Consider the following 144,179-nt stretch of genomic DNA (forward strand, 5'->3'; position numbering starts at 1 on the left):
AAGGGTGGCCAATAAGGATTCTTTTACAACTCATATTTCTCTATTGAAAACTGAGATTTCTGGTCACATCAGGGCAGAATAATTGATAGCAGCTGCAGATGGGAAGGTTTGAGCATGCATCTCCCCAGGCAATATTTTCTTTGGTATTCTCTATGGTATGCTGTAAAGTATAGCAGTTCAATATTGAACCACAGTTTCTCTAGTTCTCTTAGTAGACTAAAACCATGTATTCGTTTTTCTTCACAAAGCTTGTCTTGTTCTGTGTTCTTCTTTAGCCCATCTCTGGTGGCCATGATAGTTGTCTGTCATTAAGGTTAGTGATGTTGGGAATACCTCTGGCAACATGCAGTGAAGAAGCAGAAAGTGAATGAACACAGAATGAAGACAGGTTGGCACAATCTTGGCGGCAAACTGGCCTCTTGAAGTTAAGAACCCCCTTGGCCTGATTACTGGGAAGAAATCAGACGTAAATGAATGGCTTCTCTTTCAGCCGCCATTGTTAATAATAGCAAGAGAATGGAGAGTAGGTTGATCTTTGAGATGTTTGAAGATAATAAGCAATAAGCATATTGGAATTTAAGAGATAATAATGACTTAAAATGGTGAAAAAGGGGCCAGTATATTTCTAAACTGATGGGTTGAAAGGAGGAAGAGGGGGATTTTTCCAGTATGGACCCTCTTAAAAGGGCATGTCTCTGATTTCTTCAGTAAAATGTTTCTTCAATACCTACCCATCTCTTTCCTTTAGTGAGGAGTTCTCATTTCAAATGCTCTTATTATGATAAATAGAATGGAAAGGGTATGAAAAGGCTATTAAAATAATTACAGAAGTTCAGGTCATAAATTATCTGTTGATTCAGGCTGTCAGCAGGTAAGTCAATTGCTTCAATGTTAAGACTAATTGGCTGGACTAGAGAATTGGCTATGAATGACTACAGACATCTGGATCAGTTGTAAGCCATCAGCTTGGCCAGTGGGATCCAACCTGCACTGAATGAATATTTCCCTCATTTGAGCAATAGACACTAAGCATTATTGAGTTACTGAAAGTTTGTGATATCAGTTTGCCACTCTGCTGCAAAGCATGATGGGATAAAATACAAGCCCTGTAACAGCATGGGATAATGGGATAAAGCTGCCAAGATCTCTCAGCTGAGAGAATATGGCCAAATCAAAAAGGTAGCTAGTGAATGTTTACCATGAACTGGGTTCATCAGCTAAGTACATTATTTTCTGATTGCTGTGCTCAAGAAAACTCCTATTTAATCAGCTTTGCATGCTTTCTAAAACACCTAACCTAAAAACTATCATCCTGCCCAAACTTTTCCTTCTCTGCCCCTTGCCATAAGACCAAGAATGGTTTATACTTCCATTTTGGCATGCATGTATTTATCTATCAGTGGATTGTGTGAAAAGAACCAGCAGGTTTTTAAAATAAAGAATCTTCAGAGACTAGAAATATGTAGGGTTTAGCCAAACCTGGAAATGAAGTCAGCAGCAAGCCACCCCTCCCGTATCTTAACCCTCATATCTATTGTCCTCTTTCTGTAAACATTGCTAATTGGTTAAAAAAAACAATGAGACGAGGACAGTCAACAACATTCTGCCTTACTTATTGCGTTTGTCTCGTCACCGGTAAAACATTTTTAATGTGACAACAGGATTATACTCTTCTAGGTAAAACTTCTAGTCCTTTACTTGAACTTCCTATAGCTTTTTACTTCAACAGAGTAATCATTTGAACTTTAAAGTTATATCAAGCCAAATATCTTACATAGTTCTGTGGTTGCCCGAAAAGGTGTTCTGCAAAAATAAATTTCCTCAATATCTAAAAGTTACAATTTTTAACCTTAAAACTTAAAAAAATCTGATTATTTTTCATTTGAAAATTTCTGCTTTCTTAAATATACTAAATAGCATATTAAATATAACATTTTATGACTCAGGTATAACTATAAATATACATGTACCAATGCACTTATGGCCCATTAAAAGTATGGAGAAGTTTTGCCTTTCAATAAATCTCTATATCATCTCAAATTACTATATTTTATTTGTCTGCTTTTAGTAGTTTTTCTGTAGCTATTTATCCTTGTCATTGTTGGAGTGCTTTTTTTTTTCTATTCCTTTTCCATTTACAGCTACTAATCTGCCATGGGTCTAGGAAGTACATAGCTAACATTCTTAAAATTGAAAACAGGAGAATAATGCCTTATGATGTGAATGGACTTTACCACCTGGATGTCAGGAAAATTATTTTGGTTCCCCAGAGACCTTATTTGCCTATGTAATTGAGGGACAAAAATTATTTGTTTTCAGATGACATTAGATTCCTTTTGTGGGAAAATCCTTTCATATCTGCATAACTCTACCACTGATGTTCCAAGTGCTTTGATACTCTGGTAAGTGTAGAATGAATCTGCTTATTACACTAAGGGCTCTTAAAGGCACAGAAAATCCACATCCTGGCTTATATTCGCATTTAGATATAATGGAAAGAAAACGTGTCAGAAAATAAATGATAAAAAGGTTGGCACATAAATTTTGTGGTATATATGTTTTGTTTTAATATTAACTTAGCCATTTTAGTTAGAATAGGCCCGATAACAATCATCTGCTTATTTGTTTGTGTTCACACATTCTAAAAGAGAACATTAAGCCAAAATTCATAGGCAGAGATAACAATAAATTAAATAAATGAAAAGTGGAGATGGACAACTTATTGCCATATAGAAGGATGTAAAAATCTCAAAATATTTCTGTTTTGGAGGATTCCATGAAATCTCTTACTGAGTTATTAAAAAAGTGTTTACTCACCTGATTAAACATTTTTCCCCTTTGCAGAATAAATGAAACATTTCATGTGCATTTTTGACTTGTTCACACTTAATACAACAGTCTTTTCGTTAGAACAGAACACTTTATCCAAAAATCTTAGGATGTTCCGTCAGATGTCTAAAGCATATTACAGACTTTTAACAAGCATTTGTATTCTTTTATTTCTGATCCAGGAAGCTTCTTTAAGTAGGCCACAGGTAAACTTGAACTTTAATTGCATTTTGAAATTAAGGGCACGTTCAAATGATTGGTTACTAAAGTTGAAAAACAATGTGTGAAGTACATTGCTTCCCTTTTCAAGTGAAAATTTTGCAAAATCATTACTTAGAAAATTGCCCTAGAAAAATATATGTGAATTTGTATTCCTTTAACAAATTATTTTGTCAAATTGATTCCTCTTTAAGTTTACTTTATTTTTGAGTGAAAGAGAGACAGGCATGAGCAGAGGAGGGGCAGAAAGAGAAGGAGACACAGAATTAGAAGCAGGCTCCAGGTTCTGAGCTGTCAGCACAGAGCCTGACGAGGGTTCAACTCATAAACCGTGAGATCACGACCTGAGCCAAAGTCAGACGTTTAACCCACTGGGCTCCCCAGGCCCCCCAAACTGATTCTTCTTTAACATTTTCTACATTTTTCCTAAGTTGTTAAATTTTATCGATGCTGTTGACCTTGTCATATAGTTCCATCTGCCTCTGTGGGACGTGTGTATGTGCCTGTGCATGTGCGTGTGTGTTGTGGGTGGAATGGCTGGAATATGGAAATTGGGTCTTGAAGGAGAAAATTGAGGTTTGGAGGTGTGTATGTACTGATGTGTTCAGGTAGCTGATGTCAACCTTGGGAGGTGATTGCCTTTGGTTTGACTGACAACCATTATTTACCTTCCCTTCCCTTCCCTTCCCTTCCCTTTATTTCTTTTCTTTTTATCTAAAAAAAAATTCCCTTACAAGTCAAGAGGTCACAGGATCAAATTAAGTACACTTGTTGGGAATTGCATTCATGTTGCAATGAACTGTGAGAATAGTGGATTTAGCCAGCTGTGGAGTTAGGTCCCAATTCCTGCTTTGTCATCACATACAGTAGTTTCTTTACCTCTTTCCTGTGGCTAAAAATGAACAACAGTAAATACAGAAACCATTGGCTCTGCATTCTGCCATCTTTCTGTGTATTATGCAACGGTTTGGCTAATTTGGCAGAAAGTTACTGAGCCTGACTCCCAGGAGAGAAGCCAATTATGTGTGTCTTATTATAATGTTCAACAAGATCAACTGCGCCTTAAATATTACAGAAGTGCTCCTTTAAGGCACTTTTTCTGACCTTTAATGCAATTCATTTTACAGAACATGAAAAACAAATCATCAGAACAAACTTCCTGAATTGTATTTGTGGGCTAATTCTCAATCTACTTATAAATATTATTAGGAGTACTGGCTAAATGCTACCACATGTTAGGGCAAATTTTTACAATCACAATGCCATACGCATTACTAAATAAATGGAGTTAGCTACATCTATCATCCTTAGTTATTTCAACTTTATATTTGTTGTGTGTTATGAAAGCTATTCCCCTCTAAAGGGACACGTGCTGTGTGTAAATTATTAACTCATTAATTTCTGAGGTCCTTATGCCCCAAGGACACAACAGTTTATTTTTCTCTGGCTTGCTGGCCTCATAAATGTGGAAACCAAAAGACTTATAGCAGGAAATCAGTGCTGGAGCGAAAAATAGAATTCAGGTCTTTTAGCATTTAGTGTAGAGTTGAAGAGCTTTTGCGTAGAAGTAAATTATTGCTATTTGTGGGCATGACATCAATTAAGTTTAGGAAAATTGTTTTTGACCTACCATTATTTTTAATTATTTTAAATTGCTTTAAAGCATAAATATGACATTTTGGTTTGGGTGAAACATACTGCCCTTCAAGCAGTATCATTCAATTGTAATTCATCCTGTGAGCTTACTAGTAGACTGGGGGCAGGATAGAGTTTGATGGAGTGAACATAAGCAAGTTTGCCCCTCCAGTCATGTGCGTACCACAAGTCCAGTGGGAACCCACTGTGTGATGCTTGGTGTAAGAGGGGTCAGGCAGCGAGTAGAACCAAGAGGAACAAGCCCTGAAAGGAAAAGAGAAAGCTTATGAAGGCTTTTGGATTATAGCTTTAAGAATTCTCTGGAAGCCTCTCAAGCTATTTGACATTTTCTGAAAATAAATTTCCTAGTGTATATGCTATAATGATATGCTTAATAACAGCTTGTTTTAGGATCATCTGTGAAGAATGCTTTACAAATACACTTTGAGGATATGACTATAATAATAACAAAACATAAGGTAACTGAATATAACAATAATTTGACAAACACTCATGGAGAGTTTACCAAAGCAGTCTTGACTTAAAGGGTGCCAATAAAGCCTAAGAAATGATAAGAGAAAGAAAACCCAAATGGGTGCAGCTTGTGTCTACAATAGAATACTTTAGGCAATATTTTACGTTTAAGCATTTTCAAAAGACTAATTCTTTAACGTGTTTCTAAGCATTGCTGTTACTTAATTTCTGTGAGAATCAGCACCGTTGCAATCCTACTATATAAATATATTCCCAGTCACATGACTTCACAAATTAAAGGAACAAGGCAGATGACCAATGGGTAGGGCATAGAGAGAACTGAGTAGTTTTACACTGGGGAGATAGAGGTAGAGAAAAAAAAAATAGGAAATATATTTTTCTTTTCTTTTTTTTTAAATTTATTTTTGAGACAGAGAGAGACAGAGCATGCGCAGGAGAGGGGCAGAAAGAGAGGGAGACACAGAATCTGAAGCAGGCTCTAGGCTCTGAGCTGTCAGCACAGAGCCTGACGCTGGGCTCGAACTCATGGACCGCAAGATCATGACCCGAGCCAAAGTCGGGTGCCCAACCGACTGAGCCACCCAGGTGCCCCTAAACCATATTTTTCTTAAAGTTGTTTTTCCTTTATATCTATAGATTTGGCATCTCAATTGTGAAAATTAATAGACATTCATAATTATGAGAACATTTAATCCATAAGCGGTCCTATCCATAGTAGAATGCAGCTATTGATTGTTTTCTAGAGAAGCTAGGTTTAGTCAGTTAAAGCCTATTTGGGGATGGGTGACAGGATTAGGGGTAGATGAGCGGTGAGGGGTATATAGAGGGATTAATGAGTGATGTTCTTGGTTCCAGTGGTTCTCCATACTGGCTATTCATGAAAATCACCTGAGAAGCTTTAAAAATGTACTGATGTCTGCCATACCCTTCTCCCCATTTCCTCCCCTTCCCCCAGCCCCACAACAGCCTCACCCAATTATACTCTGATTCAGTTGAGATTGGAAGGCAAAATACCATCGTTGCTCAAGAATGAAGGAGCAACCTCTGGTCTGGTGACTAGCACTGGAGATTACCTAGGACTAGTGATGGAAGGAAGAACCATGGAGAAAATTAGAATATAGAGGGGACCAAGATAGAAAAGATAATGGATTGACAGAAACAATGAAAAAGAAGTATGCCATTTATGGACAAATGTGGCCAAGGAATTCAATTAAGGTGAATAGAACGTGAGGTACCTGCGTGGCTCAGTTAAGCATCAGACTCTTGATTTCTGCTCAGGGCTTGATCTCAAGGTTGTGAGATCGATCCCCACCTCTGGCTCCGAGCTGGGTGTGGAGCCTGTTTGAGATTTTCTCTCTCCCTTTCCCTCTGCCCCTCACTTGCTCTCGCTTTCTCTCTCTCCCTCTCAAAAAAGAAAAACAAGAAAAAGAAAGAAAAGAAAAAAAAAGATGAATAGAACGTAAGTGAATATTTCTAAGAGACATATTCTTTTCTGTGTATGGATGTAAAATAGATAATTGGTATTTCTAGGTTAGTCTCCCCAAAGCTAACTTTTTCACACTAATTGCCAGCAACTGCTAACAACTTCTGCTACGCATTCAGTTAGAAGTCTCTGAAATTGGTACCAGACAAAGCAAGCCCTCAGGCATTCTCAGCGGGCCACAGTATTCTGGATCAATTAAGTAAGGAAGGAACAAAAGGACTAAATTGGTAAACCATTGGTAAGACTGAGCCTATCTATGAGGTTTCTATCCTGAAACAGAAATAGCTCAAGAGTTATGCAATTTGTGTGAGGTTTCTGAGGAATCTTTATTTTGCAAGATTTGTAACACTATGTTATTTTGGCTGAGGCTACCATAAAAACAAAGTCATTTCAAACAGTGCAGTGAAAATCTTTGTCCTTTTTCTGTGTCGAGCATAGGGAACTACCCATCATTCTACAAATATCTGAGGCCAAACTACCTTTGCTGTTGTTTTTTTTCCTCTTTTTGGATTGTCTTTGCCCCTTCAACATCGTCTTTAAAATCGTACTCCAAAAAGCACAGTCTCTGTAAATCTTCCTGTAGTTGATGGAAACAATATTCAGGTATGCTCTCATCCAGAACGCACACACATCTTTAATACGAGTTTTGTGTTTTTCTGTTTACTCATCTGTCCCTCCTTCTGGATGGACTGAGAGTAATTCAGGGAGGATTTATAGCCAGTGTCTTGCAGAGTGTCTGTTTTTAATTGCGTTGGAAAGCTAACCCTTCTGTTGGGAAACTAGAACCCCTAATGAGAGCTCAACAAATACTTGTTGCATTAAATCGACACCCTTCGCCTACTTGGAAATTTTCCCTTTGGCCAGTCCCGTTGAAGCAACTTTAGTTATGTCAGTGGAGCCTGTCCTGTGCTGTGTTTTTGTGTGAGTGTATTCATCAGCCTCCAGGGGTGTATGAATCAACTCAAGATATATGAAAAATTTTCTTGTTTGTACAGCACATACATTTGAAGGAAGGGGAAAAAGGGTCTATAACTTTATTAGATTCCTAAAGTGGTCTAAGGCCCCAAACAGATGATAAAACACCATCATAAACAATGAAAAACTAAAGGCTTTCTCAGTGAATTCTGAAATAAGGAGAGAATAACCATTGTTATGACTGCATCCTTATTGGAAAATAACAGGCAAACTGTATTACCTGTGGCATTATGATAGTTTACCTAAGAGCAAAATCAAAATACAAAAACTGAAACCAAATGAAACTTTACTAAAGCTCATAGAGTTTAGGAAAGCAGCTAGAAATAAAACAGGAATCCAAATATGAATAGGTTTATATGAATAGGTTTATATGAATAGGTATATTAGGAAAATCACTTGAAAATATAATGAAAGAAAAATCCCAGTTCATCAGCAATAAAATATATATAATACATAGAAATTTAATAAGAAATTTGCAAGGTCTCTATCAGGAAAATAATATGGCTTTGCTGAAAGACATAAAGAAGACTTAATAAAGCTTTCCCATATTCCTTGGTAAGATGACACAAATACTGTAAAGATTCCGAGTAAATAGGTGTAAACAACCTCAGCATAGCTAAAAATGCAAATTTACACAATAATGAGATATATTTTATCTTTCAGATTAGCAAAACTTAAAAATAAGGTGGAGTGGCATATTTTCTCATACGTTGTAGATAGGAATGTACATTGTTGCAACATTTTTGGAGGTAACTTGGAAATAGGTAGCAATATTTTAACTTTAACTCCTTAGTTCCGTTTTTAGAAATCTATCCTCTGGAAATATCCAACCAAATGACTGTAACATTGATATATCAGAAACTTTGAAAACATTTGTCCATAAGAATTGGTTAAAAAATTACTTTCCATCAATGTATTGGATTTCAGCAAAATACTGGACAGACATCAAAAGAATGTGGCAGTTCTATACATCAAACAAAAACATTGTCCTTTATATATTGACAAGTGTACAAAGCAAGTTGAAACACACTGTTTGACATGGCTCTATTTTTGTTTTTCAATAAAAAAACCCGTGTGTGTGTGTGTGTGTGTGTGTGTGTGTGTGTGTTTGCGTGTTAAAAATGCATGGAAAGAGTCCAGTAGGGAATAGACCAAACGGCGGCCATCTCTGCAAGTAAAATTGAAGGGATTTTTCTCTTTTGACCTTGCCCATTGCCACAACTCTTCAAGATTTTCATAATGATAATTTATTATTTTTTTAAAATCAGAAACAAACATGACTCTATATATGTGTGTGAATATAAATTCTTTAGGCTTTCATCTTAGGATTGTTGTGGCTTTATCTTTATTTTCCCCACGCTTAAACTTCAGGACACAGGCCTTTTTTGGGGACACGGAGAACATTCATTTTTTCAGAGTTGAGCAAAATTGATGATAGAAAGGACAGTAATAATGACAAGACAGGGCCTGAGTTTTTTGGGCCAACTTTTACTGTGTTCCCTTCCCCTCCCTTTTATCTTCTGCTCTGAGTGGGAGTCTTAGAATATATGTCATTAAAGTTCATTGAATTTGAAGTGCATATACGAAAAGGGGAGAAAAGAGTCACAAAGAGTTCTGCGTCACCAAAAGAGAGACACATTCCCAGAGCGTCACTGCTTGGGAGGGCTTCCTTTAGACCGAAATTTGAAATTTCAGATTGAGAGTTTTTCTTGATAAGGGGAGAAAACCTTCCAAACTGAGCCAAAAAATTAAATTGGAACCATCAGAAATATTTAGAGAGCCTTCGTTGTTGGTTTCCAAAGTAGGTACGACCTCCCCGGGCCCCTGAAGTTTTTATTAAAATGCTTTTTCAGAACTACCTTTTCAATGCATAACCTGTTGGGCATAAAGAAAATGTTCTCATTGTTATCAAATACTGAAGCACCTTGAACAAACCCCATCGTTTCTTTAATTTTATTGCCTTTTTGATTGCATGATTATTTATTTCAACATTAAAGAATATTTCTGCTTTTAAATTCTCAACCGATCAAGCTCACAATGAGTTATTTTAAAACACATTCCAAATATTTTATTTCGCCCAGCTTCATGTTGACAGGTACAATAGTCCCATCTTAGCTTCTGTTCACACAGGAACACATTTTGAAACCCAATTAATAAAAGGTAGAGCTCTGCGAGCCCCGCAGAGCCCAGCACCTGCTGAGCAAACTGTCAAATGTTTGCCACGGTACTTAGAGCTGTATTATGGCAAAATGAAAAAAAAAAAATAAGCATGGGAATGAAATTAAAAACTCACAATGAAATAGTTGATTAAGAAAATTAAGCCATTTAACACAGACCCATGCCTCTGCCTCCTGGAGGAAGCCTTGGGAGGTAGCTGTGAAGCCGAGCCAGTTAAAATGTTTGTCCTCAATGGCGCTGACTGCTTAATTTTATTCACAAAGGACTCCTCTGGCATTCATCTAAATTTTCAGACCCCTTTTCAAATTTATTCATAAGTTTCCTCTTTCCCAGTGACCCCAACATACTTGATGCTGGGAAAGAGTCTGTCAACAAATGGCAGATCTGCACCTAAACCAGAATGAGGCCTTAGGGGTCCTGAGGCCCAATTTTAGGTATGGACTGGGGCTGGGCTCTCTGTCTCCCTGGGCCAGACATTTTAATTGCTGGATTTTTTTTTTTTTTCTCATGTTTAAGGGAGGAGGGGGAGGAGAGTGTGATAAGGGAAGCTTGGAAGGAATAGTGATGAATAGACCTGGGTCAACATTTTCCTCCTCTGGCTGGGCTTTGCGTTAAGGATTCTTAACGTTCTCCTGAACAAAATCAGTGCCTATTTCTGTCTTTTAAATGCTTCATATTATAAACTTGGTCAAATTCATCTTTTTCAGGTTGATTTCCAGGAAGCTGAGAGCCTCTTTTGAGGTTGTTCAGCAAGTTACATCAGCAGAATGCTCCTAAACCATGACGATATTCTTAGGTGTGGACCAGGATGAGTTTTATGAGGCATGTTTATAGTGTCTTTCAATCTGGATGAGCTTCACATCAACTGCTATTCAGTAAAAGCAGTTCTACCGATATCTGTACAATGAGTTCCGCAAATGTAATTTCTCCTGGTCTGGCTACGTTTGGGTATAGTTTTGAGAGTATCTGCCCAAATGGAAGGACCGCTCTACCAATTAAGTTGGGCTAGTTGGTGTTGTGATGACAAATAATCAACCGGGAAGTCTTAGCGGCCTAAAATTCCAGTGTTTATTTCTTGTCCATGCTATATACTCATCATAGTTTGACAAAAGAGTAATGCGCACGGCAGTCACTCAGGAACCCAAGTGATTATTGGCTCCATGCTTTCGTGATCACAGAGACTGGGGAAAAAAAACACAGCAAACCACACACTGACTCTTAAAACTGCCCAAAAGCCGTGTTACATCTACTGACATTTTACGAGCTGAAGCAAGTCGGCTGTGGAGCCAGGCCAGTCTTCTATAGGATGGGGAAGTATAATCTTCCCGTAGGGATGTGCATGGAATATTGTGAACAACAGTACAAGTCATGACAACCGTGCATCCTTAACAAAAAACTCTAAGGAATGATTTTCTCAGCTGACATTTCCCGAGATCTTGGGTGACAAAAGCCTCTAAATTGTCTTATTTCCCACTGACTCCTTGAAATGCAGTATTCTCTCCTGGCAGTTAAAAAGGAGAACTGTCTGCTTTCAAGGGCAGACCAGCTGGGGGTAGAATCGATATTGTACCCTGAAAACACAGCAACCTCTCAAGACCCCATGCCAGAATACTCTCCATAACTAATATTTGTATTGTTTTGACAACATGTACCTTGCTTTTTTCCTTTTCTAGTTACAACATATAGGCAACTAGACATATATACAAGCACATGCAGACTTAATGATGGTGTCTTTTATGATTCACCTTGACCATTCTTTTGTGACTCCTCCCATCAAAAACATTCAGTAATTCCCAGTGGCATTCCTAACATATTTGACACCCTGACTGGGTCATTTTTATAACCCCCTTTCCCCAGCTCCACCGTGTGATGAAATGATTTTCATGCAGTAAATAATAATCAACATAGTTTTTTAATCTTTTCAAACAACAAATAAAATGGATGGTTTTAATTTTGAAGATTTCTCAGCTTCATAGAATATTTTATGTATGAACTAAAATTTGCACTTTTTCAGGCAAAAATATTACACTTGTATTTTGCATTTATTGTAAGAAAATAGAAAACTCCAAGTGATCCCATACAATGACATCAGCGAGGTTGCTCAAGTTCTGATTTTTTTGACTCAACAATCCCAGCTGTGTCTGCCCAAGGCAAACTCAAAAATTCCCAATTTACTCTTGGATTCATGCAGCTGAGCGTGGGTGTGTTGGGGGCTAACCGTATAACTGGGAGTTTGCCGAAATAACTTCCATGTAGAACACAGTGCTTAGTAAAGGATAAATAATTAGAATGTGATCATTGAAACTTTACAGTGTATTTTTATTATTTATTTAAAAAAATTTTTTAACGTTTATTTATTATTGAGAGACAGAGAGACACAGAGCATGAGCAGGGGAGGGGCAGAGAGAGAGGGGGAGACATAGAATCCGAAGCAGGCTCCAGGCTCTGAGCTGTCAACACAGAGCCCGACGCGGAGCTCGAACTCACAGACCGTGAGATCATGACCTGAGTCGAAGTCGGTCGCTCAACCAACTGAGCCACCCAGGCGCCCCTACAATGTATTTTTAAAACTCAACATTAATGACAGCAATTGTTTAAGAGTAAAATTTACAAATTGTTTTTTTTTTTTTTTTTTGAAGAGGAGGGGTATTTGATCACTTCCCTGTTTAGAATTTTAGGCACAAGGTGATGATTACAATCAGAATGACTGGATTTTATTATTGTTTTTCAAAGTAATCTTTACAAGGGATCCCCACCCCACACACCTACTGCCCTTACCTGGAGCTACTCTTAACACCTCCATATTTAGTCAGCCACTGGTAACTCCCCATTGTTGACATAATTGGATGCAAAGTGATGACCGGTAACAAAGTTCTCCACCAATGGCCTCAACGTCTTTTTAGCCTACCCCTCCACATCTCCTCTCTTATGAAAGGAAGGAATCACCATCATCTAGAATAGTGGAAATATTCTGTTTCCTGATCCCTCCTCCTCCTTTTTTATTTTATTTCTTTAATACGTCTCTGTATTTGTTCATAATTCTCCCTCTGACAACCTAAGTATAAAAAGCCCAGGCTTTAGAGCTAGAATTTTCTGGGTTTAAATTTGCTCTCTGCAGTTTATAAATTGTGGGATCTTGGGCAAATTATGGAACCTATCTAGGCCTTAGCCTCCTCACCTGGAAAAATAGTGACAAAAGCCCTGTTTACACATAGCAAGATGTGATGAGATGAGAGCCTAAAATATAATGAGATTGTCTGTCACAATAACTATCATTTTATCTTTTATCTCCGTTGCTAAATTTCACATATCTGATACTTACAGAGCTTTGTTCAAAATAGGCTCTCATAGGGGGCAACTGGGTGGCTTGGGAGGTTGAGTATCTGACTCCTGATTTCAGCTCATGTCTGATCCAGGGTTTCATGAGATCGAGCCCCGTGTTGGGCTCCTTGCTGACAGCACAGAGCCTCCTTGGGATTCTCTCTCTCTCTGCCCCTTCCCTGTTTGCATGCACATGCTGTCTCTGTCTCTCTTTCAAAATAAATAAATAAACTAAAAAAAAAAAAAATAGGCCCACCTATCAATTGAAATGAATTGATTAAACCTTTTTAAAGAAAAATTTTCCCCTTGTATTTGTATTTTCTGAGGTTGCCACAATAAAATATATTGTTTAAGTGATTAAAAAAAAAAAAAACAACCAGTTAAGAGTATTTCTTAGACTGAATAGAAGACAAAATTCCAAAATAAACTTCAGAGAGCTGAAGCACGGAGAACAGGCAGGAAAACGGAGCCATGAAGAGGTCTACCCATGTAATAGGGGCCGGCCGCCTGGGCGGGAGCAGGCACCTAAGCTGACACTGAGCCTCAAAGCTCTACCTTCCCCCGGCTCCATCAGAAGGTATGCTCCTGGGGAAGGAAGAACAAGTGACATTTCAAGAATTGTCCCCACGTTACTTGAGGAATATAAAAGGCAATGATATTTAAATGGGATTTAATTATATAGCCATGTACCTAGTTCGTTTCCAGGGGGGGAGAAGGGACACCGAACCACGGGATGATAGATACACCGTAGAGGCTCGTGCTCTAGTCCTTTCTATAATTACCTCAGCTATGAGCCTTAAGCATCAACATGAGAAGACAATCTCGGATATTTCTCGGTTGGCCTTAGTTCCTCTTCTTCAGCTGTCAAGACCTCTCTGGTTTGGAACAAACACCGCGACCAAACGGCGAGGCAGCGCATAGCTGGGAACCGTAACCACCCGGGAATCTGCGTGAGGTGTCCATTTCACCTTCAGAAACATCTTAGCATTTTGAGCGGCTCAGAGGTCAGGAATGCTGTTGTCATCAGGGTGAGGGCTGCGTCCTGAATAAATACCAAGTTAGAAGGAAGATGACTCAGCCCTCAGAGCTGCCTAAACCTCATACTCCTCTGATATTTTAAGCAACAGAGAGTGGTAAGCAGCTGTTAGATATCTTTGCTTCTTTGTTCAGGCAAAGCTTAGCCTGTTCCATTTGGGAAGAAAATATTCATAATTTCCAGCCCATTTTAAGTTCTCTTTTCTTAGAATTGTTATTGCACACATAGCCTGGACCATACAACTTAGTTTTCTGTAGTTCCGTCTCATTTTCTAATTATTTCCTGGTCCCAAGTGGGCACTGGGATTGTTGCAGGAAGAGAATCTACCTTGCATTCTTCTTATAGTCTCTCTAAACTTAAAGATTTAGGGCTGAGTGCATAGGAGGTCGTGCATACAATACTCAAATGAGCAAGTTACTTCTACATTCATTCTTTCCTTTGAACTTTACCACACCCCCATAGAGTAATTGTTACTATCTCTATTTCCTAGGCCAGGAAACTAAGGTTTGGAGAGATTAAGTACTCTGCCAGAGATCATATAACTAGTAATTTGCAGTACCTGAGTGTACATATTTTTTCTGAAAATGTATTTACATAATATAAATTCTGTAAATTTATTATAAATTCCATCTTAAATTTTATGTAATGAGACCTTAATTGAAAGACTGTTAAACACATATTTAACTTCCTCAAGGTAGTGGCTTCCCGTCGCTCACCTTTTTTCCTCTGGCTCTGGAACCAGAACACCTTTTGAAATGTGTAAAGCTGTAGGTCTAGAACGTAATTATTTACACACACACACAAGTTTATGTGTGCATATGTAAAAAGAAATGGCACAGGAAAATTCCCAACTAATAAGCAAACACAAATTCATTTGTATTTTTGGTTAATATGTTTGTAGTAGATGTTCAGAGAATTCACAATGTTCTGGGGGCATTATTATTTATCTTAAAGGTCAGGAAGAATCAACAATTGTCTGTGGTTAAAGAAGGCAAAAATGATATAAATAGTTGAAAGAGACTCATTTCAGTCAAAAGGTATTTATGAGCACCTGTATTTTCTGTCATGGCCAGAGAGTGGTTTTGAACACAAAATTGGGGAAGGTCAGACACCCTGGACGTTCAATCCAGATAACCCAGTTTTATACACCAAAATGACTCAGGAGGACCTGGAGAGCTACCTAGCTTTTTCATTCTGGTCTCGTGCTACGAATGGACAGCAACTCTGAGATTGACGGAAGACGCTTGCCTCAATGATTGTGTTATGATTCATAGATTCCTGGTACATAACGTACTTGAGTATTTTGCCTTTAGAGGCTTCCTCTTTCAGTTCTTGCTAGGCTAGAGTAAATAAACATCCTATTTATATCAACAAAGTAATAATTTAAGCAAATTAAATGTTAAAGCCTATTAAAATTGTTAAAGAACTTGAGTTTCAGTATGGGTAAGTGCAAGCACAGCAATTTAGTCTTTATTTGAGAGATTATTGAGTATGATGTGCAAACATTTTATGCTACTCGTGTAATTAATGTCCTTGGCAATTTACCACACCTTTTGCTTTATTTGTGAAAATTGTAAAGGATTAGCTACAGAGATGCTTGAAGAAGTTGACTTAATGGATCACCAAAGTAAGGGAAGAGTGGTCCAGGGAGGGGTGGGGGATAAGAGAACACGCAGAAGATCGTTAATGTAGCTACAGAGAAATCTCTATTTCTGTCTCCTGGTTTGATCTCTCCAGCCTACGCCCTATGCACTAACCTAGAATAGATCACTGTGCTGCTCTGTTAAGGATAATGTACGGACATTTAGATTGATGATTACTGCTGCATTCAAGGTTCTGTAAATAATGATAACATTACCGTCTGGCACATTATATAAGATCACCTAAATTATAAGTAGAAGATGTATCATGTCATGATCACGTCTAATATATGTAATTTACAGGCTTAATTTTCACTGTCATAAGTGTCTGTTGAAGAGGGCAAGAGAAATCACTCTTACCCAGAAAAATATGGGAAGGAAGCCTCTGTCTTTTTCTAAATCTGGAGTTTAAGAATTGTGCAATCGAAAGGAAAATCCCTCTCAAGGGGAAAAACAAAATCATTTACAATCACCCCCTCCCACTAGATTTCATCAAGCACATTTGGTGAACTTAGCATGTATTGGACATGATGCTGAGCACGGCGGCCTGGTGGAAGGAGGTGGAAAAAAAGTGTTGGACATCTGCCTTGCTTTCGCTAATACCACTAACTCATTGAGGAAAGTGTGACAGTCTGCCTTTTAGTTTTGGTTAGGGAGTATCCTGAAGTGTTATTAAAAATTCTCGTATTCAGTTTTCCTTTTGTCCTCTGAGTTTTAGGCATTTTGCTGTTGTTTTTCACTGAGAGCCTATTTAGCTAATTGTACCCTTTCTCTCAGTGATGATTATTCACTTTTCAAATATTTCTTCCTCTCCCCAAACAGCTTTATCATTTCTTATCTCATCTGTCTTCTCTTTTTTATAGTTTTGCTGTTTTTCTTTACATAACAACTTTGAATTCCATCTACCAAGGTTTCTTCCATCTGTTATAATTTTGTAAGTTGGTCTACAAACCTACCACCGTCATTACCTCCTGGTGCGTGGAGTTATTTCCAGTTCATAGCTTTTCACACATCCAGAAATGGCCGTCCTTTTGTTTTGTTCTTTAGTCCATTCCTCTATAGCTGTTCTTTCACAAGTGACCATCTAGTGTATTAGATTGAGCTTTATGAAATTGATATTTATGTAGGTCAAAAACTGCCAAATATCAGCAATTGCAAGTGGTTCAACCAAATTTGTCTTTTCAATACACATTTGTCATTAATTATATGCATATAATTGAAAAATATACAACGTTTTGTGTATATGTGTGTATCTATTCCTTGATTAAATGAGTAGTACCAACCTGTATCAAATACAGAGTCCATATAAACAGGGGACTCTTCCTGGCCTCTGTATTCTCTTCCACTGGTGTTTGCTGCTACCCAGTTGTCATGAGAGACCATGACTTTGCTTCTTCCCCTTGTATTGTTTGGGTCTTTATAGTATTTTCAATCAGTAGATTTTAGCTAATATTAGTAGATCTGCCAATATTTTAATAATATTTTAATATTAATTTATTATTTATATTTAATATTATTAATCTAATTAATTAATTTAATATTTTAATAATTGTTCTCCTGTTCGCCTTCTCTTAGTCTACTCTATTGGCCTTTGGATTTCCCCAACATTAATTTCAGATTGTACGTTGCGTTTTTATGTTGACTAATATCATTTTCATAGCCCAGATCTCTGTCATGTTTTCTCATTGTTCCTTGCTGACCGAAATCTTGTTCTTGATTCATGGATGCAATATCTTCTCTTACCTCTTTAAAAGTGATAATAGCTTTATTTCTTTGTTTAGTTTTCTTCTCCTTTAAAGTCTCTTTTTCCTCCCACTTCCTTCTCATCTCACTCATCCTCAATGCCTGGTCGTATTTAAGAGTGATGTTTTGCCAAGATGACTGGGGGCTCTGTGTTCATGGTTGGAACTTGTCAGCTGTGGGCTTTATTGTCACCTAAACTGGCTGTCTTATGAGGCAAACTGCAACATCAGTATCTTAATGCCTCTCCTCTTTGCTCTATCAGTTTTCCCAGAGACAAATCTTCCAATTTCCAGCTGCAAGGTTCTAAGGCTGGGCTATTAACATCCCTCATTAAGTGGAGAGAGGAATGGAGATCTCAAATTCAGTACGTTAAACCTTTCGTTAATTCCACAATATGCAGCATGCCATTTCTTTTCTCCACTACACTTGGTGCTCCCAAAGACAGGGAATTTTTGTTTTACTGTCTCTAGAGAGTCAGCTTCCGATTCCTCTGTTGGGTGGGGTAAGGATTTTTACACAGAATGGAGGGGGGCATATAGACATCTGTTTCACAAACAGTCTTAATCAGTCATCTTTTGTTTTTGTTCGGTTCCACTTTCACCCTCACTTTTAGGGATGCAGGTGCTGAAAATATCTGAGTGTAAGGGAGGTTTTGCGAGACAAATGAAAGTTTCTCAGATTTCTCTGCTACCAGTTTAGGATTCTCTTTTTTAGTTTGCTAAGCCATTTAATACTTATTCTTCTGTTTTTCATCATCTGAAGTTTTATTGCTATTCTTTCATCCTCTGTGCTCTTTGTCTTTATAGATTTATGCCTCAAAAGATCCCTTCACCATTGTTTTATGGGGTTTATGGAAGGGCTGGATAAAAGGCACACATCCAGTCCCCCATCTTTAACTGGCATTCCCTGCTGTTATCTTTTATTATTTCCTTCTTGCTTCCTTGGTTTACTTGGTCACTCTTTTACCAGCGCTTTGAGTAATCACTTGCCTCGTGTATTTAAATCTTTCTTGGTTTCCAATAAATGTATTTAAAATGAAAACTCTTCTCTCGGTACTCCTTTACTTCCAGAATTTGACCTGTAAACGTTCATTGTTATTTCACTGTAAATGTTCACAATTTTTTTCTTGTCTTTTTCTTCACATTACATTTACATTGCATTTTTGGGTGGAATGCTCTATAGTTTACAGTTACATGGGATTTTGACAGTTGTCACTTGCTAATTTTTTTTTTTTTTTTTTTTTTTTTTACTGCAGCGTGATTAGATCAAAAGGTCCATATGATATTGATTTTTTTTTTTGGAATTTATTACAGCCATTTGGTGGCCTGTTTCATGACAGGTTTTTTGGGTCGTCCATGAATATCTGGGAGAAAAATGTGTCCTCCCTGTGGAGTGAAAAGATTTCCAGAAAGCTATACATCAAATTTATTGATCCTCATCTTTTTTACTCTGTACAGCTCCTTGGTCCTCCTTCATGGTTCTTCTATCCTCCTGCAAATTTAAAAATCCCCCTTTCTTGTCTACCATCGGCAGGATTACAGAAAGAGCCAGCAACTGCTGGAAATTATAATAGTTCTCCATGCTGTGAGTTTTCTTGACCTTTCTTCCATTTTATTAATACAATGCGACTTTGGCTATTTGTATTTTTCCGTTTAGCTGTTTGCTACAGGAGGCCTCTGTTCTTTGTTTATTCCTTGTATTGTCTATTCTTATGTTTTCAGAGTGCCCTCGGTTTCATGCAGAAGTAGTACCTGAGAGTTGATCCTACCAGTATTTTAGAATTAAATTAGATTTAGAGTTCATCCTGTCCAGATGAGTCTTACATTCTAAGATCAAATAAATAATTACAGAGAGGTAGGGGTTTTAAAGAGACTCACATCAAATATTTTAATTTTATTTAAAAAAATTTTTTTTCAACGTTTTTTTATTTATTATTTTTGGGACAGAGAGAGACAGAGCATGAACGGGGAGGGGCAGAGAGAGAGGGAGACACAGAATCGGAAACAGGCTCCAGGCTCTGAGCCATCAGCCAGAGCCCGATGCGGGGCTCGAACCCACGGACCGCGAGATCGTGACCTGGCTGAAGTCGGACGCTTAACTGACTGCGCCACCCAGGCGCGCCCAAATATTTTAATTTTACAAGTAGAAAAACTGAGGCCTAGAGAAGTTCAGTAACTTCTACACTGGTTAATCTACAACTGGTTAATCTAAGTTCTTCTGGTTAGTTTAATTGGACTAGTAACACTTGGGTCAACTTAAAATCGAGGATAAAAAAATGTCTTCATGGACCTAATGATGAAATATGATTATATTTGACAATATTTTAAGCAGTGAGAGGGTTTTAAAAAATGTTTATTTATTTACTTTCAGAGAGAGACAGAGAGCACAAGCAGGGTGGGGGGCAAAGAGAGAAGGAGAGAGAATCCCAAGCAGGCTCCGCACCCTCAGCGCACGGCTCTGTCATACCAACCGTGAGCTCACGACTGGAGCCAAAGTCAAGAGTTGACCGCTGAACCCACTGAGCCACCCAGGTGCCCAACAATGAAAGGATTTTTTTATCATAGTTGTGCTAAGTTTCCCAAAAGCAGAATTCTTCTGAATGCCTGATGCATATATCAACCAGTATTGCTGTTAATATATATCAGGCATATTGTGAGGGTTTCCGATTTTGGGAATGATTAAATATTCTAGCTCTCTCAGAACTTCTGGTTCAGTAGAGAAGGCACAAACATAAGAGAGAAACCCAATAGAGCGGGGCAAGTACTTTAGGAGAAGAAAGCTACAGGTCAGAGATTTTTTGTAAGGGAGTGTCCACAGCACCGAGGAGGTCAAGGGAGGCTTCACAGAGGAGAGATTATATTCTCCAGCAACTCTGAGTCAACATTGAATCCCTCACTTAAAATGACTATCTCTCCTTTATTATCTGATGAACACCCCCAGGAAATTGTGAGGATTTTGGTACTTCTAGAGAACATTGTGAGAGTGGAGGTGTAGCAGAAACTGAGGTTTCAGTGTTGAACTGTGCTTGGTTTTTAGAGAGCCTATGGCTCATAGATCTTGTAGAAAATGGGAAGCCATTGGAAGGAAATATTTATGTGTGGTACTGGTGATGTCTTAAGTACATTGGGCTATTCAAGAATAGACTGGGTACCTTTGTCTGTTGGACATTCACAGGAAGACATTTTATTATAATTACGCTTAGGGTTGCCATTTCTTTTTATCCATGGCCATTCCTCATCCATGTGCTCTCATTTTGCTAGTAAAGCTATAATTAGAGTGAGCTGACAAGAACCCAAGTCAGGAAGAAAATTGAGGCAGCTGATGAAGAACCTGACAGAAATTTAGGGGAGTCACTTAAATGTTCTCCAGATTTGTCAGCCTCTCAAATTTCATTCAGATTTTCCTTTATATATCATTTCTTCTCTTGTCTCCCCACTTTCTACCTCCCTCTTTCTTTTCCCTTACTCTCTGTCTTTCTCTCTGCGCCATTATTTCCATCCTTCCTTCCTTCCTTCCTTCCTTCCTTCCTTCCTTCCTTCTTTCCTTCCCTGCCTCTTTTTTAATTTCTTTCCTTCTTTTCTTCAACACAGAAACTGCTTCTATATTTTTGTTCCCTTATAGAAGACCTCTTGGGATGACAATGACATATTCTATATCATTACCATTGCTTGATGGTAAACCCTGAACCATCTGGGGCTCATTTCAGGCTGTGACAGAGTCAGTATTCTAAGCATCTAGACTCAGAATTTTTCTTTTTCTTTTTTTTTCTTTTTGTATTTCAGTAGGTTATACCTCATGTATCCAATAGGAGGAGAAGTCAGTTTTCAAACAATAAAATCATTATCAACCCGAATAATTGCTTTTCTTAATCACTAAACAAAGTAAATTCTATAAGGAGTAAAACCTTAAAGAGCCCATGGTTTCTCATGTGGGTTCCAAATCACTTGGAGTTGCATTACACGTGTGCATCCAGAATGGCAGTCTTCGGTTTATTCAGTTATCACTCTGTATTCTTCGGTAGTTATATACAAGTGGTAGTGGTGACACGACATGATAATTCATCTGAGTTTCTATCACATTTATATTGCTTTTTGTTTTGGGTTGTTCCAAGTTTGTGTCATAGTTATTTTATTTTAATTATATTTTGCCTCTCTTCTTTGAATTAGTCATATATGTGTAACATTAAAGGGGCAGCAAAAATAGACAGATACTTAGTTAAGCTCTTACCAAGATCAGAAGAGATGGTCTCTGAATTCTCAGAGTTTAAAATCTCAAGACATGATATGATCGATACTTACTACAGGCAGATTATGATAATGGTCATAAAATACATATTTAAAAAATGGTCTAGAAAATCAGAGTGATAAGGACACCTGTAGCTGAGGCACATCAAAAAAGGCTTCCCGGTGGAGGCATTTAGATGACCATTGAACAATGTGTGGGAGTTCAAGGATGTAAGGTGAGGGGGATTAGGGGCAAAGCACACATATAGGGCAAAGGCCTGAGTATCTGAAGCATGTGACCCAATCAGGGAGGGGACATAAGTCACAGGTAAGGAAGTCCTGAGAGGTAAATCTTGCTCCTGAGAGCACAGGGGACAGAGTCAGAATGGAGACAAACTTAAGGGCAAACTGAGAGCTTATAATTTATTCTACAGGATAATGCTGGGCAATCAATGCATGCTCTGAGCCAAAGAGTAATCAGATGAGAATAATACTTTAGAAAGATAATCTGGTGAGTTGTGTAACAGGGACTGGAAGGGGAATGTGACTGGAAATTGGGGAGGGGCAGGGAGAAAACAAATGTGATGAGGGTGGTGATAGAAAGGAGTTGGAGGGAGGTGGTCGGTTGATGGCAAGAGACTCCCTGGATTTGGCCATTGATTTGAGGAAGGAGCAAAGGAGCCGAAGTTAAAAAACAAAACAAAACAAAACAAAACAAAACAAAACAACAACGAAAAGGAAAGACAGATCCCTCCCTCAGTGTTTCTGCTGGGGCGTGACTGGTAGCAATGGTGGCTCCCCAGGATGAACAAAAAAGTTTGGGGAGGAGCTTTTGGGGCAGGGGTGAGGGTTGTGGATGGCGGATACGAGGTTGTTTTACATCTAAACTAAATGCCGCATATGTCAGCTTAAACCACTGGACAAATAAGGGATTTAACACCTGACCTTTTGTTCTTCATGCAGCCTATGGGATGGTGCTGCCTTTTGCTCACAGCCTCGATTTTATGAGCGTGTCCTCATTGAAAAGTCCCCGGGCCCCTCTGGCAGTTGTCGCGATATTAGAATCTCCCGAGCTGGAAAACAACAGCGACAGCACCGCGGCAGTAACGTGGACAGCAATCAGGACAACGGTGACCAGCAAAGCCAGCAAGGGCAGAGATTTTGCAGGCTTACGGTGCTCACCATCGCATGAAACGCTACTCATTATATTGCTTCCCGCTCGGTGACTCCGCGCCAAACTCCAGCCTGCCCAGGGTCAGGGCTTGCTGGGGTTGCCGCTGCTCCATTGTGTGTGCCGCACTGGGATCAAAGCATTCTTTCCCCTTCCTCATCTACCTCTTCTCCCTACTGCTTGTCTGCCTTCTCCTGCAGGGGGTCAGGCTGGCCACATTTGCACGTCTCAGTGCATAGCCCTTTTATACAAAGTTTTCTTTGTTAATCAGGAGAAGTAAATGCAAATCCTCTCGATGGACAATGAACTGCTTTGAGAAGAAGGTGTGACAGTGATATAATGACCTGGTGAATTTTCAGGCAAGGGAAATCAAAATATCTTGGTTTTATTTTCCAGAGATTAGTATGTGAGGGGTGTGTGTGTGTGTGTGTGTGTGTGTGCGTGTGTGCGTGTGCGTGTGTTTGTGGGTGGGGAGATGTGTGTCTTTTTGCCCACATTCTTGCTCTGGCAAACAATGTCCCTATGTAATAGAGTTCTTGAAATCTCTCCTTTTCCACGGTCATATTTGAATTCTCCTTCGGACTTGAGTGTCAGAGCCAGAAGATTTTGTTTTTGTTGCAACTGCGGGATATGTCATCTGTGTGCCTTCAGTCTGCTCGATGAGCCTTAATACCTCACCTCCGTGTGTCCCTCTGGAAGTCCTTGGCCAGGGTTGGGAGGGGTACACGGGCCACCTTCCTGTCATTAGTCATGAAACCAGATTGAACTGAGACATAAGCACTGCCCTCCATCATGTTTCTCTGCAAGATATTAATAAAAACACAGTGGCCGTACATTCTATTTTTCACTTTTACCTGTCACTGCCTCTTGCACCAATCAAGCAAACAGTTGGTAATCATTTACTTGAAGTACGGGTAAGTTTGAAAGTGGTGTTTTGAAGAGCCCGGCAATCTTTGGGTCTAGCTTACCCTTGAAGATCTTCTTGGGGGACATACCAGGTAGTTATTAAGCATCTAAGAAAAAGGATGGAAGATGAAGAGGTCCGTGTTATGTTTTTATTTAATATTCTTTTTCTTTTGTTAGGATAGTAGAATCAAGATGAGGGTCGCTTTATTTGACCTCCTCTCCATGGGAATAATAACTATAATGGGTTTAATTAACTATGTGGTATTGACGTAATTAGTTATCCTGGTGATTATACTTCTTTAATAAAAGCACTGCGTTTGAGATGCATTGGGGTTCTGGAGTCGCACAACCCCGCACCTATACTTCATAACTGTCTAGACACTGGAACCATGTGCATATTTTACCAACAGCCCTTGAGAGAGGTTATCGTACATGGCTTAAGGTAATTGGGAACTAATGATTTTGCCCCCTGGTTTCAGACTCACTCTGGGCAGAGAGCAGAGAAGCCGTCGGGGGAGGGGCAGCGGCTTATTTTGTGTAGACTGAAAAGGAGGGGGAAGGGCTGGGTTTTGGAAACCATATGCTCTTAGGAACTGTTTCTCTTTAAGCCAGCAATCAGAAAGACAGTAACACCAGAGGGAATTGGGGTGTTTCATCTATGGGTGGACTGTATGAATACATTGAAATAAATGTACAGAGTGTATAGGGACATATGCTCCTATTAACAGGAATCCTGGCTACCCACATGTCTAGTAAGCAACACGCGGTCCAATTCGGTATTAAAAGTAGATCGCTGCTTGCATTTGGTCAGCAGGTGACTGGCAATGTCCCTTTCACACGGCGCAGTGGACAATGAAGTCAGACCGTATGGAGAAAAAAATAGGACAAGTATAAAAGAAGAAACATATAATGCCAAAATTTCCATATGAACATGTCAATAATAATATCACAAGAAACCCCAGAGAAGAGGAGAACAAAGGCAAAAAGATTATCTAGCTGTGTCTGGGACCGTTCACAATAAAAAAATCGTGTCCGAACCCTCTTAGCCTCCTCACTATTCAAAGTTGGGAAAAGGAGGAGGAGGGGGAGGGGGAGGGGGAGGGGGAGAGGTGGGGGTGGGGACCTTGCCACCGGTGCGGACGCAGACCGGGTTAGAAACCTAGCTGAAATAGACTCTGCCGAGAAATAATAGGTTTTGAGCACCATCTCTTTTGCTGCTAGAAGTGCTATTTCTCTTCCAGTCCGGTTTATTTGACTTTTCTTTTTTCAAAGATGTGCATTCCCCCCGTCACCTCTTCCCGCAGCTCTTTCTCCTGCGGTACCGTGCCGCCTCCCCTGCGCGGCTCCCTGTCTAGAGAGCCACACGGAAATCACTGCAGGCATTTGACCGCTTCACGCCGCACGGGAAGGAACACGGGGGGTCATCACAACAGCCAAACCCATAAACAAGCACCATCGCGAAACCAAACAAATGGGAGAGAAGTGCCTCAGTGGAGGTACCTGCCAACAAGGCTTGTTCCTCTGCCACAAGGGATGCTCCAGCAAAAGCCTCCGTCCCTCATTAAATCAATAAAATCAAGTGTCCTTTATTTTAAGCCTCTGCACTGTAATCCAAGGAGAGGGGCCCAGGCTTTTCATCTCATTGTTTCAAAACAGATCGTTTGGTTGGAATTGACAAAAGGTTCATTCCTTTACCTTTGTGGAAATGTCAGTAAAAAGGCAGGTGCTGGGCATTTGGACTCTTTTGCTCAGCAGAAGAAAAAAAGGAGAGAGTGTGTGTGTGGGGAGGGAAAGGGGGGGGATCCGTGACAGGCTAACTACATGTACTGAAGCTTTCTAAGACATTTTGTTTAGCTTGATATTGTGCAGCAGTGAGGAGAGAGGTGGAATCTATTGTGTGCCAGCTGCATGAATCACCGGATTGAAGTCTAACAGCCTCAGATCCTCTTTTATACAGTAGAGGGGAGATTAAAGCAGGGAGCTCATATGTCACAAAATAGAGGTACAATGCAGTTCTGGCTTGCTTAGTGCACTCAGCCAGCATTTGATCCAAATTTAGCCAAAGGGAATGAAGGAACGCGTGAGGCTATCAGCCGGGGAGGTGACAAATGTTGGGCTGTAATATCCAAAATTCCTTTTCTGTTTCCAAAATGTCATCTCTCCTCTGTCAGCTTCATTATGATTGAATCTATGTATAGTCACAGACCAACTGGAAACAAACAAAAACACCAAACCCGAGCTAAATTATTCTACACCTGCCTCTTCCTAAGCTGTGTAATTGATAGGGAGCACGGAGAAGTTTTCTCTCTAGGACTTACAAACTCATTTGTTTAACAAGTATTTGCTGAATGCTATAGTATATTCTAGAAACTGAAAGGGATACACAAGGGATCTAACACATATCTTCCTACTCTCTAAAAGCTTGTAGTCTGGATAAGAAGACAAGGCAGACAGACAGACAGACGGATAAACACACACACATATACTCTCAGGAACAAAGGCAACAGAGCATTTTGTTTAATGACTAAATATGGGAGCATGAACAAGAAGTGTTACAGGAATTTGGGAAAAGTGAATTCTGAGCTAAATGTTTTTTGAAAACAGAGTAGAGAAAAGGAACAATTTATGTTTGGAGTATCAGCTCTTGTGGATATCTTACAGGTGCTATGCCACGTAAAACAGTGTGTGGATAGAGTCGTATTATTATCACCCCCATTTAATAGAGAAAGAAACTGAAGCCCAGAGAGATAAGTAACTCGTCCAGAGTGATGTCGGAAAAGAAGAGGCAGGGCAGGATTTTAAACTTTCAGACTATTAACTCTTCACCACATTCTCAACCTGCTTGGAAAAAGAATGGAAGGGAGATGGTCTGAAGGAGCAATCAGCCTGGCCTCCCTTCCCTTTCCCCTTGCTGAGTAATTTCTCTACGTGTCTTCACTGAAACTTCCAGGCCCTTATCCCCTTATCTGTGTCAGTTTCAAATGAATTATCACTCACTTTCTCTGTATTTAGATTTCCTTCCCTGAACAGACTTCATCATCAAATCAGTAATAAAATTTTATTTCAGAAGAAATTTTAGTGGTGGCTTGCCTAAGGCCAAATAAGTTCTTATTTGCAGACATGAGATCACAGTTTGTCTTTTGAAGCCCAGTCCAATATTCCTTCTGTTGGGTTTGTCGCATCTATCACACCCCTGCTATTTGCTTTTCTTTTTGCTTTATAGAGGAAACCTCAAATGAGATGGAGGCCCATACGGCCCTGGCCATCTGCAACGTCAAGGTCCCCAGTTACCATTGAGTGGTCACATCTGCTCACTGACAGGGCTAGTCATCTCCTTCTGAGACTCCCAGGAGCCATTGGAGGGATTCTCTCTTTCCGGGTCCTCGATGCAGTTGGTAAATGATCTCATTTTACAGTTTAGTGAAACATTGACATCATCTGACTACCACCTTTCACCTGAATAAATTCCACGTCCGCACTCCCAACTCCCCTACTGTCCTGCCCAAAGCCAGAAGAGCTGCCCCTCACTGGACTTTCCTACACTAACTGGTAGGACCGTTGAGGGTTGTTTTGGGGGCTGGTGTCCTTCTTAGCTTTCAAGGTTCCCCCCCGTTCTGTCTCAGAAGTCTGGGACCTGTGAGCCACCCTACCTCCCTCAGTGAAAATCTGAACTCAGAGAAGAGCCTAAGACATGGAATTGTAAAAATCTTCAAGGCTCAATAGTATTTTTCTCAGTACATGAGTTTTTAAATTTTTATTTAATAGGATAAAGCAGCCACATATAAAGAAACACATTGATAACTCTGGGGTATCAGGCACCATGAAAAACGACTAAGGCACTTGGGGAGCAACAGTCCTAAAATCACCTCACTTCACGGGTGGGTCATCTCTTCCATTTATACATGGACAGATTGCCCTGCTTATCAGCTCAAAGCCAAATCTTCAAACTAGGGAAACTCTCCCATTCCATTTACCTCAGGGTGGACCTTGTTCTTATGATTTTTCTGGCACTTTCTATGGCCTTTTTTCATCTGTACTTCTTTACTTTCTATGGCTAAGGACGTATAAGTTCATTCAACTTGATAATTCTTCCTTTGATCCTGTTGCATACTTTCACAATTTTGTTTATCTCCCCCTTTTTACTGCCCTGGCTTTCAAGTGTATCTTCTATATATCCCCTGCCACTGTGTCTCAGTGACTACTCATGTTTTAGAAGATTGATTAACCTCAAATTGACAGTTTCTTGTGGCAATTACTAAGTCCTGATTCTTCTCCATGTCTTTTGAAATTCAACCCTTCTAACAATCTTGTCTTCTAGAATAATCACTCTCAACCCCTCAGACCCTCAATTTCTTTTAGAACAAATGCTTGTAATGCTGCTGTAAGTCGTGAAGCAAAATGCCTTGACAATATAACTTTCCTACTCATGTAATTTTAATAATTCAACATAATCCTTAACTGTATATAAATAAGAATTAAAGGAAAGTAATTTATAATAAAATAATATACATCAGTATAGCAATCCCCGTCAAAATAACACCAGCATTCTTCACAGAGCTAGAACAAACAATCCTAAAATTTGTATGGAATCAGAAAAGACCCTGATTACCCAAAGCAATCTTGAAAAAAAAAAAAAACAAAACAAAGTGGGAGGCATCACAATCCCAGACTTCAAGATGTATTACAAAGCTCTAATCATCAAGACAGTATGGTACTGGCACAAAAACAGACACCCAGATCAATGGAATAGAGTAGAACACTCAGAAATGGACCCATGAATGTTTGGCCAACTAATCTTTGACAAAGCAGGAAAGAATATCCAAAGGAATAAAGACAGTCTCTTCAGCAAGTGGTGCTGGGAAAACTGGACCACTTTCTTACACCATACACAAAAATAAGCTCAAAATGGATGAAAGACCTAAATGTAAGACAGGAAGCCACCAGAATCCTAGAGGAGAAAGCAGGAAAAGCCCCTTTGACCTCGGCCGCAGTAACTTCTTACTCAACACGTCTCCAGAAGCAAGTGAAACAAAAGCAAAAATGAACTATCGGGACCTCATCAAAATAAAAAAGCTTCTGCACAGTGAAAAAAACAATCAGCAAAACCAAAAGGTAACCAATGGAATGGAAGAAGATATTTGCAAATGACATATCAGATAAAGGGTTAGTATCCAAAACCTATAAAGAACTTATCAGACTCAACACCAAGAAAAACAAATAATCCAGCAAAGAAATGGGCAAAAGACATGAATAGACACTTCTCCAAAGAAGACATCCAGATGGCCAACCGACACATGAAAAAATGCTCAACATCACTTATCATCAGGGAAATACAAATCAAAACCACAAGGGGATACCACCTCACACCTGTCAGAATGGCAAACATGAACAACTCAGGCAACAACAGATGTTGGCGAGGATGCAGAGAAAGAGGATCTCTTTCTCACCCCTGTTGGGAATGCAAGCTGGTGTAGCCACTCTGGAAAACAGTATGGAGGTTCCTCAAAAAATTAAAAATAGAATGACTCTATGACCCAGCAATTGCACTACTAGGTATTTATCTAAGGGATACAGGTGTGCTGTTTTGAAAGGGCACATGCACCCCAATGTTTATAGCAGCACTATTGACAATAGCCAAAGTATGGAAAAAGCCGAAATGTCCATTGATGGATGAATGGATAAAGAAGGTGTGGTATATATATATATATATATATATATATATATATATGTATATATGTATATATATATATATACATACAATGGAGTATTACTCGGGAATCAAAAAGAATGAAATCTTGCCATTTGCAACTATGTGGATGGAACTAGGGGGTATTATGCTAAGCGAAATTTGTCAGTTAGAGAAAGAAAAATATCATATGACTTCACTTACAGGAGGACCTGAAGATACAAAACAGATGACCATAAGGGAAGGGAAGCAAAAATAATATAAATACAGGGAGGGGGTCAAAACATAAGAGACTCTTAAATATAGAGAACAAACAGAAGGTTGCTGGAGGGATTGTGGGAGGGGAGATGGGCTAAATGGGTAAGGGGCATTAAGGAATCTGGTTGCACTATATGCTAACTAACTTGGATGCAAATTAAAAGATAAATGAATAAATTAATTAAAAATATGCATCAATATATAGAAACACCATTAATACAATAGATACAAATTCAGATTGATATAAATGTGAATCAAATATCATTAGCAGCACTACCATGAAAACTACGATTCCCAGGGCACCTTGGTGGCTCAGTAGGTTAAGCAAACAACTCTTGATTTTGACTCACGTCATGGTCTCAGAGTTTGTGAGACTGAGCCCCACATCAGGCTCTGCGATGATGGCACAGAGCCTGCTTGGGATTCTCTGTTTCCTTCTCTCTCTGCCCCTCTCCTGCTCATGCTCTTTCTCTCTCTCTTCCTATCTCAAATATAAATAAACATTAAAAAATATGATTAATGAACTGATGAGCAAAGTTTGATAAAGATTTCAATAAAGAAAATATAGTAGTTATGTATTTAACAACAGGCAAAAACCTTTGTGTTTTTATGAAATAAATTTAGATCCTATCCTGAAATAATTGTAAACATTATTTTACATGTATGAATGTCCATGAATCATTCAAAAGGTTATTTGATGCAAGACCATTCTTCATTATGTGTGACTGTCTCAATCACTGAAAGATGTCTAGCATTCCTCCCCCAACACCCATCATTGCACACAATGTAAACATATTCTCCACTATTGTTGGCAACCTGAAATTTCCAAAATACCCCTTACTGGTGGTGTGGTGCCTCTTAAGAACCGTATTCTAGATGATCTCATCTTTGGCTCAAGTGGCATTTCTCTTTTCCTTCCTGCTTCTCTGATCCCTCTTTTTCCTTTGGTGGGCAATTGCCCCTTTCTCCTATGCGCTTTTAACTGTGGCCATTCTTCAAGGCATGGTCCTTGGTTACTTCTTACTCCCTCCGTCCCCTCTTCACCTCTTTCTCTATCTCTCACTTTGCTTTATGGAAACATTATATTCATTTATACCCAGTATGATGTTCTGATTTTAAGTGTACAACGTACACTTAAATGTATACAGCCATGCAAGTGTCCCCACAATCATGGTAGAGAATATTTTCATCACTCCAAGAAGTTTCTTCTGCCTCTTTACACTTAATCTCCTTCCCACAAGCCTAGTCCCTGCCTATCACTAATCAGTCTTCTCTGCCTAGAGTTTCACCTGCTATAGAATTTCTTATAAATGTAATCATACAGCATTTAGTGTTTTAGGTCTAACTCCTTTAACTTAACATCATGTTTTAGATATCCATCCATGTTGTGGATGTTTTAGTGATTTGTTTGTGAATAATAATTTGTTGATAAGTAGTATTCAGTTTTATTATAAACCAAATTTGTTTATTTATTCACTTGTTGATGGAAACTGGAGTATTTATATTTGATCCTTTTTATTTTTTATTATGTTTTTAATGTTTATTTATTTTTGAAGGGGAGAGAGAGAGAGAGAGAGAGAGAGACAGAATCTGAAGCGGACTCCAGGCTCTGAGCTATCAGCACAGAGCCTGATGCGTGACTCAAACTCATGAACAGTGAGATCAGACCTGAGCCGAAGTCGGATGCTTAACCAACTGAGCCATGCAGGCGCCCCTATTTGATCCTTTTTAAATAAAGCTATTCTGAACAGCTAAGAAATACATTTTTTATTTATCTTGGGTAAATACCTACGAGAGGTACTGTTGGTATATATTGTAAGTATATATTTTAATCGTAAGAAACTGCCCAAATCTTTTTCTAAGTGGATGCACCATTTTGCCCTCACACAAGCAGAATATGAGTTCTAATTATTCTACATCCTAGGTATTGTCAATCTTCTTGAATTTGAACCATGCTAGTGGGCTTATAGTGGTATCTCATGGTGCCTTTAATTTGCATTTTTTTGCATGGTAACTAATGTTGAGTATCAGTTCATGTTTTTATTTTCATTTTTTCTTTTTCTGGGGAGGTATCCATTTAAATCTTTTATCCACTCTGTAACTGGATTGTTTATCTTATTAGCGAGTTGTACGAGTTCTTTACGTATACTCGATGTAAGTCTTTTATGACTACATGTTTTGAAAATATTTATAAATTGTAGATGTGTAGCTAGGATCTAGCTTTTTTATCCTCTCTGGCATATTTGCCTTTCAGTTGGAGCATTTAGATCATTTTCATTTAATATACTTATCGATGTGATTGGATTTAAAACATCTTGCTATTTATTTTCTTTTTGTTGCAATTTTTCTTTATCCCTGTTCCCCCGCCTCTTTATGCTGTCTTCTATCGGATTATTATGATTTTTTTTATTTCTACCGTTGGCGTTTTAGTTATAATTCTGCCTCAATAATTTTTATAAATATACATTTACTGCAGGTCTTTGACAATCAATTTTCTCTACCTTTGTCTGAAAAAAAAATCTCATTTCATTTTTACATTTGATTAATATTTTTGCTGCATGTAGAATTCTAGGTTTACAGTTTTTTTTTTCTTTCCCCCTTAGAATATTTTAGCATTATCACTTCATTGTCTTCTGGCTAATGTTGCCTTTGGTGAGACATTAGCAGTCTTCACTGTGTTTGTTTCTCTGCACGTAATGTGTCTTTTCTTCTCCGCTGCTTTTAGGGTTTTTTCTTTATTACTGGTTATCAGCAATTTGATTATAAATCGTGTGGTTTAGTTTTCTTTATAATTCTTCTTGGTAATCATTGACCTTGGATTTGTGGATCTTTGTAGCTTATAATTTTCATCAATTTTGGAAATTTTGAGGCCAATAGTTGTTAAAATATTTTTTAGTATCTCTTCTCTTTCAGGTACTCCCATTATATGTATGTTCATTTGCTTGGTAATGTCCCACAAATTGCTGAAGCTCTGTTCTTTGTGGGTTTTTTAAAGGCTTGTTTTCTTTTTTTAATTCATTTTAGGTAGTTTCTATTGCTACATCTTTAAGTTAGTAATAATTTCTTCTACAATATTTAATCTACTATTAATCTCATCCTGTGCCTTTTTAATTTCAGATATTACATTTTTCACTTCTGGAAGTTTGAGGTTTATTTTAATTTTTATTGTTTTGTTCTTAATAGACTATTTTTAAAGCATTTTTAGGTTTATAGCTACATTGAACCAAAGGTACAGAGATTTCTCATATACCTTCCACCTCTGCACATGTATGACGGTTTGTGTTATAAATCACTTACTTTTTTTCATTAATTTTTTTTAATGTTTATTTTTGAGAGAGAGAGAGAGAGAGAGAGCGTGCGTGAGTTGGGGAGGGGCAGCGAGAAGGAGACAAAGAATCTGAAGCAGACTCTGTTCTGTCAGCACAAAATCTGACATGGAGCTCGAACCCATAAATTATGAGATCATGACCTGAGCTGATGACAGATGCTCAACCGCCTCAGCCACCTAGGTACCCCAAATCACTTCCATTTTTACCCTTATCACTTTCATGCGTTACTTTCTTTAATATAGATAATATACACATATATTTAAAATATTTGAATATATATTATAAAATTACACTTATAATTATATTTTATTTTTATATTATATATCTTATTTTATATATTATTACAAATTCTTGGCCTGTTAATTTTACTACCTGTGTCAAATGTGTGTCTTTTCTATTGATTTATTTTTTCTGGTGGTTGTGGGTTATTATTTCCTTGCTTTTTTTTTAGATGTGGCAATTTTCAATTAGATAACATACATTGTGAATATTATATTAATAAATATTGGGTGTTTTGTACTTTTCTCTTTTTTAAGTTTATTTACTTATTTTGAGAAAGAGAGAGCATGTGCCCACTGCAAGTGGGTGGAGTAGGGGGGTAGAGAGAGAGAGAGAGAGAGAGAGAATCCCAAGCAGGCTCTGCACCATCAATATGAACCCCGACTCAGGGCTCGAACTCACGAACTCTGAGGTCATGACTTGATTTGAAGTCGGATGCTTAACTGACTGAGCCACCCAGGAGTCTTGTACTTTTCTTAATGCACATTTACTGGAATCAAATAGGTTATTTTAGGCTTCATTTGAAACTTTCTTGGATTGGTGGGGTGAAATCCAGGCAACCTTTAGTCTAAGACCAACATTCTAAGGGTCTAAGGCTACTCTTAAGTTCTAAGAACTCTACCCAGTGTTCTGTGCCTATTTACATTGGCTGGTGGGAATATGAATCATTCCCAGTTTTGTGTGAGCTCTGGGAATTATTTAACGTATTGATTTCCAGCAGATTTTTCTTCAGCCTTTGGTAGTTTCTGTTCCGTATGTGTGCAGAGCAGTACTCACACAAGTACTTGAGGGGCCCTCTCTGCAATCCTTGAAGTAATCTCTTTGTGCCCTTCCTCTCTGATATTCTGAACTGTAGATTTTAACCACTTTGGCCTGTCTGAACTGTGGCAGAAATGTGAGTGCAATTTTAGGGTTCACCTCATTTGTTTCCTTTTTTTAGGGATTATCGTCCTGAAATGTCAAATGTATAGTCCTATGTCAAATGTTTCAGAACTCTTGTTTCATATTTTTTAGTTGAGATAGGAGTATAAATCTGAGCCCTGTTTATTCATCATGGTCAGAAGAAAATTTCTCAACTGTTCTTGAAGGACCTATCATTCATAGAAATATAATATTTACCTTTATGCGTCTATCTCCCAAAGATGAACCTCAACCTGTGACCTCCCACTCGGCCATATTGGTAGATTGCCAATTGCACATTCCACATGAGTTTCTTTCTTTCCTGTAAAAATTGACAACCTCTTTCCATTTTCCTAGAGTCCACCAAAGGCACTCATATATATTTTTACCAGATATTGAGGGTCTTAGTTTTAAAGTTATTTTTTGAATCCTTACACTTCTCTTCCCAAGGATCATCTGTCGCTAAGTCCTGCAGATTCTTTTAAAATTTCACATCTGTCTTGCTGCTCCTATGCCCTTTGCCACCACTGTAGTCGAGAACTTTGTCATCTCCTGTCTTCAACGTACAAGCATTTTGTAATGCTCTCTCTACCCTACTTTCTCCTCACATCAATTCAACTTGCATAAAATGTCATTCATTGCCTGGACATGCTTACAAATAAAAGTGTAAAGACTTATACCAGATCATTCGGCATTAAATAATTCAGCTCTAAGTAGCTTTTTATAACTATCTTCCAGTCCTCACTTTATTTTCTACTTTCAACAAAATGCTCACAGCATTCTAGTACATGGTTTCTCCTCTGTGTGTTGTAAACATATCCCGCTAAGTCAGGCTGCAGGGGTGGCTCATAGTATCCTTCTGCTAGGAATTCCCGCCTTCATTTTCTCTGCTGTTTTGAATGTACCCCATTCCTCTAAAATCCAGTTTAATTTCCACTTACAATAAAGATTCTAACATTGATCTTTTTCCAATCTCCTAACTGATTTTGTTTTCTTTCTATGCATTCAACATTTAATCACATAGTGTTGTAGAATATTCGTCCTTGGCTTAGTGTGGTCTCTCAAATATTCCCATTTGTTATCCTCAGCCTGTCACATCCGCGCTTTCAGAGCATGTACAGCAGGGAGAGACTAACCTCTGACCTTCCAGCTTCCAACCTTGAGTTGATTCCACAACTTCTTTATGTTGTATTACCTTTCCCACCTACATTTTTTTAAATTAAGCTCTGTATTATGTAGGTAAGTGAATGAAACTGAGAAATCTAAGAAAGAAAGGAGGAGAAAAAGGGAACTCTCACTTCTTTGTAACAAGGAAGTAATTAAAGTTTCTTTTTTATATTTATATATAACTATATATAGATAGAGATGATATAGATAGATGTAGATATAGATATAGATATAGATGATATAGAAAAATAGACATAGAGATAAATAAATCTGGTAAAGTACTATGGATATAATTCCAAAAAGTGTTCCAAATCTTTTTCAGATAATTGCAATGGCATGACTATGTATCTATCTTCCAAGGATCCCATTGTTAAGCACTTTATTCTTGGAAGAAGTATAGATATAGTGATTAAAAGCACAAGTGTGATCATGAACTTCTCCGGATTCAAATCTCAGCTCTGAAGCTTGTGAGATATGTGATGATACACAATTTGCTCTTTGTTCTTTGGCTTTTTCGTGAATAAGATGGAGATAATATTAATCCCTACTTCACAGAGTTGTGGTAAGGTTTAAATGAGATAATCTCTGTCAAGTGGACTGATGGTAGGAAAATTATGTTTTGGTAACGTTTTCAATCTGATGTTATTGGACAAAATGAAAGAGTTTTGACTGAGATGGTTAAAGTTTTATGCTTTTTATTCAGAAAAAGATCTAATTCTGGCTGCCATTCAAAGGTTTTGAATGTTGAAAGCAACAGCTGGGTTAGGCATCAGAAATTCACCATAGGTAAGAGTTAGTACCTATAACAGACAAGTTTTTGACTCAACTTTGTCCTCTGTTCTTTTTTTCCCCATATACTCTCCTCCAACTTCACTTGTCCAGTCCCACAAACTCCAGCAATATTTCAAATCCCCAATCCAATGTGATAAACATAGATCGATCTATTTTGCTATGTATCTATAGAGAGATTAATTGCTTTGAATTTCAGTCAACACACGATTGATTTAACAAAATTGATTTGGCAATTGATTTGAAAAAAGAAAGAAAAATTTAATCAAAGTAGTTATTTAGGTATATAGTAAACTTCTATAACAGTTCCCTTGAGTTTCCTCTCACTTCTAACTGCATTCAAGCCAGCATGCTTGTGCAGCTGTAGTAACATATAGCTAACCTTACCATCATCTGTGGCATCTTCAAGACTGGCTTCTGCTCCTCTTGTATCTATCATAATCTCTTATCATGAAAATGAATGTTCATCGAAAAAAGCATCTGTCCGCTGATCCATTAGCAGCACCTTGACAACATAATCATAATTCTAACCAGAAGGAGTTTTAGTGGCGGCTGTTTCAATCAAGAATTCAACATTTTAGAGAAGCATAATGCTTACTTACCAGAAAAGACATCTAGGTCAGAATTCATCACCTCTAATTTCAGGTTCCTAATTTCGTTCTCACCTCGCATTGTTCCATCAAACCATCATCAAGAAAAACTGATTAACTATTCCCCGAGCCTACAGTAGTGTTAGAATTTTGATGATGTAAATTAATTGGTTATGGTTTCAGTCATTTGGAAATTTTCTGAAAGGTATTGCTTCCAAGCCTCTTCATATTTTAATTCTTAACCATGTTAAATGTTAAAATACTTGGTGAACTCCAACTTAAGAATAGTTTTATTTTATGTAGTTGGTTTACAGATAAAACTTAGGGTGTGTTTCAATAATTCCTGAGCTCTTTTATCAGTCAGGGATGTACAACTTGGGGAGAAAGTTGTATAAAATCGGTGTATAAAAGTTGATCAAGAGGTGTGTCAAAAATAAAATTTTTGCTTTTTAAAGTTTATTTATTTATTTTGAGAGAGAGACAGAGAGAACAAACTGGGAGGGACAGAGAGAGAGGGAGAGAGAATCCCAAGCAGGATCCGTGCTGTCAGCGCAGAGCCCAATGTGGGGCTCAAATCCATGAAACAGGAGATCATGACCTGAACTGAAACCGAGGCAGATGCTTAACCAACTGAGCCACCCAGGTGCCCCGAAATAATAGTTTTAAAAGAATAGTTAAAGTGTCGAGTTTGAGACTGATCCAATAAACACTAAATCAGGTGCATTCAATGGTATATCAGAAAATCATTACTCCCACTTTTACGGTGGCATTTTTCTGTGCATAGGAGAGAATGGATAGAGTTAAAGGCAGTATGGTTGGAATCAAAGTAGTAGTTAAACATCTGTTAGTCACTATTATGTGCCAATCACTATGTTTTATATGCATTGTCACTTATTAATTATTATTATTACTTTCTCCATGCTTTAGATAGGAAAGGAAAACTTAGAGATGTTCAATTAATGGCAGAGCAAGGATTCTAATGTAGTTCTGCCCAATCCTGAAGCTTAAGCATGGCAGTGCATTGTGTATATGCACATCACCCATTTCTAGTGGTATAGCAGAAATAAGGTCAAGAATGACTGTGTGGTGTTATGGGATAGATACCCATAAGATGCTTTATAGTTTACATGGCATGCTCACAATTTTTTCTTTCAAATCTCATAATATTACTGTCAGGTAGTGTTATTATTGCTATACCCACTACATAAGGGAGGAAATTGAAATCAGAAGTGCTGAATAAATTACCTAAGTTTATACGGCTGGTAATACATACACTCAAGGTAAAACTCAGGCCTCTGACTTAAGGTCCCCTTAGTATATCCATTACATTTAACTGCTTCCAAATGTAAACATAGCAGTTATCAAAATCAAGCATGTGCATGCCCATGTGGTAGAAAAGGACAACTCAACAGTAATATTTGAAGGTTTTAGTAGCTCACTTTCAATAATGGATAGAACAACTCGATAGAAGATCAACAAGTAAGGCTTCAACATTATTAACCAGCTAGTCCTAATAGACATCTGTAAAAGACTCCATCTAAAAATAGCAGGATACATATTCTTTCTCAGTGCACATGGAACATTCCCCATTGGTTAAGACATAAAATAAGACAATTGTTGTGTAAGTATTGGAATCAGACGAATATCATTGAATTAGAAATTAATAACAGAAGAAAACTGGGTAAATTTACAAGTATGTAATTTAACCAATATGCCAGAATAGCCATTTGGTCAAAGAAGAAATCACAAGAGATATTAGAAAATACTTTGAGAGGGGTGCCTGGGTGGCTTAGTCAGTTGAGCATCTACTTCGGCTCAGGTCATGATCTCACAGTTTGTGAGTTCAAACCCCGTATAGGGCTCTGTGCTGACAGTTTAGAGCCTGGAGCCTGCTTGGGATTCTGTGTCTCCCTCTCTCTCTGCTCCTCCCCTGCTCACTCTCTGTCGCTTACTCTGTGTCTCTCACTCTCTCAAAAATAAAATAGAAACAGTAAATTAAAAAAAAGAAAATACTTTGAGATGAATGAAAATGAAGACGAAACAAAACAAAATGTATGGTATGTGGACTAAGTATAGATTTAAGTGGCTGTTATTCATTTTTGTTTGTAAATAAATAGACCAAAAGATGATCTTGGTAGACTTTGGGCTATATGGCATCTAAAATATTCCATGAAGAGATAAAAAAAAATCTCTGAATTGTGAAAAGTTATTTGTATATACCTGGCATACAGAAGATCAGCATCTGACTCTTGGACTGGGAAGGATATCCTAACTGTTAATTTAAAATGGGTAGAGATAATATTAAAGAAAAAAGTCACTGCAGGGCCCTTGACATGCATTCCACAAAAGAGTTAGGAGGAAAATATAACTAAAAAAAATCCGATTTCCCACGAAAGGATTTAGCTGTGACCATTTTATCCAGAGGTGGACCAGATATTTTTTCTCTTTCGTGGTTTATGAGGTACAAGAAATAACTTCCCTGTCCAGACTATTTTTGCCATTTGTAATGACTTTCTTCATCACTAGACTTTATTTTCATAGACTAAAGGTATTATTTCCATGAAAATTTACAAAAGTACCCTCTTGCCTCTATCGAAATCTATATTGTATATGAATCATTATGAGATTGTTTTTAATCACAAAGAGTAAGGGAGAAGAGTACATTGCACCAATGTGAGGAAAGGGAGAGAGAAGTGCCAGAAAGCTATACTATTTACTTGAAACGATGGCCCCATTTTGGTGCTGGGAGACCATCATTCATTCTCTTAGTCATTCAACAAACAAGTTGATGAGGTCCTGCCATGTGTAAGATGCTGTCCTAGGTACTGAGACACAGCATTGCTAGGTAACAGCACATGCTAGCCTCTCTTCCCCCAACCTTCCTAGCTTTCTGAAAAGATGTCAAGTCGTCCAACCTAAAGTATTTTGGATCAAACATAGTTTACCTGAAAAAATAATCAACAAGCAAGGTGATCCCAGAGAGAGTATTTGAAAGAAGCCATTGCCTTTTTTTTCTTTTGGGCAGAGTGCAACATTCCAGGATGGTGAGCAACACATTGTGGTAGAGTCGATTCAAAACATCAGAGTAGATTCAAAACATTTCATTGAGAAACATATCCCACAGTCTAGCATATTGTCCCCGAAGCTGGTGAGGGCTTAAACACTGTGAAAAGATACCCTTTTCCCTTAGGAGATTCCCCATGTTAACTCAGGCTCCTGTTATGCCAGGATTATTTTTTACAGAGCAGCTGCCCAGGTGGCAAATGTCTTCTGCTAACGGGATTGATCGAACAGTACAGATTTCACTCTTAGAGTCTATTTCTCTTGCTTCTGTGATGTGTCCAAGAAGATAGGCAGAACATGAGATGGGGAATCAGAGGGGAGACACAGACTCCCTGAATTTTGAGAATGGACTTTTATAGGCTTGGAAAGAAGTGTATAGTATAATACATATAGTTTGGAACAGTAGTTCCTCAAGTATGGTCTGGGGAGTCTTGGGCTCCTCACGACCATTTTGGGACTCCATGATATCAAAACTGTTTTTATAATAATACTGAAATGTCATTTACACTTTTCATTTATTCTCTTATAAATGGTTGTTGGAATTTTCCAGTGGCTTGACAAGATGTTTGATATTGCAACAGATGGAACAGAGAAGTAGATGAGGATCCAGCTGCTTTCTATTATGCAAGACATTTAAGTTATTCGTAGAAATGTAAAATAATGCCACACTTCTATGTTTTAAAATGTAGGTATTTTTGTAAAAAAAATATGTTACAGGGGCGCCTGGGTGGCTCAGTCAGTTGAGTGTCTGACTTTGGCTCAGATCATGATCTCACCACTTGTGGGTTCGAGCCCCGTGTCAGGCTCTGTGCAGACAGCTCAGAGCTTGGAGCCTGCTTCAGATTCTGCGTCTCCTTCTCTCTGACCCTCTCCCGCTCCTGCTCTGTCTCTTTCTCTCAAAAATAAATAAATGTTATCAAAAATAATAAACGTTAAAAAAATGAAAAAAATATGTTACAGGTAATGTGCTGTTAAAGCTATTTTAAAACAAATTAATAAATTAAAAAAATTTACATTCTGTTTTTAATATCTGTTATGATGTACATAGCATGTAGTATACATAGATAAAAGTTCCTTGGGATCCTCAATAATTTTCAATATCACAAAGGGGTCCTGAGACCCCCCCCCAAAAAAAACCTGATGCCTTATAATATTAGGGGAAAAGAGTTTTTCAGACATCTTCAGAATGTGAGAGAAGAAAATTATAAATTAGCTTTTGCTTTTCCTTAAAAATTGATTGAAAAATGACAAAGAGAGAAAAACAAAAATGGAAGCTATTCCATGAAATAATGGAAAGGCTGAAATTCTGATCTGAAACATTTGATGAAGAATTGCTAAACACAGTGAAAGGTGGACTAGAATAATAGAAGAGAAAGTGACACCACAAGATGGCTGCTGCTGAAAACCTTGGGCCAAGATGGCGAAATACACAATTCTCCTAATAGGTAGCCCATTTTAACTTTTCTTCTATTGTGATAAAATTCATATGCCATAGAATCCACCTTTTTAAAGTGTACAATTCACTGGTTTTAGTATACTCACAAGCTTGTGTTACCATCAGTACTCTTTAATTCTAGAATATTTGTTGTCACCAAAACAAAACCTGTACTCATTAGCTGGCACACCCCATGCTTCCCAAACTTCAGTCTACTTTCTACCTGTATAGGTTTGCCTATTCTGGACATTTTATATACATGTTATCATATAATACGTAACCTTTCTGTCTGGATTACTTCACTTACAATACATTCAAGTTCATCCATGCTGTAGTATGTCAGTTTTTCATTCATTGTTGGCAAAATAATATTTTATCATATGGATATGCCACATGTCTATAGCCGTTTAGTGGTCAGCGGACATTGGGGTTGTTTCTTTCTTTTTTCTTTTTTTTTTTTTTTTACTATTATGCATAATGCTGCAATGAGCATTTGAATATTCATTTTGCCATGGACATGCTTTTAATTCTCTTGTGTATGCATCTAGGTATGGATTTTCTGAATCTTACAATAACTCCATGAGAAACTGCTAAACTGTTTCCAAAGCATCTATGACATTTGATATTACCCAGCAATAAATGACAGTTCCAATTTCTTTGTACCCTCACCAATACTTGTTATTATCCATCGTGTCCTTTAATACACAAAGTTTTACATTTTCATGAAGTCCAATTTAAGGGTTTTCTTTTGTTACTTTTGCTCCTGGTATCATATTTAAAAAAAAATTATTACTTAATCCAAAGTCACAAAGATTTATGCTTATGTTTTCTTCTAAGAACCATATACTTTTAGCTATATACTTTTAGGTGTATGCATTTAGATCTTAGATTCATTTTAACTTAATTTATGTATCTGGTATGCGTTAGGGCCCAACTTCATTATTTTGCATTTGGGTATCCATTATTCTGAGTACCATTTGTCGAAAAGACTACTCTGTCTCCCATTGAATTTTCTTGGCACCGTTGCCAAAACTCAATTGACCATAATTTTAGAATTTTTTCCTGTCTCTTCTATCCCACTGACCCGTATATCAGTGTCACACTGTCTTGATTTCTTTTGCATTGTGGTAAAATTTGAAATCAGGAAATGTGAGTCCTCCAACGTTGTTCTTCTTTTCAGGATTGTTTTGCCTATTCTGGTCCCTTGCATTTCAGTATAAATTTTAAGATCAGTGTATCCATTTCTTACAAAAAAGAGCATCCAGGATTTTGATAGGCATTTCCATCTTATCACTCAGGTGGTTTTTCCTTTATCTTCTTAACGTGATTTATTACACTGATTGATTTTCATGTGCTTGAAAATCATGCATTTCTGGGATGAATTTTATTTCATAGCATACACCTTTTTTGTGTGTGTCTATATTTAATTAATATCTCCCTGAGGATTTTCGTGTCTATATTTGATCTGTAATTGTCTTGTATGTCTTCATTTTTGGAATCCAGATAGTACTTGCTTCATCAAATGAATTGGGAAGTGTTCCCCTTTCTTCTGTTTTTTTTTTTTTTTGGAAGAGTTCCCTTTGTATGTGAAGAATTGGTATTCTGCCTTAAATATTTGGTGGAATTCACCATTGAAACCATCTAGTTCTAAGATTTTTTTTCTTTTTGTGAGAAATTTTGGATTACTGATTCAATTCAGTCTACTTATTATATAGTCCTATTCAATTTTTAAAAATTTATTCTTTAGTGAATTTCAGCAGTTTCTCTCTTTCTCAGAATTTGTTCATTTCATCTAGGTTATCTAATTTGTTACTATACAATTGTTCATAGTATTACCTTATAATCTTTGTTATTTCTGTATGGCCAGTAGTAACATCCCCTTTTCATTCCTGATCTTTGTAATTTGAGTCTTCATTCTCCTTTCTTGGTCAGTTTACCTAAAAGTTTTTAGTTTCTTTAGTTGACTTTCCAAAGAACAAACTTTTGGTTTCATTGATTGTCTCTTTGTTCTATTTTTTATTCAACTTAGTTCTCTCGTGGTACTTATTCTTTTCTTCTTTCTGCTTTACTTGAATGTAGTTTTCTCTCAAAATTTACCTCTAAGCAATACTTGAGCTACATCTCATACATTTTGTTTTTTGTTATCCCTTCATTTTCATTCATCTCAAAGTATTTTCTAATATTCTTTGTGAATTCTTCTTTGACTGGTTTTTCTGGCATATTGTTTAATTTGCATATTTGTGAATTTCCCCAGTTTTTTTCTGTTATTAATCTCAAATTCAATATTATTTGTATGATTCCAATACTTGTACAACTGTTGTCTTATATTATGGCCTAACCTATAGGTAATGTTCCATGTGCAAAGAGAAAGAATATACATGCTGCTATTTTTAGGTGGAGTACTTTATAGATATCTATTCGGATTAGTGGTTTAATAATGTTGTTCAAGTTTTACCTGTTAATCTTCTATCTAGTTGTTCTATCCATTACTGAAAGTGAGTTACTGAGCCTTTAAATATTGCTGAGATGTCTTTTTCTACCTTAAGTTTTATCAACTTTTACTTAATGCATTTTGGGATTCTTTTTGGCAAGTGAATATTTGTCTATGAAAGTTGTACCTTCTTGATGGATTGATATTTCATCATGATAAAATATCCTTTTTTTGTTTCCAGTTATCATTTTTCTCTTAAAGTGTATGTTATCAGATATCCATATAGTCATTCCTGATAGTTTTTAATTATTGTTTGCATGATATACTTTTTTCCATCTTTTTACTTTCAATCGTTTTGTGTATTTGCATCTAAAGTATGTGCCTTTGAATATAAATTATGTCTCCATTGATGACATATACTTGGATCATAGTTTTAGTGTATTCTGCAAATTTTTTACTTTAGATTGGAGTATTTAATCCATTTAGAATTAATTTAGTTATTGATAAGGGATGATTATAACTGCCATTTTTTATTTGTTTGCTAGGTGTCTTATATCTTTTTTATTCTTCTGTTTCATTATTATTGGACTATAAATTCTATCTCTTTATTGATATTCTATATTTGGTGAGACATCATTCTGATTCTATTCTTTAGTTTGTTAGCACAGTTTCCTTTAGTTATTTCATTTTTGAACGTATTTAAAATGTTTTATTTTATGTTTTGATCTAACATGTCCAACCCCTGGAGTTCCTCAGAGGTCTGTTGGCTGCTTTTTTCCTCTCTGGTTTATGGCCCATACTTGATTGATTCTTTGAATGTCTCACAATTTTTGTTCAGAAACAACAAAAAATATATGAAACTTGATATATCTTAAAGATTCCCCTCTTCAGAATTTGTTGTTGCTGTTTTTTTTCTTTTTTGGTTTTGTTTTGTTTTGTTTTCTGAATGACTCAATTCACCTAACTCTGTAAAATCTGTATTCTCTAATGGGTGTGACCACTGCAGTCTGTTCCATTAGATTAGTGATCACCAAATGATTGGACAGAGAATTCTATATGTAGAATAAATGTAAGAAGTGTGTAAGATCTCTATAAAGAAAGGTTTAACACTTTTCTGAGTGATTCAAGGGCTTAAACAAAGTGAATCTCATAACATTTTTAGATAGGAAGATCAATATAATATAAATATCAATTTTCTTTAGGTGAACATATTAGCACAATAACCATAAAACGTGTAGATGATTTTGGGGTATCTAGACAATCTTGAATTCATATTAAAAATAAATAAAGCAGAGAAAATTCTGAATAAAAGAATAATATACAGTTACAAAAATCAAAACAATGTGGTAATGGCAAAAAACAAACAAACACACAAAAAAACCAAAACAACAAAATGGGTGGACCAATCAATGGAACAGAAATAAAAGTCCAGAAATCATTCAATGCACAGGCTAGCATCTCAAATCAGTGGAGATGCACAAATTGAATAAATTATCGAATTTTAGTATTGAATAAATCATGCTTGAAAAAAAGGATAGCCTTATGGGGATAAGTTGTAATGACGTTAGAGGGACAAGAACTTTGAAGTAAGATATAAATTTCAGTAATCATAAAAAGATAAAGGTTGAAAGATTATTTGGCCTAAAAAGTATGCTGAGAAAAAAAAATCGCCGTTAATGAAATTAGAATGTGGACGAGAAACTTGTAGAAAACGATTTACTATTTATAACTTCTATTACATGTTTAGAAAATTAAAAAAAAATCAATAACCCAATAAAAATGAGTGAGGGATACAAGGAAAAACACAAGGAAAAGAAGATACAAGCAGCCCTTAAACACGTGCCTAGGTACTCAACTCGCTCATACTCAGAGAAATGCAAATAAAAACAACAATAAATGCCATCTTTTCCCTATCAGATTGGCAAAGAGCAAACATTTCATAACATGTGTTAGCATGGGTGTGAGAAAACTGGTATGTTTCTGGTGGGAGTGTGAATTAGGGCAGCTCTTACTGATCACAAGCTGGCAATATTTATACAAATTATTAAAACAAATATTTTTTAGTTCAGCAATTACACCTTTAAGAATGTACCTAACAAATATATGTGCACATTTGTGAGATGACATCCCCACCAAATTATTCAGTACGGCATTGTTTGTAATAACAAAAGAATAAAAACAACCTCAATGTCTGCCTACAGGAGTCTGAAGAAATTCTATGTGAAGAATGCTATCCAACTGTAGAAAGAAAGAGAGAACTAAAAAGGAAAAGGGGAAAAAAATGAAAGAAATAAGGAAAGAAAAGAAAAGAAGCCCTTTATATATTAATAGAGAAAGCTCTCCAAGATAAATTTAAAATATACAAAAAAAAATCAAAATTCAGAATGGCACATGTATGAGGGGCCACTATGTGGGTCAAGAGAGAAAATAATAAATATTTTTTATTGGTTACACATCTGGGAAGATACAGATGAGCATTCATCATAGAGATGGAGACTAGAACGGGAGTCCTAGGGGATAAAGCCTACGCTGCTTAACGTTTGAACGCTATTCACGCATTATTTATTCAAAGTGTGAACACAGAGGTCATAAACAATGACAACCACCACCAAAACAAAAAATGGAAGGAGAAAAAAATAAAACCACCGTAGATACAATGTAAATTTTAGAAGCAGATAAAACTATAGACACAGCTAAAAACACAATTAGGGGGAGCAGATTTTGATAAAAAGTGAGCAAAAGTAAGTATGAAAAGTTTCAAAGAATTAGCAGGAAAATGTGAAAACCTCTGAAGCATCGACAGATGTTCGTCTGTCAATATCCAGTAAGAAGGCAGAATTTCCACCAATATGTTAAAAAAAAATTTCCTGGAATAATTGAAGACATTCTAACAGTTGAGAGCAGGAATGTGTCACAGGACACACTGATGCAGATTGATCAACTACAATTCTTTCCCGAGGAAGGTTATTGGATGTAACCATATCCGAACGCTCCTGTGAGCCTCTGGCAAAGGCAGAAAAAATAGAGCCTGATATTTAGGGAGGAAAAACAGTAAGTCTGGATTTAAAGTCCTCTAGAATCACATCCAATGCTAGCAACTATGGAACAATGTCTACAAAGTTTTAATGAAAAGGAACATCATCATGTTTTATGTCCAGCTATCCCACTGTGCAATAATAAGAACCAAGGGAAGGTATTTTCGAACATACAAGAAATCAAGAAATATTGTTTCCATAAACATTCTTGTAAAAACTCCTGGAGGACAGACTTAAGCCAACCAAAATATGAATTTAAAAGTCAAGATAAATGGAGTCATGGTGAGCAGTGAATCCATTTAAACGTTCGACTAATGCCAACAACTGTGGGAATTATGCTTATGGAACTAACTCTGAAAATTTTACACCATGAAATTGTGGAAATGTTATAACTAATAAAAGCAGGAGGGTGAGAAAATGAGGGAGGTAGCATATGTAGTTAACATGACTGAGAGAAGGTCGGATTTTATAATGTTTTTAAAAGTGGACTACGAAAAGACAGTGAACTTGGTGGAGGAAAATAAACCTGGGAAATGACTTGTTCTAATATTAGCTGTGTTCTAATATTAGCATATTAGGAAGACTTCTTCTCCCTCTCTTTGGTGCATAATTTAAAAATTTTTACTTGTGGATCTCTAATAGTTTCCCCAGTATCTGCTTATGATAATCAGGACGTCTGCCAATATCAGAAGTCTAATGACTAGATCTTAATCATATGAAGATTTCTCTCATGTGAAATTCAGCAAGTCTTCTAGGCATATAGTCAAGATAATCGAAAGCAGACTCGAAGAGGTATTTGTACACTCATATTCGCAGCAGCATTCTTCATAAAGGCTAAGATGTGGAGGCAACTCAAGTGCCCATTGATGGATGAATGGATTGTTAAACATGTGACATATACACTCAATAAAATATTATCCAGCCTTAAAAAGGAAGGAAATTCTGACGTGAGCTACAGCATGGATGAACCTTGAGGGTGTTATGCTAAGTGAAACAGCCAGTCTCAAAAAGACAAATACTGCATGATCCTACTTACGTGAGGTGCTTTGAACAGTCAAAATCATAGATACAGAACGTAGAAGGGTGTTGCCACAGGCTGGGAGGAGGGGATAATGGAGAGTTTGTATTTAGTGGATATAGTTTAAGTTTTACAAAATGAACAGATTTATAGAGATAGTGGTGATGCTTGTACAACATTATAAATGTATTTAATACCACTTAACTGTACATTCACAAATGCTTAACATAGAGGGGTGCCTGGGTGGTTTAGGTGGTTAAGCGTCTGACTCTTGATTTTGGCTCAGGTCATGATCCCAGGGTTGTGGGTTACAGCCCTGTGTTGAGCTCCACGCTCAGTGTGGAGCCTGCTTGGGATTCTCTTTCCCTCTCTCTCTGCCCCATCCCTGCTTGCACTGTCTCACTCCCTCTCTCAAAATAAATAAATACACATTAAAAAAATGGGTAACGTGGTAAATTTTATGTTCTGTGTATTTTACAATAATAGTTTTCTTTCCTTCCTTCTTTCCCTCCCTCCCTCCCTCCCTCCTTTCTTTCTTTCTTTCTTTCTTTCTCTCTTCTTTCTTTCTTTCTTTCTCTTTCTTTCTTTCTTTCTTTCTCTTTCTTTCTTTCTCTTTCTCTCTCTTTCTTTCTTTCTCTGTTTCTTTCTTTCTTTATTCTTTCTTTCTTTCTTTCTTTCTTTCTTTTTCTTTCTTTTTTTCTCTTTCTCTCTTTCTTTCTTTCTTTCTTTCTTTCTTTCTTTCTTTCTCCTTCTTTCTTTTATTTCAGGGTTAGGCTGTTATATTTGTCAATCTTCCCAGCTGGAAACATCAGAATCCACTCTACCTAGTTACACAAGAAGGTGTTGCTAATGGAATCATTGGAAGGACTGGTGTTACAAGATGCAGGCTAAGCCTTCTGGAAAAAAAAAAAAAAACTTCTAATGCAATGTCCCCATCTGGCCTGGTAAGGAAGTTGGTGCCACTGTCCCCAGACTGCTGTGTGATGGCACGTCCACAGAACATGCCACTCCCATTTTGTAAATATGGGAAGGGTGCACTTCTGGCTCAGATCCTGCATACTGCTTGGTTCAGGATGTTGGAGGCTATGCACCAGAGCCGAGAGCAATTCCAGGTGCACTTCCCAGGTGTGATTCAGAGCGCCCACATGGCTTCCAACCCTCAGAGGTTACCCCTTACTGTATTATCCAGCAAGATGGCGCACATCTCTGTGAACTTATTTCTGTTCTTCTGGTCAGATGATTCTGCAGTCTGCTTCATACTTTGCTGCTATCTCTATCTGCTTTCTTCGCCCACCACCTCCGATTCTTGCATTACTTTTATGTACCACTAACCCAAGAGGGAGGGTATGGAAGAGGCTTTTCTGAAGGTTAGAAGACAGTGGGGGCTAGAGGACAGAGCAGAAAATAACTTCACCATCAACAGAAAGCATGGAGCATACTTTTTACTAAAGGTTGTGGTTGATGAGGCTATTTAGTCAGTAAAGCAGAATTACCTTCAAATCGATGTCACATAGTATAGTAGAAATGTACTGAGCATCTCTTATCTTGAGGACATTTTCACAGGTCACATCCCTATGTCTGCTCCTGCTTACACCTTGTTGCTGGCATGCCTCTGTCTCCATGGCCCCTCGTCACCAATTCTTACTGTTAATATGTCCCTTATTCTTTTGCCTGTGTTGGTAATAAGAACTTAATTTTCTTTAAAAAAATTTTTTTTAACGTTTATTTATTTTTGAGACAGAGAGAGACAGAGCATCAACAGGGGAGGGCCAGATAGAGAGGGAGGCACAGAATCTGAAACAGGCTCCAGGCTCTGGGCTGTCAGCACAGAGCCCGACACGGGGCTCAAACTCATGGACCCTGAGACCATGACCTGAGCCGAAGTCGGACGCTTAACTGACTGAGCCACCCAGGCGCTCCAGGAACTTAATTTTCTTGATTAACATCTTACAGTTTTCTTCCAGATCTCCTCTTCGGGAGGGGGTTCATTTTTCACACCACAGTGCATTCACTGAATTATTTAAAAATAAATTTCCTTCCTCATACAAGTTACACCTTCCTATCTCTGTAAGTAAAAAGCCTATCTCCAGATTTTTTTTTTGTAATATAGTCACTTTGCCCTCCTTAATACAGCAATAATAACAATTTTAATGGTAGAGATTGAATGGGAAACAAAAAAAGGGGGAGACAAGATAAAATTTAAGATTCGATTTTAAGAGTTTTTGACCTGTGTACCTAATACTGGTACTAAATTTACTGAAAATCATTGGTGGACTTCAGTGTGTATTTTATTCCTTGAATTCTGGAAATCAAACTAAACTCATTCCTTTTGAGCTTATTTTTCCATTTGTAGCCATTTTTCTTTGATCCGCTATAGTAACACCTTCAGATACAGTCCCTGCTACTTTTCTTGTTATGTTGGCAGATCACCAAAATCTACAAAATGAAATAAAAAGGAGCATCACCATCAGCAGCTACATTTTCCTAGTTCTCTAAGACAGGCAAGTATGGGGCACTCAATATATTGGCAGTAAAATGGGACTCCCCCCGCCCCCCAAACCCAGTCATAATCCATGATGGTGAATATGGAAGCTGATATTCATGGACTATGGGGCCAGGAAACAGACAGGATGTAGTTTATATTTCTTAAGTCTTTCCCTGTTTGACTCAAACAGACCCTGTGGTAGACTAAACACCATTGCCCATGTATCAGCGGATTAAAGAGATCAAATGTATTCTTTGATTTAGTATTTATTTGTATATTTATTAGTGAGAGGAAAATTGGATGCTGTGGATGTTCATGTTCTTTCCCTTTTTGGTAGTCTGGCTGAAGTTTGGCTCAGCAGGTTTGAGTTAGATTTAGCCCCAAATTAGATAGCAATCACAGGCATAAAAAGCACCTCTTCCTAATGTGGCTATTTCTCCAGTCATTCCTACACAACGCATTATGGGGTGGGGGACCCTCTCGACTAGAATGTTAGCCATGGGGTGTAAATAAAGATCATTTATGACTGTTCTAAATGGCAGGGTCACAGAGTTCAGATGATTGCTTGCATTCTACTATTTCTTTGTTTGTAATTCCTCCCCATCCCAATAAATCCTACATCTATGCCAGGTGGCACTACTCATTTGTATCCATCACCCCTTTGGACAGCATTCATTTCACAAATATTTACTGAGTGCCTACTGTGTCTCAGGCACTGTTTTAATTCTCGAGATACCTCAGTAAACAAACAAAGAGTTCTGTCTTCTGGGGTTACATTCTAGTGATGATAGCTGGGGTGGGGACGAAATAACAAATATGACAGGTCAATTATATAGTAAATTAAAAGGTAATTGGACTCTGGGAAACAGAGACGTAGAACAGGGTAGGTGGGGATCAGGCGTTGATGTCAGAGTCGGGAACAGTGATTGATACGTAGCTCTGTGTCGGATAAAGATGAACTGTAATATACACAAATTCTTTAAGGTAGACTTTGTGTCTTTTTTTCTTTTCATGCATGTAGCCCTTACCCAGTGCTCAACACATAGTAGGTGGCTAAACACTGCCTGTTGACTTAACTTTTCTGATACAATTTAGAATACAAAAAGTGATCTGCCAGGACTTCTACGTAAATGACATGAACTCAGCACTTTCTGAACGCAAGGACATCCTCTGCTTCTGCAAAAAAAAAAAAAAAAAAAAGAAAAAAAAAAGGTAAAGAAAAAGAAAAAGAAAAAGAAAAAGAAAACCCCCCACCAAAACCTGGCACATACTCATTTTAAGGAAACTTCATTAGGAAATAATGTTCCATGCTATCACCTTCAATTTAGTTAACGTCTCCATTGAAGACTGGGTCATTGTGATGTCTCTAGCATCTGGCAAAATACTGCATACGGCCTAAGAACAGTTGGCCACCGCGCACTCAGAAATAGATGCGACAAAACGTCAAGTCTGTGTTTCACAGTGGACACAGTTCTCGTAGACAGGAAGGAAAGGGGCACAAATTCGGCAAAGAATTGAAATGCCTCTTTACACACCCGCTTCGAAGGCTGAATTCTGTTTGAATTCTGACAATGAGGAGATATAAATTGCTGTTCCTCATCTTGACCTTTATGTAGCCTGGTGCCTTTTCCTTTATGATGAGGTTAACAGACAGTTGATGAGCTTTCAGTCAGCTTTTGTCGTAATTAGGGTAGAGATCAGGCTGCTGTATCTGAAGGGCTCAAATGCAGTGGTTTAAAAGAAAAGAGTAGAAGTCTCTTTTGCTTTCAAGCAAAATGTGGCTGGTTTAGGTGACAGGAGATCTTCCATCATCAGGGCATTTTCCATGCCTGTGTGGTCCAAGACCTGGAAATGGCAGACACGACTTCCCCTAACAATCCCTTTGTGAGCAATATGTCTCATGCCCATATGTAACAGCGAAGGATGTTGGGAAACAGAGGGCAGCCATGCAGTCATGGGCTAATTTATAGAAGAAGGGAAGAGTATATTTTGGTGGGTGATTTGCAGTTTCCTCCATGATCTCTAGTCAATACACTAAAAGAATGAGTGTTTTGTGCTGTAATCCATTCTTTCATGTAGAAGGGTCATTAGAAGATTATGCCAAGATAAAGCGACATCTCTCACCCCTACCACCAGTGTCTCCTTGGAAGCTCTTGTAAAGCAAATTCAAACTTTTAATCCTCCAGTACTAACGATGTAAGTTGGTTTGGTAAAAGTTGCTGATTGTCAGATGATTCCATGTGAAGATCACGAGAAGATGTGACACGTTAAGAGAATAAACTCAGAAAAATTGTGATACACCAAAACCCCTTCTAATTTGACTCCATTCATTTTATTTGGGAAAGACACTCGATTGTCTCAAAGTCCTTGATGTCATGCCTCTTAGTCAACGTGCAGGGCATTGGCTCCATTTTTACCCCCTTGGCAAACGGACAGGTAGAAATCATTGTCAAATTTATCCTGTTATATTGCCATCTATGTTGGTATTTATAAGATATTCTAGGGATAGAAGAAAATCTCCAAAAAATAGTGCTGAAAATCCTATGGCTCAACTCAGTGAATGTCATTGCTGGCTGACAAATTATTTCTTGGTGGTAAAAGTCTCTAACTATCTTTTTGCTCCCTAAAGCAGATCTTTACGTAAAAACTGTGACTTTCATTGATCCTTGGTGTAGAGTACTTTTTTTTTTAGAATTTAATTTTTAAAAAAATATTTATTTATTTATGGAGAGACAGAGCAAGCCAAGAAGGGGCAGGGCGAGAGGGAGAGAGAAATCCCAAGCAGACTTTGTGCTGTCACCGCAGAACCTGACGTGGGGCTCAAACTCATGAACTGTGAAATCATGACCTGACCCCCATGCCAAGAGTTGGACGCTTGTTGGACTGAGCCACACGGGCACGCCACTGTGGAGTATTTTAGATGACCTTGTTCAATAATGAAAATCAACCCCAGCAAAGATTGGTTTTGCAAGCAAGAGACAGGTAGATCGCTTTGGAATGAATGAGTCACAAATCTAACCAGATGATAATCCTCTGGCTAATTTCAAACAACTTTTTTCTTTACAGGCCCGTAAAATTTTAATCTGAAACCACTGAGTACAATTATTCACTCAGAATAATTGTACACAGGGAAAAGAAGCATTGCATCAAAAACAAATAAGTGTCATAAATAGAGGTGGTATCTAGGTCCCTTTATTAACATCTGTTTGCTCAGATTTTCTAATACAAGTCAAAACTCTCTTTTTACATGCAACTTGGTAACAGGCAGCCAAAATGATCGCCAAAGGACCAAATAATGTATTTGTGGAATAAAAAAAATATAGTGGAAAAACATTATCACTAGGCAGCTCCCAATTTATGGACACTGGTAAGTCACTTATGTCTCTGGAGCCCAGTTTCCTCTTTGGTATAATGGGAGACGATTATGCTTATTTTTCTCAAATATCACAACAATCCAATAAAGTAATGCAAGTGAACATGTCCTGTAAAGCATAAAGTGCTGTGCACATATGAAGTTTATTTGTTATTTTGCAGTAATTTTAGGACAAATGATTTCTTAAACCATATCGCTGCTGGTCCCTGAATTGCTATTAGTCTGAACATGACTTTCAAACACTTCTCCAGCTTCAACTATCTCCTATTTTCTCTCACCTCACCTGCTATCCCTGGTCCGTCTATATTACGTCCCCCTTCCCCCCACCATCTTACTTTTCTTATTCTCCAAATGCCTATGCTGGCACTATCTCTCTGCCTACCAGATAAGAACACTGTCTATCTGTGTTCCCTTGTTGATCTACTGACCTTTAACTACGGTTGCGTTTCATTAAGAGGGCATGTACTTCGAGGCAAACATTTTCCACTGGTCTAATTTTAGCCTTAGGAGAGAAGAGAGGTATATCACCAAAAGTGGTGACATACACAGAGAGGGGGAGAAAGACTCTCTACAGCATATTCCTCTGGTATCATCTGGTATTTGATTCCCTGTAGTCAAGACCTATGCTGTACTGATTTTATGGAAAATACAGAAAGAGGTAAAGAAATAGAGCATTTCAGCACTCCTCCCAGGAGGGAACACTGCTGGGGCATGGGGGGCACAAAATAAAAATCAGCTTGAATAGATGGGTATCACAGGGTATTATGAGGATCCCAATTCTACCAGTCTTTAACTGAATAACTTTGGGCACATCAGCAGCTTTCTGCACCTCATTTTCTTTCTCTGTTTGGAAAGGATAACAGTGAGTTTCTCATGTGACTACTCTGAGAATTAAAAGTATTACTACTTGTGAAAAGCTCTGGTATAAAGTGGGGATTTACTAAATATTATTTACTTATAGGTCTATAAACAATAAACTCTATTTGTTTATGAATCTATAGCTCTAAGTGGATATTGGCCATCTGCCTTTACTGAGCTACCGAGAGCTCAGAGAAGAGGCACACTTCATTTGCTGGAGAATTAAGCTATGGATACATAGAGTCTTCTGAGTACTAGAGTCCAGACTCCTAAGAAAGCGAGATTTACTTCTGTATCATCCGTGACTGGCGGACATCCAGCCTCTGATTCAACTCAACAAGGGACAGGATGCTCACTGGCTCTCAAAGCAGTTCATTCCTTTTTAGAGCAATTCTCAATATGAGGAAGAGCTTGCTTAAGGTCCATTGAAATCTGCCCTTCTATGAATTCTACCCAGCAATCCTACATCCTCCTATGACATAATATTTTTTTTTTTATTTTTTAATGTGTATTTATTTTTGAGAGACAGAGAGAGACAGCATGAGTGGCGGAGGGGCAGAGAGAGAGGGAGACATAGAACATGAAGCAGGCTCCAGGCTCTGAGCTGTCAGCATAGAGCCCGACGCGGGGCTCAAAGTCACCGGCCATGAGATCATGACCTGAGCTGAAGTCAGACGCTCAACCGACTGAGTCCCCCAATGCCCCCCCTCCTGTTACAATATTAAAGATGAAGTTGAATCACCATTGTTTCATGAAACATTTATGAAAACAATAAAGTCAATATCATGTTAGCTTTAAGTCTTTTCTTGTTTTCGTGCTTGAATTGATTCTCTAATGATAGAATTTGTAGCTCTTTGCTAGCTTAGGTTACCCTCGTTTGTTTTATTTTCAATGTATAGAAACTAGGTTTGAACACAGCACTGTTTGTGTCGCTTAAATACAATGAGCCTCTTTTCTTTTTTAACAGGCACACTATGCATTTATAAATGTAATCTAAGTTTGCAGTCTATATTTACATTCCACTAAGGGCACCATATACTTTTTATTCAAATCAGGACACTTTTGAGAGTGAAAGATAGGCTATTAGCAATTTCACTGGGAAAACAGGCATGCACCAGGATTAAGTCTAAGAAGGACAAGTTGCTGTCCTACATCAAAAGTGTCCTGCCATTCTGTTACATTCTCTCTCCCTCTCTTTTAATTCTCACCTAAATGGGTCCTTCTCTAGTTTACTCTGGTAGCTCGTGGAATTTTATGTAACTGCGTAAGTCTTGGTCTCTTGTCTTATACTCTAATTACTTTGAATAAGCATATAAGCTTTTGGTAAACACAATGTTCATTGCTCTATTTCAAATTGCTCTATTTCAAATCAATACACCAGATTTGTGTATTGTCTTTTGTAAAAATTCTAAGCTTGCCTTACTGTAGCATTCTCTGTACATTAGGATACAATCATTTGAAAGTGTTAATATTACCCTGGTGTTATACTTTATCTCTTGAAAATACACTTTTCTCTTGAAAACATATGCTTCCCATATATATCTGCTGCTTTTGATTATTCCCTGCTTTATCAATTTATCTGACTAATTATCTCTCTCTTTCAAATTTCAGGTTAACACATTTCAGATCAGATTAAGTTTACAAATAATTATATCAAATTGCTTTTGTTTAATACTTCATACATTGTAAGATTGCTTTTATATTTGCATTTGAGTATGCCAACGACCCTTGAGAAAAGCTGAAGAAATACAATTATTTCCTCTTTATAGAGGAAGACATGGAGGACTTAAATCCAGATTTTTAATTTCTATTCCAGTGTTCTGATGCCACAGTGTTCTTTTGCTTTTTATCACTCAATAAATACTCCTAACTTTTTTTCTGTTTTTATGTCATGGGTGATATACTTCTGAAAAATCTAGTAGTCATTCATTATCATCTAAATACTTTCTTTTTTTTAAGTTTATTTATTTTGAGAGAGAGAGCAGGGTAGGCAGAGAGAGAGAGAGAGAGAGAGAGAAACTAAGCAGACTCTGCACCACCAGCATGAAGCCAGATGTGGGGCTTGAACCCACGAACCACGAGATTGTGACCTGAGCAGAAATCAAGAGTCAGATGCTTAACTGACTGAGCCACCCGGGTGCCCCCATTTTAAATGCTTTCTTTTATTAACCCATGAGACTCAACTTAAAGAAAATTTGCAAAATGTCCATGGGTCTTCACATTTTCATCTGTCTCCTAATGGAATGAAAGTCACCAGATACAGATTGTGTCTCTCCCTGTATGTTTTTTGCCTTATTCTGTGTTCCCCTTATTATTTGCTTCAGGTGAATAAACGAAACTGGTAGAGGTTATTGGGTTCAGGAGGTACAAGCAGGGTGTCCACTGGATGTTACACGTTGTTTTACTTCTACATTATTTTACAGCAAGTTGAGACATGAACGATGCTAAATTCCTTTTCTGAGGGTGACCAATCACTCTTAGACAATGGACTTAACTCATCTCATTTCAAGGGTATCCTGAACTTGTTAAGGACCCTTAATGTTGTGGGAACCCAGCAATATATTTCTTTAGAAGATCCTGGTTCACTTTATTGGGAAAATTTCTCAGGCCCAGTATGTGGATCCAATCATGTAGGTGTTCTCCTCTTTGTTTTGTTATTCTGTTCTCCCACATCTTGAGGTTAGATTCACTTCTTTCAGGTTCAGGTTTGATCTTTCTGTTTTCTCAGTAGCCAACTTTCCTATTTTCTAACATATCAAAAAATGGAAAATTTCCCTTTAGGTTTATCTTTTTTTCTAGCAGATATGTTATCTATAGTACAAGTTGTAACGTAACTCCTCCCTTTCCTTCCTGCTGGCCTTTAAGACCAGATGCTTGCAGCGACGACAAGTAGTAGAGATGACCCAGGTCTCCACAAAAGAGACAGAGAGAGACAGCATGTCTCCACAAAAGAGACCCTTAGTCCGAATGTTCCAGATCTTTTTCTTACTCGTTCTTTTCCATCCCTTTGCTGCCGCTGTTCAGTTTTGGTCTTCTGGCAAGATTGGAACCACAGAGAGAGACATAGTAGCACTTTATTTCAGGCATAATATATCCCTGATTACTCTCTGTATGGCCCTGATCCATGAAAAGTGAACAATTTGTCCTTGGACCGGGGTCCAAACCCCAGCTCTCACAAATCAACCACGGGACCTTAAGTTTGCCACATAACCCTTGTGAACATCAGTCTCTTCATCTATTGAAAGTAAAGGGGTTGAAACTAGCTGTTCCCCAAGGTTTTTTCCTTTTTTGACATTAGTGAATCCCAACCACTAATAAGGTCTTTCCTGTGTGGTTTTTAATATCACATGGTAGTAGTCTTCTCCTTGGTTAGAAGTGCTGTGCTTGATGACCAGGAGATGGTAATGGATTTTTTTTTTTTTGTAATTGATTTTTCAGTGGTGTTGCTTATAAGAGAACGATTTACTTCTTTTCACCTCCTAAGCGCTGCTCATGAAGATTTTTCATTTTGTTTTAACATTTGTTCCGCATATTCCTTTCTAGAGTATTAAATGCTTGAAGAGATTCTCTTTTGTTTTTAAGCTTTCACGTTTATAACTCGTCATTGAGATTCTGGAACTTGAAAAGATTTGTGGACTTTAATATTCTATACCGTTCATAGTGTGTGTGTGCGAATATATTTGCTCATGACGGAGTCTAGCTACCTTCAGGGTAAGAAATATGCAGCTCTCAAAGGTAAAAGTCTATATCTAATTTTAGATGGTTTCTGTCTCCTATTTATCACAAGTTTTTTTTTTTTTCCAAAGGCCCAATATTTTCTAGGGTCTAATATTTCACAAGCCCTGAGGCATCACCGTGAGATGGGTAACAAACCAATTTCTGTTTTATAGATACTAAAACTGAGGCACAGAGAAAGCATGTGATCTGTTCTGGCCCTCCAGCAGCTCAGTAAGGAATAGCAGACTAAAGATCAAGAAAAGAAATAACCTAATTCCTCTGTGATTCTCTTTTGCTAAGGATCAGAGCACCACAGAGCTGAACGATTCTCTTAGAAACTAGCAGCCCACTATCTCTTTGTAGGGAAGCTTATATGTAAATTTATCCAGCAGAAATGTCAAGTTCCTGACTATAATCCATACCAAGGTTGAACATTCTTCATTACTAGAACGTTCTTCCTCAGACTTCACCGTCACCCACAACCATATCCCAGCACTCATCATGTCATGCCTCCATCCCCGTAACAGCTCTCTGACTAGGCTGGTGTCATAATTCCTCTCCTGCACTCCTCCTCCACCCACCCTGCCCAGTTCATTCTATAGTCTGTGCCCAGTGATCTTCCTTAAGACATGATCACTGTGCCACTTGATTTTGTAAAGTGTGCAAAGACTTCCTGTTTCCCAGTTTCACGGCACATCTGGTCTACGATTCTCCGCCTGACTCTCAAGTCCACCCACAATTGGGTCCTGCTCATTATTCAACCACTATTTCACTCTAATAACCCCTGTCCCGATGTGCACGTCTCTTTTTTCCCTTCCCTTTTGCACTTTCCGCTTTCCATCCAGAGTTTGCTTTCCGCTCCTTCATCTATTTATCTAAATTCTACTCCTGTCATGCTCTCCTTGAAGCCTTCATTGACTGCTCTAGCTGTCGCAGTCACTTTACTGCATTTAACAAGAACTGTCCTTGCGGTCAGCGTTACCTACCGTCATTCCCTCATTGTACTTATGTGTCGCCTAATCCATCTTAGGCTACTAACCATCCTAGAGTGCTGAGGTTGTGTCTCCCCTTTGTCTTACCAGTAGTGCAAAGCACAATAAATAAAAACCATAAGTAAAACAAAGTTCTCCATAAGTAATACTTGATTCCTTGAAATTCAGTGACCTGGATTTGTAAAGTGCGTCTGTGTGTCTGCGTGTGTATATGAGTGTGTGTGTGTGTGTGTGTGTGTGTGTGTGTGTTTATGAGTGGACTTTTTACTTTAGAGAGACAAAAGGGTCATGGATAAGAAAATGAGTATATGTCGTTTTTTGGATTTTTTTTTTGAGGATAATTTATCTTCAATTATTACTTGAATTTCAAATTCTTCCCAGAGTACTTCTTCCTTTCACTGGAAGTTGTTTGGTGAATAGAAGAGTAAATATTTTCCTTGTTCAGTTGGTGTGGCCTTGGATTTCCACTTGGATTCCCTCTCAGTCTCTGAGCATCCCAAGCCCTTGTCTTTTACTCCCTCCATTACAGGACGAAATCTTCCATTCGAATATTGTATGAACTAAAATGGCATATGACTCAGGTTCATGTTTTATAAATGTCAGGAATTCATTTGAAAATATTGACATAATAATCCACACTTAAAAAAATTGAAGACAGATAAGTGGGGAATAGACCTCACCACAGAGCAAAATGAAGCAGTCTTCATTTGGTGAATATTGTTTTCCTCTAGAAGTTATGTAATATTTGCAGAGTCCCAATTTTAAAATATGAGTGTTTATTCTGATTCCATGGGTTGTGTTTGGAAATGATGAAAATTTTATTACATAAAACATTATAAAAACTCATACATAGATCCTTTTGAGTCTGAGTTAGAAGATTATGTTCATCCGGGATAGTAGTCCACCCAGCAAAAATTCCTTCTTGGCATCTGCTCAAAACATGTTCACGCTCTTTGGCGGATAACTGTTGTGAGCCTCTAATTTTTTTTTTTTATATTTTTTATTTATTTTTTTAACGTTTATTTTATTTTTGGGACAGAGAGAGACAGAGCTTGAATGGGGGAGGGGCAGAGAGAGAGGGAGACACAGAATCGGAAACAGGCTCCAGGCTCCGAGCCATCAGCCCAGAGCCTGACGCCGGGCTGGAACTCCCGGACCGCGAGATCGTGACCTGGCTGAAGTCGGACGCTTAACCGACTGCGCCACCCAGGCGCCCCAAGCCTCTAATTTTTTAATATCTTTTTTTCTTTATTAAATTAAAACGGATCTCACAGGAACTTGTGAGAGCCACTGCTCCTGCATCTAAGCAGCATTCTTCAGTAGAACTATTTTCCATGATGGATGTGTTCTCTATTTGCACTGTCCAATATGGTAACCACTAGCCACTATTTGGCTTTGGGCACTACCGACTTGAGAAAATGAATTGTAAATTTATTTTTACTTCAGTTACACTTAAACTTCAATAATCACATGCGGCGATGGCTACTGTATTGGACATTTTTGCAGAATAAGCCAGCAGCCGTTTCCACCTGCGGACTGTTCAAAAAGTTTACAAGGATTTTCATCTTTGTATTTTCTTTTTAGGACATTTTTGTCTCTTCATTAGTCAGTTCCCACCTTAGAATTTATTTTGTTGTGGCTGCTGCTGTGGCTATGATTTTCCCTTTTTTCTAAGGTCCCTTCCAATTCATAGATTCTAGGATGGTGTCTAGATGTTCCTTGGAGTTGTTTAGCAATTGCGGTCTTGATATATGTAAAGTGTTCTGAACTCACGGGAAGGAACAAATTGCTGAAGTTGGAGACATTGGAAGACGTAGAACACACAAATGTTTCCAACCTGGGGGTGGTTTTGCCCCACAGGGGACATTTAACTATGTCTGGAGATGCCTTGGGATTGTCATGACCAGAGAGGAGTTGCCTCTGGTATCTAGTGGATAAAAGGCAGAGATGTGGCAGTAAGTACAGGACAGAGCCCCTACAACAAGGAATTATCCGGTCCAAGATGCCAATATTGCGGAGGTTGAGAAAGCTTGATTAACACGATCATTTAAGGAAGAAGCATCAGTTATTTAGGCACATAAAGACTTCATTATTTGAAAAGAGAATTACACACAATTGCTTGCCTAGATGTACTAAGTTTGTGAAGTTTTATACACTGCGTGTTTGCCTTTGAATTCCCTCTTCCACATCGAGGGCTCTGTGGGGTCAGTGAAAATGCTGATGAATTTATTAATCCAAGACTATCTTACGAAGTTCTTCACTCCTCTCGTCTTTCCTTCTGAAACTACCTTTGTGGTCTTGTTGTTATTAACATTGTTAGTAATAATTTTAGTCCGCATCTCTGCTTTTATTTTCACAGAGCACTATCTGTCTTGCGACAAAGCCACCGGTCAAAGGAGGAGTCCAGATGGAAATGACATGATATTGTGATACCAACTGCTTCAGATAGTATTTGACGGGACTCCTTTTTCCTTGGAATGTTTGATTTGGTAGTATGAGGCCAGTTAATCTTTCTCCCTCATCTTAAGGCAGGAAATAATTAATACAACCTGGGGGACAGCCTGGCGAGCTGGTCAGAATGCAATTTGACACCTAGTGAAATGTGCTCCGTTTCCGGTTTCAGCCCTAGCGTGAAATTTCCCCAGGTTCATAGAAAGGTTCATCAAATCTTGGCAAATCTCTTAGTAAACTGGGCAGAGTCAGATTCCAAAAACAAATTTGTAAATTTTACCTGAATTCAAATTTCAAGGGTTAAAGTTTCAGCAGGCTGAGCAAGAAGGCTCCTTGCAATATTGAGGAAAATCCCAGGTTTGGATTTTGGTAATTTATTGAAGGAGACAATTGCCTGAGAATAAAACCTCCAGGGAGACGCGTTTCATGGAAACCCATCCAATCTCATTCAGAATACACAGGAGTTTTCAATGGACCAGGATGCTATCACTGTACCAACAATTTTACATTGTTCATTATCACATCGTATCATAAGGTTCCCACATTCAAAGCCAAGCTGGGGAGAAAATACTCTCCCAGAGGGTTTTTCAAAGTTCACACAAGAGAGAATAATGCATGGGACATTTCCTATCAAGTTCCAAAGAGTGGAAGAAAAAGTACAATAAGAATCAAGAGAAAGTCCCCAAAATATTATTCATGAAGTGAGTTCTAGCAGGCTGTGAAGGTGAAGAGAGAAGTCACATTTCCAAGTTCAAATAGTAGTTCTGGACTTTGAAATAAAAGAGGTAGAAAACCTTGTCCTGATTTGAGCAGATTCAAGGTCTGATATACTGCGCACATTTTTAAATTTCCTTGCAAAACTTTCATACATCGATTTAGTACCAAAGGGCTGTTTTGCCCAGTTCCCAGGGGGTTCTAGCAGGCAGGCTGATTTCAGCTCTGCTAAGTCAGCGAAGGAAGCGGCCTTTCCAGCATGTTGCTCCTTTTAAAGGAGCTACATCCTGCCAGGGCCTTGGAATCATTACAGCTTCATGATAAAATTTCTGGTGATTTAATTAACACAAAGACATTTGAATAGTTTCTAGTGTTTTATAATCTCCTTCTGAGTACCATATAATCAAGGACATTCAACTGGAACAGAATTAGCCTACTTTAAGGACACCCCAAACAGATCCATACATGCTGAAGTTATTTAATCATTGGTGCTGAGAAATGGATATGGTTAAGATGATGAACAGAGCTTCTCTATAGTGTATTTGATTGAAGGGAGTGCTCCTATAGAGATATTGATCTCTGGGATAAATAAAAACACTGGGGGTTAAAATCACATTGATTATTACTAACTACTGCTCCTTTTTCCTTGAAAGCAATACAAGGTCCATCAAATAAGTTCTATACCCACAAATCAAAGGCCATTTTTCCATGTCCAAAACATTGGGAGAAAAATGTTGTTACCGAATCTATCTTTTCAATCACCCCCATAACATAGGTAGCAACTGTTGTCAGCAGTGACACGTGCTCACATGAAGAGTAATGATAGGTTATTCTATCTTAGTCTTTTTGGTAATCAAGCACTCTGAAATTGTGATTGATTGCTGGCTGCAAGTGAATTTTTTCGAGAGCAATGTTCCAAAAGATTTCCTAAGGCCAAATCTAAAATAGCACAGTGGAAAAAAGCCACACATTTACCCCAGTAATTGATGCTAAAAACTCATTTTCAAAATATTCCTCTGGAAATCGTATCTTTCAATGCAAATTACTAGGAAATTGTTCTAATTGTTTCAATAAAAGTACTGATCTTAAAAATAATCTGGAATGTTCTGATTTGGCTAGTGACAAATGGGGGTTAATAACTGGGAAAATTCAAAGTCTGTTTTACAATGCACTGGCCTCAATATCTTTCTTTGGAATGAAAGAAAGCTGTGAGTCAGGACTTGAGTTGATTTGTAACACAAGTACTATGATCGGCTCTCAGCAAACAAAAACGGTTCCCTTTGGTCGCATGCGCACAATTGGTGGCCCAGTTGGGTGAACTAATTCTTTGACTTGGGAGAAGAGAGTATGTTTGTAAGGGCCCGGGAAGAGCTGAGTCATGTCAGCACAGGAATGAGTGATGTGACCAAGTCTGGATCACAACAGGATTTTCTATAACTCCAGTTCCCCGGCCCAGTAGAAGGAAGGTTGCACTTTTCTCCAGAAAGTCAGACAGCAGCAAAACTCAGCATTTTCCTAGAGAAGACAGCTTAGTATCCTGCTAAGCTGAGGGTAAAAAGAACCTGCCAATTCCACCTGCTTAAGCCATCCACGGACATGGGACTAAAGAATTGCTCCACAAAATTAATGGCCGACACTTTAAAAAACTAAGTGGAAAGAAAATTCTGCACCAAGGGGGAGTCAGTCTGAAATTTATGGCAGTAGAAAGCACTTTAGTCAAATAGCATAGCTGTATTTTAAAAAGATTGGATAATTTTATGATCAATAACAGTATTTGCAAGCCTGTATGCTAAAATGGGGAAAGCAAATCTCATGCTTCAAAGCCTAAGCTAGTTGCTTCAGGTGTCTAGGAGGAATGTTTCCATTACATACATCATCATAAGCAGCCCAGGCAAATACTCATCTATTTCTGCTTTTACGTGAAGCATGAGGAATTGGTCACTGCAAGTGGCCTAAGACTAAGTTAAATGTCTGACATGGAGGTTGGGCTCTTTTCCCATTAGCTATTAAAGAATAGAGGTGCTAGGTCTGTGTGGGGCTGGGTGGGGCTGGAACGGGGAAGGCAGAATGTTATGAGGAGTCAGTTTCCTCACATTTGAATAATTTGAAGCTGACAACTGTATTTCCATTACCCTTCGGTACAGGAGTGAGAGAAGAAAGGAAAATGCCAAAGAATGATGTCAGCTAAATGCCCGAGGTTTAACCAAGTGACAGAGAGCTTAGGGGCTCATTCTATTTCCAATACATATTGGCATGAGCAGACAACTCACTAAAATCCCCATCATCTCAGTATGTAATGCCAGTTTTTCTGCAGTGAAATTATGGAATTTACTTTAAAAATCACTTACAAAACCATGGGAGGAAATTTAACATAAAACGGGCTCACCATTACAAATAACAGGAGGGATGGTAATTGTACCCGGGAAGAGTTCATTCTAATCAGGTCATTTGCAGCCCAACTCCAAGAGACTTCATCACCAAAGAGCCCAAAGAGTGTTACTGCAAGGGAGTTTGACTCATCAGGGTAAATCATAACAGGTATTAAGGACAGCACAATACTGAGGCTGACTGCTGTATCATTATTGCTTGCCAATTTAAACTAATTGTAGGAAAGGGCTGTCTGATTTACAGAATAGTTTTAGGAAGTATAGTTGAATTACTTTTAAGCAGGCTGATTAAAACCCAAGGCTTCAGCTTCTTCATCCTTTAAGTGATGGAGTTATAGGCAAACACACTCAGATTCCCAGCAGTAATTTCTTATCTATAGTGTCTTATAAACCGGATATTTTGACTACCAAATGGTGCTCATTAGAACCAATGTGTCATCCATTTTAAATTAGGCAGTAACCTGTAGAACTACAGACAGAGGCGTGTCATTCATTCCATTGAGATCATTGTAGGAAAAAAAAAAAAAAGAAATTGGATGCTTTCTTTAGCCGACTGAACCATGGCTAAATAAAAATACATGGTCGCCATTAGGTTTCTTAATACGTGAATGTGGCTTGATTCTCTCATCATTATCTTGAGAGACTTAAAGAATAGCGGACTGGAACCCATTTTTCCCAGCAGTATTACCCAGGGCCATGCCCCAGTGGAGAAACAGTGAGGTAGGCTGTGTCTCTTGCATGAAGAACGTTGGTGAGTGCTTACATTACAGGTGAGCTGCGTGTAAATGCAAAAGTGTTGCCTTAATATCTCCCATCTGGAAACGGGAAACACTCAGTAGTCATCCCCATCCATCTCGTGCTGGGTTTTACATTAATAAGGTAATGCCTTTACGTTCTCTGAGGTTTCAGGGAGAAAGGCACACTGGGAGCAGAGTGGTTATTATTTCCGAGACCTCCTGTCTCGAGCCAGCTTAAAGGCTGAGGGTCCCAAGGTGGTGCTATAATACAGCACTAATAATGTGCAGTTACAGCGCATCTCACGTGAGGCACTCTGAAGGCATTATACACATTTATTCATTAAACCTGAACACACCCCAGAGATAGGTTAACTGCTATGATACCCCTTTATGCCAAAGTAAATGAAAACAAAGGCGGGGGGGAGAAGCAAGTTAGTCAAGACCGTCTGATGAACCTGTAGTAAAGCAAGATGCTGTCCCGCTCCCTAGCGATTCAGTGAAAAGCTTGGCCTCATTTGGCATGGGCATATGCCCGTCTGTATATGTTTATTTAATTTTATACCATCTTGTTCCAGAAATAACTGGAGAACACTTATAATTATATTTCATACAGCTAGATAACATAAATTGAAAATAAGTGGTTGGAGGAAACGACCCGAGGAAAATAAGAATGTAAAAATGAGATGAAGCTGGAATGAGGTACGGTTTGCGTTTTAGGTGAACAATGTTCAGTGAGTGCTCTGGTCACATGTAAATTGTGGATGAATGGTAACCCCTAGCCTCACTGTCCCTATCTTCCCTGCCTTGGGAAGGAAATTTTTTTGTGCCCTGAGAAATAAAGGGCTACAGAAAACATTAAAGATTTGTAAAACTAGACTTCACGCCAGATTGCTGAGTGGTGAAAGAGAAGAGTATCATTAGGGCCCAATAAACTCTTGGATCTCGTGGTACCTCTTTTAAAGGGTAGATGTAAGGGAAGCATGACATTTCATCCACCGTCTGGAGAAGTGAACAGCGGACAATGAGATAAACTAAGAGGGACGCTACTCACTGGCAGCAGAATGCTCTGTGCCCTTTGGAGATGGAGGTCATGGGTGAATTAGTGACACAAACGGGACGGTGACTCATGGTCTGGGCAGAGTCTGTAGGTGCCGAGGTATTTTGCAACAGCATGGGCAGCAGCCCGTGGCCAGCCATACGCTCAGTTTGCCTACATGTAAGGGCAGCATCAACACAGATGAGCAAAATGTCAACCTGAGGGAGGAGGGCAGAGCTGCAAGTGTAGGTGAGATGGTTCTCCCCACCCCCATCTATCAACCCCAACCTCAGCGCCACCCTGGGAATCCCATAGAGACAGAAGAAAGACAAGGATGGTGAATGTCGTTTGATCAGTGTGGCAGGGGGAAATGGAATCGACTGGAGTTACCTGAATGTAGTGGAACATCCAATGAGAAGGAAAACTTTTTTCTAAGGATTTAAAAAGACAGAATCTATTTTCATTAGACTAGTATGGCTTAAATTAATGCTTTCTTGGGATAATTACCTTCTAAACCCTTTTTGTTTGTTTTTTTTTAGTCACTATAGTAACTTGGCTATTTTTTTTGTTGACATATGTGCATGTATGTGTGTTTTTATGTTGTTGTTTCTTGCAGTCATGATCAAGTACCTGGAGGCAAGTTTTGCATGTGGTGGAACATCCATGGGTGGAATTTAGGAATCAGGTGGGAGCCTCAGACTTCTTAGTTTTGACAGAAGACCAGCTCGAAGCCTGATTCTATACCCTATGGAAGCCCCAAACTGTCTTTACTTTTTCTGTGCATTCATTAAGGTTTTATTTCTCATAGTTACCTCGGACTTAGGGACCCTCCCTTCGCTGAATTAATTTGGTTGAGATCATCCCGCTCTCCCACATATGGTGCCTCTATTCTGCACCATTCCACCAGATGTGAAATTCAGCCTCAGTCTCCTCTGAAAATTCCTAACTCATGAAGAACTTTGGAATATAGTAAATTTGACTTTTTTTGACTGGGGAGGAGTTTACATTCCAACAACAGAAACGATTTCAAGCTGGACCCTGAAAATTCCTACTCATTCATTCATTTATACAACAAGCATTTATTAAGTGCTTACACTGTGCCAGGCACAGCTCAAGATGCTGGGGGGGGGGGGGCGGTGTATCAGTGAATAAAACTGACAAAAATTCCCACCCTCATGGAGATGAAATTATAGCAAGGGTTTGAACCAAGTCACTGTGTATCCCCAGAGGGGTGTCCTGGCTGCTCCCGCTGTATATAGGCTAAAGCCTCTCCCACTTTTTCTGGTTCTTCTCCCCCACTCTTCTCCAGAACAAAAACAAAGGCCTCCAATCTTCTCATGCAAAGCAGTTAACTATTAATGTGGTGCCTTAGCTCTTTTTTTAAACGATACCCTAATTGATATAATAAAATATTTTCTTAGTCAAAGACAGCTACTTCTGCAGTAGTAATTCTGCTAGAAGGAGGGAACCGATATTACTCTTTTACTTCTGTTATTTTGGTATAAACAGCTTAAATTATCAGGTATACATTAATAGAAGAACTCTCTTCCTTATGGTCCCAATGTAGTTTTTCACATTGATTCGAAAGTAACATCTCATCTTGTAAAGTTTTCCCTTTTCGGTCTCCTTACTTCCTGCGGTCCGACTGGGATCACAGACACACTGCATAAGAGCCACTCCAGAAGTTAAAATGTGGGGAAAATGAAAGCTCTGGTTTTATTCCATATGTTACCACTCAGCACCACTAGTATTCTGTTCATAAATAATTTTAGTGATTTTTAAAATATTTTCATAAATAAATTGGTCTTTAAAAGGTGGAGAAGCATGGGGGAAGTAATCCATCCACTTTCCAATGGTCCTGGTGGTTTAACATATGAGCCACCAGTAGTCATGGGGCTCATATCCAAGAATGACTAACTCTGCTATAGATATGTAGGGCAAATGAATGTTAAAGAACAATCATATATCCACACAGACTGAGCCTTGACTAGGGAATGTGCATATGAAAATAAAGATAAGTATTATGACAAATCTACTAGAAAAGTAAATGAAGCTGAAACTGTATATACAGGTTGATGTATATTTTAAAATTCAGTTCTCTTCCAAAGAAATAGTTTTACCACAATACAGAAGTCTGTAAAATCCCAGGCATTGAGTCCCAGAAGAGAAAAACAAAACAAAACACTGCTTTTGAGAGAAAAAGTCATAGGAAATTTACTTAATAAAGAAAATGTACTGTCAATATTTGTAGGTAGATCATTATGATTTAAAGCAACTGTCCCGGGACGCCTGGGTGGCTCAATCAGTCATACCACCAACTTTTAATTTTGGCTCAGGTCATGAGCTCATGGTTCATGAGCTCAAGCCCCACATCGGGCTCTGCACTAACAGTGTGGAGCCTACTTGGGATTCTTTCTCTCTCCCTCCCTCCCTCTCTGCCCCTCCTATGTTCTCTCACTCTCTCTCTCTCTCTCTCAAAATAAATAAAAAAATGAACTTAAAAAAATAATAAAGCCCCTGTCCTAAGCAGAAAAGTATTACCTAGACCTGACAATCTATCTATATAGGATAGTACCTTCTGGAAATGGACTCTTTGTGAGTGTTCAAGAGGAGGTCATCTGTGTTAAGGTAGAGTTTATTGGTGAATCAACTGAAGCGTTATTTGTTGTCCGAGGGTGTTAGATAGTGGTTGAGAAAGACCTGAGTGTCCACTTTTCATGCAGAAAAAGGTAGAAATGTCAGTTCCTAAAGGCTTGGGAGGGAGGTACCCATTAACAATGTGACAAAAACCCTTGAGAGAGAATTCCTTCAAGACAGGATGTCCAACTGGAGCTCTGATGGGAGAAAATTTCATGTAGCAGAAATATCATCAGTTTGATCTCACAGGACACCATCCCTATGAAGTACATACATGGTCATTTATTCTTTCTTTGGATGGTCTAAATTCCCCTAGTTGCTGGCCTCAAGTGTCCCATAAGGAGATAGAAAAATCCTTAGAGAAGATCAGCCTCAAGCACTTATTTGTGCCCAAGAGCAAAAAGATGAAAAAGTCAGAAGTGTCTGATCTGAACAATGTGGGTTCTAATAAAGTGTGAAGATTCCTGACAAGCCAAGTGACCCCACTACAAAAACAAAACAAAGAACAACAAACCTCTTGCGTTCGATTGCTTTGATTAGCTTTTCCCTAATCCTCACAGTGATGAAATAGAATCTGGGTTCCCTGACCCACAAGAGGATGTGTCTATGATGCCTATAAATGTGTGGGATCCACTTGGAAATGGACCCATTTAAAATCTAATTAACATACCGTAGTCACTCTATGTCAGGCATATTTCTACGGGTTCAATGAACATCCACCCACTTAATTGTTATGAAAATGTACAAGGTAGGCACTATTTCTGAGGGCAGGCTGGTCAAGCAGAGGCAGAGGCCCAGCTATAAATTTTCCACTAGGTGTCTTTCTGCGTGTAGCTCTAAGAAGGCTTGGTGCTGGCTAAGTATTTGTAAGAAACTCAGGCTAGAGTTATCGCATAGAAGATGTCCTTCAGGCAACATGTCTCACCAACCACTTCCCCCGGCCTGCCAACGTCTGCAAATTGCCAAAACCAACGTGGTGTAAGATCTTGGAAAGTACAACTATCTCAATAAGTGAGTTGTTCTTTCTATGTGGAGAAAAGAATAATCTTGAGGATGTTGATTAGGGACTTTTCCAGTCTCCTACAGTATGTATGTGTGTATGTGGGGGAGATAACCTTAAAAGGGACTTAGGGATTCACTTGGAAGAGAAAGTAGAGGCCTAAAAAACCATGTAGAGAAAGAAGGGTTTCAATCTCTCTCCTTTGCTATTATTATTATTATTATTATTATTCATTATCAATTTCATCATCGTAATCATTTTTGCCACTTTTGCACTTATCTTGTTAGCCATTATAAAATGTATTTTAAAAAGAAATAGAGGGGCGCCTGGGTGGTTCAGTCGGTTAAGCGTCGGAGTTCAGCTCGGGTCATGATCTCACGGTTCGTGGGTTCGAGCCCCGCATCGGGCTCTGTGCTGACAGCTCGGACCCTGGAGACTGTTTCGGATTCTGTCTCCCTCTCTCCCTGCCCCTCCCCCACTTGAGCTCTGTCTCCCCCTGTCTCAAAAATAAATAAACATTAAAAAGAAATAGAGAAGGTAGAAGAAAAAAAGTAAAAAAAAAATGTTAAGGCAGTAGAGGCCTACAGGAGAAAATTAAATGTAAAAATTGAGAATAATGGAAAAGAGAATAAAGTAAGAGTGGGTATGAGAGAATTAAAATTCCAGTAGAATAAAGTGTTGAATTTGAAAATAAGATTAAGCAAATGAGATTTAAAATAAAAGATAAAAGGATGGATCATTAAAATTATAAAACTATAGATGATTAAGGAATAAGAAAAAATACTTAAACCCCAAAGATAAAAAGTTTAAATGTAAAAATAGATAAAACTAAGGATTAGTAGGAATTAAACACTAAGTAGGAAAAAATTAAGGCATTGAAACTAAAAATAAAGCGGCTTAAAGGAAAATATGTTAAGAAGAAATTAGAGAGCTCTGGAAGGAAAAATAAAGAAAAAAGGTCTCTGAAGAGTTCAGAAATAAGTCTTGTTGAAAACATTTATATATTGGGTCCTTCTTCTGCTGACAAAAGGCCAACATCCTTCGCGTGTTAAGGTTGAGGGAGGAAGATATTTTAAGGGCTGGGTTGCATCTTGAGCAGAAACTGGAACCGCTTAGAGATGCTTCTAAGCTGTGCTGTGATATGTCAAAAGGCAAGTCTTCTCAAACACAAAGAGCTGGGGCATTCCTGAGCTTCCCCTCACTGATCCCAAGATACTTCATGTTGTTTTTTGGTCATCCATTAATTCTTAATTCTCATAAACAGAGCTCGTGGACTATTCATCCACTGTTGGACAGCAGGACATCTGAATCACGACCAGCTGCCACAACTACAAATTGTTTCTCTATTAAATCTCCTTTCTATAACTGGTAAATTTATCTTAGTGAGAAATACGTTTTTAAGGATTATCTGATTAGGGTAGCATTGACGACCGCTCTACACAGTAGATATTTTATACTTGCCATTTTTACTATATTAGTAAAGTTGTTTCCCATCACCATACATTCTGAAAAGATCCTCTTGTCATGAACATGGACATTGGCCTTCTTTTACATGGGGTGGTACCTGTGCCTCTTTCCTTTGGGGGAGCATCCTTTCTCCCTCAGCTGCTCTCCACTTGGACATGCGTGAGATCCAGATAAGTGTTCCACCATCCTGCCTGCAGTTAGTGGCTTAAGAGTACGTGACCTCTGCACGGCTTCTCTGACAGTCTTACCTCCTAAACTTCAGATCAGTTCAAGCAATGAGAATATGACCTAAATCAGCCAGTCAGAGGCTTCCACTGGATTTTCCTAATCCGAGCCAGAGGGGAGGAGGACCCAGAAGACTAGAAGGCACTTCACACATGGAGAAGAGAAAGTTGAGAAATATGAAACCAATCATAAAGAGTTATGCCCTCAGAAGCCCTGAAAGTGAGAGAGCCTCTTATTTTCTGCTTTCCATGTTCTTGTTCTAATTTGGTCACCTGAGCCAAAAAATTCACCTTTTTATTTAAAAGGTTTCTTTCATATGCAGTCAGAAGGGTTCTAAATAATACATCTAGATTACATTTGAAAACCCCTTGTCCTTCATTTGGTTTTTCACAGTGCCTCTTTTTTTTTTTTTTTTTTTTTTTGCTCCCAGGTGTAGATTCTTGCCAAGATGGCCCAGCCTCTGAGCTTTCCATCATCACGATGAGACTGCTCTTTTGTCTTTTGCAATCATTAAATACAAATACTTTCTGCCTCTGATGTTATACTCAATGATAATGTCCACTACCTGGGTGTCTTGAGCCTTCATTTAATGAGAACATTCTTTTGGTTTTCCATTTATCATCTTGGTTGACTGGGGTAAATTAGCCTGGATTGGTATGGATTAAATTGACACAATAATTTTATAATTTGTGGTCTTTCTCAAACTCCAGGGCACGCTGTGGAAATGATTTTTTTATGCCAGATTTCTTTCCTAAGAAATATTTTTTCTTGGGGGGGACCTGCTATCACCATTTAGGCACTAGAAAATCTGAGGTATTTGTCTATGCATGTGTCAAACCCCAATTTCTAATTCAGAGTTTTGTTCCAGGGAGTTTATAGTGTCTAGTCTCCAACCCCCCTAGATAAGCAGTCATTTCAAAGAGCTACCAGGGGAGACAGGCTGTGGCCACCTTCACCTTTGGGAGTCTAGTTTTTAATCTGATGACAAACTCTGTTTAATACACTCAGATGCTCTGCAATGAGGTATCTATTTCTTTGCTGGTTTTGCATGCCTCCTATTTGCTAGCAAATGTTTTTGAATAACAAAGTTCTAACAATATGGGAATAGATTCGTTATGAAACACCTGTTTGATGTCATACTCTGAATTCATTAAAATGGATTATAATGAATCAAAATAAAAACTTTGTTGTCCTAGTGGGTAGAGAACAAATATAATTTGAACATCAAATATGAAACAGCTACTATGCTAGGCAATTTCCTATATATTACCTTGTGTACTTCACTGTATTTCTCAGCAGCCTCTGCAGCAGGTGTTAATATGTTAGTTCCCTGTGAAACAGGAGGTTAAAGAGACTCAGATAAATTGAATAATTCCTCAGTCACTTAGCGTGTCAAGGATAAGGCTAAAATTCAAGTCTACATCCCTCTGATTACAAAGTCCAAAGTCCAACTTTTCTAGTCTGACATATAGAAAAATAAAGACATTTGAACAAGAGCTCTAAGGAACAGGAACAATTGAAATCAGCTATTGTGCTTTGGAGATGTCTAGAAAGATACGTGTCCCAATATTATTACTATCCTCTTAGGTAAAAAAGGTGGAGGACTTGAAGCCAATCAAGCCCAATCATGCTTTATTTTCTCAGATGAGCAAACCATCTAGCACTGCCCCCTGGGTAAGAGAAAAATTAACTTCAAGTAAAGGCTACTAGTATTAAGGATCTATCACGTTTCATTGACTATAAGAGCCTCTTAGTTATAAAACACACTATTATTGTATTACTCCTATGATGGTTAATTTAAGGTGTCAACTTGACTGGATCATGGGGTACCCAGATATTTGGCTAAATATTATTGCCTGTGAGAGTGTTTCTGAATGCTTAGCACTTAAATCAATAAACTGAATAAAGCAGATTTCTCTCCTTGGTGTGGGTGGGCCTCATCCAATCGTTGAGGGACTGGATAGAACAAAAGGTGGAGAAAGGAGAATTCTCCTTCTTTTGCCTGAATGCTTGAGCCAGAGCATCAGCATCAGTCTTCCCCTTCCCTTACAGTGAAAGTTTTACCACTGGCTTCCCTGGTGCTCAGGCCTTTGGACTCAGACAAAACTACACCATCAACTTTCCTGGGTTTCCAGTTTTGTAGATGGTAGATAAAGAAACTTCAGCTTCCTTTGTGTGAGCCCATTCTTAAATTTTTTAAAATGTTTTTATTTACTTTTGAGACAGAGAGAGACAGAGCATGAGCAGGGGAGGGACAGAGAGGGAGACACACAATCTGAAGCAGTCTCCAGGCTCTGAGCTGTCAGCCCAGAGCCCGACGCGAGGCTCGAACTCACAGACTGTGAGATCATGACCTGAGCTCAAGTCGGATGCTTGACCGACGGAGCCACCCAGGTGCCCCATGTAGGAGCCCATTCTTTATAATAAACGTAATAAGTCTCTCCTTCCCTCTCCCCATTGATAGATAGATAGATGATAGATACAGATGATAGAGAGATAGATAGAGATAGATAGATAGACAGAGATCTCTTTCTACATATATCTCCTTCTGGTTCAATTTCACTAAAGAATCCTGACTAATACCACCACTAAGAAAGATAAAATGCTATTAATTAAAGTATGAAGGAGTTGGCAAACTTTTTCTGTAAATGACCGGGTAGTCATTATTTTAGGCTTTGACGTCCATAAGTTCTCTGTTGCAGTGACTGAATTCTGCCATGGTAGCAAGAGAGCAGCTGTGGACAGTACACAAACAAATGGGTGTGTCTGTGTTTCAGTAAAATTTTATTTATGAATGTCGAAATTTAAATTTCATAAAACTGCCGTATGTCATGAACCATTATTTTTTTCTTGGAATTGTTGCAACCATTTAAAAATGAAAAACTTTTATTTCGAGAACCATGCAAAAGCAGGTGGCGAGTTGAATTTGATCTATACAACATTATGGTTTCTTATCACATTAACACGAGAAGCATCTATCTTTCAGAGATGTTAGAATGTAGAAATATGTGCATCTTAGATTGAAATGTAACAGTTGGCTCAATATTATAGAGTACTAGCTCCTTTGGATTTCCCTGAGTTTTGACATTAACAATATATCTCTACAATGCTTTGCCATCTAGCCTTTGGCAATCAGCAATGATGGCTAGTGACCAGAGTTTGTCCCTTATGGGAAATAGTGAGAGCTGGATGTGAAATGGAGAAAGTTGAAAAGAAAGTTAGTGAACTCACGGAGTACAGGATAGTCTCTTAGAATCTGAATGTTCGGGGAAATAATAATACATACCATTTGTATATCACTTTATAGTCTATAAAGTATTTATGAATATGTTGTTTTGTTGGATTTTCGCCATTGAATCTATGAGGTAACCATGGTAGAAATTAGCTGCAGATAAAAACACAAAAAACAAAAAACAAAACAAAAACAAATATTTAAGTGAACTAAGTGAACGATTTAAAAAATCTAATGAATTAGAGTTATGGATCTAGGAAGAAGGTCAATAGACCCACACCTTGTCTTTTGACTATACAATTGTTCTTCCTTTATGCAAAAAAGCTCATATTCAGTTAGTGTTTCTAAGGGTAAAAGCTAAGCAGACGTATTTCAGTGCACTGGGAAAAAGAGATGAGAAAGAGGGGTAAGATCCAGCGTTCCCAGGGCTTCAAATAATCCTACCACTTAAGCAAATTGAAGGAGAGAGAGTTTTCTCACTTATGACTGTGGTTACAGGGTCATAGTCTCTCTTTCTTTTTCCTTCAAATATTGACTTCAGCAGAACCCACTACTACTTAGCTAATTTTAGTCAAAACTATTTTCAGGACACTGTATGTGCAAATCTAAGCCAAAATGTGACTGGTTCATTAATTAAATTTAAACATTTTGACAGTTATCTCTGATTTCACTTCCTACTTCTGTTTTTTCTCTTCCTTATTTAAGCCAAGTAATCTGATATGGAAACAGCATAGACTTTGGACTCAGGGAGTTGAAACCCAGATGTGCTGTTTATTAGTTTGTGACTCTCAGCGAATTACTTAACCTGACTGAACCCTTTCATTATTCTTATTTTAAGAAGGGAGTGCTGTTGACTAACATTGTAGAAAAGTTATCAATGATTTCATGCATAGAATGCCCACAGAAAGATGCCTGATACATAGTAATATGCACTAACTATAACTGTAAGCATTAAATGAGAATCATAGATACAGCATCCAAAATAGCACCTACTATATGACAGACCATTTCTTACGGAGAAAAAGACCAAGATATTTTTTTTTATTTGAGAGATAAAGAGAGTGAGAGAGAAAATCCCAAGCAGGCTCAATGTGGGGCTCGACTTGGGGCTTGATCCCAGAATCCCAGAATCCTGACCTGAGCCGAAATCAAGAGTCAGATGCTCGATTGACTGAGCCACCCAGGCGCCCAACAAGATCCTTTCTATACGGATTCTTCACATTTGCCTTTTTATCCAGTTCCAATGTTGAATCTCCCTTCCCCCCAACACAGAAAATATGACTAAATAGCACAGTCCTGGTCACTACAGTTGTTCTTTGTTGAGTTTCTTTCCCCTCATTTTCTCACGTTTCCGCTAAGGGGTGTCAGTCAATGAATTACCCCAGGTCATGCTTACTACATATGTAATTAACAAATGATTCACTCTCCTCCGTTCCAATAAAACCTTTTCTTTTTTTTTTTTTTTTACATTTCTACTTTTATTAGCTTCTCTCTTAAATATTGAATATTTGATTACCCCTTCACACACCCTTTGAGATGTATGAACCCAATGTATATTTCTCTGCCCCTTATTTTATTGGATCTCTCAGCAGTAGTGGACACTGTTGACATCTTCTCGTTTCTTGAAAGATTCTTTTTCCTTGTCTTCCACACCACTTATCTGACCTCTCTGACTGTTCTATTTCTCTTGCAGGCTCCTCCTTCTCTACCAAATCATTAAATATTAGAGTACCTCAGGCTCCCTCCTAGTCTTCTCCTTTTCTCATCAAAGTTCTCTTAGAGGTAATTTGTTTTACTTTTTAACGTTTTTTTAAAAAGTGTATTTTTTTTTTAATTTTGAGAGAGAGAGAGAGAGAGCATGAGAGGTGAGGGGCAGAGAGGAGAGAGAGAATCCCAAGCAGGCTCCATATTGTCAGCACAGAGCCCGATGTGGGGCTTGAACTCCTGAACTGTGAGATCAGGACCTGAGTAGAAACCGAGAGTTGGACCCTTAACTGACTGAGTGACCCAAACGCCCCTACTTTTTAGCTTTTAATATTTCTGTTCTTCCCCATCCTCCCAGAAATCCAAGCTGAAAAACTCCATGCAATCTGTGTCCTTCTCTCCCTTACATTTATTCCTTTTCCATTGTGTTTGTGTAACATATTTAATACATGACCTAACTTCTCACAAAGCAGAATTAATCCCACACTTACAAAATCTGTATAATTTAGTTCCTACCAACCTTTTCTCCTTCCACGAAGTCTACGTTCCAAAGATAAATGTTCCACTTGTTGTTCTTAGAAAAACCCATAACTACAAGAAGAGAGCGTCTTTTTTTCCCCCCTTAAATGAAGACTTAAATGAATTCTTGGTAAGCGTTTTCAAGAGCCATTACTAAAATGGCATTTGACAAAGTTCTATGTCAATAAGAACACGTCGGATATGTGAGAAAGTGCTTCTGTCCTTGATCAGGTTTTACTCCAAGAAGCAAAAAAGAAAGACTTAAAAATCGAAAGCCAAAAACCACTTTTTTGTTTAATCATTTGGCTATTGCTGTATTAACCAACCGCTGAACCCCAGTGGTAGATGAGAACAGCAGTTATCTATTTTGCACCTATAGGTTGGCTGGGCGTTGGCTGAGCTCTGCAGGGAGCTCTGCATCCAGCTGGACTTGGCTCTCTGCCATGGGTTGGCCTCTGGTTGGCTCCACGGGTATTCATCTGGGGCCCAGGTTGAATAAGAAGCTACTCGGGTAAAGATCTCCTCATGGCATTGGCATTAGCATAGGGAGCTAGGCGAAACACATGAGCTGTCTTACAATTGAAGCTTGAAACTGGCTCTCTGTTGCTTGTGCTATATTCTGTGGGCAAAAGCAAGTTACACCGAGGCTCCCACAGTCAAAAGAGCAGGCAAGCAATTACCCCTTTTTGTGGAAGGGACTGCAAAGTTATACAGTAAAAGGTAGGGATACCGGGAAGGGTAAAGAATCGGAGTTGCCAATTCAGCCTACCATACCTAGTCCACACTAATGGACCAGTGAATGAATCTTCAGTGTGGGATTCACTGTGGTATTCCCTTTCTCCCTTCTCCCCTCTCCACCATGTTTATCCTTCAGAGATAAATTTCATGTATCAAGAGACAAACAAGAAAGACAGGCTTGCCTTCAGCACACATTCCTGGAAATACAACTCAACTGATCAAGACAATGGGTTCTGAAGAGGTAATTGTGTGGTCCCAGACACTCAACACCCTTTATCTTGCTGCACACCTAGGATGGAATAACACACTCAGGTGGGGAGAAAAATGAATTGAGCAAGCGATTGGATTCCTGCACAGGGTGGGGGTGAGGCTTCCAGAGAAGCAAGTAGACTTTACCTAGAAGTTTTGAGGACAATGTCTAAAGAAGATTCAGGTCAACCTCACTGAAACTGAGCTATCAGAGTGGACTCTTTTTGTCCCCATAGCATCTGACACAGTATTTCACACATAGCTGGCTTTCAATATATGGTAGACTGAATTAGAATAATATAGATCTCTGATCTGCTACTGTTAATAGAAAGATTAATGCAATTTGCTGAAAGTAAATTATAACAATGCAGAGTCTAACATACATAAATTCTGTCTGATGAACAAATCTTTTTGGGAGAAAAGCCAATTCAAGTAAAACTTTTTTTTTTTTTTTTTTTGCTTTTGGCAAGCATAGGCTTTACTGAGAGTTTATACATCATTTTATAAGCTATTTATCATCATTGTCAGTTTTGCGAAATCATACGGAGGGGAGCTGTGGTTTAGGGTAGAGGATGAACCTCCAGGAGCTTTGGTTTTCTCTTCCTGGGCCTAGTCCTGACTTCCTGTGTGACTTTGAGTAGGACATTCAACTTTTTTAAGCCTCAGTTTTTCCTTCTGTAAGATGAGTACTTCGAAACACAGGACTGCTCTAATTTTTACATTTTAAATAGACTACACAGGTGGGTAGAGACCTTTCCGGTGCAAGTAAGCTAAGTTTAGACAGAAAGAGAGGGGAAGAAATTTTTCTGAGGCAATGGCATCTACTTAACAACTTTATCTTTTAGTTTTTATGACTCACTCTTGGGCACAGGCATTTTATGACTTGTAACAGCTTAATGGTCCTGCTGGGTTAACTCCTCCTGAAAGTTATGTTCCTCATCCTTGAAACACACACCACACCTTCCGTGTGCCGAGAAGGTCAGATGAAAATGTAATGCCTGTGAGAATAGCTTCATCATGTATGATGTATAAGGCCCTGGGGAGAGTCTTCCTTTCCCAGTGCCTTCCCTCTCTCTTCATCCTTGCTGCCTGCAGAAAAATGAAAAACAATTATGTCTCTTGCACCATGGAGACAGAAGTACAAAAAAATAAACAGTGACTGATTAAGGAAAGTGGCTTTATAACAGGGTAAAAAACCACACGCGCACACACACACACACACACACACACACAGCATCATCAATAATAGCAAAATGGTGAAAAATGGTAATGAATAATTAAGGAGAATAATACAGTCGTGATAACAATAAAAAGCAACGAATGGTGCGATTTTATTTGTAATAATATGTTCGTCGTGATGAAGTGTCCCCATTTTGACTGTTTCTGGCAGAGGTGTAAGCACAGTGTGGCTTTTCATTGATTTCCCCTAAGAACACATCTGAGAGAGCTGTGACTCTGTTCTCTTCCCACATCCTGAGAATTCTGTCTTCACTCCTTTCCTTTCCAATTATATAAAACGCACACTCACTTTTAGTTTCCTCTGATGTTTCTAGCCTGGGATTAGCACCAACAATGCAACTGAACCCTCAGGAATGTTCTTGTTGTGACAGAAGGTCCAAGCTGTCAGGTGATTTCATGCCGGTTGGCAATCCCTTGGGTATTCAGGTACCTCCCTACCCCCCTTCTCCTGCAGACATTTACTGGAGCAATAAATGTCGTGCAATCATAGAGGAAAATTAAGGCAGACGATCTTGAATAGGGAGAAACTGACAACGTATTAGGAACACCAACGTAGCAATCCGCAGACATAATAGCAAGGCTTATTTCACCAGGCTGTTGTTGTCTTCAGCGTTCTTGTGAAGTAGTTAGCGTGTAGTCGCAGGCACCGAACAGTTTAGCCTGAGAAATCAGTGCCAAGGAGTTACAGCATCTTCGGAGGGTCCAGATTGCTCAACTAGTTAGAAAGCGTAAGTAGGTTATCTGATTCTCAAAGAGCTACAAAGGTGGCAGAGTAAATGATATCTTTTCCTGGGGCTAACAATGAGGCAGAGATAATTGAGCTGCCAGCGGAGACCCTCCTGCTCCACCCTCCAGACAATGTGTGTCACACTGAAACAGAAATAAAAAAACAAACAAACAAACAAACTTGGAGACCTTTGAGCATATCAAAGATAAGACCTTTGGGCTTTTGTTTCCCACGTTTTTGCGCGCTTGGGTATCCTTAACCTGACCTACAAATGCACACAGTTTACTAAAAAAATAACCTCTGCCTTTGTATTTCAACCTGTCCTTCTTATTGGTAGGGAAAGAAGGGAGTGTTTTGATCTTGCATAGTAATTCAGAGATTGGAAAAGGACCTTCAGTTCCAAGGGTCGGTATGTATTTGAGTAGATTAAAAGTGTTGGATAGACCTCATGTGAAGAGGCTAAAAGCCCCTCCTGGTTTTCAAGGGAATTTAGATGAGGTTGATTTTCAGGAAAATGGGTTTACATCACTGATGAACAGCTGCATAAAATTATCGTTTATGTAAAAATCAAATAAATAAATAAAAGTTGTCCAGTCGTAGTACAAGAGCATTGCAGCCAGTGGGTGTGATGGATAGAGAGGTTGGGGAATGGCTGGGCGTAAGGCAAAGCTATTTTAACTACCAACGTTATGGAGCTGGTTTTTAGGTTAAAAAACCAAATTTACGTGCATTCTCGTTTTCTCCTCACAACGATCAGATGAGTCAGGTCTTATTACCATTCTCATTTTATATATGAAGTTTATGTTTCGTCTCAATGTGATCTAATCCTCAGAGCCTGCAATCTCTATTCAGTGGGACCAAGGTTTGTTCCTGAATTTACCGTTTACTAGTTGTATTCCCTTGCCAAAGTGCTCCTTCTACGTGGGGATAATGAGATGTGTCTCAAAGGGTAATTAAGGTGTCCTGCTTCTCTCTTGCACTAGTTTCTCAGGTGGTAGCTCCCAATGTCCTCATGCATCTATATCCACATTACCGTTAGCTTGGTTCAGTCACCTGTCCCCTTCTCCTTGGACTTTTATAATAGTCCCTTACGTGGACCTTTTGCCTCCTATCTCAAGTCTCTATATCCACTTTTCATAAAACCGCCAAAGATACGTTTCCAAAGTGGATATCTGTGATGCTATCTCTCTGCCTTAAATATGCTGACAGTTCCATGCCGTCTACAGAAAAATGTCCGGACTCCTTAGTGTGAATTGCAAGATCCTACCATTCCCTGGGGCGTAATCCCACCTACCTCCTCTTAGGCCACTGCCATTGTATCCCCACACCATGACCATTTCTCTTGACCTGTAGGCTCCTGAATGTGGCCTGCCCTCTTCCGCTTCTACATCTCTGTACAGGCTATGACCTCTGCCAGGAATGCCCACCTTCATGCTTTCTTCTTGGTCAATTACTTCTCCCTAAAAAACCATTTCAATGATAATCTTCTGCATAAACCTCCCCAGTTAGGAGCTGGCTATACCAAACTATTACCGTGCTTCGTTTTTTAGCTTTTCTTCCTTTTCAATTAAAATGAAAAGTTATTTTTATCAGTTATACAGGCACAAGGTTTCAGAGTCATGTGGTCCTTTAGGATCAAAGGAACAAACAGGTTCCTTGGCTCACTCTTTCCTGACTTCGGCTCACTTCTCGGAGGCTGGCAGTTTCAACTTTTTTTAGCATTTGCATCTAGTTACATCCATTTTCCTAAACGATATGCTTGTGGTACTGCCTCTTGATTTTTTAGCTTTAGATCTTCATTTCTGAATTTCTCCTCCAACTTCCTCCCCTGAGTACCATCCCATCTCCAATGTTCAATACTATTTAACTGTGATTCACAGGTGAACCGTGCAGTATATACCCTGACCACATTTCTTTTTTGTACCGCTTGTTGTTTACCTAAAAACGAATAAATGAAGATGTTAGTGTGCCTACCACTAATTTCTTCCAAAATTCTTTGCTGGGAGTGTCCTTCAAACCTATCAGGCGAGAACTCATTCCCCACCCCCCCCCCTTTTTTTTTTTTCTAGGAAACATCCTTTCTGGAACCTTCCATTTTGCTGCTTTAATCTGGACCAAATTTTCTCTGGGTCTACCGCCCACTTCTTGTTCCAGGATGTCCCTTTGTCCTCAGGAGAGGAGTGTTTCTGCTCTCTCTTTGATGGTTTGTCCCCTTTGTTGAATCCCAAATGCCCCTTTCTCTAAGCTCCATACACATTTTGCTGGAGTGCCTTTTCTTGTAGGTCACTAAGAAAGGCCACAGGAAAGTTAAAATTTTTGAGACTTGGCAGGTTTTAAAATATTTTCATTCTACTCTCACACTTATTTGATAGTTTTCTGGATATAGAATTCTGGGTTAGAAATAATTTTCAGTCAGAATTTTATCTTCCAGGGATGCATCTGAGAAAGCAGGTGGCATTCTATTTTCTGATTATTTGCCTGCCATCTGCAGTCTGTTTTTGTTGTTTATTTAAAATTAAACAATTTTTTCAAAGTATGGAAGTTTGGGGGATTTTCACTATACCTCTGGTGGTCCAAAATGTTAACAACATGCCTTGATATAGGTCATTTCATTCATTGCCCCGGGCCCTGTAGGATCGTTTCATCTGGAAACTCATGTCCTTCGATTCTTAAAGTCTGCTGAATAATTTCCTTGGTAATTTGCCCTCTCTATTTTTTCTATTTTCTTTTTCAAGAACTCTTAGGATTCAGATGTTGGCTATTTTTGGTCTTGTATTTAATCTTCTTGTATCTCCTGTTTTCCATCTCTTTCTCTGTCTCTCTGTCTCTGTCTCTGTCTCTGTCTCTCTCTTTTATTCCACTTTAGGCAGCTTCCTCAAGTTTATCTTCTACATTTGTACTGCATTTTTATTTCTTGTACTGTATTTTACATTTTATTTTTTATTTATTTTTTTAGTGCTTTATTTATTTTTGAGACAGAGACAGAGTGAGAGTGGGGGAGGGGTAGAGAGAGATGGAGACACAGAATCTGAAACAGGCTCCAGGCTCTGAGCTGTCAGCACAGAGCCCGAAGTGGGGCTCGAACTCACGAACCTCAAGATCATGACCGGAGTCAAAGTTGGATGCTTAACCAACCGAGCCAAACAGATGCCCCACATTTTTTATTTTAAATGGTCCTTTAGCTTTCTGAAATTAAAAAAAAAAACATTGTCTTATTGCATTATTGTAATATTTCTTATAATAAAGATACTGATGATAGGTTTTATAGATTTCTTCCTTCCTTTCACATCTTCCAAGTCTCTTTCTTTCTTCTTTCTTCTTTCTTTCTTTCTTTCTTTCTTTCTTTCTTTCTTTGCCTCCCATCAAATTTCTTTGACTATCTGGCAACCTATGTATATTTATTAATGAAACATTAAAAAGCTTACAGGAAGATCTGTATATAAGGTAGAACTTATTAAATCCTACACTTTCCAGTAGGGTGACAGTATTGAAATCCTTTATTGGGGGTCTCAAATGGCAGCATTTGTAGGGCTTTTCTCCCCAGAGTAATTCTCCCATCTTTTGCTTAGTAGGTATAAGCCTGAGGGGCAATTCTCTCTAGAACTTTTGCCAAGTAAGGAGGCTGGATCAGTGTTCAGAATGGAGACTTTCACTTAACCTTCTCCTTTTCAGAATTGAATCCTAGCTCTCATCTGGGACTAGTTTTCTTACATCCTGGGCTTCTGTCCCTCAAGGTCCCTTGAAAGTAAAATTCTAGTCTTCTCCCAGGGTTGAGGAAGGGACCATATCTCTGAGCAGCTAGGATGCAGATTTCTATGCGTTTCTTAATTAGACTTCTTTTAACTGTATATTTTACTTTCAGAGGTACTTGATGCCTCCATTTTCAAAGGCTTTTCAGAATCCTTGTAAGATTTGGTTCATTTCTAGAGTTTCCTTAAAATAGGATGGAGTTTCTGCTATATTAGTTATTCTTCCTTTCTGACTTTCAGCTTAAAAAAAAACCTGCTTCCTGTTTTTTCCTCTTTCTCTTTTGAGTATGTGCTTTTATCTATTTTAATCTCATTACTGTGATTTTAGGAAGAAAACATGGTAAATATTATGTGTTCAATCATCCATGTTTATCTGGAACCCCTTGTCTTATTTTGATTCAGTCATACCCACATACACTATGGCCAGGCCTAAAGATAAAATCAATTATTTCCATCAGCTTTGGTCAACAATTTTGCTTCTATTTTTCCTGATGTAAGCAGGTTGTTATGTAAGTCAAAATAGTTAAGTATTATGATTTGCTGTTACGATAATGATTTCGTATTTTATTACCGGATAAGAGAAATTGGTTATGACCCTGGCATCTATCAACGAAGTTTTACAGAAAAAAAACGACGCTCATATAGTGGTATTTGAAAAAGTTGATAGGAACTTTTATCATCTCTCTATACTTGCCTGTGGCTACTGACAGTCACACTCAAGTGTGGACAGTCTTCCACATTTGCAGTGTTTTCAGCAGCAAAGCCCCGATTCCCGACTCCTCGACAGAGGGGGCCTGACCAGACCACAGTTTTGTGATGGGCTTGCGAGAGGCTTTGCTTCACCTTCTAGTTGTTACTAGTGACTGCGCTAGTTACTCTCAGCGCAGCTCATTCTTGACTGTTTCACGATTTGGAGACACATTGCTGATTTTATTGTTCGGTGCCTTTCTTCTCCTTTTTCTGGTGCAATGAGTGATGTTCCACACGGAGGATTAAGATATACAATAACAAAACAGAAACTCTCACGTTTAGCTGTAGCTAGATTTATGGCTAAGTTTATGGAGATTACTGAGGGCTGGGAACACATGTCCAAGAACGTCTCTGCAGTTCCAACACTGCATAGAGTGAGATGCTATTACAGACTGTGGACAGTAAACACCTCTGAGGTTGTATGTCACTTCCTGCAGGCCCGTGAGTCTTTCTGATTTAAGTGGAAAGGTGTCTGTTAGTAAGGCAAACGGAACCTGGTTTAACCTCTCGCTTCCACCATCTGGAATACTTATCCTGTGGCAACTGTATGATTCACTGAACACTCACTATTTCAATGGTCCACCGAAGGACAGTTTTGGCCTGAAAGGAGATTGCCTGCCATGGGGGAAGAAAAAAATGTACTCTGAATAGTTATCACTGAGAATGCCAAAAGTATTTGAGATAACAGTGTCCCACCGACTCCACAGCTGGGCTGCATGGACTGTGCTCTGGTGAGAGCCTGCTTTCCCAATGCCACGAGAAAAGACGCAGAAAGAGCCTTCCTTCGGCCCTCGTTGCAAACACAAGACTTTTCTTGTTCTCTTTAAAGACTGTTAAATCTGTACACTTAGCTTCACATTTTTATTTCTCTGGGTATTAATGGAATCCAAATAATTCAACTTTGACTCTTTTCAGAAATGTTTGAGGGAGGCAAGTATTCCTTTTTTGAGCCCCCAGACGCCATCTTTGCACTTTTATGGACTCAGTTAGACACGAAACAAAGAGCCACTAGAAGAGACAGACAACTCATCTGGCAACATACACCTGAATCTTTTTTCCACAGCTTTTGGGAACACCTTATTTCTCAACTGTTGAAGTGGCATACGAAGCGGGGTTACTGCAGACTTGAGAATAGGGGTGGGGAGCAATGTCATAATGGCACCAGGGACCACAGTCAGGGAAGTAGAAAGCCCCTTATCCAGCAGAGCGAACTAGAAGCCCTAAACCTATCTAGGAGCAGGCCCGAGTGAAGCATGTGTTCAGTTAGTTATTGGAACAAAAGTATGTGGCTTGCCTCAAGTTCCTGGTAATGATTTCAGGGCCGATTGACTTGGTATTTCTTGGTATTTCTCTGTGTGTATGATTGTTTTTCTCCATTTAAGGATAGACTATAAGGAACAGATACTGTACAGCTTCTGGAGATTTATTCCCTCTAGCCAGCAGCAGCTACGGTTTTTTATTGGTTGAAGCCCTCGGGCAAGTTTCAAAACATGGCCTTGCGAAAATGTTATGAGCGGGTTCTAGAAACTCTGGGGCCCTCATGCAGCTCTTTTCAGCGAAGACTCCTTTTCTACGCACCTCCCTCCTAACTGGGCCTCCTGAACATTTCTTTTCCTCCAAACTTCTCATTGGATAATAGTAATAACCACCAGTTATAGAACAGTTTGCAAATATTGGCAAATATCTGTCCTCGTTGGTTCTTATTCTCTGAAGCAGGTAGAATTATGACTGTTTTACAAATGATGAAAGAGAACCTGAGGAAAGTGGGTTGGGCCAAGGTTACAAAGTAAAGGAGTAGTAGAGGTGAATTCAAAATTCAAGATTCAGGGGCGCCTGGGTGGCGCAGTTGGTTAAGCGTCCGACTTCAGCCAGGTCACGATCTCGCGGTCCATGAGTTCGAGCCCCGCGTCAGGCTCTGGGCTGATGGCTCAGAGCCTGGAGCCTGTTTCCGATTCTGTGTCTCCCTCTCTCTCTGCCCCTCCCCCGTTCATGCTCTGTCTCTCTCTGTCCCAAAAATAAATAAACGTTGAAAAAAAAATTTATAAAACAAAACAAAAAAAAACAAAAACAAAATTCAAGATTCAGACTCCAAATGCTACTTTTTTTTTTTTTTTTTTTTTGCTTAGTGTAAAGATCTGTTTAGTTTCTTTCTCATCAGAGGACACAGTAGCTTATTTATGGAGTAAAACAATAGCAGATAGCCAGAACCATGGAGTCCTAAGGATTTATTGTGACCTAAATTATGTCCATTGCTCTGTTAAGAACTACACGCCAGTGGTTTGCAAGAGCTTTTTCTTACGCCAATTTGTAAGAAACTTTTCAGTTATCTTCAGCAAAATAATAAATTGGAACTCTATTCACACACACGGAGATATATATATATATATATATATATATATATATATATATATATCTGTACCATCTCCCCCCACAGATACCTTCATTATGAGATTTCTAACCTCCTTCCTGTGCGCTCTCATTATCTGACACTTTCTGTTTAACCTATTTATATAGCTTACTATCCAAAACTGTCAATAAAATGTAAGCTCCAATTAAAGCAGGGCTTTCTATCTCTTGCACTTACTCTTATGTACCCAGAAACTAGAGCTATACCCGGCCCACAGCAGGCACTCAATAAATGTTTGCCGAATGAATGGATCAATGACAAACTAACATGCGTAACGCGGAATAATCAAGTCCTAAGAAGCATAGTATGAAATCTAGCCACGGAAGGAATTCGGAGATGGGAAACAATTTAAAGCTGTCATTTTCAAAGATTTCTGAAGGTAAAAAAAAAAAAAAAAAGGGTGGTGCTAATGTTAGGTTGTAAAATCCGCACTGGGTTTGGGTAGCTGAAAAAGATAAGGGAGATAGGAAAGCTGGAGGAAAAAAAAAAACAACAAAACAATAGCAAACAGATGTAAATGGCTAGCAGGGAAGACCCAGCCATTCTTGGAATAAACTAAATTGTTCTATGTCTCCTACTTCTTAATTCATTCCTGAGACGTTTAGCTACTAATTTATTTCTTAGAGTCACATTTCAAAGGGCACACGTTTCCACATTTTGGAGGCAAATTTATTTGGGTGTATTTTTCTTTGGTTCTGAACACAACGGTCAAAACAAAGAGTAGGAATCAATGGTTTAATAGAGTAGAAAGAAAAACGCCTTTTGCGAGTGGGTCAAATAGACGTAGGGGAGAGAAGAGAACTGGAAGTGAATTATATGTTTCAGTATTTACTGCTGTGCTGGCTGACAAGTGAACCAACACCTTCAGAGATTAATAGCTCCTAATTGCAGCTTGAAAGGCAAATAAATGGGTGGTTTAGAGTTGTGTCTCATTTCATATTTAATGTTATGAAATATGACTCTTGTTGAGTTTTTCTTGCTTGGAAACACTGAGCTAGAATTCAGTTCTTGTTCCAATTATTTTGGCCAAGTTAGTCCCATACTTCTGTATTCCCCTGATTTAATACAAGCAGAATTTCATGTTCATTAAGAGTTTGTGTTTTTTACATTAGCGATAGCAACCTAATTTTGATAGGTCATGGTACTTTCTGATATGTGACCTGTCAGTAGATTGCCAAAAAAAATTGTAGTGTGACTTCTCCCTGCATCTCTTGGATTGATGCTAACAGCTCTGAGGTTATTACTAGGATTTTTTTTTTTTTTTATTCTGAGACATTTTGATCATTACTTATTTTTAGATTTTGTATAGCATCTCTCCTCCAAGGAGCTCAAGGCAAATATTGCAAATACGAACAATCTTCTTTTATCATAATGTTTTGGTTTGGAGAAGGAAAAATGTAATACTGATATCCTGCCTCTCTATGTCTCTCCCCTCTCCCCGGTCAAACTGAACACCCTTTCACCTTTCCTTTTCCCTAGGTTAAGGGGTTTTATTTTATATGGAGGCTTAATAGGAAGAGCTCAGACTTTGAATCACCAGTGAGGAGGCTGAGCCATTAAAACAAAATGCAGCAGAGAGAGCCTTCAGGAAAGGCAGGGGTAAGTACAAGGCACATTGTCAAAAAATGCTGTAGGTGGTTACAAAAAACCTCCGCGAGGCTCTTTAGCCAACACAAGTGGGTCACTTACTTTTTCCAAGTGAATGCTCTTAATGGGGACTTCAGTTGCAGACTCACTAGCCAGAGCTGTCTCATTATAGGAGATGTGGCCCAGTCTATGAAATGTTTATTTTGTAACTAACCCCTTAGGCAGTGAAGGGAACAGTTTACTATTCCTTTTTGTTCTCTCCTGTTTTTTTTGTTTGTTTGTTTTCCCTCTTAATTAAAGAAATCACTGATGAATTTCAGAAACCTCTTCAGGGAAAGAAAAAAAAAACAAAGGAAGGAAGGAAGGAAGGAAGGAAGGGAGAAAGAAAGAGAAAGGAAGAAAGAAAAGGATGGGAAGGAGAGAAAGAGGAAGGAATGGGGAAGAGAGGGAGACAGGAAGATGAAAAAGAGAGAGAATAGACTCGACACACTATATCTTTAGCTTATTCATTCTTAAGGATTATTTCCAGAACGATTGTAATCTTCAGTGACCTGCTTAGAGTGTGTATATGTAAATGTGTGTGCTCAGATTCTGATAGAGAGCAGTACCAGAAACGTAAGTGTCTTTGTATAAGCAATGTCCCACTGGCTCACTTTTGGAATGACTGCCCAGGACAGCAAGATGCAGAAAGCTGAAATCTGGGGAGGGGAGCAAAAAGGCCAGGTAGAGAAGGTGTTTGTTTGCTTGTTTGTTTCGTCTGTTCGTTTTTGTTTTTGTTTTTGTTTTAGCAATGATTTGCTGAAGGAGAATAAAAGATGAAATTTAACGAAATCACACAAAATGAAATCATTTATAAGCTATTAGAAAATTCTAAACTCTGAATTTGGTTTGGATTTCATTTTAGTTTGCAAAATAATTAACCAATGAAACCACACTGTTTGAAGGGAATGTTTTACTGTCCTTTCCTTCTGCAGTGCAACATATTACTCCAAAGGAGATAAAAAGAAAGAGAAATCTGCATGAGACGACTGAATAATTTGTCATCTTAAAACATATATGCAAGACATGTTTAAAACACAAGGCTCTGTATTTCCACCTTCACCAGTGCTACTATATTTAGCTGCTTTTTAAATAGTTGAAGTAGATGGCTGGAGAAGACATTTTTTTTAATGTTTATTTATTTTTGAGAGAGAGAGAGAGAGAGAACATGCGAGCACTTGGGGGAGGGGCAGAAAGAGAGGAAGAGAGAGAATCCCAAGCAGGCTCTGTCCTTTCAGAGCAGAGCCCCGACTAGGGGCTAGAACTCATGACCCCAGCTGAAATCAAGAGTCGGAGGCTTCTCTGACTGAGCCACTCAGGTGCCCCTATATGCTTAATTTTACAGAGTTTAGAATGATGGGACTGTGAAATGTATCCAAAAATTGAGGCAACGATTTGGAAAATGCTAGTAAATAGATCCGCAGATAGGTGATTGGAACAGCTGCTACCCTTGTTTCGTGTAATCATTGTGTTCCCGGTATGTTCTTTCAAAATGAAATTAGTAGTCTTCAATTTAGAGATGTGTTAAGAACCCTTAAGGAAAGAAGCCCTCTGCCCTTCTAGATTCAGTATAAGGATTTGTAGTCTCCTATGTTTGTAGTTTCATATGTTTTGAGAATTTTGATAATTTGTTCTAGAAGCATTTACTCAGTCCCAGTGTGTTGGAAATAGGCTCACGGTTCCTTAACTGGGACTATTTTGTATGGCGGTGCAGGTTGGATTGGACACAACCACATGAGTCGCGGTTCATATAGACCGCAATGCAGATTACACTAATCACATTGAGAAGGCCCCTCAGATGCCTTCTTGGTGGAATATAGTGATGTAATCTTCATGTCCATAATAAAATAAGACTTACTTCCTAATATAATCTAAATAATTCGAAGGAAGACTTTACTAAACATTTTATGCCAGGATCCAAAAATTGAGTGATAATTGATCCCTAGAGATATCCAGAAGTTCCTGCCTTTCCCTTTCTCCTCATTCATACTTCCCGTAACTGCAAATATTAATTTTGTGGCAAAACTTTGTGAAGCAAATAATCATTTTGAAATACCAGTAATGAAGTCCTAATTTATCTCTTTGGTGAGCATTACATATCGTATTTCAGGCATTTTTTTTTTTAGCAAAGCTAACATGTTGCTATAGAATTCTATATACTTCAAAGTATTTGACGTGAATGTTCTATGAGATTCTTTCAATAGTGCCATGGAAGAGGCAATGTGACCATCATTCCCATTTCACAGACAAGAAAATTACTGCTCATGAAAGTAACTGCCTTAATCAAGGCCACCCAGAAACTAAGGACAAAGTTAGGATGAAAATTCTGCTCTCCTAATTTCATTCAAGCTAATTGTTTAATTTTTTTTTTTTATATTAACTAACGCATACTCAGGGCTGCTTGGGTGGCTTAGTTGGTTGAACGTCTGACTCTTGATTTCAGCTCCGGTCATGATGCCAGAGCCATGGGTTTGAGTCCTGCCTCAGGCTCCACACTGAGTATGGAGCTTGCTTGGGATTCTCTCTCTCTCTCTGTCTCTGTCTCTCTTTGTCTCTCTCTCTCTCTCAAATAAAAATAAATATTCAATATGTATATATGTATCTATGATTTTTTTTCTTTCCATCTCTTTCTCTGCCCAATGGTGAAATTGTAAATATACCTATCAAATACTGAAGACAAGGAAAATATATCTAGGTTGGAAGAAATATTGAAAAGGGCACAAATATTATGTACTGGAAAATTAATGAATAGTTATCAATGATCTCAAGTTTACTTTTCTCATGCTGTCACAGATTCTTTCAGATCATGTATATAAATTGTCAAGTGAAATCAACAAATGCAATATACTTCCTCCCCCGCTCCAAATCAGTGGATAACAGTAAAGTCAGATTGGGTTATTGGTACGTTTTACATATTAATAGGTTTTTCTGATTACTGAGTACATGGTGGTGTTACAGTGTCTGGAAACCTTGAGAGATCTTGCCTCTACTCAGTGATTGAAGTGTAATACTATGGATCGAATCATTCTGTCATCTTTGTGTCTGATAGTGGCCCCAGTAAATTAAAATTACATGTGTTGGTAATAAGTAATCTTTAGAATTTTTCAAAATGAACCATTTGCCAGGATCAGATCCAGTTGCTCAGACTCTGCAGGACTGACCTACATTGCTTCCTAATTCATCTCTTTGTAAAAAGGTAATTCTAATATTACCACCGACCTACCTATTACTTAACCTCATTTATTGAATACCTTCCATGCACAGGATATTTTACTAGATAAAGATAGAGTAAAAAGGAGGAAGGGCTACTTTATACGAACGTTGAACTTTATATTACAGAAACGACCCACTAATTTATGGCTCAATTACCTGCCTTTTAGAGCCCTAAGTATCTTTATTAAGAAAATGCATGGATTGTACATTGTAATGAAAATATAGCTAAATAACATAAAGGACTATCAAGAGCCCACTTTAAACATATATTAGAACAATTTGCTTTATGAAAATCAATGGTTATATGTAATCTTATTTGTGTCACTCAAGATTTTAAGCATTTCTGTCTCTTTATAGAATCTGGGTCAGCAATAATTTTTTTTTTAAGAACTATATGCAACCACCATCTATCACAACTAGGTAATAGATTATGTGAAAATGGTAAATTTTAATTTTCATCATATCAGTAATGAAGGTTATGTATTGATATATTGACTCTATTTTCTCTCCAGAGTTTATTTATAAATATTTTTGCTGGAGGAGCCTGCATGAATAAAGACTGAACTTCAAAACTCAGACACTTTGGACTTGGAATACTGTCTGTATTCTGGTTCCAAAGTGCACCCCAATCTGAACCACCCAGCCAACCAGCTCTGCATGTTTGTTGGAATCCTCCTAAGACTGGAATTTCCTTGGAGATATCCAGGACTTTCAGGGCTATCAACAGCAAAATAAACTGCCTTCCTTGTCATACACTATGTCCACTGCGAACGGAATCCAACCAGTTTATAGGTATGGAGAAAGTAACTCAATTTGGGGGGAGAAACTTACAGATTTGATTCAGTTTACAAGTTGACCAAAAATTCATCTCAGTAATATAATTTCTTTGGAATAATTTTCCTTTGCTAGTAGTCTTCAGCATGATAAATATCATAAATATACATAAGAAAATACTCTATGCAACGAATTATGGCAAACAAATTCCCTGCGGTGGTAGATTTTTCATCAAAGTAGGGCCTGATTTCACCAGAGAAAAGGACTCCTTGTCCATTATATGTATGTCTCTGTATGAAGGCATACATATATATTACTTTCTCTCCAAAAATGGCCCAAATTTGTAGATGTTTCTATAGGGTGTGTAACTGAAAAACATAAGCAAATAGAAAGAAATCATTGGCTAATGCTTTGGTAACTAAGCATGTTTGATGGCAAATATAGACACATAAAATTAGCTTAATCTTCTATGAGAAATTTCTAAAACGTCTATGAGAAACAATGTATGAGAAATATCCCACAACATTGATTTTCTTCTCTCTCTTCACTAAAAAAATCCTGATGTTTTTATGTCAGTGCAAGCTACCCAGCTAAAAGATGACATTTCAGCCTCCTTTGTATCCAAGTGTGGCCACAGGACTAGGTTATGCCCCACGAGAATAAATAGAAGTATTATGTACAACATTTCTGTAAGGTTTCCCTATAAAGGTAAGAGTGCTCCTTCGCCTCCATTTATTTTTCTTACTATTTAGAATGGAACATTATGCCTATAGCTTTAGTAGCCATTTTGGGTCAGCACATGATGGTCTTGAGGATATAAGCCATGGGCTAAGGATATTAGAATGATAGCTAAAAACAAGGGCTTGGAAACTTCACTGAACCATAAGTCACTGAACCATGCCTGTTTTGGATACTCTCCTTTTAGACTTTTGAATATGCAAAAGAAATAAACTGCCTTGTTTAAGCCACTGTGATCGGTCACGAATATTGTTATGACCAAAGTCATAATGAACTTGGTACCAGGAATTGGGTCCTGTAAAACAGAACCTAAGATTTGACATTGGCTAAATGAAGCTAGTGGAAGGAAGATATTAAGTTGGAAAACGGGTGGCCATAATATATGGTTGCAAACATTTGGTCAAGCTGCTGCCTGCTATGTCTTGGAGACCACATGTTATCATGAGGTATAGTCATGGGAGGAATGGTGGGAAATTTTCAAAATATTCGCTTGCTGTAATTGTTTCTTGGTGTTTTCATCAAGAAAGGTAAACTCAGGCTATAAGAAAAGTCCTTAAAGCAGTGGGAGAATGGTGGAAAGTTAACTTTCATAAGAAATATTTCTAGGGTGCCTGGATGGCTAAGTTGGTGGAGTGTCAGACTCTTGATTTTGGCTCAGGTCATGATCTCAGTTTGTGGGATGGAGCCCCACATGAGGCTCTGTGCTGACATCATGGAGCCTGCTTGGGATTCTCTCTCTCTGCCCCTCTTCTGCCCATTCTCTCTCTTTCTTTCTCTCTCAATAAATAAATAAACATTAAGAAAAAAAAGAATTCCCATAGTTACTTATGTAATGATGCAGTGATGATATAACAGGACTACTACCAACATTGTCTTCAATCAATAATTTGGACTTGAAGAGTAAAGGAACCGAGTTTGAATCCCAGGCTCTCTACTTGCTACCTGTGTGGCCTGGCGCATCACATACTACCATGTCCTTATCTTTTAAAACCATTGACAGTAGTAGTAGCCACATTCTAAGGCTCTTGTGGATTTTAATGTGATCATTTATGTAATGCATTTGGCAGAAAATTTGGTACTAAAAAGACTTTGAATAGATGCTAGTTGTGTCCAACTACAAAGTCACTCTGGAAGTTTTCAATTTAACCTATGACGAGTCAATGGGACCGTCAGAGAGTAGCTTTAAAATGAGAGATTACAGGACACAGAGAAATAGGCAATAGTCACCAATCTTTCTCAATGATCACCTCTTCTCTTTGTTCCCATCTCTGTGTCAAGCTCCTCGCATTCCCTCTCCTCCTCTCCTCCCTTCTCCCTTGCCCTTTAGTAAGAATTAGGAATTCTGGAAATTATTTAATTGCCATAATAAAATAATCCTGGTGCCTACAAAGTGCTCGCCTTAAAAAAAAAAAAAAGAAAACAAAAGAAGAGAAAATTGCTTCCTTTTTTATTCCTTAGTTCTTTAGTTTCTCTTAATTTTCTTTTCTTACTGTTCTCCCATATGGGAACGTGAATCTATTGTCTTTTATCCTTTTGACGGACCTCAAGTACTCCCATCCACATTTTAAATCTTGTATATAATTATGGGGAAAAGGAATATAATTCAACTAGATTCATCAAGATAGATGACTCCAGCCGTTCAAACCATTCAAACATACAAAGCACACACACACATACACAGTTTGCTTTTTCCAGTAGCTTCTAACCAAATGTCCTTATTTATGGCAAATGCACATACACCTTAATCTTGGAGTGACCCCAAGTCAAAGACCTCTCTAAACTGTTTTATCCCTATAAACCTCTTTCTTTTTTTTCTTGTTTTAAATTTTTAAAAAATGTTTATTTATTTTTGAGACAGAGAAACAGGGCATGAACAGGGGAGGGGCAGAGAGAGAGGGAGACCCAGAATCCGAAGCAGGCCCCTGGCTCTGAGCTGTCAACACAGAGCCCGACGCGGGGTTCGTACTCACGGACCGTGATGCCATGACCCGAGCCGAAGTCGGATGCTCAACCGACTGAGCCACCCAGGCACCCCTCCTATAAACCTCTTTCTAAAACTCTCAGAGCTTGCTGCCATTGTTTCTTACCCATCTGTCCTTTTTTTAAAAGTTCTGACTGAAATGAACTCAATTTTCTAAGAGCTATAAACACTTAGCAAGAAGTGTTTTGGAGTCCAGGGACTTCTGCTTTACTTCTCAAAGATATTACATGTGTTTTAGAAGTCTCTTGCAGCAGAATTTTCTGTGGTCATTTTACTTTATTTCATTTTTATATTTTATTATCATTATTTTTTCATGTTTATTTAATTTTGAAAGAGAGAGAGAGAGAGACAGAGCATGAGCAGGGGAGGGGCAGAGAGACAGGGAGACAAAGAATCCGAAGCAGGGTCCAGGCTCTGTGCTAGCAACTCATCAAACCTGATGTGGGGCTTGAACTCATGAACTGTGAGGTCATGACCTGAACCGAAGTTGGAGGCCCAACTGACTGATCCTGAGCTGAAGTTGGAGGGCCAAGTGACTGAGCCACCCAGGCACCCCTGATCATTTTACTTTAAATTTGTCTTCACTCAAGAGTATTGTGGTCATTGTTTAGGTAACTGATTTGCAGTCTAATGCTTGGTGACACCAAAATGTCAAGAATGATCTCGGAATGCCCTGAAGTCCTTTAAAACTTTCAAGACATTTGGAGCACCTGGATGGCTCCGTTGGTTAAGGTCCAACTCTTGATTTCATCTCAGGTCATGATCTCATAGTCCTGGGATGAACTCCGTGTCAGGCTCTCCACTGAGCCTGCTTGGGGTTCCCTGTCTCTCTCTGTCTCTGTCTCTGTCTCTGTCTCTGTCTCTCTCTTTCTCTCTCTGCCCCTCCCCTACTCAGGCTTTCTCTCTGTATCAAAATAAATACACAAACATTTTTTTTAAAGTTTCAAACATCAACATAAATCCACTTTGATGTTAATAACAAATGTTTAGCAAGATGCTTTTTAGAAACTATGATAAAATTAAATGTTTCTTTATCATAATAAAACATTTTAAAATAATTTCAACATATAACTTTAAAGTAGCTACTTTTAAAACCATTCTGAAACATTCTTAAGGGAGAATGTCCTTCCCATCCATCAGGTCATGTTAATCAAAATCTTATATTGCTTGTACAATATTCAAGTTATCACAATCACTTAGAATGATCACGTTTTAATGGGGCTGCATTTAAATGAGATTTAAATCTTGAAGCTAGTTTGCTATTTTTATTGTTTAGTAAAATTCTGACTACCAAACATCAAGATGGGATTTGCTTTACCATTTGTCTATTATGATTTGATTTTGTCCTAATTTTAATCCTATTTACTAATTTCCTTCAAAATCTGTCCACAATTCGAATACTCATTCCTGGGTGTAATTCTCTTGTAACAAATATGAATTTTCCCTCTGGAGAGAGGGCACATTTCTGGAATTAGTGTCTCTTTTTGGAAAATGAAAGGAGGGAAAATGTTCTTCAAGGGTTTTTATGGGAAAACAGAGGTGATAATTGCATATGTGTTCCTTGTTTTTTTCTCTGTTAATCTTATTTTAATAAATGGAGAACTTTTCCTTTTATCCATTTTATCCATTATGAAATTATTCATTTTTACTTCTTTTAACAGAGAATTTACTCAAAAGTTGTGGATAGGTTTAATTCTGAATATTTCCAATCGACATATATTCAAATGTATGTGTCATAGTAGAATTTATTTATTTTTTTGAAAATATAGCTTCTTAGTGAAGGTTTTTTTTTTTTAACGTTTTATTTTATTTTTGGGACAGAGAGACACAGAGCATGAACGGGGGAGGGGCAGAGAGAGAGGGAGACACAGAATTGGAAACAGGCTCCAGGCTCTGAGCCATCAGCCCAGAGCCTGACGCGGGGCTCGAACTCACGGACCGCGAGATCGTGACCTGGCTGAAGTCGGACGCTTAACTGACTGTGCCACCCAGGCGCCCCTTAGTGAAGGTTTTAAGATGGTAACATAAAATAAACTTGAGAAAAATGTTTGCATTTAGATTCTTTAATTTCTTTGTAACTCTAAGTACCTATTGATTTGTTGTGGCTTTTTTATTTTTCCAGTGTTTCTGTTATCTCTGCTTTGATACTTGCATTTTTGACTTTTCTTTGCTACCACTGTTTGTAGAGAGCAGCCACAGGGAAGGTACCTGCATTCCTTGTGATACTGAAGCAAATAAATCATTGGTTTTTTTGAGGAGGGGAAGAGTAAGTCGTTTTCTCACCTTCTTTGATTCTCCTCCTTTTTTCTGCTGCTTTGATATATCTAACAGCTCCTCTGTAGACCTTCTCCTTCTGTAGTGCTAAAATAATTTCTCATTAGCCAGACAGTCAACACGAAATTGATTCCACTGCAGCATTAGCTAGAGCTAGGGGTGGGGGTTTAGGGGACTCGGGGGGGGGGGTGCAGTTTCAAAGAACTAGAAACAAAATCTCTCCTCGTCAAGAAGTTGAAATTTTAGGGCAGTCAGGCACGTAGGAAGTAATGAAACTGAGCACTATGTCATCAAGTGCAAATTGACATAGGACAGATTGAGAATGAAATGGTGTGAGGGACGACAATTCAAGTAGGAGGAGATGTTAATCCTGAAGGTGACTTTGCTGATATTCATCAAAAAAGACGTCTCCGCAGGTGATTGGAAAGGAAGGAGGTGCACATGCAAATGAGAGAGACATATGTGAGTCCCACATGAATTTGCTAAACTTGCTAGAAATGCCATGGGGAATGATACAAAAGTTTACTTTTCTGGAAAGAAGTGAGTAATGGGGAACAAGCGATCAAGTGACGAATGTACCACAGCCTGTTAGCACAGCAGGCTCTTCACACTCCATTCCATCCATTAAGTCTTCATGACACAACGTGGGAGGCAGATGTTATTCTCACTTTGTAGATGATCAAACTGAGGATCTGAGAGATTAAATAATTTGACCAGTGCTCATGCAAGTAGCATATGGTGGGGCCAGGAGTCAGTCTCACTGTCTATGAGCTGTATGTAGCTTCTGAATGCATCACTTATGATGTGAATATATGAAAATTGTCTTGGCTACATTTCATGCTACCAACAGGTATACATTTTTTATATTTGGGTTTCAAAAAGAAACCTTCCCCAGTCCCTTATGTTAGAGTAAAGCACTAATGTCAACAAATTAGTAGATCAGAGCAGAGAAACGCAAAATCACTTTAAAAATATAAATTGGACCCAGATCATCAATATTTGGCTTTATATTTGGAAAATATTTGTGTTTCTAAAGAAAAACATAATAATCAGAATATTGGTTTTTATAAAGAGGTAGAAAAAGCTATCATTATCAGTGTCCTTTCTAGCATGCTCCAGAAGAAGTACTACCTGTTTTGAGAAATTGGTCTGTCCAGACACAATGATGGACCCAACCTTAACCCAGACACATACCTTAGGCTCTTCTATCAAACGTTCTCTTCATCTTTAAAACCCTCTCTTTCTCCCCTTCTAATTCACTGCTCCCAAGGTGTCTTAGGCTAAATCTCCATAAAACTTCTATATAGAGACAATGTCCCTTTAGCGCTTAAATCTCCAAAGTACCTTAATAAACTGGAATGGAGTTTATCATTCTCTGGGAGTGTTGGTACTATGAGTTCATGCTTCAGAAGAGGTTTCACGGTGGGGTTGGGAAAACTCAAGTTCCTGGATCTGAACTTCAGAGTAGGGAATTCCCCTTCTGGGGGACTTTGAGCTACTAACTGGACTTCCCAAGGTAGTATGATGTTGAGTGACCTTTTCTCTTGGCGTTATTGCAATGACAATATAACATTTAACCAGGTGCAACATTGAGATTTCTAAGTTATGGTATAATATAGATTGTGTCTTTGTAGGAAGGATTTAAATAATTATAGTCTATGTAAAGAGGACATCAGTAAAATATTACATAAACTGCATTTTAGACCAGAATTTAATGTAGAAACACTTTATGTGGAAGATTTTTAAATGCTAATATATGTATTAAAATCTCTTTCCTATAGTTTATTTTCTATATCTGGATAAATATATTATAGTAAGTATTTTTATGTACATAAAAACAGTTGACTCTTAAACAGTGCCAGGGTTAGGGGACCAATCCCCTGCATAGTTGGAAATTCATGTAACACTTTTGACTCCCTCAAAAACAGAACTACTAATAGTCTACTGTTGACTGGAAAACTCAATGAAAACATAACAGTCAATTAATACATATTTTCTATGTCATATGCATTATATACTATATTCTTATGATAAAGTAAGCTAGAAAAAACAAAATGTTATTAAAAATCATAAGAAAGAGAAAATACATTTATAGTACTGCATTTATCAAAAAAATCCATGTAGGGTGCCTGGGCTCAGTCAGTTAAGCATCCGACTTCTACTGAGGTCATGATCTCGTGGTTGGTGAGATCGAGCCCTGAATCAGGCTCTGTGCTGACAGCTCAGAGCCCGGAGCCTACTTTGGAATTTGTGTGTCTCCCTCTGCCCCTCCCCGACTTGTGCTCTGTCTCTCACTCTCTCAAAAATAAACATTTAAAAAAATCATATATAATTAGGCCCACACAGTTCAAACCCATGTTGTTCAAGGGTCAACTGTGGGCCTAAATGGCATGAAATTTTGCTCATACTTCTTTTTTATTGCGGTTACTTATTTGGAAATGCAAGTGACTTAATCAACTGGGATTGCATCAGGATGTGCTTTTCTTTGCAAAAGTTAATTCTATTTTTGATGAATAGTCTTTGCAGAATGGAGATGGAATGGGAGAAGGGGAGGGCACGTGAAAGTGTAGACCATGAGGAAACCTCAGAGTTTGAAAGCAATTCAAGGGGCCCCTTTAAGGAGAGGAAATGACCAGAGAAAAAAGAGAGAGAGGGAAGGAGTTGAAGAGAAGGACTATGCTAAGGAAAAGGAAGAGAAGGAAAAGAAAAAGAATGTTCTTTCTGTTAACTACATCATACATGATAAATATCTCTCGGGTATTTGGATATTTATTAAAGCAACCAATTAAGTCATGTACTGCTTTCCAGCTTTCCTGTTTCTCTTTGCCTATCCTTACTTGCTAAAACTTTGAGTGTCCTTACATCTGGGAAGCACATCTGGCAAGAACATGTTTATGATTCCTTTGCTGGTATTCAAAGTAGAAATTCCCAACCTGCTACTCAGCTGTTTTTGGAGATGGACCTTTTCGTTAAAGGGGCTTGTTGGTGTTATTTGGAACTGACTTTAGGACTCTAATTCCCCTGAGAAAACAGTAGTCTGTTTAAACATTCCCTTGTTTATAGCATACTCATGTACATTTTTATTATCATTTCAGCCATTTTATGTGGTCATTAATTACTACAAAATTGAACTTCAGTTCATTTTGTAATTCTGTAGCTATGACTGTCATTTTATCTCTTCGAAATATAAATATTCCCTGTCCAATATTATGTCTGTTTTGCAGAGGCTGAGAAATCTATTCTTAAATTAATGACCTGTTTATTTAAATGATGACGATCTTCCTCAGAAGCAGAGGAAAACCATTTGTTGAATCTGACAGCTTAATACATTATTTGTGTTTCGCCCTTGTTCGTGAGGCTACAGAGACTCTGAGAAGTACATTTGGAGGTAACCTGGGAGGCCCGGTGGGCGGACACCCCCATTTTAGCACACTTGTCTACCACATCCGGAATGTGCTGGGAATCTAGTCTCTGCGTGAACGTGCGGAGAGGCAAGATTCTCATTATTTTATGAAGTAGTCAAGGCCATTGGTGGACAGCGTTGATTGCTGGGCAATTCTTCATGACAGTAAGCTAAAATCTGTACTGAACCATTTCTCCTGCCCCTATCCCCAGCAGCAGGATGAAGTGATGCTCTTCAGCTTCCCTATAATAGCCCCGAGGGTAGAAGGCCTCATTCAAACTATCCCCAACTTCTGCTGGGGTAGAAGATACCTGGGCATGTGAATTTGAGCATTTTGCTTCCCACATTATATTCAAGCTATAGACACAGAGCTGAGAACAAGAATATTGAATAACCACCTAAAGTAACATGGCACCAAGTGGTGGAGTTGGGAGATACTTGTAGTTCTGTCCACATCAAAGCATGTGTTCCCCCCCCCCCCCCCCCCCCCCGCATCATGGTTCTTCTCTTGCGTCTCACGCTGATTAGTATTTGCTTCTAGAGGACTGATATTCTTCGTGATATGATTTCTAGATTTTTGTCTTCCTGGTCGTGGCTTCTCTCCACTCCCTGAATGTATTCCAATTGTCAATATCTCAATATTGAAATGCAGATCCAAGCATGATCTGTGAATGTGTGAGCTGACAACAGATTTTCCCTGGAACACTGCTATACCACATATTTCTGTACAGGCAGCCGATTTTTAAAGCAATATATCTACATTTCATCAAAAGGGTTCCTGACCGGTTTTGCGCCACAGACCCCTATGTGACTGGTTAAAAATGTTCGCTTCCCTGAATGATGTTTTTAAGTGCATAAAATATAATGCATGGAATTACAAAGGAGCAAATTATGCAAAAATGCAATAATAAAGTATTGAAAAGACATTTCTAGTTTAGTGTTACACCTGTGTGTGTATACATCTCTTTATTAATGTATTATTATAAGATCTGGTGGTGGGTCCAATAGTTAAGCTAATCTTGAAGTAGGGGACCATAAATACCATTTTGAGAAACATATGCAAAAATGGTAATGTCATAGAAAAATATCTGTGATTGCTGTTGTTACCAAAGTTACAGTACTGTTATTACTACTGTGATATTTTGACTATATTCATAATGGAAGAAAATGCTAAATTTCGGTCAGAGGTTAGTGAAAATAAGAATGTATAATTTTTCCCTCTTCAAGTTCATGGACCCCCTTGAATTCTATCCATGGACCACTGGACTGTTGTGAAACAGCTTGTCCTTCATTTCTAGTTAATCAAAATTACCAGGCCTCTTATAAAAGCAATATACCTATACGGTTGATTATTTAACTTACAAACAAGATTTAATGTTTATCCTTTAAAATTTTGATCTTACTATGATTAGCATTTCAGCCTATTAAGATAATAATAATAATAATTATTATTATTATTTTTATGTTCATGTAGGTTTTGAGAGAGACAGACAGAGCACGAGTGGCAGAGGGGCAGAAAGAGAGGGAGACACAGAATCAGAAGCAGGCTCCAGGCTTTGAGCCCAACGCAGAGCTTGAAGTCATGGACCACCAGATCACGACCTGAGCCGAAGTCAGACGCTTAACTGACTGAGCCACCCAGGCGGCCCTATTAAGATAATTTTACATTTTGTTTGTTGCTATTTCTTCTAGCTTTAGGATATCCCTTCTATCTTTAGCCAACTTATCCATTTAAAAAACAACAAAATTGGGGGGATGCCTGGGTGGCTCAGTTGGTTGAGTGTCAGACTTGATCTTAGGTCATGATCTCATAGTTTGTGAGTTCAAGCCCCACAAGCTCTCTGCTCTCAACACAGAGCCCATTTCAGATCCTCTGTCCCTCTCTCTCTGCCTTTCCCTCCCCCTCTCTCTCAAAAATAAAATAAAGAACATTAAAAAAAAACAAGATTGGGCTATGGACTAAGGTTTTGAACAATGTATTAGAAATCACATTTTTGGTTAATAAAATTCTACAATAAACACTTTTTTTACAACAGCAGTTGTGACTCCACATAACTGTACAACTGTCAAGAATATCATGAAACCATGTTTAATAACTTTTGAAGTTTAGATTCATTATATTGGTCTTCCAATATAGACATTTGTATAAATTTATAATCCAGTGACCCAAAGAGAAAAATAAACTCAAGGCTAATTTACATAACCTTTTCTTCATGAATCATGCCAGCTTCAGGTGTTTACAATGCCATTTTCTGAGACCCTACCTAGTTAGTGTCTGTTTAACAAATCATTCTAGAAAATGGCTGGGGATCAACTTCAAACTCACTACTTACTTTGTGAATTCTGGCATTCATCTCATTCTCTTTTCTGAGAATTAGGACATATCTTTAAGCTTGGATGAAGTTTGCTTGAGTCTAAATAATTTAACCCATTTACAACAATTAAATGTGCCTATGAGTCTCATAATCTTATTCCCTTTTCCTTCCTCACTTTCTCCTTCCTCCCTCTGTTCCTTTTTGTCTCCTTCCTTCTCTCCTCTTCCCTCCCTGCCTCCCTGCCTCTTTTTGTCCTTTTCTTTCCTTCCTTCCTTCTTTCCTTCCTTCCTTACCTTCTTTCCTTCCTTCCTTCTTTCCTTCCTCCCTCCCTTCCTTCCTTCCTTCCTTCCTTCCTTCCTTCCTTCCTTTATTCAGTATGGAATCATGTGAGCTACTAGGATTATACAGATAAGTAAAACATGTCTCTTAAAGTCAAAGGACTCACATCTTACCTTCCATAGAAACACTGTCCTTCTTGGACTTGATATTTTAGCAGGTGGTTCATTTGGGAAGGAACACTCATAATAAAGATGAATTTTGTCCCAGGGTATGTCTTGATTAGTTTTCTTTCATCTTACTTTCCTTCCTCTTAGCTTGAAACTTCTAGCATCCTTGAGAGCTCTGTTTTGAGTTGGTTGTGATGGTCTTCTACTAGAATTGAAGCATTTATTTTTCTTAGCAGTCTATTCTTACTGGTTGCCTTTTAGCACTTTTTGGAAGTTTCAGCTAGATTTGGGGTTAGCTTTCCATCCCCAAACTAAGCTTTCCTTGTTGTGTATTGTTCATCATCTTTCAGTATATGTCCATTTTGTCTATATGCTATGTATAGTTTCCAGGATAGTTATTTTTTCCTTTATTTTCCATTAATTTTATTATTTAAAATTTGTTTAGTAATGTGTTGAGTTTGCTAAGAATTTCCTAATATAGTATATATCTGTTAAATAATCAGTTCATGAAAGGAAACTGTTCAAACTTGTTATATATAAATTTGCTGATTTTTCATCGAAAAATTTACTTTATGAACAATAAATACATGAAAGTTTAGGACAAAAGTTTAGTAAATGAATGAAATTGTTAATTTCAGCTTTGTATGTCTTTATTTCTCTCTCTACACTTTGCAAGAATTTTTGACATTGCAACATGCTCCCTTAACGTTATCTTAGTTTTATTTACTCTTCCAATTGATTTATTCTGAATAAATTTAGTCTGTTCAAAAGTTGATTAGCTGGATATAGCAATACCCTTGTGAAATCTATCATAAATGCAGTGTGAAAATCTTTGTAAATTTGATCATGCAATAATAAATTCATTTCTTTCTTTTTCTCTCTTATTCAATAGGAAAAGTAGCCGAATAACATGATTGCAAGAAGAAGATAAATATATATTTGCAAAGCTCATTTAAAGAAGTGGATATTTCTGCCATTTCCATTTGGGACACTTATTTATCTTGGGTTATTTAGATAGCTTTGAAGTTAAAAATAAAACACTGCAATTCATCAATGTATATAGCAAAGTTGTACTTTGGTTTGTCCCCAGGCATTCCCATCCTTTTGCTACCTATGTAAGTAAGTTGGTTTATTCCATGGTTTAAGAACTCTTCTTTGACCAAATACAGAATTTCTGGGAGACCCCCCCCATATGATAGGAAACACTCACAGAGAAGGAGAATGCAATTTGATTGATTCTGGACTTCTCAGCGAACCAAGTGATTTCAGATGTCATAACCTGGTCACCCTCGCATCTGTGCGTGTATATGTTATAGGCAAACATTTATCTGAACCCCCATGAATATGCTTGGTCCCCCATACCAAAAGAGCCAACATTTTTCTTTGTCTCTATCTGTCTTCTTGCTCCCTTTTCTTATACGTGGTCCCCAGGGAATTGCCAGGGCAGAACAATTAAAACTTAGCTACAGTACATTAAATGTTCTCTAAAAGTACTCCCACTGTTTATATAGCATGATCATCCTGGAGGGAATTTTCAACAACTGTCTCAAATCACTGTCTACTAAGTGTTCCCTTGTTGTGTCCACAAGATGAAGTGAAGTGAAGCATTAAACATTTATTGGATCAATTAAAAGATATTTGATTTTGACTTTCAAGCATTTCATCATCTTTTATTCAAATTATTGGAATCATTTTAGGTATAAGACTTGAATTACCTGAATCATCATGTATTTACTTTCCATATTTATTTGAACATTTCATTAGTTCCTGGGATATTATTTTTATTTTCCTCCGAAAGAATTCCATAGTAAGTTATTTGTTGCAGTAGTCTGAGCAGGAGATGGCATTCTGCCATCATTACCAGCATCATTTTACATTGTAGAGCTGCATAAGGAACCTTTAAGCAGTTCTCTACCCACATTCACAGTCAAGCCTTATTGGAGGATGCTGTTGGTCACCTCCAAAGCAGTAACCGAAAGGTTCCAGGAAAACCTTCTGAACCATCAACAGCATGTGGCAAATGCCTTAATCCCACCATTAGTTAGTGTAATCCTTATGCAAATTCTTGTGTGAAGGAATACATTAAGATATAAATTACATAGCAGAAATTCATTTCATTAAAGGAGTTTTGTTTTTCCTCTGAGGCAAGGATGTTGGGTCCGAAATGAGGTCTTGGATACTTAGAAGGCAAAGGCACACTGGGAAGCTGACTGTAATGAAGAAAGGGAAGGGATGAGGAACAAGACAACTTTGGACTATGTAATGATTTCGCTGTCAGACAACTAAGTCTTATCCAGTCTTGTAAACCAGAATTACTCAGTCTTCAAAGAAGGAGGAATCTATGATGGAAGCATGTTGAGATGGAGCCTCGAAGCACAGTAGAGTGGTCATTTTTATAAGGCATGTAAGTTCAATAAGAGAAGGTTAGATAAATCTGGACCTATGTGTATTCTAGAAAAAAGTCTGGGTAGCATACCTCTGGGTATTATCACCTTCCAGAACATGCAGGTGGGGTTTGAGAGAAAAATGCTGGGGCAGACTAAGTCTCACAGCCTAATTACTTTCTACATCTACATGAGTACTTACTTAGCATCCTCTTCATATCAAGCCCAAGTAAAGTTCATTTAGTACCTACATCACTGCGCTGCCATTAAGTTTCTCCTTTGGGTCAAATCTTTCTCTCAAGATTTACAACCGCTGCTTCTCTTGACCTCCATAAGCAGGAAATATCCATGTACTGCTGAGTTTTCAGAATCCTTGCTGCCCATAGCAGCCAAATGAGATGACTGTCTTAGCCTTAAGCATTAGACTCAGAGAAGGTTAGAGTATACTTTTAATCAGAAAAAAAAAAAAAAACCCAGCCATGTGAGATGTCAGTTTCTTTTTGTTGGAATGTAACCTAGAATTCTGACTTTAAAGCACAATCTTCTGATGAAGGTTTCTGCCATGTGCTTTTAAGGAGACACTGTTCCTTGGACTTCCTGAAATCCCATCCCTAGAAAATTCAAAGTTTTACACTCTGGCAACAGGGGGTGCAAATTAAAATTGCACTGAGTTCTTTTCCTCTTCTCTTAAACCACTTCAAACTATCTTGTAATTGGTTTGGAGGGATTATTTTAAAAATAACCTTATAATATTTGCTTAAAATGATGTTAAGGATGTTTTACAATACCTAGAGGATCACACAGCACTTGAGAGTTGATTACCTTTTTTTTTTTTTTCATTTTGCATTTGCATCTCCTGCTGTAAGAGTAACAGTGCAATCTGGGAATCATTCTGGGCCTCAAATATTGTTTCTACAAGTTATAAAGTACAGTGGAGAGTAAGCTGTTGTCTAATTTATTTGACCAAGCTTAGTAGCTAACTTAGAAAATTGGTCTTCTCCAGCGATTTCTTACATGACTTGTCTGGTGTGCTAGTCTACACACAATGGGCTCTAAGTTGCTTTAAGCACATAGACTAACTGAACAGAAGAGTTGCAACATCACATTGTTCTGCGGTATATTTCAGCTATTTCTGCATTTTTCCAATCAAAACAGGATGCGTGGTTGAGTATTGTCGTTTTGTTGATTGGAATGATCAACATTAAAATGTTCAAGGATTCATTGGACTGAACCGGAAGACCACCAGGAGCCCTTGAAGAGGCTGGGTAAGCCCCGGGACACTGAGCATTAATTCTTCTGAAAAGTTCACAGAGGAGTGCTCTCTACTATTTTTTCTGTCCCCTTTCTAAGAAAATGCAAAAAAAAAAATGCCTTTCTTCACACCACTGGACAAATTACCTTAGGATAAATTGAATCTTGTTTGCAGTCCAGTGGTTTTATGTAATCAATTTTTTTTGAAACCTGGTTTCAAACGGGAACACTTGAATAATATAAAAAATCTAAGTAGGGCTAGGAACTGTCCTCTCAGATAGCATGGGGAAAGAGCAGTGTGACTAAAACTGAAAGTTTTGGTCCAAGTTCAGGCTTTGCCTTTCCCCAACAGTGTGGTCTTGAACAGGTCATTCATACTCTCAGTCTCAATGCCTTCCTTGGGCATAATATTACGACCTCAGTTTGTTTGTTTTGTTTTGTGACTACCAATAACACAAGGTGAACATGCTTTGTAAATTCTAAAATGTTAACAAACATCAAGTTATGATCTTGATGATTCTTGTTCTCCATCAATTGGTCAACAGTCTCACTGATGAGCAATCCCCTTTGTAAGCTTTATTGTATCGACAATAGCTGGATGATGGGAAAAGGAGGACAAAGGGGGCTGTCAAATGAGACAAAGGAAACAGTGAGGGCACAGGAAGAAAGACTGGCATATGGTGAGGTGGGGGAAGGGCAAGGCACAGAGGATACTGGTCAGAGGAAGAAACACACAACACACACACACACACACACACACACACACACACACACACACACGCTTCTGTAGAAGTAGTTCTTACAAGTAAAAGATGGATAGTAGGGTGGAAATGTCCCTGAATGATCTTTTTGTCAAATCCTGTCTTATAAAATCAGCTGTCAATTGCAGATTGGCAGCTGCAGCCATGCCTATTTAAATAAATTTAATCTCGGTCTCATTTTGTGGGTGATAAGAGGCCTTTAACTGGTAGCTTCTGGGTTTGTTCTTAGGCCTTTGCATGTCATTACCCATTAAACAGACTATGTCCACCAAATGCGGGGTTTAAGGTGGTGCTCTGACTGCCTGGGTGTGGAAACGGTTCTGGAAACATCCTCCAGGTGACACGATTAATGAATTTCTCAGTTTCCAGTTGCCGTCCCAGGATTATTTGAGGTTCTGGTGTTAACGCAGATTCCTGAGACCTTCAAACTGAGCACATCAATGTCCGTTTCCACAGAGCCCGGGAATCTGTATGCAGAACAAGATTTTTAGGTGGTCGCTGCCCACACACCGGGGTGACCACCCCTGATGGGGTCATCGTGGGCACCAGCTGCAGGGTCCTGGCAACAGGGCAACCTCAGCAGGGGGAGCTTCAGGCTGGCTGAGATGCCCAAAGCTCCCAGCAGCTGTCCCAGAGGCTTTTTCCTGGAGGGAAGGTAAACTAGGGTCCTAAGTGTCTCATCCTCCTTCGGTCTTTTCCCGCTTAGAAGCTCGGGGATACTCCGGAGGCGGTTTCATCCCCGGTTTCTTTGTCTTTTGTTTTTCATCTTGAATCTTCACCCTGGCCTTTCTGTTTCAGATTGCTGGTTTAGTTTTGGTTACGGTTGGTGAGTCACAGAAAGCACGAGGCATTGTTATCTGCAACTTTTGGTGTGCCCTAGGGACTATTATCTGTGTATTTTGGGCCAAGGGATCTCTTTTCTGGATTTGGGAAAAATGCAGAAGAGAAAGAAAACTTGATATTTAGCACAGGGGCTACTGTCATGCATCAATCTACATCAAAAGAACCCATGGCTTCCGGCCCGCCCTGCTCACTGTCTGAAGCCTCCACAAGCCTCAGACCTCGCTCGGCAGAAGGAAATGTGCGGAAGTGTAGTTTTCACAGGAATTAACTCTTGCAGCTAAACAGGCACATCAGGTTGCTTTAGATCCCTTACCTCATAAAAGCCCACGTTGTGTTCTCCTCGTCCACACTGGTGTTCTGTTTTGCTATAACTTTGCAAATTCAACGAATGTTTTGCAGGTGAGGAAAAAAAAAAAAGCCCACGGAATCTTTATTGCCTTATTTAAAAAAGAAAAATCTGTGGAGCAAGAAAGAATGTGACTGCGTTTTTATTTATGGTCAATGAGCCCGGATGAATATGCGGTAAACGTTGCTGAGACCGTCACAAAGCAAATCACCATGTCACAAGAAATATTATTAAATTCTATAATTTCCTTTTCTGAAAATAGTTTCTCTGTATGGAGTTGGAAAAAAGAAAATTGCATTCAATATTCACCTTAACTGAAAAGCAGCTGAGTGCGGTGGCTGATATCCTATAAATAGCAGATCTGTGACCTCATTCCTGTTCTCTCCCTTGCCTAGCTGTTTCCAGTTTCAAGTTGAATAGAAAATTGTCAATCATCTGGTGAATCTGGCCATCTAGGCCAGCTTATGGGGAGAATTCTGGCCCGGTCCTTGTTTTTCTGTAGTCATTCAGGTACGGCGCCTCCATTTAAGCAAAGCAGTCGGCATTCTGTGTCTGTTCCTTTTTGCCTACATTGCACAGGTAATTGCGGTTGTGTGGAAATGGCCTTTCCTGACCTTGGAAAACTGCTTAACCTTTCAGAGCCTCAGGTTATCCATCTGTAAAGCGAATATTGTAGCTGCCTCTCCCTCATTTCAATGGAATGCTTTGAGAATTGATTAGATAGTGTGCATAAAGCAAGTTGACCTCCTCAAGAAGGAATACAATGTATGATTTTATTTCTGGTCTCCAAGCTCTTAGGCCAGGCCTCTCCAGTACAACGTGGTCATTATCTGTGCTGTTGCACTGCCTGGAGAGGAAATTCACACCATTCAGGGTAAAACAATCCACTCCAGTCTCTAAATGGTGGGGATTGTCTATCTATGGAGCACAAATTCAACAGATGGTTGCCAACCTTCCACTTGATTTTGTGGCTCTTTAAACTGTGTTCATTAAAACTTCAACTTGCAGACAGCTTTGTAGAGACTCGAAGGGATGTATGAATGTCAGTTTGCGATATAACGGCTACAGCTGGGGTCTTATGTCTCTGATTCTTAGGAGCAGTGGTTAAATCGATGTGTAAAATAACACACAGGATCACTATCAATAATCACAAGGGCTTGCTTCCCACATGTTTGTGAATCTTCTACTAATGTCAACATTTTGGAACTTCACTAATAAGCCTGTTTTGCAGAATTTCAGCACAACCATGTTTCATGTTGAATTTCAAGTTCCTTTTTTTCAGAAGACGGAACACAAATGTGAACCAAGGTTTTGGGGAAACAGACCAAATGTGTTTCTGTTTTTGTTTTACCATCTTTAGAGAGATGTATAATGCCATGGCACTTTTTATTTAAAGCTCACTGACTTCTTTAGTCTTCCTTTCTCCCTTTCTTCTGTGGGCATGCACGCATATGTGTACTCCGTACTTAGCTTGTGAAGTTTTCATTTATTTAGCAAATGCCTTGCTTTACTGAACATTTTGACTATTTCCTTGGACTGTTTTGTTGCAAGAAATAAATGTGTTCTTTAAATGATTTATTTCGTTTTCTATCGACTTGGGAACCAACATAAAATTGACATTCTTAGAAAACAAAGGTGCTGTGGAACTTGAAAACATTTACTCTGAAATAAAAATTTGTGTTTACTTAGAGCTCGGTTTCAGTTGAAAAACAAACATCGTAGCCCCTCAGAAAAAGAAGAAGAGAAGCCCCCTGCTGACACATTCTCTCATTGATTGATGATGTTGTCTTGGCAGAGCAACTTCAGAAATGGCAATGAGGGAACAAACTGGTCGGGTTTTATTCAATAAGATACCTTTTAAAAAAGAAAAGAATTCCTCTCAAAATTCAAGGAATTGCATTTGAAACTTGTGAAACACAGTTGTGTGAGTTCAGTCTTTGGAACACAAAGAAAATGGAATTGTGTCTTGCTCTCATTCCTAAGACATCAGTCCAGTTTGAAGGCCACTAGTCCACACGACAATGTGTGGCATTATATGTGTTGAGGGATACACATTAATAGGAGTATGACTTCTCTGTTTCCTACTGGGCCATATAAGTCTTGTATGGGCCTGACCTGAGAATTATATACTAATTCTATATACTAAACAATACATGCACCGAAAGGGAGACTTATGAAATATTTACAGTGGGCCAGGCACAGTGCATTAGGCGTATTAACTCAATTTATCTTCACATTGGCTTTATGATAGATCTTTATTATACAGATGAGGAAATGGTACAGAGTAGTTAAGTCATTAGCCAAAGATCACACAGCTAGAGAAGAGCAGAGCTGGGATTTGAACCTAAGACATCTGATCCTAGTTATCTCTTGTTAGACCTATGAACCTTCTTTGTACGTATTAATAATAATAATAATAATAATAAATCCTTAATACATTGATAGCTTAGTACAAAGGTAATTTCTGAATTAGTCACATTGTTTTCATTTCTCATTCTGTACTTTCAGACATTTTAAAACTTTAATTTGCTTTTCATTTCTCTAACAGGTTCGGTTATTTGTACTGCAAGACTTTTGGACCTGCGTGATCCAATTTAACGCCATTCATTAGCACTTTCTTTTAGGTTGCTGTGGGAGTCTATAAAATTACTTCAGGCAGGTATAAAATTCTTTCCCACTTAGTTCTAACTTTTTTTTTTTACCATGAACAAAAGTATATCTTTTAAATCTTATTCTTAAAGTATAATTTTGACCATTTATAATCATATCTGTGTTTTCCTTTCGGATATAGCATTTCTCAAGATTTTAGGGGGAAAGAGTGATTGGTTGGCCTTTCCTTTTTTTTTTAACTTTTTTTAAACACTTATTTATTTTTGAGGCAGAGAGAGACAGAGCATGAACGGGGGAGGGTCAGAGAGAGAGACCACAGAATCTGAAACAGGCTCCAGGTTCTGAAGTATCAGCACAGAGCCTGACACGGGGCTCGAACTCATGGACCGGGAGATCATGACCTGAGCCGAAGCCAGACGCTTAACTGACTGAGCCACCCAGGGGCCCCGATTGATTGGTCTTTTCAATGTGGATGCTTGGTCTTCACCCCTCACCCCTGATTTGGGGGTATTTTGCTTATCTATTTTTTTTCACTCCTCCATTTGTACAGTAGCAGAATTGTTTATGATAATAAAAGGAAGTCACTTAAAAGCTTCCTAACCATTTATAAAACACTAAAAGTAGAGCTTTGGTGTTTAAAAAAGCATGTGTTTGGAGAGTAAGTATATGGGATCCTTCCTTGAGGTCTCGATAGGGTTTTATAAGTATATGACTAGGTTCTTGATGTATTCTCAAACAGAACAAATTAGGGGACTTGGCTGTATTCTACTTTTAAAGATTTCTAATTCAGTACTAAAAACAATCTGAAGGGTAGCCCATCGATGACCCTGTGAAGCATAAATAGGAAAAGCTACAGGGTGGTAGGTCTGAAATTTTATACCATTGCAACACTTTTTTCTACCATGCTGCTGAAGTGAAACCTTCCCTTAAATTTTGCCTACCAATCTGAATGAAGAATTTGATCTACCCTTGCAAGATGGTGTTCACTTTGGTAGCCTCAACACTTTCATAGTGGAGGCCCATTAAACAGGAACAATAGCAAAACCTCTTTAAATGAGAAAACAAGGTTGAGTTGCCCAGGGTCCCCTCGCTTGAAAATCAACAAACCCACCTACTAGGTAGAGAACTTTCCCAGAGTGCTAAGGAGTGAATCTGTGTGTCTTTGAGTAACTATACTCTAGATTACTCCACTTTCCTAGAGCTGAGTCTTTTAAGTGGCACAAAGCAATTGAATTTATTTTTAAAGCTCTGATAAAGATTCAGAAGGTGAAAACTTTTTTCAAATGAGTTCTACCGTGTACCAAGATGACTAGACAACGAGTCTTCAAAATCATTTTCTCCGGAGATTGCAGAACACTTTAAAAATCATAACTAGGAAGAGATACAGTTACTGGAAGTTGTTAGAAAGCCAGAATAAAATAAGAAAATGCAATAAATATCTCAATGAGGATTTCTCAAAACCTTAATCTTCCGTAGATGGCTCTCTGTTCTCTAATTTTGCTTTTTTTTTTTTAAAGTAAAATATTGTTACTTCATGATTTTTAATGTCTTAGTTTCCACTTTGGAATCTATGAATTGTTAAGACTTTCAGTTGTCTGGGACACTTCTGCTTGGAGACAGTAAATGTAGACATTTCTTGCAAGACGTTTGGCAGAAAAAGAAGGAAAAGAGGTAGGGCCTGAAAAGAGAACTACAGTCAAGGGAAGGTTTGAATTCAAATGAGTTTTAAATCAGAAGATCTGGGCCTCCTCCCTTCTTCTATATTTATTCACAAATTAGTTCTTGTAACCAAATGAGCTGATTGTCTACCATATATACGTACAGCAGGCATTGTACTAGGCTCTTGGGAAAGACACATTTTATTTATTTATTTTCACATATATTTATAATTTGCCTTGTTGCACACATGATTCGAGGTAAGAAGAAATGAAAACTACCTTTAAGCTGCCCTTCCATGTTTGAAGTCTACCAAAGGATAGATTTAGCTATAGAAAAATTACAGTACAATATGAGTAAGTGCTATCATCAGGAGATGGCAAAGCACTATGGGAGCACAGTGGGTCTAGTAACTACATCAGCAGCCTGTTGATTTTCAGCTGCTGCTTTAATTGATTCCTTAAAATGTACATAACTTTACTATATGCCCCAGGAGAGGTCTAGATTCCTGGACTAAGCAGAAAATTCCGAGTAAGCATTGCCACAATCCGAGGTGCATAGCCTGCTTAGTAAAGTGACTCTGATACACTTACTAGATATGCAGGCAATTTTTAGTTTGTCTGAATCCCCATAGGGCAACAGCACACATGGTCTTGAATTAATCCCAAAAGATTTTGAACTTGTATAAAGGAATCGACAACTATGCCCAAGGATCTTGAGTGTTTAAGCAATGACTGTTCTAAGATCCTGGCATTGTAAGTGGGGAAAGTATATTTTTGTTTAAAATTTTTTGGTTTCAATGGCGATATTTGTGTGTTTATTTCCTCTGGAGAAACAAAGATAAAGAGGAAACAAGGGGAGGGGACTGTGGTCTAAGGATTGCAAATAATTGTTTGTGGTATGTGTTGCTCTGCCTGGACAGAGCTTCATTTTCTCTATTTTGGGGTTATATGTAGTTATATCCATTAGTTATGTTTATAGAACTGGTTACATGTGGTTGAGTTATATGTGGTTATAATTATGTGTGGTTGAGGCCAGAAGATGACGCTGAGTAAAAACATAGGTAATTATCTGATTTCCTTTCTAACTTTGCTCTTAGCAAATGAGGACATTTGCCTGAGATTGAATTTGAGCAGTTTTACCAGAACAGGTAAAGTCAAATTACATAGCTCTGGCAATAATATTTTGTGTTGTGCTAGTAACTTTAAAAATTATAATTAAGTATTTTTTTTATTGCAACTTCTCCTACATCTCCTGTTAAAAGTAAATTCATGTGGCGTCTCGGCAAAATTCATGGTTTTTTTCTTTTTTCTGCAGGAATGCAAATAATACAAAGTTTTAAAATAGGAAATCCGGAGATTTTCCCTATTCCCTTCTTAGGGCTGTGGTATAAAGACATCCACTGGCAAATTTATATTTATTTCAGTAATACAAAGGTCAATATCCTCCTGACTGCCTGCTCTGTCTCCTAATACAAAGTGTTAATCACAAGTATTTTCTGGACGAAGTGATGACAGATGTTACCAAAACGTCCCTATTTGTTATAAATTAGTTCTACACACACACACACACACACACACACACACACACAGTAAAACACAGCAGAAACTCTTGCGTAAAAGGGAGCTGAAGGTGGTTGAAATTCAGTCATGATCCAAGTACATGCTAAGAATTAGGCAGCATTTTTCAAATTCCAGAAGGACTCACTGAGAGGAGGGGAGCAGAGAACTGGCCAGGAGAGTGAGAATTGTATCTTGGGGGAGGGGAAGAGAACGGCCAGCTTTTTATACCTCCTTCTTTTATAGGAAAAAAGAGCAGCCAGCAGAAACTAGATGGGGATCAACATGGGGTGAGGGCGGAGGGACTCAACCGCTGAGACAGTCAATAGGCAGATTGTTCATCGCACATTGCCAGAAGATTAGCTGAGCAAAAGCACAGACAATGCTGATTAGCGACTTGAAATGCATCAGTTCTTACTGGGGAGAACAAAGCCGGTCCAGATCACTGCCCTACAGCCTAACTGCAATAATGGAACCCAGCTATGCTCAACATAATGTTTAGAGCTGAGAAATGTGGGCAACGTGTCGATCTGTTTGTATTCACTAAATTTCTCTCATCTTTGGAATGGCCTCAAGAGATACATATCTTATTTCTACCAGGTTCTCAAGGGACAGCAGTCCTATAATCACACCCCCACATATTTCAGCCCCTTGTGGATTGTGTATTTCTTTTCACTTAATCTGAGAAGGCAGATATTGAATTGTCAAATTTGGCCTTTTTTTTTTTTTTTACACTGACCTTGCAAAGGCAGGTGATCATATTGGGAACATTTTTTAAAATTGCTCTCAAATTGTATTATTTGCTTACATAAAGAACTGGTAGCGACCGTTATAAATGTATTTGAATATTTTGAAGTTATGAAATAAAGTTATGAACTAAAGTAAAGAAACATATTTGCCTTGTATCCTAAGAACATGTTTCAGACAAAGCCTGTGGATGATTTGTTTCATCCTGATCTCCTTTCATATTGAGTCCAGAGACCTCTAGGGTTTTTATTCCTCCACCCCACTTCAGAGGTTTGGTTTGGACACCTAAGAAATGGAATATGACCTTGGGGTGGCACAAATTCTAAGGTGCTGGAAATTTTTAGAGAAAAGTCTTTATATGCATTATTACTGAACCCATCAAATATAGTCTTTCCATTTAATTGATGTTATAATTAAACCTAAGAATAGCCATCTCTCTTTACATTTTCTTTACATATGTAAAAGTAATCTTAATATTATTAATAGATCTGTGTTACTCTTTATTGAAAGGCTTTCTCTTCCCCAGATAAAGGAGATTTACTTTAGTCATAATGCTCTTAATAGGATTCATCTAGGAGAAAAGCACTATAAGGCTGATGTGTCTTTCGCAATCCTCATTGACATTGTATACCTTATTGGGCTTGTAGTTTCTCTCCATTTCCTTTTGTTCTTTCTTTGTGTTTTTTAATGCTCAGCCCCTTCTAACTTTACTTACACACTTTCTAACACCTGATTAATTCAGAGATTCTTCTTTGCATCAGGGAAACAATGAAAAAATTTTCAGAATATTTTATACGAATGAGATTTTCTTTTTTCAAGCTAACTACGCCACCTTTAAAATTTAAAATATATTAGAATTATTTGCACCAAATTCATGAGACAACAGATTGTTGACAATAATCTATATGAAAACTCCTACAAACAAATATTTTGGAGAAACATATAAAAAATTCAATGCCAAAAAGAAGCAATGGCTATGATTCAGAGATGAAATGCAATGGCTAAGAAATGTGAAAAAAATGCTCATTCTCACCGGTGAACTGTGTTAAATACAGACTGAAAATAAATTGCGATGATATTGACAAAAATTGTAAAAGGTGGATAACATCCAATGTTGGCAAAGCTATAGAGAAAAAAAGTAATGGTGTAACTTAATACGCTGTATTTTTAGATAGTTTGCCAACACCTATCAAAATGTAAAATTGTGAACCCTTTCATCCATTAAGGCTATTTCTAGAAAGTCATTCTACAGAAAATTCAGATAGGAGCACCAATAGTTTTTTCCCTCTTTTTAAAAATGTTTATAGGGAAGCAGTTAATTGATGGCATTGCTGTTATAGTCACCACATGGAGTATTATATAATAGTTAACGTGGATAATGTCGTAACAGAAATACCTGTGCAATATATTGAATCTCAGGATGAAAAAGATGAATCTCAGAAACATAAGCACAGAGTGATCTCATAGATGCAAAAGAGAAAGACAGAGAGAGGGAGAGAGAGAGAAAGAGAGAGAGAGAGGAAAAAGAGAAAAACTACCTATCTATGTGTATAAAAGTACAACAAATACTTGAAAGGATAACACAAAACTGTCACTAAGGTAACTCTGGGGAAAGAAGAGGGTTATAACAAGGAATGAGGAGGAAATTACTAAACTATCCTAGATTGTTTCAATTATGTTTTATGTTGGTAACACAAACCCATAAAAAGAACACATATTCCAGTGCATAGGTGAATTCAAATTAAGCTAACAAGAATGTTAGCTAGTACAGGTCTGCAAAAAATATGCTTAATGAATGAATAAGAACAATGGGTTACTTGTAAATAGAATATAATATGAAGTTATAACACTTGTTTTGAAAATGCGATTTTTTTTCCCCAAACTGATAGAATAGGGAATAATTTGAGCATAACACAAATGTTCCGTTCCTTTATGTTTGTGTCTATCTATGGAAAACACTAGGTGTATACAGAGAACAGCACCCAACTCAGTTGAACTGTGAGGAAAACACAAAATGTACACACACACACACACACACACACACACACACACCTCAAACATTTGCCTCCTATCTCAGTCACTGTATGTATTATGAGTCACCCATGTACATCTGTTGTTACATTTTCCATCTGATTTTAGATAACCCGCTCCATTGCTTTGTAATAGCTCAGAACTGAAACTCTCAACAGTCCCTTCTACAAACTTCAAGTTTTTTCAAGGTAAAGTGTCATATGTATTAGAATATTTATATTTAGTTAAATATTTCATATGTGTAAAGCCACACTACTGTGTTTATTAGGTTTCTATATTATTTTTAGTGTGTCGTTGACAAAACTTTTGAGTGTTGTACTCCTTAACACAATTTTCCCCAAAAGCTCTGTTATTTTCATTGCATAATTTTACACAGCATGGCACTTTTTAGGAATGCATATGTTATATTATTGTAGAACTGGTCCTATTCTATATGTGATAGAATAATGAATCCCGGAGTCTGGTTCTCTGCTTTGGTGGAAGTCCATAAGTAGCATTTGTCGGGAGATAATTATCTATAGGTGTCTCACATTTCTGCCCATCTTCTGAGTAAAGGCACAAAGTGTCTTTCTTCCAGATGATCTTTTCAAGGATGTTTATGTAGCAAACGGCGTCTGCGGTTAGAGGAAGCATCTCTCTCTGGAGCAAAGGCGGGTGTGTTTACAGTCTTGGAAGACAGAGAAAGTATTTCCCCTCCAGAGCAACGAGCAAGTACGTTTACTGCTCAGTATAAAAGATTTGGTTCCCTAAGCTCAGGATTTCTTTTCTACAACCAACTGGGTGTCCACATGTCGTTTGACCCTCTTTGTATCACTCTGTGGGGACTGAGACTTGGAGAACGAGTGCAAGAACGATAATTCTTTGGCCACTAATATTGCTTTGGGTAATAAACTTTTCTTTGCTTTTGACTCGCAGGTTCCATGTCTCTCGTTAGCATGCACGAAGCTGTGGAAGATGAGCAGACACTGATCTGTAAACAGTATAGAACCCCAGACCCTTCAGTTTTGGGCGAGATGTCATGGTATTACAGATATCTTCATAAAATTATTGTTCAATATAGTTCAGGACCTTATTGCAAAGGTAATGATGATCATTAAATACTGTTTTTTTTTTTTACTTTAAAGAATGATGTATCCAATAACAGCAAACTAAAGATGGTCCCTAAGGACGTTTGAAATAAACAACATCTTTAGTCATCAAAAAGTGGGGTAGAGAGTATTTTTAGTTTTCATTTTACTTGACAGAATGAACAATTCTTTGTTCACATTACTTAAGATAAGAATTATGCGGGTTAACATCGTCTTGCTCTGTGTAATGGGTTATCTTTGAAATTCTTAGAAACAACTTACCATTCACGGAAATGTAACTAATTCTGCTATAGTTTCATTTATTTGATTAAACAATAAATATTAAGTTTCTATCCTCTGCCAAGCACTATAGCGGATACAAAAATGAACAAGATTTTCAGAACGTTGCACTCTAATACAGGATAAAACAAAGCAAAGCATAAGCATTATGCACTATGTCTCCACATGATAGGAACAAATAAAGGAGGTGTTCCGAGGAGAGATGGATAGGAGAAGACAACAAGGAAGAAGTGGAATTAGGAAGAGGGACATTTGACGAGAAGGGAAGGGTGTGTTGATACAGGAAAGTTAATGCCCTAGTGGAAGAAAAGCCTGGAAAGAAGAATTGGGAGGAAGACCCCAGTTCTACAGAGTCATGATTGTTATGGATACTTACTTCATTGATTCTAAGGCAAACAGTTTGAAAACTGGAACACTTCTCTAATGCATTTAATAATCTACGGTACTTTACAATATCTGGTGTCTTGCAATTGCTCTAAGTGTGTTAGCAGCCATGACATAACTGTATGAACATAGCTGCTTGACACTTTCTGATGAGATCCACGAAAGTCCAGAAAGAGTCCATTTTGAATTAATGTGAGCACATTCATGTGATTATAGGGTAGAAACTTAGAACCTTGAAAGGGACCTTTCGAATTTGAGGGTGAGTCTTCTGGCTAACATACTGTAAAAAAACCCACACTATTTGGAAAATAGTAATAACAATTGCCTACAGCCTAGCATTTCAGATGTACTCCCTTGCCATACGTAATTCTTACAAAATTCCTGAGATGGGGATCAGTTCCATTTTATGGATAAGAAAAAAAGGGTTAAGACATGTTTTGTAAGTAGTGCAAGTTCACAGAGCTAGTAACTAAAATGTGGATTTAGGTAGTTTGGGGATTTAAATGCAGTTCTTGCTTACTCTAAGAACTGTTCTGTTCGCTATTCAATTTCTTCTATAGCACATCTTTGCTTAACCACATATGGTGATAGTGAGCTCTTTTCGGCTCAGGGCAGTGCATTCTAATGTGTGGACGTGGTGAGGGTGTCAGAGAAAGCTTCTTGAGAAAGTCATTCTTGAATCTCAGGTCAATCATCAATTTTGTTCCTCATTAAGATGGAAAAGTATTTATTGTTATTTATATTTACTAACATTATTACACATTTATTTAAGGCTTAGACACATTTGAGGCAGAGATATGTGGTGAAGCCACCGTGTAGTAGCTTGCTGAAAATGTAACCATCACGTGCAATTTTCAGCAGCTTCTCCTTTTTTAATTAATATTAGTAGTTTAAAATTTAGAGGAAGTAGCTTTATAACTGCTTAATTTTTTTGCATTATTTTCAACTAAGACATGAGGGTTGAAGCCCAGAGAGGTTGAATGGTTTGTGCAAAGTCACACAGCGGGGCAATACGGGGAACTTGGTTCCTAACTAGCTTGAATATCCAATGCTAAGTAATCTGACACCCACCATCATTCATGTTACATGACACGTATGGCCATGCATTGGAAGATTTAATCGTTGAATTGTGACTGAAGTTCTGAGAAACATCTGCTTGTAGTTGTTGCAAACCCAAATCTTTCAAATTCCTTTTTTCACTCCCTCTAGTGTTTGAAATATGTTGTGCGTTTGCTTTCCCATTATTTTCTTCTACATCCAAGTCAATTCTGGGATTGGATTATCCTAGGATGATTTTATACAAAAGCTCATTTTTCAGCTTAAAACCTCTATGGCTTGAATGTGCTTTGCTTAAAAAAATAATTCCTTTGAATGTGAAGTAGGATGATTTGTTTCAGTTGTATCATCAGGATAAGACTTATCAAGAGCCAATGTGATAAATGCAAATTAAAATATGAGTCAAGATATTGTATTAAAATATTACCAAGTGGGTGAAATGGCCAAATAAGACAATGTGCTAAAAAGCATCCAGTTGGTAACCGTTTAGAATTTCATTTGTTAAAATATGCCTTGGGGGAGGGGGGAGGGGGGAGGGGGGAGGGGGGAGGGGGGAGGGTGCCTGGGTGGCTCAGTCGGTTAAACACCCGACTTCGGCTCAGGTCATGATTTCACGGTCATTGAGTTCCAGCCCTGCATAGGGCGCTGTGTTGACTGCTCAGAGTCTAGAGCCTGCTTTGGATTCTGTGTCTCCCTCTCTCTCTGCCCCTCCCCTGCTCATGCTCTGTCTCTCTCTATGTCTCAAAAATACATAAAACATTAAAAAAAATTAAAAATAAATAAATAAGTAAAAAAATAAAAATATGCTTTGGGGGATAGGGCTCTTTTGGCTTTAACTCATAAACACTGCTTTCATAGTTAAGTTTTTTGTTTTATGTTCCACTCAAACAATAAAACCTTGAAATTTCAAACTTATATGAAAAATATCAGATCTTTAGATCTGCATCTGTATTCTTATCCTGAATTTGACTCAATTAACCAGTTGTATGAAAAGGATTGGCTTGAGTGGTCGTGGACATTTAACAGTTCACCCTGAGCTTGAACCATGTGCTACTTTTTTAGCCTGCAAATTATGTGCTAGGTTCCGCGATCCATTTGCAGGGCACGTGGGTGGCTCAGTTGGTTAAGCGTCCAACTTTGGCTCGGGTCATGATATCCCAGTTTGTGAGTTCAAGCCCCTCATCAGGGTCTGTGCAGACAGCGAGGGTCCTGGAGCCTGCTTCGAGTTCTGTGTCTCCCTCTCTCTCTGCCCCTCCCCTGCCCTCGCTCTGTCTCTCGCTCTCTCAAAAATAAATAAATGCTAAAAAAATTTAAAAAATTTTGGGACTTACTCAACATGAATAAATTAAGCCAATTTTATATTTTAGAGAAAAAAATAGATTACTTGAGTAATAATCATCATAATTAGAACTAGTCATGATAAAACCATGATACGTGAGGGAAAATAGAATGACAGTGTGTTCTAGGTATATCTGAATGATTCATAATTATAGACCCACAAATTCTCAGTAAAAACTGATAAAACAATGAGTCTCACTGGTATTATCATTCTACTGAACATGCTCTAATATCGTAATTAGATAAACGAGGCATATCCTTCTTCATAGAAACTATAAATATTGAGAAGTATTTTAGTAAAGTCTTTGGGAGTTAGATTCATCTGTATGCATCAGCTGTATAGATTTTAGATTTATTTGAGAAAATTTATCATAATATCACTTTCTTCTGACACCTGACAAAATTAGAAAATTAAATTTTAAAATATTATCTATACATTTTAATATACATAAAAGGGACATATTATACGATATCATATAGGGGATATCATATGTATGATTTTATATATATTATAAAATATTATTGTAATAGTATTTCAAACATAAAATTCCCCTCAGTTTTCTCTTCTCCCATTTGGAAACCTTATCCCATTTGGAACACTGGCGTGTCAAAGATGACTGACAGTGGTTTTATTTGTATGACAGTCCAGTGTAGCCCCACACAGACTTCATTGGTGAGCTAATGAAGGAGGTTCCCAAAAAAAGGTAACCATAATGGCTACCCCTTCAACCTTTGCATAGTTCTGCACAGGGGCAGGGAAGTTACCATGAGATTGTAGTTTTCTGACTTGGACCCTGTCAACTCTGAACTCTCCAGATAGCCACCAAAAGAATCTGCTGCATATCAAAGCTATATTTAGTACACTTACAACAGCAAAAGAAAAAAAATATTACCTTGACAGGATCTTAGTAATGTCTCAGAAAAGTCAGGGAAGAATACTTCCAGTCTTTAATGTGTGGGATGGATAAACTTAAGGTCTTTCAAGGTAAAGGACTGGATGTGGGTAGGCAATATTTATAATAGTTTTGTTTGGGGCACAGAGGTGGGGATCTTGAAGAATTTGTTTTGTTTTTAAGTAAGTTCTAGGCCCGACATGGGCCTTGAACTCATAATGTCAAGATGAGTGCTCTACTGACAGCAGATGCCCACTGAGAACTTCTGGATGAAGAAGTTGTTAGCTATAAGAAGAAATCAATTATTACTGGTTTACAGTTTATCTTCTAGGAGCAGATGTTTTCTGAAGCAAGAAGCTAAGTTATCTTTGCTTGTTCTCAGTATTGTGTAATATAACACTGAGACAGGAATTTAGGCTTGATGATCCAAGTAGGATTTAATTTAGGGACTGAGTTTCAGTTCTGTCTTCATATTGGTCGTTCTTCAGCATAAGCTGGAAGATAGGTGATTATCATCTGGAACATGATCGATCCATACCTGTGCCACTGCGTGCTGCATAGAATTTCTGATGATACTTATTCCAACCTTTGTGTTTCCCTAATTCTCTTGTTTTTCAAGTGGGAATATCATTTGTTGGAGTGTTTTGCCAGGACAATGGCTGCATAGCAGCATTTTAAGTCTTTAGAGATCACAAATTTGAGAACTGCAACACAAAGAAAACGATGATGATCATTGTTTGTTACATATGTGTAAGCCAGGAGCCAATGGCTCTCAAATTAAAACAAAGGAACAGATCTCATTCCTAATCTGTAGAATTGTATGAGGGATATTAGCCAAATTACCTTCCTTCATGATTTTGCGGTTTCTGACATTTATTAGTAATATACTTGCAAGATAGAGATATAGGGACGCCTGGGTGGCTCAGTCCGTTGAGCATTCGACTTCGGCTCAGGTCATGATCTCGGGGTCTGTGAGTGACCTATGTCAGTCTCTGTGCTGACAGCTCAGAGCCTGGAGCCTGCTTCAGATTCTGTGTCTCCCTCTCTCTCTGCCCCTCCCCCGCTCATGCTTCGGATTCTGTCTCTCTCTCCCTCTGTCAAAAAGAAATAAACATTAAAAAATTAAAAAAAAGATAGAGATATAAATGTAGCATCCTTTCCTTCAGACAGCACATGTTTCATCTGGAGAGCTCAGAGTTTCAAGTGGCTGTATTTTCAACTATCACTGTACGATTTTCATGAACCTCTTGGCCTTTGTTAGAAGAAGAAGAGTTCCCAACTATATCCGTCTCCTCATTTCTGGAACCTGAGTATGCTGTTACATGGTAAAAGAGAACCAAGGCTGTGGATGGAACTAAGGGTGCTACTGAGCTGACTTTAAAATTAAGAGTTTTTAAATAATCCGGGTGGGCACAAGGTAATCCCAAGGGCCTTATAAGTGGAAGAGAGAAGCAGGAGAGTCACAGAGAAGGAGGTGCAACTGTGGAAACAGTGGTCAGAAGGATGAGATTTTTAGCTTTGAAAATGGAAAGAGGTCATGAGCCAATGAATGCAGGTAGCCTCTAGAGATGAATCCAGAGATGAATTTGTCCCTAGGGACTTCAGCAGTCCTGCCAATACGTTGATTCAAGCCCAGTGAAATTCATTTTGGACCTTTGCTCTCTGGAACGGTACGGCAATATATTTGTGTTGTCTTAAGCCACTAAGTTTGTGGTAATTTGTTGCAAAAATTAATAAGAGACTGCTAGATCCTTAGTGACATAGTCCCATTCACCTTCTATTCTCCGAATGATAGGATGTGTAATTTCCCCTACTTTTTGGAAGTTTATTTATTAATTTTGAGAGAGAGAGAGTGGGAGAGAGAGAGCATGGGGGAGGAGCAGAGGGAGAGAAAGAATCCCAAGCAGGCCCCACGCTGTCAGCACGGAGATCCACGTGGGGCTCAAACTCACAAACTGTGAGATCATGGCCTGAGCCTAAACCAAGAGTTAGATGCTCAACTGACTGAGCTGAGAATTTGAGACAGAAGAAACAAGTTCAATTTTTTTTTTCAATGACTTCAGTTTTTAACTGAATTCAAGGCCCCGGTTTTTGTCTTTGAATTAAATTGTGTCAAGATCTTTTTTTCTGGAGGTGAGGAAATAAGCCTGAAAGACCCTTGATGATACCAGAGGATATACTGAAGGCAGGTGTCAGTTTACAAAGATAACAGATACTTGTTTAGTTTGCAGGTAATAGGCACGAAACTTTTGTGTTATAAGTCTAACGCCAGAAGACCACACAATGATTACGTTTTCAGTCAATATATCTGCATGTGATTTTTTAAACAGCATTATAACATTTTGGTGCCACTCATCAAGTACAGTCCTAAGCCAGGTGATGAATTTATAGTACAGAGATCAGTGACCAAAGAGGTTAGAGTACAACCTAAGTGGTATGCCTTTGGGTAAGGTCTGTAAAAGCGGGATAGTTTCCGAATACACACTATCTGGTCCCTAGCTCTTTGCGGAGGATATAGCTCCTGTGAAAGTTCTATAAAGGTTTGTTTCTGAGAAACCTCCATTTTTAGGTTTGATATGATAGGGGATTTTAGATTTTTATTCTTCCAGTCTGTCTGGATACACACACACACACACACACACACACACACATACATTTGAGGTAAAATTGGTATATGACATTATATAAGTTTCAGGTGTACAGTATTATAATTCAACAACTGTATGCACACAACATGTAGTGATCACCACTAAAAGTCTAGTCACAATCCATCACCATACAATTGACCCCCTTCACCGTTCTGCCCTCCCCTCACCCCCTTTTCCCTCTCATAACCACCAATCTGTTCCCTGCATCTATGAGTTTGTTTTTGTTCATTTTTTAAAGATATATACAGATATATATATATGATATATATATGACACACACACACACACATATATCACATCTTCTTTATCCATTCATCTATGGATAGACATTGATGTTGTGTCTATTTCTTGACTATTGTAAAGAATGTTGCAGTGAACATAAGGATTCATATATTTTTTTTCATATCAGTGTTCTTGTATTCTTTAGATATATGTCCAGAAGTGGAATAACTGGGTCATATGGTAGTTCTAGTCTCAGCTTTTGGAGTAATCTCCATACTGCTTTCCACAGTGTCTGCACCAATTTACATTCCCATCAACAGTGAGCAGGGTTCTTTTTTTCCATATCTTCACCAACACTTCTTATTTTTGATAATAGCTGTTCTAACTAGTGTGAAGTGATATCTCATTATGGTTTTGATCTGCACTAATAGTAATGTTGAACATCTTTTCATGAGCCTGTTGACCGTCTGAATGTGTACTTTGGAAAAATGTCTATTCAGATCTTCTGCCCAATTTTTAATAGGATTGTTTGCTTTGTTGTTGTTGTTGTTGAGTTATATGAGTCCTTTATATATTGAATATTAATGCCTTGTCATATACAGGATTTGCAAAAATCTTCTCCCATTTGGTAGTTTGCCTTTTTGTTTGATATTTTTTTTTCCCCATGCAGAAGCTTTTTATTTTATTTTATTTTTTTTAATTTTTTTTTCCAACGTTTTTTATTTATTTTTGGGACAGAGAGAGACAGAGCATGAACGGGGGAGGGGCAGAGAGAGAGGGAGACACAGAATCGGAAACAGGCTCCAGGCTCTGAGCCATCAGCCCAGAGCCCGACGCGGGGCTCGAACTCCCGGACCGCGAGATCGTGACCTGGCTGAAGTCGGACGCTTAACCGACTGCGCCACCCAGGCGCCCCTCCATGCAGAAGCTTTTTAGTTTGATGCAATCCCATTTATTTACTTTTGTTTCCCTTGCCTTTGGAATCAGAACCACAGATATATTACTAAGATTAATCAAAGAGCTTACTATCTATGTTTTCTTCCAGGAATTTTGTTTTCAGGTCTTACATTTAAATCTGTAATCCATTTTGAGCTAATTTTTGTGTCCAGTGTAAAACAGTGGTCTAGTTTCATTTTTTTCCACATAGCTGTCCAGTTTTCCCAACACTATTTATTAAAGAGACTGTTTTTTTCTTCATTTTATGTTCTTTAGTTTTTTGTCATGAATTAATTGTCCAAATATGTATGAGTTTAATTTTGGGCTCTCAACTTTGTTTCATTGATCTGTGTGTCTGTTTTTATGTTAACGCCATACTGTTTTGATTACTATAGCTTTGTAGTGTAGTTTGAAATCAGAGCATGATACTTCCAGCTTTGTTCTTTCTCTCAAGTTTTATTTGGTTATTCAGAATCTTTTGTGGTTCCATACAAATTTTAGAATTATTTGTTTTAGTTCTGCAAAAAATGTCATTGGAATTTTGAAAGGAATTGCTTCAATCTGTAGATTGCTTTGGGTGGTAGGGGCATTTTAACAATATTAAGTCTTCCAATCCATGAGCATGAAATATCTTTCTATTTATTTGTATTTTCTTTAACTTTCATCATTTTTTTAATAGTATTTAGTCTACAGGTCTTTCACATTCTTGGTTAGGTTTATTCCTAGGTATTTTATTCTTTCTGGTGTATTTATAAATGGGATTGTTTCCTCTTTCTGATATTTCATTATAATTGTGTAGAAATGGCACAAATTTTTGTATGTTAATTTTGTATCCTGCTAATTTCCTGAATTCATTTATTGGTTCTAACATTTGTGTGTGTGTGTGTGTGTGTGTGTGTGTGTGTGTGTGTGTGTGTAGTCTTTTAGGTTTTTTTTTTTCTAATTTTTTTAACATTTATTTATTTTTTGAGAGACAAAGAGAGACAGAGCATGAGTGGGGAAGGGGCAGAGAGAAAGACACACACAGAATCTGAAGCAGGCTCCAGCACAAAGCCTGTGCTGAGCTGTCAGCACAAAGGCCAACGCGGGGCTGGAATGATGACTTGTGAGATCATGACCTGAACCGAAGTCAGACTTACAACTGACTGAGCCACCCAGGTGTCCCGTCTTTTAGATTTTCTATGTAAAGTATCATGTCATCTGTAAATCCCGACAGTTTTAATTCTTCCTTTATAATTTGGGTCCCTTTTATCTTTTTCTTGCCTAATTGCTGTGGCTAAAACTTACAATGCTATATTGAATAGAAGTGGCAAGAGTGGTCATCTTTGTCTTGTTCCTGATCTTTCAGGAAAAGCTTTCAGCTTTTCATCATTAAGTATGGTGTTAGCTGTGGGTTTCTCATATATGGCCTTACTATGTTGTGGTACATGCCTTCTATACCCATTTTGTTGAAAATTTCTGTCATAAATGGATGCTGAATCTTGCTAAATGCTTCGTCTGCATCTTTTGAGGTAATTATATTATTTTTATCCTTCATTCTGTTAATGTGGTATTGATCTGCAGATGTTAAATCATCCTTGCATCTCTGAAATAAATCTTGCTCGATCAAGATATATGTTCCTTTAATGTATTATTAAAATTTAATTTGCTAATATCTTGTTGAGTATTTTTGCATGAATGTTCCTCAGTGATATTCACCTGTAATTTTCTTTTTCTGTAGTATGCTCGTCTGATTTTGGTATCAAGGTAATGCTGGCTTCATGAAATGAGTTTGGACATATTCCCTCATCTTCAATTTTTTTCAAAGAGTTTGAGAAGAATATAGGTATACACTCTTCTGTGAATGTTTGGTAGAAATTACCAGTGAAGCCATCTGGCCCTGTACTTTGTTTGTTCGGAGGTTTTTGATTACTGATTCAATCTCAGTAAATGGTATATTTAGATTTTCTTTCTTTCTTTGTTTTCATTTTTCAGTCTGGGAAGAGTATGTGTTCTAGGAATTTATCCATTTCTTCTAGGTTGCCCAGCTACACAGAATTGTTCATAGTAATCTCTTATGATCCTTTGTATTTCTGTAGTGTCAGTTGTAGCTTCTCCTCTTTCATTCCTGTCTTTATTAGAGTCCTTTCTCTTTTTTTGTTGCTTACTTTTGCTAAAAGTTTGTCACTTTTGGTAATCTTTTCAAAGAACCAGCAGTTAGTTTCATTGTTTCTTTTTTCCTTTTTCTCTTTTTTTAGTCTCTATTTCACTTATTTCCTCTCTGATCTATGTCATTTCCTTCCTTCTACTGTCTTTGGGATTTTTTTTTTGTTCTTCTTTTGCTAGCTCTTTGGGTGTGAAATTTGATTGCTTACTTGAGATTTTTCTTGTTTCTTGAAGTAGGCTTGTATTGCTATGATCTTCTCTCTTCTGCTGCATCTCAAATGTTTTAATATGTCGTATTTTTGTTTTCACTTGTCTGTGGGTATATTTTTTTTAATTTTTTTTTTTTCAATGTTTATTTATTTTTGGGACAGAGAGAGACAGAGCATGAACGGGGGAGGGGCAGAGAGAGAGGGAGTCACAGAATCGGAAACAGGCTCCAGGCTCTGAGCCATCAGCCCAGAGCCGGATGCGGGGCTCGAACTCACGGACCGCGAGATCATGACCTGGCTGAAGTCGGATGCTTAACCGACTGCGCCACCCAGGCGCCCCGTCTCTGGGTATATTTTTATTTATTCATTGATTTCTTTGATAGCTCGTTAATTGTTCAGCAGCATAGTGTTCAATCTCCATATTTTGTGTTTTTTCCAGTTTTCTTCCTGTAATTGAATTCTTGTTTCATACCATTATGGTTGGAGAAGATGCTTGATTATGATTTCAAACTTCTTGAATTTATTGAGACTTTTTAAAAAATAATTTTATTAACTTTTTAAATGTTTATTTATTCTTGAGAGAAAGAGAGAGAGACAGAGCATGAGGAGGGGAGGGCAGAGAGAGAAGGAGACACAGAATCCGAAGCAGGCTCCAGGCTCCGAGCTGTCAGCACAGAGCCTGATGCAGGGCTCAAACTCATGAACGGTGAGATCATGACCCTACCTGAAGTTGGATGCCCGGCTGACTGAGCCACCCAGGTGCCCCTATTGAGACCTGTTTATGGCCTAACTTGTAACCTATCTTGGAGAATGTTGTGTGTGCACTTGAGAAGAATGTGTATTCTTTTGGATAGAATTTTCTGCATATATCTATTAAGTTCATCTGGTCTAATGTGTCACTTAAGGCCAATGTTTCCTTATTAAATTTTGTTTGGATGATCAAGCCATTGATACAAGTGGGTCATTAAAGCCTTTTACTATTATTGTATAGCTGTCAATTTCTCCCCAGAAGTTCATTAATATTTGCTTTATATATCCTAGTGCTTCTATGTTGGGTGCATACATATTTATAAATGATATGTCTTCTTGTTGGATTGACCCCTTTATCATTATATATGTCCTTCGTTGTTTTAAGGTTTATTTCATCTGCTATGAGAATAGCTGTACCAGCTTTCTTTTTGTTTCCATTTGTAAAGTATATCTTTCTCTATCTCTTCACTTTCAGTCTGTGTATGTCGTTACTTTTTAAGTGAATCTTTCACAGGCAACATATAGACAGTTTTTGTTTTCTTTATACATTCAACCACTGTACATCTTTTAATTGAAGTGTTTATTTAGTGCATTACACTTAAAGTAATTACTGCTAGCTATGTACTTATTACCATTTTGTTCATTGTTTTCTGTTCCTTTTTGTTCTCTTTTTCTCTTCCCTTGTGGTTTGATGACTTTGTTTCATGTTATGCTTAGATTTCTTACTCATTTTCTTTTTTGTATTTACCAGACATTTTTGTTTTGTGGTTTCCATGAGGTTCACGTAAAACTTCCTATGGGTATAATATTCTGGCTTGAGTTGACAGCAAATTAAATTTGAACACATGTCAAAACCACATTTTTTTCTTCCCCTTCCTATATTTTATATAGTTGATGTCACATTTTACATCTCTTTATTTTGTGTATCCTCTAACTAATTACTGAAACTTTAGTTCATTTTATTATTTTTCTCTTTTAACTTTCATAGTTGCTTTGTAGGTGATTGTTCCAGTACCTTTACTATAATTACTTTCTCCAGTGAGATTTTTACTTTTGTATGTTTTCTTGCTCTTAATTAGTACCATTTTTTTTCAGTTTAAAGAAACATTTTAACATTTCTTGTAAGGCCAGTTTAAGTTGTGATGAACTCTTTTAGCTTTTGTTTATCTATAATATTCTTTATTACTTTTTCAATTGTCAGTGATAACCTTGCTGGGTAGTGAATTCTTGGTTGGATGTTTCTTCCTTTCAACACTTTGAATATGTCATGCCACACTCTCTTCTGGCCTGCAAAGTTTCTGCTGAAAATCTGCTGATAGCATTATGGGTTTCCTTTGTATGTAATAAGTTGTTTGCCTCCTGCTGCTTTGAGATTCTCTCTTAATCTTTAACTTTTACCATTTCAATTATATGTCTCAGTGTGGATTTCTTTAGGCTCATCTTTTAAAATTCTTTGTTCTTTTTGCTTCTCTGGCTGAGTAAATTCTATTGCTTTGTCTTCCAGCAAAAGAACAATCAGATCATTGGCCTCATGCAGTCTGCTATTGAACCCCTCTAGTGTATTTTTTGGTTCAGTTATTGTATTCTTCAACTCTGTAACTTTTGTTTAAAACTTTCTTTTATTTTTCATCTCTTTCTTGAAGATATCACTGTGTTCATCCATTCTTCTTCCAAGTATTAGCATGACTTTGAACTTTTTATCAGATAGATGGCTTATCTCCACTTCACTGACTTCTTTTTCTGGTGTTTTGTCTTATTCTTTCATTTGGAACATATTCTCCTGTCTCCTCATTTTGCCTGATTCTCTGTGTTTATTTCTATGTAGTAGGCAAATCAACTACCTCTCCCAGTGTTGAATGGGCAGCCTTCAAGTTGAGTCTGGAGCGAATCCCCTCTGACCACTAGAGCTGGCAGTCAAGGGGCATCCCCTGTGTGGGTTGTATGTACCTATCTGCTGTGTCAGGGCTACATCTGTGGCATGGAGGTAGTGAGGCTGGCACTCAGCCCAGCTGTGACATGTGGCCTCACTGAGGCATAGGGGTAGGCTGGGCTGTACCCAACATAGCTACAACATGCTCCCAGTTATGCTGGGGCATGGGAGTGTACTGTGCTGTCACCCAGCCTGGATGCAATGTCTGACTACTGCAGAGGTTGGCAGGTTTTCAGCTAGGTGCACCCACTAACTCTAACAAGTTAGAGTGGCAGTTCCAAAATGGCACTCAGCAGTGCCAACCTTAGCCAAGCAGGATGAGGTCACAAATATGGTGTCTACCAGTGTCTCCATCCCCAGAGAAAGACCCAATAGTTTTCTCCTCTCCAGCAGGCACTTTAATTTTAATAACTGGGCCTCCTTCGCATATGGTCTAGCCACTTTTCAAATTGGTATTTTAGTGCTGGGTCCTGGGGAGAGTGAGTCTGTACAAAAGTCCTTTAGGAGAGGGCTCTCTGTTCTCTACAGTTCTTTGGTTTTTCTGGATGTAATACCTATTGGTTTCAAAGCCCAACATTTAGAAGTCTCACCTATTTTGTGTAGTATCTAAAAGTTGGGGTCTATGATGTGGGGTGCAAACCCTTCATTCATCAGAAAAACAATCTGTGCTTTTGAGATCTCTCCTGATTGTGTATTGCTGAGCCTAGAATGTTTTTGTTTTTTGTGTTTTTTTTGTTTTTTTCTGGTGAGATGATGCCTCTGGCTCTCCTACCCATCTCAATGTTTTTCTTTTTGGCTTTTGTTATGGAGGCTCTGTTCATACAGTTTAATTGTCTTTTTCAGAGGAAATTATTCCATATGTAGTTGTATATCTGTTGTGCCCATAGGCCGGAGAGAGTTTAGAATCTTCCTCTGTAGCCATCTCGAACCCTCTTTATTGTTCTTAATTTTAAAAGTTGCTTAATGGCTTGGTCCAATTACTAAGAAAAGCAAAAAGATTAATTTACCAGTGCTTATGAAAGGAAACTTGGTGACATCTAGGAAAATGAGTACAAACCCAATAATAATTTTGATTGTATGTTTTTTTCCCCAAACCATAAGCAAATTTTAGTAAAGCATTGAATTTATACCAACGAGTGACTAAGGATGCTAAAGGCATTATTAAAGATAAGAATCTTATAAATGTAAAAATTAAGAGATGATAAGAGTCTGTTAAAAATCCAGATCTTTATAATAGCTAAGAAAAAAGAAAACCACCAAGAAAAAATAAAGCAGGCAGATTGAAGCGTAACAACCTGTGGCTTTTGCTTATGGGTCTTGTATAGAAGATGTTCACAGTAATCTTTATACACACAAGCTTTGAGTGGAAGCTTTATCTTCCCAAATGTTACCTACTTTTGGAGGATCCTAAGACTGTTTCTGGTTGGAACAGAATTCAAAACATATATTTGTGTTTTCAATTGGGAAATGTGAATCTAAGGACCAACACTCTAGAATTTTACAATTGTGTCAACTGTTAATAGCATCTGATATAGCCCTTGTCAGATACACAGAGTTTTCTTGTCATGGAAATTTTACCTTTACAGTATACTGTTATACTTGTTTTCTTTTATTGTTTATACATCTCTGAATTAATCCTAAGATATCATTTTATGTATGTGTTTAAATAGATATCTATGCAAAGGGATGATAAAGTTGAAGTTTTTAATCTTATCTTTTAAATATCAGTAGCTACATCATCTACACACAATCAGTATGTATGTCTTATTTTAACACTATTATTTCAATAATCTAGAACAATTCCTTTAAAAACCAGGTAAACCATATTTATTATTTTGCATATAGGTTCCTGTTTCTCTGTGGTCATTTATATTAATTAAAACCTTTAACTAAAGGAACCAACTTCTTTCGAATGTGAACAGCAGAAAGAACTAGAAGATAGCACATCAATACTTATTAAGCAGTTTTCCCCCCAGGAGCACATATTTTATGCAAGTTGAGTGTATTTTAAGCTGTTGGAATAAACATACACATAATATTATTTAAAGGGATAAATATGCTAAGTATGTACCCATTCCATATAAAATAAGGAAAAATATTGTGTAAAACAATATTTAGTAACCAGCATTTGTAGCGCTTTTTTCATATTTAGAACGTGTCTATCAAAAATGTATTAAGTTTAATTTATAGTAGGCTAAGATCCTAAAGTTAACTACAAATCTGGAAATTATTAGTTGACACATTAAACCCTGTTGATTTATAGCATAAAAATACACAGTATTAAAAAGATATCTATTTTTCAATTTCATTCAGTTAAACATTTTAATATAGATATGTCATCTAAGCTATTTATAGAAACAATGATAATTTGAGAAACTCATGTAACTGTTGTGGGAAGAAGTTTAAAACATGAGAAATTAAACCCACACCATATGGTAATTAAAAATATTGTGCTGGCATTACTTTTCTCGTAGTGATATTACGGAGAAGACTAAACTTGTTGTCAAGCTAGAGTTAATCACTCTAATTTGTCTAAGTAACCATCTATTTATATTGCATGAACTTAATAAATAGAAATGAACCTCTGTATTTATATATCAGAAAAATACGATTCTGAATTTATGTCAAAAGCTGTATGTGCCTAGCTTTTCTTTTCATCTAACAAGATCATTATCCAAATATACAGATAAGCTTTTTCTTTTTATTTATACTTTGGAAAACAAAACAAACCTTAGACTTATTTCTTTTTGTTTTTGGAAATTCTTGACTGTTTATTTGAGCTAGATATTCCTAGAGTATGTATAGAATAACAAAACACCTACTTTTTGATCAATTAGTCTCCAAATTTACCCAAGAGACAGAAAAAAAAAAAGTGGGAAAGGAAAGGAGAAAAAAAATATAAGAGGGAACAGTTTTAGGTAGATATTAAGTTCTCACTGCAAACGGCAAATGATCTTTTTCTCTGCACGGAGAGAAGGCTGAGGTTCAGGAGAACCCATTTTTGCATATATGCACATAGGTACGCACATACACACACAACAGACAGAGAGAGACACAGAGAGAGAGAGACAGAGGAAATGATTATAGCTGATTTAAACAGTAACCTGGACTTTTTGCAACTTTATCAAGCTGTGTGCCTTTTAATTGTACATCAAACTTTGAAGCAGGGTCACGAGAGAGGGAGAGCTTCCTATTTTAAACAAAGAAACGTTTCTTTGAGACAGACAAGTCAATCAGAGAATCTGTCTATAATCTCTCTATTTGTTTTAGTGCCTCTCTTAAATAAATATTCTTGTTCATGCCAAAAGTTTCCTGAAGTGGCTACTGAAATTTTAGGTTGTCCTGGCTGGAGTTAAAGTGGAGAGATATACACATGAGTCAATACCTGTAAAGAGACCCTCATAAGTGGCAAATGTCAGAAAGAGGTAGTAGCTCCTACTTTGTGTCTTTAGACGGGGCCAAAGACGTGCTGTTAACTGTTGGGAGCTGAGGGCAGACAAAACTAAATAAAGCATTTCTAGGGACCTAACGACAAGTCTCAGGAATGTTCTTAAATGTCTATCTTAAATCACCTTTGTTAACACATAATTTATGAAAATAAACTACATTCACTCAAAGCGTATTACAAATTTTGTTGAAGGATGACAGTCATACATAAGCTTCTGAACTCTTCAGTTCTTTGGGGGGAGGAGTTACTGGGTCTATGTACCTCCTCTCCCTATAGACTTTCTCTTATGGACTCATAACAGCAGGACAGACAGGAATATAAACCAAAGTGTTAAAAAAAAAGGGTGGGGGTGTTGTTCATCAAAGAATTACTAAGATCCTTTATTCTTCATTGAGAAAACAAACAATTTTTATGAGTTGATGGAAGTAAATTGGAGCTTAGACCCAACTTAGATCATACCGCACTTGGATTCAGAGACCACCCTTCAGTTCCAACTTAGCAGATCAAGTGCTTCTCGTAATTTCTTTTGAATGGAAACAGCAATGTGGTGGCTCCACTGGGAGTCTAACTCAGGATTTTCTGCATGTCAAGCAGATATGATGACCACTACTCCATGGAACCTGAAGGTCCAGCTTAGATTATCAGGGAGTCTTGGGGGAATGTACCTCTCCAGTTATTGCACAAAGCAACAAAAAGATGCTGATTAGATCCTTATGGAACTTCTAGGTTTGTATACGACTGACTCCTTAAAAATCCACTGGCGATACCAGTTGATCAACAAGAATCCATGTTTATCAGATGTGGAAGCATGCCACCTTTACAAAATTTTAGTAGTGTTTTAGAAGGGGGAGCCAGGGTAGGATATCAAACAGGGTTTTAGGGCCTGGACTGGGAAGGTTTTCAGTCAAGTCTTGCAAGATAGAGTACTGTGCTTTGCTTTCGGGATTGTTCCACATAGGAGCAGAAAATTATGTTGCTTTCAGCTTTCAAACCCCATTCCCCCAACCACTGCTAAGGAATTTGCTTCAGGTTTCCAGAGAGTAGAACTACCATATTAGTCCAATAAAAGTGTTGTAAAACTAGGCTATTGTAATGACTCAGACCTCAAAGCCACCTTATTTGAGAGGCCAGTAATAGGTGCTAACCCAGTGATTTCCACTTAAATTAGCCATCTTTTTTAGTGTTTATTGATTGACATACATCCAACTGTAAAATGGACTATTTTGCATTCAGTAATGATTTTTATGTACATTTTTGTTTTATAAACACATTAATTCCATGACCAAATAGTAAGTTACCTTGAATTGACTCTGTACATTTCTGTCCTACTACTCTTAAGTGCATAGGTTGGGATTCATTACTGGAGGCTAAGTCAGAGAAGAAATGAATTGAAGTAATGGTAATGATGAGGATGAGAATGGTTCTCATGACAACGTGGACAATATTAAAGTCACACACTCCATTATGAACCCACAGCATCCGAAACAATAGTGAGGCAGAAACATAAATCCGTCACAATGCATGAAAATACCAGGAAGCGCCTTCGTGTAGCATGGAGAACTTCAGCATGGTTGAGGCTCTAAGGAAATGAAGTAAATTTATATTTGACCGTGGCTTTAGAGAGAAAAATGATTAGTGGCCACCAATGGAAATCTGAGCTACTCGGGGACCATAACAAGAGGAGAAAAACATGGAACATGCTAGTAAAGCAGAGTTCCAACAATTACCCTTGTATTGTCTCAGAACTGTAGTTATTGAAACCCATACTTGCTTGATTGAGCTCTGTAGTGTCCCATAGTTGAAAGGTAAAGAGATAAGGGTACTCTCATTCACACACACACACACACACACACACACACACACACACAACTGTTAAACTTTAAGGGCATGTCAAGTGCATTACCAACGCAATGCATTAAGAATAGACAAATCTAACCCCTAAAAATAGGCACCATGACAAAAATGTGAGAGCTGATGTAACTAGCTCTTGAGCTCTGGAAGCAAACAAAAATTTCCAAAGAAAATATCATTGCCAAGCCTATTTTGGGGGGAAAAAAGACTTTTTAATTTTAATTTGGTCATTCAACCTTTTAAAAACAATTCCATCTAGGGGTGCCTGAGTGGTTCAGCTGGTTGAGTGTCAGACTCTCGGTTTCGGCTCAGGTCATGATCTCATAGTTTGTGGGTTTGAGCCCCATGTCAGGCTCCATGATGACAGCATGGAATCTGCTTGGATCTGCTCTCTCTCCCTCTCTGCCCCTCCCCTGCTCACACACACACTCTCTCTCTGTTTCTCAAAATAAATAAATAAATTTAAGAAGAAAAATAAAAGCGATTCTGTCTCAATTTATAAAATCACAAAGCTTACAGCACTCCAAACTTCTAATTCCTTTTCACATGTGTCCATGCTTTCTGATAGAAATGGCAAGCCCCAGAATTTGCAGGACCCATGACCAGGTGCTAGGAAGCAGGTGGCTTTATCTGTTTCTGTAGGGTTGTACTTGTACAGATATTAATGGCTAATTAGGTCTGACCTATTTTCCTTGGATGGAAGAAACAACGTGATCCTCCAGGTGATTCCTTTCTCTAGGATTGGGACAGCATCTGCTGAAGATGCTAAATCCTGAATATCTATCTTCGGAGGCATAGAATCTTTAATGTCCCTTTGTTGGAAACTATTTGAACTTTATTTCTTATAAGGGAACTTAATGTCAGTGCTTCACAATTTTCTGGGGGAAAATAACCTTTGGGTATCGTTCTTGAACCTGTTAGTTTATTCCCTGGAGCCTCAGTGAATTCAAGGAAAAATACTAGCCTGCAGGCATTCAGCCTGGGGCTGTAAAGTTGTCAGATCTCATAAGCTAGGCACAGAGTTTGGGTCTGGCCAGGACTTGGAGAGGAGAACTCAAAAGGAAAAAAAAAAAAGTTCGTGGAACACACATCTGTTATGCACCAGATGGCAGCTGTTATTTCATCTCCTGTGGAACTTTTTCCTATAATTCTTGTTACATCTCTTCTACTGCAGTACTTATGGGTTTTCAGGAGAAAAAGCAAAATATTTGGGGAAAAAATGAGGTGAATGTGACATTAAAACCAAGGCTTTAATTGTTCCAAAACTCAGGATTTGCAGAGTTAAGGTTCCCACAGCAATCCTCCAACTGTGCAGGGTGTATTAGAATGGGAGCCCTTATTACATAATCACCAAACCCCGGCTAATGTTACAGAGTGTTCAGCAGATAAAGGGCACAAAATAATGGAAAGGAACACTGCACTTTTTCTCTAATCTTAGATGTACAGAGCATATTATGTTACTGCATAAATATTACATGATCATGTAACAAAATATACTAATGAAATACACAGATGCAAAGCAAGAGTGCAAGGGTTGAGATTGCACTGGGAACATTTAAATTGATTTTCTTATTCTTTGCTAATTCAAATTCAAACTTAATCTAGCATTTGTGTCTTTTTATGAGAATATAATGTGTCATGGGAAAACTGACAGTTTTTAGTGGTTTATAAACTGGTGCTTAGAGTCCTATGGACGTACAACAATATCATCATCTTTCATCTCCCAAATTTCTGTTCCTGATGATGTCTTAAGCATTTCATTATTGACCCAGAAGCTAAATTTCTGCGCAAGGATTCTTCCTGGAGAGTACAGCATATTTGTTCTTTATATTAAGGACAAAAATGTTGCCTTTTGGGGTTGGTGGGTTTCTGCCTCTGTTTGTCACTTACTGTTTGTGTGCAAATTTGTCAGCCTATTCCAGTAGACCCCCTCTACCAATTTATTAAAAACACATTTACATAGCCCCTACTTGTATCAAGAGCTCTGTTCTAGATTCCGATGTGACCGAAAGAAATGGTCATGGGCTTGCATTTTAAGAAATTAAGACCTTCAGTTACTGATGGCAGTGTTGGTTATGTTCATTTTGAGTCAGATTGCGCTGTGCGCCCTAAACACAACTTTGACAGGGCTGGCATATTACGTCTCATTACATTTTTTTTTTCACTTTAAAAAGGCTCTATTTTATGCAAACATGTCCTTTTATTCCTATCCCTGTTACTTGGTGTTTTTTTTCCTATCTTTTGATATTTTTATTTAATGTTTTACTTTTAAATGTTTATTAACATTTTATACTCTTAGAGCAATTTCAAGTTCAAAGAGAAGTTAAGGAGAAGTACAGCCCACTTTTAGTGTTGTATAGCCTATGAGTTTGAACAAATGTGTAATGACATGTACCCATCATTACAGAATCATACAGAATATTTTCAGTGCTCTAAAAATCTTCTGGGCTCTGCCTATTCATCCCTTGCCGTCTTCCGCCTTCCTCCCAATCCCTGGCAACCACTGATCTTTTTACTTTCTCCATAGTTTTGCCTTTTCCTGAATGTCATATGTTGGAATCATGTTAGAATCATAGTATACATAGCCTTTTCAGATTGGCTTATTTAGCCTAGTAATAGGCATTTAAAATTCCTCATGTCTTTTCATAGCTTGATAGTCATTTCTTTTTAGTACTGATTAATAGCCCATGGTCTGAACGTACCACAGTTTATTTATAAATCACCTACTCAAGGACAGCTTGGTTACCCCCAAGTTTTGGCAATTACGAATAAGGCTGCTGTAAACGTTGGGTGCAGGTGTTTGTGTGGACATACATTTTCAACTGCTTTGGGCAAATCCCAGTAGGAATGTGATTCTTGGATCATTTGGGAAGTAAGTGGATATTTAGTTTTGTAGGAAACCACTAATTTTCTGGCAGAGGGATTGTACTCTTTTGCATTCCCACCAGTAAAGAATGAGAGTTCCTGTTTCTCTGCATGCTCACCAGTGTCGTCAGTGTTCCAGATATTTACCATTTTAACATGTGTGCAGTAGAATATCATTGTTGTTTTAATTTGCATTTCCCCAATAATATATGCTGTGAAGCATCTTTTCATATGCTTATTTGTTATCTGCATACCTTCTTTGGTGAGATAACTTATCAACTGTTAAAAGGTTGTTTGCTTTCTTATTGTTGAGTTTTAAGAGTTTTTTGTGTATTGTACATGACAGAGTTTTACCAGATGTGTTTTTTTGCAAATATTTTCTCCCAGTCTATGGCTTTTCTTCTGATATCATCATTAGCAGAGCAGAACATTTTAATTAAAAAAATGCAATTTACCAATTTTTTCTTTTGTGGATAGTGTCTTCAGTGTTGCATCTAAAAAGTATCATCTAGGTTTTCTCCTATGTTATTTTCTAGTTTTGTGTTTTACATTTAGGTTTGCAATCTATCTTGAATTAATTTTTAGGAGGCCTGTGTCTAGATATTTTTTGTTCGGTTTTATTTGTTTTTTTGCAGGTGGATGTCCAGTTATTCCAGCACCATATGTGGAGAAGACTATCTTTGCCCCATTATATTGTCTTTGACCCTATGTCAGAGATCAGTTGACCATATTTAGGTGAGTCTATTTCTGGGCTCTTTATTCTCTTCCGTTGATCTATTTATCTATCTTTTCACCATTACCACGCTGTCTTGATTACTGTAGCTTTGCAGTAAGCCTTGAAGTCAAGTTGTGTCAGACCTCTATCTTTATTCTTCTCCTTTAATATCGTGTTTGCTATTTTGGGTCTTTTGCCTCTCCAAATAAGGTTTAGATTTTTTTTTTTTTTTGATATCCACAAAATAGTCTATTGAGGTTTTGATTGGTGTTGCTTTGGTTTGATTTTGATTGGCATATGCATCATAATAATATTGAGTTTCCCCAGGAAAGCAATTGCCTTTTGTATATTAACTTTGTGTCCTATGGCTTGCTGTAATTGCTTATTAGTTGTAAGAGTTTTTTTGTTTTTTTCCTTTCATTTCTTTCTGATTTTCTACATAGATGATGATGTCATCTGTGAACAGAGACGATTTTATTTCTTCCTTCATAGTATGTACACCTTTTATTTCCTTTTCTTGCCTTTTTTTGCATTAGCTAGAACATTCAGTATAGGGGTGGCAAGAAGTGTTGAGTGGGGATATCCTTGCCTTGTATTTGATAACAGTCAGAAGGCTTTGAGTGTCTCACCATTAAGAATGATGTTAGTTACAGTTTTTTATTTTTTGTAGATGTTCTTTATCAAATTGAGGAAGTTCCATTGTACTTTAGGTTTTTGAGAATTTATTTCATGAATGGGCGTGGGATTTTTCTCTCTACTGATATGATCAGATGAATTTTCTTCCTTAGTTGATTGATATGCTGGATTAACTAATTTTCAAATGTTAAACCAGCCTTGCATACCTGGGATAAATATCATTATGGTCGTGGTTATAATTCTTTTTACACATTGTTAGATTTGCTAATATTTTGATTTTTGCATCTATTTTCATGAGGTATGTTGGTCTATAGTTTCTTTTTCTTGCAATATCTTTGTCTGATTTTGGTATGAGAGTAATTGTGGCTTCATTGAATGAGTTAGAAAATATTTCTTCTGTTTCTATCTTCTGGAAGAGATTGTAAAGAATTGTTATATTTCTTCTTCAAATATTGGGTAGAATTCACTGGTAAACCTGGTGGTTTATGTTTTGGAAAGTTATTAAGTATTGATATAATTTCTTTAATAGATGTAGACTAATTCAGATTGTCTATTTCTTCTGTGAGTTTTGGCAGATTTTATCTTTTAAGAACGTGGTTCATTTCACTTAGGTTATCAAATTTGTGAGTATAAATTTGTTTATAATATTCTCTTTATGTCCATAGTATCCTTTTTTTAATGTTTATTTATTTTTGATAGAGAGAGAGAGGGTCAGAACACGAGTCGGGGAGGGGCAGAGAGAGAGAGAGACACAGAATCTGAAACAGGCTCCAGGCTGTCAGCACAGAGCCGGACACCAGGCTCAAACTCACGAGCCATGAGATCATGACCTGAGCTGAAGTCAGACACTTAACCAACTGAGCCACCCATGCACCCATCCATAATATCCTTTTAACGTTTAGGGGATCTGTAGTATGTGCACTCTTTCATTTCTGGTATTACTAACTTGTGTTCTCTCCCTCTTTTTCTTAGTTTACCTGGTTAGAGGCTTATTACTTTTATTGATCTTTTTTTAAAAATTTTTTTTTAATGTTTTTATTTATTTTTGAGACAGAGAGAGACAGAGCATGAGCAGGGGAGGGGCAGAGAGAGAGGGAGACACAGAATCCAAAGCAGGCTCCAGGCTCTGAGCTGTCAGCACAGAGCCCGACGCGGGGCTCGAACTCACATACCGCGAGATCATGACCTGAGCCAGAGTCAGAAGCTCAACCGACTGAGCCACCCAGGCACCTCTATTGATCTTTTCAAAGAACCAGCATTTGGTTTTATTCATAGAGATTTTTCTCTATTGATATCCTGTTTTCAATTTTTTTTATTACTGCTAAAATTCTTATTATTTATTTTCTTTTGCTTACTTTGGGCCTAATTTGCTCTTCTTTTTCTAGTTTCATAAGGAGGAAACAGATTATTGATCTTAGATCTTTCTTTATTTCTAATATGTGCATTCAATGCTATAAATTTACCTCTACGCACTGCTTTTGCTGCATCCCACAAATTTTGGTAAGTTGTTTTTTTTTTTTTTTTAATTTTCATTTAGTTCAAACTACATGCTCTTCATATATTTCATAGATACGATCACATATGTGATGTTTTGTGTGCAGTTACTCTTAACTGTGTTATTGGCATGCCACTAATATCAATATTCTGGCAAGCAAAACAATTTTATAGAATCTCAGAAATCAGAACTGGAAGCAAAGTTAAAAGGTATCTAATTCTTTATGAAGATGGAGAAACTGAGGCTCAGGGCTACCCAAGATCACAAATATGTTATAAGCAGAGAAGACTAAAAAGAGCTCTCCCTGCTTTTCTGGTTTATCTTCCCTGCACACAACTACTGGAGATTGGGTAGTGGCTAGTTGTGTGGTTACAGAATAATTTTTTTTTCAATTACATTTAGTTCTTAAGAAGGTAAACATGTTTTGAGTAAGAAATAAAATAAAAGGTTAAAGTAGACATTGATATATGAAAATGGAGACAAAAAATCTTAGTAGAAGAAATATAAAGATAGAAAAGTTTTTGAACTCATTTATCCCTGCATCAGGTGATAAAACCAATTTATTCAATTCCACTTATTATTTAAAACTGCAATCTGATCTTTAAAAATGTTTTGTTGTTTATTTGTCTTAAAAATATTCCTTTGATTTATTTTCATTATTTTGTATTCTCAAAGTCCATGATGGAATTACAGCTTGTTACAGATAATTGTCACTGTTAGGTTAATTTTGTAATTCAATTATCACATAATATACCTTAGTGATAGCTATTTTTTCTAATTAATTCAGTACCATAGGAATATGTGCTTTATTAAGAATGATCTAAATATACAAATTTGAAATAGCCAAATAATGTTAAAATAAGAGAAATTGTTTCTAAATATTGTGAGGGAAATAAAAATTTAAGTACTTTTGCGTTGTTGATAACAAACAGAATGGTCATCATGACCTACTGAAGGATTTTGCTAAATGTTTGTAAATATAAATTTGCATTTTTCTTGATTGTGACTGTGTACTGTATCTCCAACAAGGAAATGAAACAGAGGGAATAACTAGAGGTAAGGAAATCGCAAACTGCATGAAAATGTACTGTATTAATTCTGAATGG

The sequence above is a fragment of the Prionailurus viverrinus genome, chromosome B2, assembly GCF_022837055.1.
Source record: "Prionailurus viverrinus isolate Anna chromosome B2, UM_Priviv_1.0, whole genome shotgun sequence".
Taxonomy (NCBI): domain Eukaryota; kingdom Metazoa; phylum Chordata; class Mammalia; order Carnivora; family Felidae; genus Prionailurus; species Prionailurus viverrinus.